Source organism: Pongo pygmaeus, chromosome 8 (assembly GCF_028885625.2).
Source record: "Pongo pygmaeus isolate AG05252 chromosome 8, NHGRI_mPonPyg2-v2.0_pri, whole genome shotgun sequence".
Lineage (NCBI taxonomy): Eukaryota > Metazoa > Chordata > Mammalia > Primates > Hominidae > Pongo > Pongo pygmaeus.
The window spans coordinates 84303577-84447755 of record NC_072381.2 but is presented as its reverse complement, the minus strand read 5'-3'; the positions used below and the strand labels follow the sequence as shown (position 1 = coordinate 84447755).

The window sequence follows — 144179 nt, the reverse complement described above, 5'->3', positions numbered from 1 at the left end:
CTTGAATTGCTCTGTCTTCTAGCCTTCTCTCTTGGCCCTCTGACTCTTGTTTATCTGAACTTGAAGGGTTACAAGCACACTGTGAACTTCCAATTGTCTGGAAAAGAAGCATCTACCTTATGAATATGAACCTAATATCCTCTACATGCAATTCCCATGGTCTTGACTTAGGTGCATGTAAAAGGAGTTTCCAATCCAGGCAACGAAATGGATCTTGCTATGATCTGAATGTGTGCATCTCCCACCTATCAAATTCGTATATTAAAACCTAATTCCCCATGTGAGAATATTTGGAGACCTTTGGGAGGTGATTAGGTCATGAGGGCAGAGCTCTCATGAATGGGATTAGTTCCCTTATTAAAAAGGCCCCAGAGGGTCCCTCACCCCTTTCATCGTGATACAGCAAGAAAAATCCATCTGTGAACCAAAAAAGCAGGTCCTCATCAGACACTGAATCTGCCAGCACTTTCATCTGGAATTTCCAGGCTCCAGAGCTGTGGGAAATGTTGTTTATAAGCCACCTGATCTATGATATTTTGTTATACCAGTCCAAATGACCTAAGACAATCCTGCATTTCATTCCCATCTGGTTCCTATATCTGCTTCTCAACTGGCTCCTCCAGATCTCCTAATTCAGACCACTTGGCATCGAGCCAAAACACATCTGCATGGTCCCATGATTCATTTGACCATTCATCAGGAAATGGTGCACAAGGAGCTCCAAAGCCAATAAAAAGTTAGTAGTCCTCTTGCCTGAAAGCAGGCAAGAACTTTGTGAACAGTGTCCTTTGGACTGCCTCTGACAAACCTCGCCAGTGGCATCAGCAGGTCTAGATTACAAGATGGAGTAAAGCAGGATGCATTGGTTAGAAATATTAATATAAGGCGATTGCAGAGAACAAAAGAAAAAAGACTTTCCCTCAGTTGTCTCTGCTCAGTAGAGCCAGATTCGCTAGCACCTGTAGAGGGCTAATCCTCCTAACTCTTCTTACCTCTCTTGCTAACACACACATTCACACATGCACACATACACAACCCTCATTTATAAGACTATACCTGTGGCTGGGTCACTTTACCCAGAAAAAAAACACATGTATTGGGCATGTTAATTTTTCTGAATGTGTTTTAGTGTGAATTTTATATATAATAATTGTACAAAGAAGTAGCAGCTTTTCCAAAATAATTGCTGTGAAAAATACTCTACACTCCAGTTTCCTATCAGCTTTCTTTATGCAAACCCCATTACACTGCAGGTAGAAATACGTAAGTAATTTTGATGTTGCTTTAGAAAAGGGGTCCAGGTGTTTTCAGTTTAAAGATAAATGCTCTTTATGGAAGCAGGTAGAGTTCTCATAAACAAGTAAATGCACTTTTCAAAACTCTTCAACCCAAATTTTGTTGATATTGTTACAAGGAGTTTCAGAGTGCACTGGTAGAATAGCAACGAGAAAAAAAGATAAAACAAACCACTATACCAGGAAATAACTCTGATGCTAAAATAACTAACAACCTCCCAATTATCTACCATCAGAGTTTAACACATATGCAATCAACATGCATCAAGCTTGAATTTGCCGACTTGAAATTGATTATAATTCACACAGTGTTTTTTTTTTTAATTTGCCTATGAGGGAGAAAAAGGCTTATAAAAAACCAATAGCATTAATAGCATATATGGGAGAATGCTTCTTAGAAAATAAAAAGTGTTCAAATGCTTTTTAGAATTATATTGCAAAAAGTAATATTCAATTAAGCAGCAAATGTTATTGTCTCATTATATAAACAAACATTCCTAGGCTGTTCTTTAACAATAAAAATTAAGGAAGGTACTAGTATGACTTCAAAAGTGTGTCTCCCACCATGGTGGCTATTCTTTAATCCATTCTCATTCTTTTCTATGGTCTCCTACTGATCAGCAGTGCTCATCTGTCAGGACAAACAACCCTGACATAGAGTAAAGTTAATTGACCAATATTTAGATGGTCCTGAGCTGGTGAGAACTGTGCCCTGATTTGGTTAGCATAGAGTCCTAATCAAAACTAAACATAGTTATAAGTAGCTGTTTGCCCACTTTTAGAGTGTCTATTTATATACAAACAATGCAACTGTAATACACTTAGACGGGTGGTCTCATGAACTTTTCTATTTGTGGTTTCATTAAAGTAAGCGTTCTAAGAGGCTTTCAGTGCAAGTGGGCACTTGAAAAATTCAATTGAATTCATTTACAAATTTTTGTTCAAATTTATTCCATTTATGTAGACATTACCACCCATGTTACCACTCATTTAAAACTTAAATTAGCGACATGGGACTATCATGTTGAGTTCTGAAGAATTCCCTCTATGAAATGCTTTTCATTAATGACATAAATTATAACTGTACTTTCCTTGAAGAGCAATTATGTATTCTCCACCTTGCAACCTATATTTAAAAATAAGCTATCTTAATGCATTGTATATACACATAAAATATTTATCAATGATCACCAAGGATTTGGTTCTGCCACTTTTTAAATATGCTTTACATCAAAGGCTTTGATATTCTTAAGTTATCTGGCAAGATGACATCCCAAGCAAGATACGATTTAATCAGATATTTGGAAGTCATTCAATTTCATATAAGAGTGAAGGAAAGAAAACACATTAACTGGCAAAGAAAATGCATTTTTACCTATAAAAATATTGATTTGCTCATATGAATGATTTACATTACCAGCAGAAATATCTAATTTGGACCCTTAGGGTCTATTTTGCACTATAATTTCAAACACGTGAATGTTAAGTTCTTCCAAGTTACAAATTTATTCTTCTCTTGAATCAAAAATGTATTCCTCTATGTGATTTTTCTCAACTTCAGCACAATTTATTGCTAGATGCCTTTATAAGACAGCAGAAAATATGCTTACCTCTTTTATATCCTTTTAATCAGAAATGGACTGGAATCCATAGGGAATATTTAGTCACATTTGGAGGGGAGAAAGTTAAACTAACTTGCCATTTTCTTATGAAAACGTTGAGAAACGAACCCTTCTAAATAGCTTACATTGTTTGTTAAATCTCTCTACCTAGAGAGAAAGCCAATAATTGAATAATGGTGATAAGAAAAACATATCCTTATGTGTTTTCTGCATGACTCATAAGAAAAAGGATTAAAAAGGAAAATTCTTATCCCATAATCACAAGAAACAGGACAACACTACCCCAGTATTGTCATTTGTGGAGGGACCTCCTTGGAAGGAAATCAGCATCCTCATCCATTGCAAGATGATCTTCAATTATAGGATTCACGTAGTATTTTATCACAGCCACACTAAAAGAATTATGCTATTTAAATTACAATGTATTTTAATATTTTTATATCTTAAAGATGGATGTTGATGGCTGTCTTTTAAGCCCACCCCCTTCATTTTACAAATGAGGAAATTAAGGCCTAGGGAGGGTAAGTGACTTGTTCAAGGTTACAAAATTCATGCTACAGGAGGTAGCCATGTCACCTGGCTTTCAATCTAAGATTCTTTCTAAGTCATGCATCTGCTAACTCAGCTAGCTAGCTTGGGACAAAGGATCTAGCCAACATTTATTGAGGGCTTACTATGAGCAGAGACAAGGGACCCTATGTGCCAGTTATCAATCTATTGCTTAGCTCCAAATTCACCCTTCAATACATGCTCTGCATTAATGGATGAATTTCCATATGCATTTTTCTTGTGCAGTGAGCATGATATTAAGCTTTTACTGAGGAGGACATTGCAGCAATATCCCAAAAGGAAAGGACTCCTCTTATTTTTCCTGTGACTGCACAGTCAGGGGTGTTATGTGAGGGTGTGTATAGTGCTTGACCCCAGCCATACACTTAGAAGACATGGTCTCTTGACCTTGAAGCTCTGGCCTTACCTAGTGCTCACCTTCCCAGAACCCTATCAACACTGACACTGGCCTGTTCTGATGCCATTGCTCCCTCCGCATACCCACATGCCCTGCCTAGCCACTAGCTGCAGCTCACCTGTTCTCCCTCTTCTCCTAAAGAGTTGCTTCCTCCTTGCCCAGAGACTGCAGACCAGCTCTGGCCCATACAAACTAGCAAAATTCTCTGCCATCCAATGGGCTACAAGTACACCTTCTCCAATAACGTCTGAACCTCGGTCTCAAGAGGGAGCCCCCAAGTATGCATTTGTCCTTCCTGTGTACTCCTTCTCAGCCCCAGGGTACCCTGTAATGTTTTTCTTATATCTTACACTTACCCTTTATCATAGCTTAATAATTCTTTATATTATATGTCCCTATTTAAATCATTGTGTGGCTTCCATCTCCTGATTGGACCCAGGCTGATACACCTTGCCAGAGATGGAGTCATGGCCCAGTCTAAGCATCATGGCACCAAGAACAAAGGTAAGCAAAAAAAAAACCTCCCTTTTTAGATATAGTGGAGTAAATCGAGTCACCCAGGAAATATTACCACTGTTCAGCTATATAACAGGGGCTCTGTTTTGCTGAGGAGAGTACACAAGCTTGGGAGAGAAGCAAATTGTTCGGGATCACAGCAAGGATTTGATATTCTAAGAGTTAAAAGAAGTGAAAGAAGGATGAAGCATGAGGCAGCTGGAAAGGTAAACAACAGATCATCAAATGCAGACTTTGGTTGTTCTGTTGTGCCACATATTCATCTATGTGTCCTCAGTAAAATATTCAAGTCTCATTGATGTGGGAACAATTTGGATATATCTGGGGGCTGCATCAAGGTGAGTCCAGCCTCAAGGCAGACCCAGAGCAAGAAGAGTCTGTCCACAGGATCACTGCTACCCTAGGCTTTTATAAATCCTATGCAGAGGCCCAGTGGTGTGCTACAAATGAGACTTGGGTATGCAGACTTGTGAATCCCTTCAGGCGTTAGATGAAGCCTGAAGCAGCCAAAGCCTCAAGCCAGTTGCCTCTGGCTGCAAAGAGCCAGATTCAGATCTTGAAGGTTTATAAAAGAAGCAAGGGAGAGGAGACAAAAAGTGATCCTCAATCTTACCACCTAAAATGTAGTTTTGAAACTTAACAAACAGAGAACTTTCTGATGACATAGTTACTGCAGGACAAAAGTGGAGTAGGGCATGAGCATGTTATTCTGGGAAAGCTTCATAAAGAATGTGAGTTCTCCAAATCTGATTGATGTTGTGGAATTAAAAACAAAGAATCATCGTGGGCGCGGTGGCTCACACCTGTAATCCCAGCACTTTGGGGGCTGCGGCGGGCGGATCACAAGATCAGGAGATCAAGACCATCCTGGCTAACACGGTGAAACCCCGTTTCTACAAAAAATACAAAAAAAATTTAGCTGGGCGTGGTGGCAGGCGCCTGTAGTCCCAGCTACTCGGGAGGCTGAGGCAGGAAAATGGTGTGAACCCGGGAGGCGGAGCTTGTAGTGAGCCAAGATTGCGCCACTGCACTCCAGCCAAAAAAAAAAAAAAAAAAAGGAAACATCAAACCCGTGAGGCAAGCAGGGCGATGACCAGACACTTGTGTGATGATCCAGAAGAGGATCTGCAGAGTTTCCACAAACAGACTCGACCAGCTCCAAAACTGGCAAGGGTTGGTCCTACCTGCAGGACCGTTTGCCTGGTGCACATGCTTCTTGACTCTCCCCATCTTGAAAACTTTCCCTGAAATAATTTCTTCCTGCTTTTCTCTGTGGTCTGCAGGCTGAGCTCTTCTACATTTCCTGGGTCTCAATTTGTAGGGCATTGTGGTTAACCTGTGTTTCCTTACTTCTGATTGGTGTTACTCATCTTGTGTCCTGAGTTCTGGAGACACTGATGATATTTGTTTGTTTCTTTGTTTGTTTTTGAGACAGGGTCTCACTCTGTCACCCAGGCTGGAGTGCAGTGGTGCAATCTCGGCTCACTGCAGCCTCCACCTCCTGGGTTCAAGTGATTCTCCTGCCTCAGCCTCCTGAGTAGCTCGGATTACAGGCATGCACCAACATGCCCAGCTAATTTTTGTACCTTTAGTAGAGACAGGGTTTCACCTTATTGGCCACACTGGTCTTGAACTCCTGACCTCAGGTGATCCACCCACCTCGGCCTCCCAAAGTGCTGGGATTACAGGTATGAGCCACCACACCCAACCACTGATGACAGTTTTTAAGCAATAAAAGAAATCTGCTACTTCTTCTCACCTTCAACCATCCATGGCAATTTCAGTTCCGTTGGAGATTGAGTACCTCTTCTTGACGCTTGTTCTAGAATCAAGCTGATGTTTGAATCTGGAGGCTTCACAAAAGTCCACAGAAGCTGAGAGATGACTAAGGACAATCTGACTTTCTAGGCACTCGAGCCTCCCTCTTGCTCATTCATTCAGCAATCACATGCACTGAGCCCCAGCTGTGGGCCAGTCACAGTGCTCAGCCTGGGGCATAGTCATGACAATATCTGCTCTCCAAGTTGACAATCCATGGAGAGACCAACTATAAACATGAAAGTGCGGCAAGGAGAAGCAGGGGCTACTGTGAAAGGAGGAGGTGGCCAAACCTGGTCTGAAGATCATAAAAGGTTTCTCACAAGAAGTGACATATGGGCAGCTGAGGCTTGAAGGGTGAGCAGGAATTGGTCAGGCGACTGTCTTATCATGCCCAGGTGTCCAGTCCCTGCATTTCCTGCGCTCCAGAGGACACACCCAATTTGACACCTCATCCTAGCTCTCCTTTCACAGGAGATACTGTATTTCCCCTGGTCACCCCTCATTCCATCCCCCACAATGAAGCATAGGTCTTTGTCTCACATTGTCTTGGTTCGTTTGTGAATATCACTCATAGTCCAATCATCTGAGATCAACATTCTGACCCTACCATCTACAGTCTTTATGAATAAGATGTCTTATTTCTTTTCTGAGTCATTTTTCTCATCCTGAAATATGGGGTCATGTATACCTTCCTACCTACTTCACAGACATAAGAATAAATCACATAATTGTGTTTTTGTTGCTGGATTATAAAAAGAGATTGTAAAGAAGTAGAATAGCTTAAAAAAAAAATGAGTTAAGCCAGCTGTCCCCAAAACACTTATCATCTCCTATGATGCTCTTTATATCATAACTATAGTCATAATAATAATAAAAGTTAATACTTTTATTGCTTATTTTGGTGTCTGTACAGAGCAGACACCCTATAAATATTTTTAAATCAGTTAATCTTCCCAACAAGTCTACGAGGTAGATATTAGTACTATTACTATTGTTGTTATTACCCCATTTTCAGATGGATATGAGGCAGAGAGAGGTTCAGTAATTTGTGCACAATCATGCAGCCAAGAAATGGTGGAACCAAGAGCAGCTGTGTGTGAGCACGTCGTGGCTATCCTCCCTTCATTTCCTAACTCTCTGCTTCAACACCCCTCCCCTGATTCTGTCCCTGGTATTGTTTTCTGCGGTCTGCATTAAAAGCAGCTTAGTCTGTTCTTTTCTTTATAGCACCACAACAGAGCTGACTTTTACCTGCTGCAATCATCGCAAATTCCAAGCCGCTTCTTGAACAGGCAGTCACACAGAGTTACAGAATGTGACCGTTGCCCACTCTATCAGTGCTGGAAAGACTGATTCCATGGAGGGATAGAGGAAAAGCAGGTAAAATGAAAGCCTCCTGCCTAAAGTGTTAAATTTTCTTTTTAAAAACAACAGCCTCTATCTACAGACAACAGCATGTGCATCCATCAGGGCACCTGACTCATTGCCTCTATTCCAGTGGCAATTCCTGACTGGATTAGGTTCAAAAGAGCAGGTAGAGAAAATATGACACTATCAGAGAGCCTTGGGCCTCTTTGTTACCCTGGCAGGTTCTAGCTAGATTATCACCATCGGCGTTCCAGATAACAAGACACTCCTTTTCTCTATTAAAGCTCATGGGAGACTTTCTTTCAAACAGACAGGAAATTGAGAATCCTGGGTAGTTATTCTCCAACTCTCTTCCCTCCTGTCCCTGGCGTCTCATTCCAGAGAAGTTCCTGCCCCACATCCAGGAGGAAGAAATGCTGCTCAGAGGCCATATTAGAATCCAGAAAGACCTTTCTGGGTTTACTTATTCAGTCTATTAGTGTTAGATCACACCCTTTTTGTCCAGTCATATTGCTACATGGCTGTGCATACTTGGCTGAATGTAAGCATTAAAATGGACCATTTCCCCTGTCTCTTTGGCCCTTCATTCTGAAGGCTCCTATGTCATTTAACACTATGATCAAATAAATTTGCATGCCTTTTCTCCTATTAACCTGACTCTTGTTAGTGATTTTCAGCAAACCTTCAGAGGCCTAAGGAAAAGCTTGCCCTTGGCCCCTGCATTACTCTCAGGCCAATTTATCCAGCTTCTTCTAGGTAAACTAGAGATAACAATGCCTACTTTGTAGGTTTTCATGAGTTTTAAAAAACTTAATAAAACTTTATTTTCTTTCCACCTCTGTTTCTTCTACTTTGAGCCTTCAGTCTCTTTCTTTCCAGACTTACTAGAATTCATTTCAATTGAATTCTGGATGTTTGCAGAAGTCAAGTCATTTTCATAGGATGAAGATTTACCACTATTGAGTTACTTAATTTAAAAATACCACAGTTTTTTGTTTGTTTGTTTTTGAGACAGATTCTCGCTCTATCATCCAGGCTGGAGTGCAGTGACACTATCACTGTCTACTGCAGCCTCAACCTCCCAGACCCAAGTGATCCTCCCATCTCAGCCTCCCAAGTAGCTGGGACCACAAGCATGTGCCACCGCATCTGGCATTTTTTTTTTTATTATTTGTAGAAATTGGGTCTCCCTATGTTGTCCAGGCTGGTCTCCAACTCCTAAACTCAAGCAATCCTACCACCTCAGCCTCCCAAAGTGTGGGGATTACAGGTGTGAGCCACTGCGCCTGGCCCCCAGAGATTTTTAAGTCAATTTTAGAACACCATTTCTCAAAATATACTGAGAAATGACAATAACATTTATTGAAAGGTGTCTAAAGACTCTAAGGTGACTACTTTAAAAATAATAATAGGCCTTCTGTGAGTTCTGGTCTGTTGAAATAAAATTAGTTTCAATGCCTAATAGTGGTCAGTCATGCCATTGTTAAGTACCTGCTCTCTTGAAGAAACAGTGCTGTGCCCTGTGAGAAGCACAAAAATGAATCCAAGAAAACCAAACACTGCATATTCTCACTCATAAGTGGGAGTTGAACAATGAGAACACATGGACACAGGGAGGGGAATATCAGACACTGGGGCCTGTCAGGGGGTTAGGGGAAAGGGTAGGGAGACCATTAGGACAAATACCTAAAGCAAGCAGGGCTTAAAACCTAGATGGTGGGTTGATAGGTGCAGCAAACCACCATGGCACATATATAGCTGTGTAACAAACCTGCATGTTCAGAACATGTATCCCAGAATTTAAAGTAAAATTTTAAAAAAATGGATCCAATCCACTCTTTGCTTACCTACCTAAATGATAGATATATTTTGAGAATTAAAGTAATAAAATGGTGCATGTGAAACATCTTGTGATTATGTAAATAAATAGAGGAAGTAGTAGTCAAGAATCTTTCAGTCAAAAATGACAAATCCAATTGGCTTTAAGAAAAAAAAAAGGAGATTTATTATCTCAAGCAATTAAACTCTAGGAAGATTTAGCTTCAGGAATGGCCAGATCAAAATGTTCAAGTGATATAATAATCTGTTTCTGTGTGTGTATATGTGTGTGTCTTACTGTGTGTGTTTCTGTGTGTGTATGTATATGTATATATATGTATGTGCGTCAACCTTTTCCAGCATTTTTCCTGTGTTGACTTCTTTGGCAGACCAGTCCTCTTTTGTGTTAATAAGAGCCTCAGATTTATGTCCTCACAGTTGAGCAACTGTGGTGGAAAGAGAGCCTGTCTTTTCCATTAGTTACAGCAAAAGTCTCAGATCACATCTCATTAGTCTGGTATGGACCATGTGACCATCTATGAACTAATCACTAGGGCCCAGTAGATGAAATGCTATGATTGGTGAGGCAAGACTCATATGGCCTTCCCTGGAGTCAGCTTCATCTAATCACATGGACTAAAGTAGGAAAATTAGGGTGGTGTTTCCTGAAGAATTGGAAATTAATGCTGCACATGCAGAACAAAGTAGGTGTTAATGATATTAGAATATGAGAGTGCCAGAATAGCCCAAAGTTACAGTGGCTTCAAAAAAAATAGAAGTGCATTTCTCTTTCACATTCAAGAATCACAGCGGTAGTCAGATCAGAACTTCCAGGGGTAAGAGATCAGGCTCAACTACGCTGTGGGATTTCCATTCTGAAAATCACCTCATAGTGCAAGATGGATGCTGTGGCTCCAGTGATTACACACTCATTCTACCCAGCAGACAGGAAGTAGTGTACAAAAAAATGCAGATCCTCCTGCCATTGGACCACTTCCAGCTACATCTTACTGAGTAGAACATAGTCATGTGGTCACATCCATCTACAAAGGATGCTAGAAAATATAGCCTTTATTCTGGGCAATCATGCACCCAACCAAAAATTGAGATTCAAAACCACTATTGAATAAGGAGAGGATGAATACTGAGGGAGAACTAGAAGTCTTTACCACACAGATTTAAATATAGAATTATAATACAATATAAGTTAGAAAGTGCTAAGAAGACAAAGTAAGATGGTGGGTTTTGCTTTATATTTCTGGAACACTAAGCAGCTGCAATTCTAATTAGTCTTCTGATAATACTGCCAAGTTAGGGAATCACTGACCCGGAAGAATGCTAAATACTGATAAAAGTAAAATTGTGGCAGCCAGAGTCTTCAAACACATAACTTATATAGCTTTAGGCATTCACCAAAAACATAGTTTTGAGAATAATAATGAAATAATTTTCTACACATTGAGAGTTTATCATTTCAGATCTTCAAATCATGTCACAAATAGTAACAACTAGTTTACGTGATAACTTTGAGAATAATTGTAAGCAAATATTATCCCTGTTCTACCATTAAGGAATCAGAATCAAAGGCAAAACAACAAAATACTTAAGAATTCTACAAGTCTACAGAATAAAAGGAAGAGCTTTGTTTCAAAGATTCCCATCTTTATGAATCCAGTCTACATTTCCAGATTCTTTTCTCGAAAATTCTCTTCCCAATGCAGCCAGTTTTTCAGTGTAACTATCCATTCATTCTGCACAGTCTTCAGGATTTTCACCTGAATCCTTTGATGCTGCTGGGCACTCCAGGTGAAACTTCCTGAAAATATTTCTTCTTGTTAAAATTTCATCCTTCCTTTTATAATTGCAGACCCACTAAACAAACACATGATGGGCACACTGGGAGACAGAGAAATAATAACTAAAACTAAGCTCCCCTCTCAAAATAAGAATGCTCTCTCTGAACACTAAAATAATTGAAAAAAATCTAATCAAGCCAAAATATAAATGCAATCAATTTCTGTATCATTTGACAAAGACCAAAATAAGTATATTTAATTGCTCATCAAAATAAATGCAAAACACATTATTCTATTTTTTTTATTTTTTCTTGAGACATCACTCTATTGCCCAGGCTGGGGTGAAGTCATACGATTATTGCTCACCGCAGCCTCAAATTCCTGGGCTCAAGTGATCCTCACCTCAGCCTCCTGAGTAGCTAGGACTATATGTGCGAGCCATCGTGCCCAGCTAATTTTTTAATTTTTTGTAGAGACAGGGATATCACCATGCTGCCGAGGTTGGTCTCGAACTTCTTAGCTCAAGCAATCCTCCCCACTCTGCCTCCCAAAGTGCTGAGATTACAGGAATGAGCCACTGTGCCCTGCTTAAAAAGCATTATTCTAAAAAGAACAACTACAGTGAGAGATTTATAAGATAATCTCCTCAGAAACTAATAGGACAAGCAGATAATAACAAATGAAGATATCAAATACTTGAACAAATAGTATTGGATATATGAAATTTATTTAAACATTAGGTTGGTATGTAGAAATACCTAATGTAAATGATGAGTTGATGGGTGCAGCAAACCAACATGGTACATGTATACCTATGTATCAAGCCTGCAAGTTGTGCACATGTACCCTAGAACTTAAAGTATAATAAATATATATATATATATATGTTAGGTTGGTGCAAAAGTAATTGCAACTTTTGCCCACTATTAAAGTTTAATATTAATTAAATTTCATATATTCAATTGCTTTTAATGGCAAAAACCACAATTACTTTTGCACCATCCTAATATATTAGATATAGTAGATGATACATCTTTTGAATATACATGCAACATATATAAGAATGAACCATTTCAAGCCTTTACGATAATCTCAATAAATTCCAAATGACCAATATGTACTTCCAACTATTACTCAGATTATTGTACAATAAGTTTATAAATTAATACCAAAAATATAGCTATTGAGATGTAACAAATGTTTGAGAACTAAATAAGATATGACCAAACAATCCATGGGCTAAGAGAAAAAAAAAACCTTAAAGAACATTAAGATCTATTTATAATTGAACGCAAACACAACCCAGTTTATGTAAAATTTAGTTTGACATAGCTAAGGCAGCACTTGGGAAATTTATTGTTTACATGGACTCACTAGGAATTAAGAAAGGTTAAAAATAAACATCTTTATTATTTCTCTCCTTCTTGCTTCTTTAGATGTGTCTTATTACTCTTTTTCAACTCATTGAGTTGAATGCTGCACTTGAATGACCTGTAAACATATGAAAAAACATGCTCAGCCTAATTAATATTCAGAGATTAGCAAATGAAAACCATGAGATACAAGGCTGGTGTGTTACATGCATCTGCATAGTCCAAGATAACTCAATATCATATTTGCATTCCAGCTATCAGGAAAAAAAAAGTTAGGAAATGGAGGGGAAAGGCAAACCCCTTCCTTTTAAAAGGGTGTGGCCTGAAAGATGCAACATTAACATTCTCATTGACCAGAACTTGGTCATGACTACACCAAGCTTTCTGAGGATCCGGGAAATGTATACTTTATTACAGGTTTCCATGTACCAAGATGAAAACTGGGGTTTCTATTACTGCAGAAGAAAAAAAGAATAGACATTGGATAGATAGCCAGCATACTCTAGCACGGGAGACACACTGAAGTACATTTTTTTTAATTCTCAGACTTTGATGGGGAAATCCAGCTCCTTTTTAATGTTCTCAGATCGTTCATTTGGGTGTGGAAAGTTATCTGCTGCTAAAGATTTTGAATTTGAAAAATAGGCCAAAACTAGGTTTGGAAAGAAAAAAAGTATGCATGCAAATTTTTTTCAGGAAAGTTCTGTATATTCAGTCCAACGTTTAATGACTTGAAGTTTTTTCAGCCTTCACCTTTTATGGAGCTTTTGAAGCAATGCTATCTGGGATGTTATTAAGCAGAACTGCTAGATAGTTCAAACCCTGAGGACTGATGGCAGCCAACGACTTACAGTGAAAATCAGACTACCTTTCATTTCTGTTTATGTTATGCCATGATTTACTAATAGTTTTATAGTATCAATTCTTTTCACATGAAAAGGACTATAAACCTTTCTGAACGCACCGACAAGGATTTGTAGTACCTCTTTGGTATCAAGAACACCATCTCTGGAAAGCAAATGGGCATTTGACAAGCCAATCAATTGTTTAATGGAATGCAGAGGAAAATATTTGGGAGGGAATAATTGACTCCTCCGAGTGGATTTGAAATGGTATAGTTTCTTTTCACAGAAGGCTTCTAGTTACTTTTCAAGAAACAGAATAACCTGGTGTTATCAATATATAAAAGCTTAATTTTTTTATTCAGAAATATTTTAGCCTCCAGGCTTCCCGGCAGAATCTTGAAATATTGTTGAACACTGAAAGAGTTAAGAGACCTGTTGATACTTATCACTGGAGTGAAAAGAAATGAAATATCATTTTCTATTATACTGCTTGTCTCCTCTTCCCCATACCATACAAGAAAACGTAGATACACAAGTAAAAATCTGTTGAAAATTTACATTTGTTTGGAAAAAAATGTATTAAAGAGGAGATTATGGGAATTGGCAATATCACCTTTTTACTGGAGGGCTACTGCCTGCCTGCCAGCATCAATGCCCAGTACCAGTCAAGCAACTTACCATATTTTAGGGATGGATCTAATTATAGCCAGCGGAAATTAGCTACTTTCAGATGGCACATTCACTTTCCTGTGTCCTGCATTTCATAATGTGCTTTTCCTGTCATTTGTCCCTTTGTCTAATTCAGAAATCTCAGGAGACATTTAGCAGGAATGTGAGAGTCCTGAAGGTACCAGACATGCAAAAAATGATAACAGGAACTATAACCACCAATTGTGGGCAATGATGATAAATTGTGTCCCACAAAAATTTATGTTCAACCAGCAACTCAAGTAAAAAAGGGCCAGACGGAGAAAGAAGCTGAAATACAGGTAGCTGTGCTCAGGAAACAAAAGCTAAAATTTTTTAAATGCAGTTTTTCTGTGAGCAAATAATTTTCTGCAAGAAAAGAAATGGGATAAAGGGCATACAGGTGCTTTGAAAAAAGAATTTCAGAACGATTTGGCACTTTAATCTATGTGACTGTATAATTTGATTTAAAAGCAAGCATTAAACAATTAAAAAGCTAAAGTACAATTTATTTTCAAGCTCTAACTTCCAGTACCTGTAAACATGATCTTATTTTAAAACAGACTCTTTGCAGATGTAATCAAATTCAGATGAGCTCATACTGGATGAGGGTGGGCCTTAAATTCAATAACTTGTGTCCTTATAAGGAAAGGAAAATTTAAAGACAAAGAGACACAGACATACATAAAGGGGGAAAGGCCAAATAAAGACAGAGGCAGAGATGGGAGTCAGACAGGGATAAACCAATGTATTAGTCAATTCTCATGCTGTTAATAAAGACATTCCCGAGACTGAGTACTTTATAAAGGAAAGAGGTTTAATTGACTCACAGTTCAGCAGGGCTGGGAGCCCTCAGAAAACTAACAACGGTGGAAGGGGAAGCAAACACGTCCTTCTTCACATTATGGCAGGAAGGAGAATGAGTGCCCAGTGAAGAGGACCTCCCATTATAAAACCATGAGATCTCATGAGAACTAACTCACTGTCATGAGAACAGGATAGAGAAACCTCCCCCATGATTCAGTTATCTCCACCTGGTTCCTCCCATTACACATGGGGATTATGGGAACTGCAATTCAAGATGAGATTTGGGAGGGAACACAGCGAAACCATATCAACCAAAGAACACCAAGGAATGTTGGGAGTTACCAGAAGCTAGGAAGAGGCAAAGGAAGGAGTCTTTGAGTCTCTGAAATCTCAAGGAGACTTCAAAGTGTACATGGCCCTGCCAGCACCTTGATTTAGAGCTTCTAGCCTCCAGAACTATGAGAGAATAAATTTCTATTGTTTTAAGCCACTCAGTTTGTAGTAATTTGGTTCAGCAGTCCTAGGAAATGAACATAGCGGGAAATGATATTTCTGGCTCAAAATTTTCTACTACATCATCAGGAGTTAGTTGCAGACACTCGACCCTCAGGGATATGGAAAAATCTGGCACTGGTTATTTGACTTAAAGGTCGTAAGAACCATGTTAATGCTTAGAAACTAGACTTTAGCAGCCCATAGCATGCTGTGGTGAATTATCTAATTAAATGAATTCCTATGGTCACCTGGAATAAACTGACCTTTAAAACAGACTTAGGGAACCTGAGCTACTCTCCAACCTTAGACTAGTTTGAAAAACTGAAGGAATTCAATATTGTGGAGTAGCAACTTCTAACAAAACCAGAAAGTTTAAACAGAGAAAAGCTCAATTGCTTAAATTCTCTGAACCACGATGAAATAAAGGCTTTCTATTATTATTTAGCACTAAAGCTAAGATAATTGGAGATCGAATTTCTTCCAAGGTCTGAGGTCACAGTTTCATGATGTCTTACACGACAGTTATAGCATTGGTCACAAAGGAGTGGGACAGAATTTAGAAGATTTGGACTACACCAAGACTCCAACTCCCTATGAACCTCCTCAGACAAATGGATCAGCCCTCTCTGCCCTGTCCTGGTGAGGCTGTGCTACCTTCTTAAAGACACTGTCTCTCTCTTACCTGAGTAAATCGCTTTTCCAGAGGAAGCCACTTCTCAATTCATCTTCAGTCTTGCCCTCCACCCCCACCACTCCTCACAATATTTAGATATTAACCATAGGAAGATACAGTATATGCTAGTAGACTAAACCCAAGAAGAAAATTCCTTGTAGTATGTTACTTAAATTTTAGGAAGGATACTATACCATGGTGGTTAAAACACTGTAATCCAACAGCCTGAATTCAAATTCCCCCTGTGACACTTACTGTGTGACATTTGTCAAGGTTTTTTTTAACATATTTTTGCCTTAATTTCCTCATCTGTAAAATTCAAATAATAACAGTTGTATCTCTTAGGGTTTTTGTAGTAATTAAAATGAATCTATATATATAACATGCTTAGAACAGCTGGCATACACTAAGCGCTATGTAAGTCGTAGCTATTCGTGCACATTAAACTCTAGAATACAATGCACTCAGGCTCCACCCAGCAATCATCCCTTAGTGTAGTTAGACTCTGGCCTTTTCTGCTATGGAGGCTCCATGCTGCTGTGTTCCACACCTCTGGATAACTGCCATTCTCAGCACAGTCAATCTGCACATCTTCTGTGCTGAGCAGGTGCACACCGCCAAGGAAACAAAGACAATAACAAAGCCATATGTGCTGATACCAGATTCAACTTACTTAATCTGTAACATGAAAAAGTAGAATTATATAGTGACACCAAAACAGTGAGGACCAGGACACAGCCGCTTCTTTTTATGAAACTACCATTTATTGAGGGCCTTCAGTTACAGAAACTGTGTGCTTCCCACTTTACAAGATATCGTGGATTGATGTCTGCTCAAATGTTTATGTCCCCTCATATTTCACATGTTGAACCCTAAACCCCAGTGTGATGCTATTTGGAAATAGCGTCTTTGGGAGGTAATTAGGGGCCCTCGTGATAATGGAATTTGTGTCCTTATAAAAAGAGACCAGAGAGTTTGCTCTATAAAGCTCTCTTCACCATTCTCCCTCACCCTTATGCAAGGACACAGGGAGTTGGTGGTGATCATGTGCAAGCCAGGAAAAGAGTCCTCACCAGAATTCAACTATGCTGGCAACCTTACCTTGGACTTCCTGCCCCCAGAACTGTGAGAAAATAAATTTATATTGTTTAAGCCGCCTAGACTACAATACTTTTTATGGCAGCCCAAGCTAAGACATGGACATTTTCCTTTGTCCTCACAGGAGTGCAGGAGACCCAGTCCCTGCCGTCAGTGAACTTTCAGTTTACTGATTAGGTACTGATACCAAGGTGATTAGGCGCAGAGATAGGGAAGTACACCAAGAATAGCTTGAGGAAAGGAATATATAAAGTACCCCCTCAGCACACACCTACAATTCTCTGCCAAATACAAGGGGGTTGTTTCTTGCTTGATGACAGCAACAAATGCACTTTGAAAACAATGTCAAGCATGTTTCTTCCCACTCCTTTCCTAGCAAGTTCTTAGGAATTATGCTTCTCTCTCTCTTCCTCCTCCTCCTTCTCCTCCTCCTCCATATTTTCCTCCACTTTTGCCCTTGCCTGCTTCAAAATTCTTGGAAGAGGTTGGACCAGCATTCACCAGTATCCTGAGGTTTCAAAGCAATTATGTCCTAGTGTGGTGGTTTCAGAACCAAGGACAGCACTGTGTCTATCTCTCCCAGACAAAGTTCTGTAATTTACACCTATGGGAGTGGTGTGATTAGATTTCCCCCAAAGTCACAGTTAAGACAGATCTTTCATATGCCATCCTAAGAAAATAATATTAATGTAAAATAATAGTAGTAATGCCTAATGTTTATTGAGTGTTTAATATATGCTATATGTTTATCATTTCATTTAATTCTCATAACAACCCTATAAAGTAGATTTTTTTATTATCCCCATTTGACAGTTGAGAAACAAACTCAGGAGGACATCAAGTGGTTTGCTCAAGGTCACGTGGATAGTAAGAATCAGAACTAGAAGTGGAATCCAAATTAGGCATTTACTACTATTATTCTATTTGACATGACTTCTTACATAACTGTACTTGCTGCAATTATTCTTTCTCTGAATAGTTTTTCCATCATAAAGCACTGTTTTCCAGGAACACTATCAGAATTATGTGCATTTCACCATATGAACCTTACACAACATGACTTCATTACTCATGGGACATTGAGCTTCCATGAAGCCAGATAACATTAGCAGAGACTCCTGCAAGGAATTACATGGCGAGGCTGAGAGAAGACATTCCCAATTAACCATTGCCTTCCACCTTAACCATTGAACTGCCAGCCCCAAGAACTGTGAGAAAGTGAATTTATATTGTTTAAGCCACCTAGTCTATAACACTTAATTATGGCAGCTCAAGCTAACCATAAGACATAGACATTTTCCTTTGTCCTCAGCCTGTGAGTGATGGAGAGTTACTGTCACCAATAGGAAGGAAACGAGAAGGGCAAATAATATTCACGGAAAATTGCTGTTTTGCAAGGACCTTGGTAGGCATTTTTGCAATATTTTAAAATTTTATATTCAATTTTTAAATAAAATTTATTATAGTTTTTTTCAATTATATATACACGCTCCAGCGAAAAAATAAAACCAAAAGGAAAACCTCACTTATTTTCCAGTACTCAAAGATAACTACTCTTTCTGTTTTGTGTATTTCTCTACAGTCTTTACTTTCTACAGTTATTTTCAGCAAGTAGGGGAGTGAATAGACCATCCAATGATAAACTAAGTATTTATCTGCTAAACATACTGGGACTCCAAGTAAACTCTCATTTGAAGAAAGGATATCATTTGTTTTTAAAACTAAAGTTTTTAAAATTTACCTAGTAAATATTTTGGATAAGCTTGTGGATATTTTGAAGTTGACTATCGATTATAAACCAGAAATATTAGTAGCTAATTTGCAATCCCATGGAAGAGATGTCTGAGTATTGGATTTCAAAAATTCCCAAATCAACTCGCTATCTACTTATACACCACTAGGTGGTACTAGGTGATTTTTCTTTTCTCTTTAAGTCAGATAATTGTGTGTGTTTTCTGCTCTTAACACTCCTTGAAAGGTGAAATTGAAGGAAATTTGGGAAGTGCTAGAAAAGTTCTAAAATTGGATTGTGGTGATGGCTTCTAAATTTAAATCACAAATTTACTAATATGTCTTGAATGACATCTCAGTGAAGCTGTAAAAATTTTTAAAAAACTAAAACTTTTTCATATGTGGTTTATCTTCAGAATCCATATGCTTTTTCTGTATATTTAAAAGAAAGCAAGCAATCTGCTCAGCGACAAGTTGAAAATTTTTAATTCATTTATCTAATCTGGACATGCTTCCACCATTGTACTTTTACTTCTTTAATTTGCATACTTTCAGAATTGTCTTACGTCAGAAAATTGCCCTAATATTGCAGGTACCTAATTAACCAATGTAATTAAGTATTTATTTAAAACCTTTTTATATAGTACTCTCAAACAGAAACAATTTGATTTTTGGTATTGCCTTTCTATAGCTTCTTTACCACGCAGAGTATCTCTGTGAAATGCAAGAGTCCATAAACCCACATCTTTAACTTTTAACTTGGATGGTATTTTCAGCATTTCATTTGATTAAAGATGGGGTTTTTTTCCACAGTGATATACCTGGTACAACATATTATTACTAACGCAGGTATCCCTTGTTAAGGAAATTACAGAATTGGGAAGTAAGCAAATCTAGTGCAGTAGTTAAATCCCTTGGCCTCTTAGATCTGCATTGAACTCATTCTAAGCTCTGTGATCTTGGGCAGTGTTCAGGAGTTGGAAGCTGTTTAACCTCCCCAGGCCTTTTCCTCATCTGTAAATTTGGAATAAAACTTTCTCGTAGAGATTGTATGAGGATTAAATGGGTTTGACATCAGTAACATAGAGGAAGAAAAATGTTACTGAAACTGCCATAGTCAACTGTGCTTGCCAAAAGTGGCTATCATAATTCATTTTTGTAAAACTAAACCTCTGTTCTTCTATTCACAGACGTTGTTGAGAAACAGGGGAGCCAAACTGAGACTGGAAGGCTTGGCCAGTGATGTTAAGCTTAAGATCTGAAGTAGGTAGATGGCTTGTTGTTTTTAATAAAGACATTAAGGACTCAGATATAGTAACTTAAAAATTCCAGGAGGGAGAGATGTAGGCACTAAAGGGTAGTTTAAGACACAGATGTTTAACATTCTATTTCAATTTGTTTGTGTTATTGCAATGCAACCAAGTTTATCATTCCCAAGCCTTCCTTTAATCCTGCTACACAAACAAAGTCTCTGTGTGATTAGTATAAGAGGAAATCAAAGAAAAGGAGCAGAGTCCCACCCTGGCTTGTTATGGAGCAGAAAGAGCAGCTGCAGAATTAAACAAGATCAAGGGCTGTTGTCCAGGCAGTGATGTGATCATCACTCACTGTAACCTCCAACTCCTGGGCTTAAGTGATCCTCCCATCTCAGCCTCACAAGTATTTGGGACTATAGGCCTGAGTCATCATGCCTGGCTGCTTTTTAAAAATTTTTTATAGAGACAGGGTTTTGCTTTGTTGCCCAGTCTTGCCTCAAACTCTTGGCCTCAAGTCATTCTCCCACCTCAGCCTCCCAAAGTGCTAGGATTACAGGCGTGAGCCACTGTACCAGGCCTCAAATTTTTTTTAAGATGTGAGATAGAAGGTTGTAATCAAATGTGCATGTTTGTGTGTGTGTGTGGTGGGGGGGTGTTTTAATGTATACAGAGTTGAGCCTCATTATTCATGGATTTCATATTTGCAAATTCACCTACTTGCTAAAATTTATTTGCAGCCCCAACACAAATACCATAAGCAACAATAAATATTGACATCATTTTCTCAGTCATTTGCAGACACGCACAGAACAGACACACACACACAAAAATGAGTCACCAGAGACACGCTTTCCTAGCTGCAATCAAACAAGGTAATGTTCTGCCTTCTTGTTTCAGCTCACATAAACAAGTATCTTTTTCACAGTCTATTTACTGCCATGATTTTGCATTTTGGTACTTTTATTATTTTTATTTACTTTTTTTGGTGATATTGCTGTTTAAAATGGCCCTACCAAGAGTAGTACTGAAGTGTTGCCTAGTGTTCCTAAGTGTAGAAGGCTGTAATATGCGTGAGGAAGAAAATACACATGAAGATAAGCTTCATTCAGGCATGAGTTACAGTGCTATTGGCTGGGTGTTCAGTGTGAATCAATCAAAAGTATATATTAACCAAGACATCTTTAAACAGCAACACACATTAATATACTGCAATAAAATTCTGATGCTAACCATCCAGTTAGCATTCAGACTCCACAAGTTAAAGAACACAGTCCCCGCAAAGACTGCTCTTATTTCAGATGCCAATTCAGGGGTGTCCAGGCCACCCATACTTCTGACCAACTGGTTACAAATCTGGGGGTTTCAAGGACCCCCTCAGGTTCAATAATTCACTAAAATGACTCACAGAACTCAGGAGAGTGCCACACTTATGATTACAGTATATTATAAAAGATACAAACCAGGATGAATTAAGTGAAGAGACACAAAGGGTGAGCACAAAGCTTCCTTGCCTGCTAAAAAAGCTTCTAATCAAAAGAAAGAGAGTAGCTGTCGAAAAGCAGGGAGAACAGAACTACCTGAGAGCACAGCCAGCTAGAGCCATTTATGCTCCGACAGCCTTGGAACCCTCAAAAGCGCCTGCAGCTAGTGGGGAACAGGATCACAAATATTTATCCTCTAAAATTTAAAGTCACCAAAAAGACATTACCCTTCCTTCCTTCCTTCCTCTCTCTCTTCCTTCCTTTCTTCCTTCCTTCCTTTCTTTCTTCTCTTTCTTTCTCTTTCTTTCTTTCTTCTTTCGTTCTACATATAAGGAGCACCTACTCTGTCCCAAGCAGTGTTCTAGATGCTGCAGAAGCAACCAGGAACAAAAATGACAAAGCTTTTGCCCTCCTGGAGCTTCCCTTCTACAGGGGGAGAATATGGTGTGGGGGCGGGGGTTGGGACAGGGGATGAGAGAGACAGACAATAAATAAATAAGAAAAACATAATATATGTCAGATAATAACAAGTGCTATGAAGAAACATTTGACAGTGCAAAATGCCTGAGTCATAAGGCACTGGCTGTTCCTACCCAGCAAAAAGGCTTCTAGAGCAATGATACAGGCATGGGGAACTGGAAAGCGTTGGGGAGAAGTCTATGAAGATGTGAGAGTTGAAAGTTCCAGGTAAAGGCAAGTGCAAATTCCAGGCGTAGGAGGAAGAACTGCACGAAGGGCAGTGGCAGCTTAGCCAGAAGGCTAAATATGATAGGAATGGAAGGAAATAAGATCAGAGAGGCAGCCACAGTTTCGAGAATATAAGGCTCTGGAAATCACCGTAAGTATTTTGGATTTTATTCAAGTGAGATGGGACACTATTGGAGGATCTTGAGTGGGAGACTGAAATGATTTGACTCGGATTTTAACATCCTCATTCTCACTGCTAGTGGAGAAAGAGGATAGGGTGACCAAAGGGAAAGCATGCAAGTATCTAGAAGGCCACTGGGCAACCCTGGAAAGAGATCATGGGGACTTGGACCAGGGTATTAGCACTGGAGGTGGTGAGAGGGAGTCGGACTCTGGGTGTATTTTTGAAGGTAGAACCAACAAACCTTACCAATAGAATGGATTGTAAAGAAAAAGTCAAATATGACTCTTTTTTTGTTTTGTTGCAGAGACAACTAGAAAGACGGCGTTGACTCCAAAGATGGAGCTAAGGATCACCAGAAAGGAATCTATATTTTTCTAAGACTTTTTGGTATACTTACTGCTCTCATGTAGCTAAATTACACTGTGACTATTTCTAATTACTTTGGCTGCTAAATGGCTAATGGCTTAATTCATGTAAAGTACAGTGCTGGGGCTAACTAAGAACTCAATGAACACTAGCTACTGTTACTACACTTTAGATCACAATTTAACTTCTAGTTACTATACCTTAGATCACAGTTTAACTTCAGTAAAATGTCCGGAATAACCAGACCAAAAATTAGGATAGTTCATGAGAAAGTAACCCAATGTTTTCCGACTTGGTGTCTTATCATCCATCTAAGTAAACGAAGGGTGTTCAAGTGTGTGAATACTCAGAAGAAACTAAATTTGAATGCATGGATCTCTGATTTGTTCTTCTGGAATACAAGTTTAAGAGCTAGAGATTAAAATGATTAGTGGTCTGCTAAGAGATGTTGCTGGGGGAAGGACATTTAACCTTTATAAACCAGAAAATGTATTTTTCTTTCAGTCATATTGTGTTCTGTTCTGTGCTTTACTGCTTAATTTTCATGAAAACAAACTGAATGTATGTCTTAGAACAAGGACAATTGGCAGAGTATGTGCAGGCCCTACATTGCCTATTGCTTATTTTCATAACTCTATTTAATTATAATTTACATATAACAAAATGCAACCGTTCATAAGTTTCTCAAGTCTTGACAAATAGATAACATTTGTATAACCACTGTCACAATCGTGGTAAACAATATTGCCATCAGTGCTTTCCCAGAACCCCTCATCTCTTCTGGAGACCACCTCTTCTATTTATCATTAAAGATTATTAACTCCAAGTCACAAATCTCTATCCAGCCAGGGAAAACGAAGCCTATGAGTTCAGTGGTTTTCCTCCTTTCGGGGAGAAGGAGGGAATTCCACCTCACAGTGACACTACCTGGTATAGTGGAAAAGAGAGGGTGGTATTAGTGACGTATTTGCTGAATTTTATCTAATTCAGTCATCCTTTGGTATCTGTGGAGGATTGGCTCCAGATGGAGCCCAAAATCTGCGGAGGCTCAAGTCTATGATATAAAATGGTGTGGCATTTGCATACAACCTACCCATATCTTGCTGTATGCTTTAAATCATCTCTAGATTATGCATTAAATATAATACAATGTAAAAGCTATATAAATAGTTGTTATACTGTATTTTAAAATTTGTATTATTTCTAATTGTTGTATTGTTATTTTTGTTGGAGTTTTTTTCCTGAATATTTTCCATCTCTGATTGGTTGGATCTGCAAATGAGGAACCTGCAGATACATAAAGCCAACTGTATTCTTTTCCCCAAGTGCTACTAGACAAAAGTATGTCTGTCTGTCTGTCTTTGGGTGGGACTTTTCTAACTTCATACTGATGCAAATGAACAAATTGTGTACCTGAAGTGTGGAGAAATCATAGGTACAAGGAGAGAAAGACAAGTGTTCACCAGCCCTGGGCCCAAATCTTAGCTTCAACACCAACTAACTGCATGACATTAGACATGGGCCTCAGTTTCCTCATCTGTAAAATGGACAATAGTGGCTTCATGTACTGATTGGATCAGTTTGTGTCCTGGAGGGTAAGATAGGGCCTGCTTCTGCTGCAATGCTTGCCATCACTGCTTCACAGTCCTGGCCCACAGGAAGGAGCTGATCCAGGCTGTGGAGCCCACAGTGTATCTCTAAGTGTCTTCTAAATCTCTTGGCCTCACCTCAACTTTGATTCCCTCAGAAAGATTCTTTTCGAAGGCCCTGTTTCTTGTGATATTCTTTGTGGCACACTCCTTTGTGGCCCATTTTCATGGAATGAACACAATGAAGACAGGAAAGGAATCAAGAGTAGAAAAGGTTGAAAATGCCTGAAATAATCAAGTTGCAAATTTTTATGTAGAAGAAGCTCATTTCTTCATTAAGAAAGACATTTACAGATATGAAAATACAACCTAAATTTTCTATTTTTGTTCATTTACTATTTAAGGTCGTTTTAAAAATAATGCCACTGTTTTATGAGAATGCATGGGATGATTTATTACACAAGGTCAAAGTATTTTCACTAGAGGAGAGGCCACTGAACTGCAGAAACTCTACTTGAACTTTTCTCACAATGTAATTAATACCCACTCCTAGTTTAGAAAACATAACTAGCGTGGTTTAGTGTCTTCCTAATAATGAAATACACCTAACTTGTGGCTGGAGCTTGACTCCTTTGAATTGTGGTGTGGTGCGTTTGGGTTTGTACCCAAGTTCCTGATAGTGTAGACAGAGCTGTTAAAGCATTTGAGGCCCAAGTTCTCTCATCTACCCAATGGGGATTGTAGTGAAAATAAATTGTAGCCTAAAAATGTTTTACACACACAAAAAAAGCACTGCAAAATGAAGCTATGTGATTTTAAAATGTAAGAAGTGTAATTTCATTTGTTCATTCAATACCTATGTACTAAGAATCTCAAATCATAAAAATTCATGACTTATCCATGATGTAAAAATCTTTGTGACCTTGGGTTAAGTAAATACTTCTTAGAGCCAATATCAAATGTACCATACATAAAAAAGAAAAAACATTGATGAATTAACCTCTGCAAATTTAAAAATTTCTGGTTTTCAAAAAGAATGTCTTCTCTATAATAAGAATGAAAGACAGTTCACAGACTGGGAGAAAATACTTGCAAATCATATCTAATAAATAACTTGTATCCAGGATGTATCATGAACTCCCAATGTGCAATAACGATATGGGCGGGAAAGCCTATAAGAAAGGGATGGATAAAAAGTTAGACAGATATTTCCCCAAAGAAGATGTATAGATGGTAAATAAACACATAAAATGACATCATTAGCCATTAGTGACACGCAAATTAAAACCACAATGAGATACTACTATACATCTACTAGAATGCCTCAAATTGGAAAAAAAAAAAAAACTGACCATATCAGTGTTGGTAAGGATGTGGAGCAACCAGAATGGTAAAAATGTGAAATAGTGAAATCGCTATGGAAAATAGTTCAGCAATTTCTTAAGACGGTAAACCACTAAATGACCCAGCCAGTCTACTTCTAGGTATTTATCCAAGAAAAAGCAAAGCATATGTTCATACAAAGATTTGTACGCAAAAGTTTGTAGTAGCCTTATTATGATAATAGTCAAACACCAGAAATAATCTAAATTTCTATCAACAGGTCAACAGACAAGAAAATTGTGCTGTCTCTCTCTCCATATATATATCTATGAATACTATTTGGTAATTAAAAAGAAATGAACTATTGATACATGAAACTATGAGAATAATTTTAAAACAATTATTCTGAGAGCAAGAAGCCATACTAAGTAAATCAATAAACAAAAAGTATAGAAATAACAAAAATTCAAATCATTGTATGTACTTGAAAGCAGATCAGTATTTGCCTGGGAATGGAGAGAGGAAGGACGGATGATGAGGAGGGCCTACAAGCAGGATTACCAATGGGCAAAAGGAAATTTTTACAATTGATTGATATGTTCATTTTCCTGATGGTTTTAAGGGTATATGCATATATCAAAATTATCAGATTGTATATTTTATTTATGTGCAATTTATTATGTATTATATAATAAAGCTGTTAAAAAACAAATTGATCATATTTGCTTGTGTCTACTTCTGAACTTTCTTTTCTGTTCCATTTATCTATGTATCTATCTCTCAATACCACAGTGTCTTTGTTTTTTTAGCTTTAGAGTGAATCTTGGAATGTGGTAGTGTGAATTCTACAACTTCATTTTTTTTTTTTTTTTTTTAGATGGAGTCTCCCTCTGTCACCCAGGCTGCAGTGCAGTGCCGCGATCTCAGCTCACTACAACCTCTGCCTCCTGGCTTCAAGCAATTTTCCTGCCTCAGCCTCGTGAGTAGCTGAGACCACAGGCATGCACCACTACGCCCGGCTAATTTTTGTATTTTTAGTAAAGACAGGGTTTCACCATGTTGGCCAGGATGGTCTTGAACTCCTGACCTCAGTTGATCTGCCCTCCTTGGCCTCCCAAAGTGCTGAGATTACACGTGTAAGCCACCACACCCGGCCATACAACTTCATTCTTTTTCAAAATAGTTTTGGCTGTTTTATTCCCTTTGCCTTTCCATACATATTTTAGAGTATAGATTTTTTTAAAGGGAAAAATATTCTGCTAGGATTTAAATCAGGATTGTTTCAAATCTATAGATCATTTTGGTAATAATTGACATCTTAAAAACTGAGTCTTTCAATCCATAACTATGCCATATCTTTAGTTTATTTAGGTCTTCCTTGATTTTTTATCAGTGTTTTGTGTATTGATTTTTAAAAATCATATGTGTGAATAGATTATATTACCTATAAGTTTCAGTTCAGGATAGCAAATATGGTTTTATAAAGTAGTCATTATTGAAACCTATTAAGTCTAATAGGTTTGAGAACCTGACCTAAAGAAGTATTACATAAAAGAGAAGACTGATTTTCAGATTACACCAACACTCAAGGGTTGGTGAAAAGAGAATGATTCAGTGAAAGGTGCTGAGAAGATAAGAGGTGGGAGAAAAATATGGAGAATGAAAGTCAATAAGGCCAAACGAAGAAAGAGAACATTTATAAAGGAGAGTACATTCAACTATCTCCAATGCTACATCATGTAAAATGAGGAGAATTGAACTTCACATTTAATAATATAGAAGTTGTTCTTGTCAAGAACTATTTCAATTTATGGGAGTGTCAGGGCTGGGGTGGTAAGAAAGCCTGATTGGAGTGAGTTAACAGAGAAAAAAAGGAGAATTGGAAATAAGTTGAGGCATTTTGATGAAAAGGGATCAAAGAAATAGGGTGGTAGGTGTAGGAGCAAAGGAAAAGTCAGTAATAGATGCTTAAGGGGGGAATATCATAGGTGTGGAAAACCTTACATGTATACTAACGGGAATGCCACAGTAGAGAGAGAAACATTCCAGTTGCAGGAAAAAGGAGTGAGCATCGCAGTAGTAATGTTTTGCTGTTGTTTTTGAGACAGGGTCTCATTCAGTTGCCCAGGCTGAAGTGCAGTGGCACCATTGCAACTCACTGCATCCTCCACCTCGTGGGCTCAAGTGATCCTCCCCCCTCAGCCTTCTGAGTAGCTGGGACTACCAGCACATACTACCACAGATGGCTTTTTGTTTGTTTGTTGCTGTTTTAGAGGCAGGATCCCACTATGTTGCCCAGGCTGGTCTCGAACTCCTGGGCTCAAGAGATCCTCCCTCCTTGACCTCCCAAAGTGCTAGGATTACAGGCATGAGCCACTACACCTGGCCCAGTGATGTTTTTTAATATGTGTGAGAGTATCGGATCTAAGGGCAACAGGAGAAGAGAACTTCACATAGAAAATGGCAGTCATCCACTATAACAGCAAAGAAGAAAAAAAATATGGATCTAGAAGGAGGTGGATATGTAGGTTTGAAGGTGAGATGATGTGCTAACATTTTGATTACTACCATTTTCTTAGTGAAAAAGTAAAAACATGGACTAAGGGAGGCTGAGGGAGGAGGCATGGTGAAACAGCCCTCTGAAAGAATGGTGGGGTAATTGGCTTTGAAGGTGTAGTAAGATTGCCTTGACAGTAGTGAAGGCAATCTTCAAACCACTTGGAGTTTGAAGTAATACATTTCAAGAGACACCATGAAGATGGCTGTGTTTTTCTCCAACCATTTTCATCTAGCTCTTTTTATTAAAATAATTTCAACTTTTATTGTAGATTCAGGCCGTACTTTTGCAGGTTTGTTACCTGGGTATATTATATTGTGTGATGCTGAGGTTTAGGGTATGACTGATTCCATCACTCAGGTACTAAGCACAGTACCCAACAGTTCTTCATCCGTTGACCCACCCCACCCCCAGTAGTTCCCAGTGTCTGTTGTTGCCATCTTTATGTCCATCAGTATCTGTTGTTTAGATCCCCCTTTTAAGTGAGAACATGCCAACTCTTTTCATCTCTAAGGTACAGGTACTGAGTTGGTAGAAAATAAAGAAAACCAGGGTTTGAGTTTTCCAGGGAAATACAATGAAAGGAATAGGGCTAGAAAGTCTGTGGCATTGTGTATGGGGGTGACTATAATGAAGGACTTTTGAATCCAAGTTGTATAAGGCTTAAAGTAAGAACAGGAAGATGATGGACAATGCAAAGGTTAGAATCAACGCACTGGATCCTTGTGGGTGAAAATAGTAGAAAGAGGAAGTTGAAAGTATAGGAGGAGATAGAGTAGGACATTAATCAGTAATGTCTAGGGTGCCCATGAGAATGAGTGGCTGAAGTTGGAGTAGGAAATAAAATCACTGGAAGTGAGGAGGTCAGGGACTGAGAGGTCAAGGTATCAGAAAAATCACCTATGTGTACAAAAAATCATCAAGAATAACTTCAGAAACTGGAATGTGGAGTATGAATGTGAGCCAGGTACTGTGTCTGACATCATTGGAGGGGCTACGGATAGATGACTGAAATAAGGAGGGACAGCAGGTACTTGAGAGGAATTTGCCTTGTTTTGTTAAAGGAAGGAGCAGGAATAATGATGATTCTGAAAGTGGCTACAGAACATCTACCACCTCCTGGCCTGACCTTATTTAAATATAGTGAAAAAATAGCCACTGTTTACCTTAAATATCTCCTTCTGAAAATATAAGGAATTGTGAAATATCTTTTGGAAGGATTATTATAAACAGTTTGAGAACACTGTAATACTTGAAGAAATACACTTCAGTTATTTGCAGATTTGTTATGTGGAAGCTTCTAATATGTTATCTGCTATTTATGGCTTCATCTCAAATGGATAATATCATATTTCAAAAACTCAGATCCTTGAGCACTTCTGTGAAAGCAAGGTCTCTACAAAAGCTATATGGAAAAAGTAAAAATTAGCCTGGAAAAGCTACATAGCACATATTTGTGTAGTAACTGAGCACAGGTCTGATTAATCCTCCTACTTAAGATTAGGCAAATTTACTTACATCTAGAAACTAGAAATTAGGGATAAACACACTGACATGTTTGGATAAGGCCAGAGTGCTAGATGTTGCCATTTTTCAAAGAAGATTTACTAATTTTATTATCCCCAAGAAATATATTCAAAACCAATTATTACATATGCAAATGTACATATCATTACCAATAATAACAGGGTAAAATCTTAATAGTATCCCCTCTGGGGAAAAAATGAATGGGAAGTTCATGGGAAAGGGACATTATAAATAGGCATTCCTCCTAAGACTTTTCACCCTCTTTGGTACATTATAAAGAAAAAAAATAGCAGGGAGAAAATGACAATGAATTAATATGAAATTCTGATTTAGGATGATGAAAATCCAGCTAAATGGAAATAAAACAGCATATTCAAGTTCATCTAAAAGCTGAACTAAAACTACTAGATCTGTGAAAAGAGTTTCAACATTAGCTGGTGAAATGGTGTTTACAACACATAATAGAAGTTACGCATTCTTTTGCATAATTTCTGTCATAGAAGTGAACAGTTTGTTTACACTTGAAATAAAATCAGTTGACATTGCTCACCAAGGAAGCTCATGAATAAGAATAAGATTGCTTAGGATACGAAACCACTCTCCAAACTATAACATCATAATTTAAAGTGGAAGATGGCAATACTCTAGGACTGCCCAGCAGGCTCTACCTAGAAGAGGTAACGGATGAAAGAAAAAAAAAGAAACAAGAAAAGAGATTTTAAAACTCGCATATGCTGCTTGTCCTGCTGCCTCTGTTCTGATCCACAGAATTAAATATCCACATTGTCTAACTTGTTCTGACATTGCTGCCCCATAAAGCCATGGACTACGACAAGACAGACTTTCTTGGTGCCCTGTGTGAGTTAATCTGAGGTTGGAGCATGTGGTTGATTATACTGTGGCTTCCCTGTATCCACATCCTTCTTCAGTGTCCTCCCACTCTGACTCTGGATTCAGCAACAGTAGCAAACTTAAACAGAAACTTGAAACCTGTTTGCATGTTTTCAGCTTCTTCTCCTGGACTCCTAACTACAACTAAGAGAAATGCCTGGGCTAGCCTGCTGAAATATGAGACACATCGTCCTACCCGCACCCCCAGATGACCTGCCAGCTGATTCTAGAGATATAAGTCTAGCCAAGATCAGCAGAAATGCCCAGCCAACTTGCAGATCCATCCAAATAATAAAGGGGGTTAAGACTTACGCTGACACTTCGGGGTGTTATGCAGCAATAATTGCGGACAGAGTGGTCAGGCTAGTCCATGATTTAGATTATCCCCTCCACCTCTGACATAACTTGGGTGGGTCAGGGCCAACCACTGTGAATTGTGGAAACTGAGAGTTAAAACGGGTAAGAATTAAAAGTTATGGTATTACTGTTTCTTTATGAATTTATAAATATGAGAACGTTCTTTGAACTGGATTCAAGCCTCAAAAGCTATAAACTAGGTCTATTTACCTCAAGTCTATGATCTTTAAAGTGTATGAGGTGAAACTGGTTATTCCTCCGTGCACTATCTCCACACGATGCTTCCACACTCATCATTTTCCTTGAGCCCATTCCAAGGCACTTTAACAATTTATGTTAACTTTCATTAAATAATAATTTTAAAGACCTTCCTAGCTCCTCTTAGAAAGACTTGGTTTTCAACATTTCTTGGCATTTGAGCCAATTGTACCATGTCATTTATGCCCAAAGCACCTCTAGAATGTTGTCAGATGACAAGTACAACGTAATTAACAAGGATACGCAGATTATTTTCTTAGGCTGGCAAAGTAGTAATTATTCACACAGAAATAAAAAAAGGCCAATGGCACAAATAATAGAAAATAACAAGTCTATCATTACAGGACTCCCAAAACTTGTTGCAGGAGGCATGGTTTAATGTCCTTGACATTAACTTTCCAATGAATTTTTCTTCCAATTAAGAGTGGCCAGCGTTATCTTAAGGCATTTCTGGCTGTATTTTCTTCACATTCTAAGCCCATTTCCTTTTCTGTTGCCAGCACTCTCTCGGCTTTCCAACAGCTCTGGTTGGGCCTCTGTTCAAGTGGTAGTGCACACCCTACCTCCAAGGAACTTGTTGCAAATCTTGTTAGTCAAAAGTGTGGTCCATGGACCAGTATCAGAGTCCAGTCCAGTCTACTTAATCAGAATCTGCATTTGAACAAAATCCCCACGTGATTATTTTTACTTATTTTATAATTATTTTCACTTTTTATTCTTTCTCTTTAGCTTTTATTTAGTCTTTACACTTAGCTGTAACTTGGGGACTGCGGCAGTGGGGTTCCATGTTATTCTTTTTAGCAGTTAGGCAGCTTATCTTAGGAAGGAAGAAACTACTATATCGCATAGTATTGCTCCTCCCCATAGCATTCACAAAGAAACAGGCATTAAGGTGGAATTTAATACAACCTTCTTTAGCACTATGATGTTATAAATCACACTCTCTTCTTCCTCTTGCATGCTATTAGAATGACTTCTCTAATTCACAACCCTGATGGATATTAAGAAGTCAATCATAATTCCACTATTTTATCCCACACTGACATGTTTTCTTTCTCTTCCAGCCAGTATATATCTTGATAATAGGTACTGAATCCTTTTTAACTAATAATGAAAAGAATAACTTGGTCACTAATTCCTGAAATTTTGAATACATGCAAAAAAAAAAAAACTTACCTACTTAAGTTATTGCATTTTCATAGCCATATCAAATTGTTTCTCCTATGGCCCACTTCTCCTTCTAGGTTGATTCCAAAGATTTTAGTTTATGTGACAGAAAAAATAAATGTCCATGGAAAACGGTTTACATACTTCATCATTTCCAATGTGCACACTTAAAAAAAAAATCCTTTCCCCAATTTGTCTGAAAGTATGGATCTTTCTACTGATGCACTTTGTCATCTTTGACTTCTCAATGATTCCTACAGTTTCTGATACACAACATTCAAATATCTGTTGAATGAATGAGTTATTTTTAAACCACCATGTTAGCATGTTACAATTAATGAAAAAAGTTCCAATGCAAAACATTTTAATAGGTTGTCAAATATACAGTTATTAGAATTATGTAAATATCACTTATAAAAATTGGTATATCACATTAGATGATTCTATAAAATAAAAACACAAATCACACATTGACAATAACCCCTGCAGTCCAAGTATACCCCCACAATAGTACAAATTACAAACACATTAAAAAAAAAAACCCTAAAGACATTTATACATTTAAACCAAAGTAACTGTGACTAAATACATTCATTCATCAAGTACAATAAATTTAGCATTGCTGCTTATAGTCACTAATAACACAATTTTAGGTGCAATTTCACATGCTTTCATAAATCTTCCAGTACAGTTCCCATAGTAAAGTGTCTTTGTGCACGCCATTTTCATTTATATGCAGGTGCATCATACAGCATACTTAAAACTATTTCACTTTACAAACTGTTAATATACATTTAAGTGGACAGTAGGTAAAAAATTTAAACTTCGATGACAAAATCTAAAATTAAAGTCTTGAAATCCTATAGTGACTTGTTTACTTGCATAAATAATATTTTCACTTAGTACAGGCTATTAATATAAGTAATGAGAATCTAAATATTAACTCAAAAAAAGATAGAGGCTCCAAACTTTTCTAAGAAATTAATGCATTTTCAAAGTAATAATATAATCAATCTGTAAGTCAAAAGTAATTTCATATTCATTGTCAAATTTAAAATACCAGTGATGTTAAGACTGAGGCCTAAAACTGTTGTACTGAATTGTAAAATACAGTAAAGAAGATGCAGCTCATTTGCTTGGGAATATGTAATGGAATGTTTTTCACAGTAATGTTTATGTTAAACATTACTTTAAATGGATAGTCTAAATAAATGTACCTTTGCCAGCAAGGAAAGTGAAAAATTAAGGCTTTTTTATGCTATCTGTAACTAATACCCAAACTTAAATAGAGGTTACAATACTGTAAAATATTACTTCTAACTTCAACTATTGTTAGATGCTTCATTTCAACCCCACACTTATTATCTTATTTAGATGCCTATTTTTCTATATCTCTATTTTAATTAAGTCCCCAATCCCACCCCATCCAAAGAGAATGCTGAAAATGGTTAGGGCCTTATCTGTTTGGTTCACAGTTGTAATACTGGTGGCTAAAAATGCTTAACACATGGCATAAATCCAAGGAATATTTTTGAATGAACTAAGAAGCCTGGCCTCCAAAGGCAACCCTACTTGTTTTTCCAAAGCATTAACAGATAATTGTTACCTCTTTAGATAATCAGATTGACAATTATTAAAAATGAATCGATGTTTCCTAGGCTATGAAAACATCAAAAACATGTAATAGAAAGGGTAACTGAGGGTACAAACATATCAAATCAAGACTAAAGGCACTGGAGAAAGAAGGTAAGCATTGTAAACAATTTTTAAAGCAAAACAAGTTTTAAAGTATAAAATGCCAAACTACTAAGAGAAAATGTACTAAAATGATGACAATGCTTTACCATAGTGGACACAATTCCTGTAATTTCACAAACAGAATTCTTTCGTTGTTCTATCATTTTCTTTCATCCTACATCTTCTATAATATTCCAACCCCTAGAAACAAATGTATTTTCAGTTGTGTGAAACAAAAAATTGCAAATGAAGTATCTGTGGAAATTCCTTTTTCTTAAATGTTATAAATTTGATACATAGACTTGATAGACATAAGAACATCATCTTGGAAATCATAATACTAAATTATGTTCAATCAAAATACTGACAAAGTTTCTTCAGTTGAACAGTTTAGAGCCCCATAAGAGCAAATTGTAGTGTAAAGAGGAAAAGTAAGTACAATCTTTCCAGACACACAAATAATGAATACTGAGTTGAAATACCACAAGCTCCACATTAGAGCCAGTTAATACACACATTTTCATAACTGTTTCTTGAAAAACTATTTAGATAAAATATTTAGCATTTATCATTGGTTTTAATTTATTTGAATCTATGCAATGTCCATCCATATTAAAATATCAATTAATGTAAATACTTTATTATAAAACTATTATACAATTTAAACTTTTATTAGAGAAAGGTATTATTCACATCCACAATTTCTTAAAGTCCTTTTTAAATGAGTGTATTCCATAAGAAATACACTAAAATCATTACTTATGTTTCATAGGGGAAAAAAAACTATGAGAATCCTATTAACCCAAACTATATCCATATTATGCTTATTTCTTAAGCATTTACATGTTCAAATATACTTGGTGAATAGTGGTCATTCATCCCCACAGTGGTAAATTTCAGCATAATATTAAGTGACCGAAAGAGACTAAGATAGTCACATGTAGATTAGATAAACAGATACTTATTCTGTTATACCTAAGCCTACGTATAAAGCAACATAAAATGAGCACTGGATAACAATGATAACAAATGTAAACAAACAGAATTAAATGTTAATCCCTTCCCTGAAAAACAACAGATAAAAGGGCTTCTTGCTTTATTAAAAACAAAACATGATCTATTGTATCAAAAAGGTAAGACACTGATTTTACAAAATTATATTTCCAAATACAGATAAAAAAAATCTTGAACAGTTAAGATTTTATTGAGCTAAATGTGCAAAAAATCTGATAATACTTAAGTTTATTAAATTCATTGTACATAGGTTGATATCATCCCATACAAAAAAAGCCTCAGTATCTTGTTAAGATTCAAAATAGTGTTTAATTATCTGAGCTTAAGATTTATTGAACCACTATCCAAATAACAACAAAATCCATATTGTAAAAGAAAAAAGTAAAACTAAAAATTTTCTCATTATTATGACTTGAAATTCATTCCCATTAAAACATAAAACTATAGCCAATATCCATTCAAAAAGTGAAGAAAAATTGGAAGTCCCTATGATAAGTACACCAATTCTAAATAAAAAATTAAAATCAAATTTTGCTATTACAAAATGCACATGATCTTTTAAGTTATTCAGGTTTAATAGATTTACTAAGGATAGAGTTCATAGAGCATTTAGTTGGTACTTCTGTTTGGACTCAGGTATTTGCAAAGTGCCCTCAGAGAAGGCTGAGAAGGTAAAATAAACATAAAATTGTGATAATTTTCTCCACACCATAATAAAGGTGCTCGGATTTAAAAATTCAATTTGTAAATCCAGAAGAAAAAGAGAAGAAAGAATTTACAACCCCAAAATATTTTCCAGGAATATGACAAAACCGATAACTACCTAGAAATGTTATTAGTGAATGGAAGTGCAAGTAATGACAGCATTAACATCAAATGTATTTGAAGACTCAAAGTTTTAAATGTTTTAAATGACAAATAACTAGTTGATTTTTTTTTTTTTAAGGTGGTGGGTGTGAAACAAAGATAATACAAATCTAATTTTTCCAGGAACTGTAGCACTGCCCCTGTCCCCATGAAATTAAGTTACAATTTCACTGATCAACATAATATAAAACTGTTTTGAGTAAGAGTGAAATAGAAGCATGAATATAGATACGCACCAAACCCTATATTACGGACTAATTTACACACAGTATTTTTGATAACAACCTAATTAGATATTGTCTTTCATTGCTTACTATAATTCTGAGAAACTGTTTTTAACAACATACATTTATACTACCACTTAACTAAATGGGGACACATAAATACATAAATTTTTAAAGAAAAAAATTAAAGTTATTTAGAGGAGAAATAAAACTTCAATTATTTACTTTTCCGAAGCTGCATTTAGATACAAAGGTATATGGTTTATGATACTTTCACAATGTAATAAATTTATATTCCAATTTTCTCATGAATGAAAGATTGTAAAGGAAAATATTTTGTTCCTTGAAAATAACATCTCTCTTCCCCTAATCCCAGTAAGAACAATTAGTGTGCCCTTAATTTCAAGACTTTGTTGTTGTCATCCACGTCAATTGTCTTTTTCATGAAGTATAATATTTTGAGAGAGAGATGTAAAAATTAAAGAGAAAACCTGCTTTTGGAATGCAACAATTCTAAATCATTTCACTAAGAAGCACCCTTTGATATGCTGGTCTGAACTTTTAATATAAAACCTAAACAGTACTTATTTCTGAAGTAGAATTTTCTCCAGTTTTAGTAACTTCATACATAGCAATACTAAGGACATCAACCTGTGCTTTCGAGATTTTGGTAGGTGTTCTAATAATGTAATATTTTAGATATGGCTCATTGTCAAGGCTGGGTGGACAGAGATTTCATGAATTGGCTACAGAAAGCTAACTAAACTCTTAATGACTGAATAATGGTTTGCATTTTGCTTGAGCCAAAAAAGATGTTTAAGCCATGTACCACCACATTCCCTGCTTAACATTCCTAAGTTTCTTTATTCTTCATAGTTTTCTAATGAACAAATAATTAGTTTTCCTGAGTAAGATTATAAAAAAGTTAACCATTCTTCCAAAAGTATAAAGACAAATAAAACGTCGACTCACAATACAAATTTTTTACATAGCATTAAAGGTGCAGATATTGACTGCTCCTCTTCATTATGATTGGCCCACACCTTAAAAAGACTGCAACAGAGGATTCAATTGTCTAAAATACTTCGAAGTACAGAAATTAAATGCTTTAGCCCATAAACATATCCCTCGTCTATTGTGTTGCTAGGGAACACATGAGCAAAATCTATCATTCGCACTTCTACTTCAGCAACCTCTTGGCAACCAGTGGGAAGATGGTAGAAAACTTTTTCCAGTTGGGAAAGTACATTTCCATTTAAATGTTCCTGTGACATGCTTTTCCACCCATTGTCTTGCTCCAGATTTTCAACTTTCAATGAAGTCTGACTGTGATGCTTTTTTGTATACATTTTCCTGTGACGAGCATACATCTTGGACAAGCTTTTGCCCACTGAAGACTCTATTTTTCCATTAGCTGTGGAACTTAACACATGAAAGTTATTATTGTACTCTAGTACTTCTGTGTCTGACAGTTGTCCTTTGGATAAAAACTTTTCTGCCAAAGTTCTGTCATTCAATTTTGTAGTGGTTGGCTGAGATGAACCTTCATAAACGAAGAGTAATGAACTTGCGTAAAAATTAAGCTGCTTCTGGTTTTCAAACCACTGCAGAATTTTCTCAATCTTCTGAATACTGGCAGCAACAGCATCTTTTCTTAAGCAGTACCCATTATGAAAAAATCTGGAGACTCCTATAAAAAGAAAATATGAGCATTATAATCAAATTATGAAATAACTATTATTTGGGAAGTAAACTCATCACAGAATTCTCCAATATTTTCCCCATCATCCCTTAGAATTAAGTGAACAGTTAATCCTAGAATTCTAAGAATTCTAGTCAGATATAGAAGTCTGACCTCAGCTTGACTTTTGGTGAAGATGCTCTTATTAGAAAACATTCAAATGGCACTAATATAATATGCAATATCCTATTTAGACAAAAGGAAATTTATTACAGGTAGACTGGTAGTTTACTTCTCTCACTATATTCTCTTAAGAAATAGGATTCCAGGCTGGGCATGGTGGCTCATGCCTGTAATCCCAGCACTTTGGGAGGCCAAGGCGGGCGGATCACGAGGTCAGGAGATCGAGACCATCCTGGCTAACACGGTGAAACGCCGTCTTTACTAAAAACACAAAAAGTTAGCCAGGAGGGGTGGCGGGCACCTGTAGTCCCAGCTACTCCAGACGCTGAGGCAGGAGAATGGTGTGAACCCAGGAGGGGGAGCTTGCAGTGAGCCGAGATTGCGCCACTGCACGCCAGCCTGGGTGACAGAGCAAGACTCCGTCTCAAAAAAAATAAATAAATAAAATAAAGAAAGAAATAGAATTCCAGGCCGGGCGCGGTGGCTCACGCCTGTAATCCCAGCACTTTGGGAGGCCGAGGTGGGCAGATCACGAGGTCAGGAGATCGAGACCATCTTGGCTAACATGGTGAAACCTCGTCTCTACTAAAAACACAAAAAATTAGCTGGGCGTGGTGGCGGACACCTGTAGTCCCAGATACTCGGGAGGCTGAGGCAGGAGAACGGCGTGAACCCAGAAGGCAGAGCTTGCAGCGAGCCGAGATTGCCCCACTGCACTCCAGCCTGAACAACAGAGCGAGACTCCGTCTCAAAAAAAAAAAAAAAGAAAGAAAGAAATAGGATCCAAGACTTGCTCTATTTGCTATTGTGAGAAATTTTACAGTAAAATTACTTGTTCGGGCTGGGCGCAGTGGCTCACGCCTGTAATCTCAGCACTTTCGGAGGCAGAGGTGGGTGGATCACCTGAGGTCAGGAGTTCAAGACCAGCCTGGCCAACATGGTAAAACCTCGTCTCTACTAAAAATACAAAAATTAGGCATGGTGACGCATGCCTGTAGTCCCAGCTACTTGGGAGGCTGAGGCACGAGAATCACCTGAACCTGGGAGGTAGAGGTTGCAGTGAGCTGAGATCATGCCACTGCACTCCAGCCTGGGTGATACAGCAAGACTGTCTTGAAAACAAAAAACAAAAACAAAACAAAAGAAAAAACAAAAACTTGCTTGTTAGAATCTCATTTAGAGCTAACTAAAACCTAGAGTCAAATTTAATTATTTTTAATGGTACCATTACCAAATACCAAACCATAACTCTACTAATTTTCACTTGCTCTCAATAATATTGATTAAGTTGATTTTTCCAAAAAGTTAAGCTCACTTTTGGGAATAGCACTTTCCCACGTTAGGTATATTATTGAAAATTGAGACCTTTAAATGTTTTAACCTATCAGATTATTAGGCCTTTTTAAAAACTATGCCTATTTTATCATACTTCAGAATTTATAGGTATATATAATTTGATTTCTGCTTTTAAATAACTTGTTCCCCCAATTTCAGAGAGAAACTATTAAAAGATATATTCAGATATGACTAAATTATTAGCCTGGGAAAATATTTTTTAAATAGCCCATCTGAATGTTATTTTGCTGTTGATTAAGTACTCCAAGGCAAACACTAATTGTTAAGCTCATGCTATGGATGTTTGCTTTCTATACGTAAAATAAGAATTCTTCCACAAACTTTTTACACTATGCGTAAGTTCTTCTCTAAATATCTTAGTAGAGCTAAGAATAAACTTGTAATATAATGTTATTTCCAGGAATCTAGGATATTGTTGCTTTTGTAGTATCTTGGCCATAAATATTTTAAAAGCATATACGTATGTTAACAGATTTTATTTAAATCAGTTTAATGCCACTTAATTATTCATTATGTAGCTCTAGAAACTTACATAGCTCAACTACACATGGGAAAATTCAATAAAAATACATTAAATGCTACAACACATATTTTAAAGTCTCTTATGTAACAAGCAGTTTTAATATACTATGATCTATAACGTTTACTTACAAAATAATTTTATACACAACCTCTAGTTCCAGTATTGAGCTAGATGGCTGGTACACAGCTGTTCTTTTTTTTTTTAAGTACATTAATAAGAAATAAATGAAAATGTAACAGAGGGCCATTCATAGTCCCATGGTCTTGATGTATTATGAACCAGGGCTTATGGTTAATCCAATTCTGTAAATCTAAGTTTCATTATTTTTTTTCAAAAGTTTACTATGAATCAAATCACTTTTCCAAATGACAACTAAAACTGAAATAACTTTAGAAGTATTTTAACTGTTCAATCATAAAAGCATTAGTTTTTCAGTCCTTACCATCCTTTATAGTTTCTTTTGTTAAACTTCTTCCGTAATGCTGGTTTTGTGTCTCATAGCTATCGGAATGAACATGATAAACCTGTCAAAAAAAACAGTGAATATTAAAAAGCTAATATTCCTTGACCATGTGGGGTTTATCCCAGCCACAAGGGTGGCTAAAGATGAAATCTACTCAGGTAATTCATTCTAATAGATTTGAGAAGAAAAAAAAAAACCGCAGTTATATCAATGGATGCTGAAAAGGCACTTTTCAAATTTAACATCCACTACTGATGAAAACTCTTTGTAATATAAGGATAGATGAATATTTCCAATATGATAAAACTATCTACCTCAACCTACCAGGAGTTAGTCTCAAGTTTAAAGGAGAGAACTGAAAAAGCACTTCTTTTAAAATACAAGAAGCCTTCACAAAAATATTTTATCACAATGTCTTTTATATTATTATTATCTTATATTCTGGAGTTCCTAGTAAATGCAATTAGAGACAAAGAAATTAGAGGTATAATAATTTGGAATGGTGGAGATAAAGTTAATACTCTGAAGATAATAGTTGTACACTAGAAAATAAAATTAAAGACAAATACAAATAATAAAATATATGACATGGCATTTGAATACAAATTAGTAAACAGAAAATAAGCTTTCTAAACACAAATAACTCGTTAGAAAATGTAATGAAAGACCCCATTTATAAAATGTAACCCCTAAAGAACATGAAAATAAGCTAGATAAGTAAAAGATGTATAAGAAGATATCTTTAAAACATTCCTAAGACACACACCTATGTTCTCAAAAAAGATTCAACATAATAAACTATATCAATTTTACTTAAATTAATCTACAACTAAAGTGAGATTATAATAAAAATACCAACTTTTTTTTTGTTGGGGTAGGGACGGAGTCTCTCTCTGTTGCCCAGGCTGGAGTGCAGTGACGTGATCTCAGCTCACTGCAACCCCTGCCTCTGGGATTCAAGTGATTCTTGAACCTCAGCCTCCCGAGTAGCTGGGATTACAGGTGCGTGACAATACGGCCAGGTAATTTTTGTATTTTTAGTAGAGGTGAGGTTTCACCATGTTGGCCAGGCTGGTCTCAAACTCCTGGCCTCAAACGATCCACCCCCCTCAGCCTCCCAAAGTGCTGGGATTACAGGTGTAAGCCACCACACCCGGCCTCAACAATTTTTTTTTAACCATAAGCCAACTCTGAAGTTCACATATTTAAAAAATATATATATAAGAGACAAGAAAAGTTAAAATAAGATTAATAAGGTAGAACTAACCTTGCCATCCTACCAGATATTAAAACACATTTTAGAATCAAACATATGTGAGAATTTAGTATATGATAATGGGATTTTAAATCAATGGGAAAAGATTATTTATTAAATGGTGTTAGTCTGATTAAACAGTGATCAAGAAAAAAGTAAGTTGTATTCATACCTGATATCTTATCTCAGGATAAATTCCAAATGTATCAAAGATTGAAATGATAAAACGGTCCCCGAAAACATATAGGAATCCTTGAGTAACTGATAATAACTAGCGACAGCATTTCCAACTAAAACTCAGAAATGTCAGTTGGTTTTTTTTGGTAGATAATATTTGTACATATTTATGGGGTACATGTGATATTTTCTTACAGGCATAGACTGTGTAATGATAAAGTGAGGGTATTTAGGGTATTCACCACCACAAATATTTATCATTTCTATGTGTTCACAGTGTTTTTACCAGGCAGAAATCAAAAGAAAAATAGAGAAAAAAAAACTGTTTGAAATTTATTTGATGAACAAAGAACATGTTTACACTTATGGGAGAAAAAACAAGAAACAGAAAGTGTTTAAGGTAGGTTTTGTAATAAACATATATGCAGTATTTGCATGTTTAAAATATCTCTGGAAGGATATACAGAGAAAAAATAACTATAATATGATATCTTGTATGGAAGCAGACTATTCAACTATACAGGCATACCTCATTTTATTGTGTTTCACTTCATTGTGCTTTACAGATATACTGCATTATTTACAAATTGAAGGTCTGTGGCAGCTTGAGCAAATCTATTGGTGCCACTTTTCCAACAGCATGTGGTCATTTCATGTCTCTGTATTACAATTTGGTAATTTTTTAAAATTCTCAAACTTATTATATCTGTTATGGTGATCTGTGATTAGTGATCTTTGATGTTACTCCTGTGATTATTTTGGGATGTCACAAAGCACGCCCACATAAGATGGCAAATTGGATAAATATGTGTGTCCTGACTGCTCCACTGACCAGCTGTTCCCCCATCTCTCTTCCTCTCCTCAGGCCTCCCTATCCCTGAGACACAATACTGAAATTAGGCCAATTAATAATTAGTAACCCTCCAATTAATTAATTAATAACCCTCCAATGGCCTCTAAGTGTTCAATGAAAGGAAATGTCACGTCTCTCACTTTAAATCAAAAGCTAAAAAGTGATTAACTTGAAAGCAAAGACAGGCCTAAAACTAGGCCTCTTGTGTCAAACAGCCAAGCTATGAATGCAAAGAAAAAGCTCTTGAAGGAAATTCAGAGTGCTAACTACAGTAAACACACAAATGATAGGAAAGTGAAACAGCCTTACTGCTAATATGAAGAAAGTTTTAGTGGTCTGGATAGAAGACCAAACCAGCCACAACATTACCTCAAGTCAAAGCCTAATCCAGGGTAAGACTCTTTTCAATTCTATTAAGGCTGAGAGTCACCATGAGGAAGCTGCAGAACCATGAGGAAGTGCAAACTAGCAAAGGCTGGTTCATAGACCCTAGTAGAAGTTTATGGAAAGACGTTGTTTTTAACCTAAAATGCAAAGTGAAGCAGAAAGTGCCATTGTAGAAGCTACAGCAACTTATCCAAAAGATAACTGATGAAGTTATCTACCCCAAACCACAGATTCTCAATGTAGACGAAACGGCCTTCTATTGAAAAAAATGCCACCTAGGGTTTTCATAGCTAGAGATAAGTCAGTATCTGGCTTCAAAGCTTCAAAGGACAGGCTAACTCTCTTATTAGGGGCAAATGCAGCTGGTGACTCTAAGTTGAAGCCAATACTCACTCATTTGTCCTAGAACCCTTAAGAATTATGCTGAATCTCCCAGCCCTTTGGGAGGCTGAGGCGGGAGGATTGCTTGAGGCCAGAGGACAACTTGAGGCAAGGAGCTCAAGAACAGCCTGAGCATCATAGTGAGACCCCATCTTGACAAAAAATTTAAAAATTAGTTGGTTGTGGTGGCATATGCCTGTAGTCCCAGCTACTCGAGAGGCTGAGGTGGGAGGACTGCTTGAGCCCAGGAGTTGGGGGTTGCAGTGAGCTATGATTATGCCACTGGACTCCAGCCTGGGCCAAGACCCTGTCTCAAAACAAACAAACAAAAAAATGTGCTGAATCTACTCTGCCTGGGCTCAAAGCCTGGATGACAGCACATCTGTTTATAGCATGGTTTACTGAATATTTTCAGCCCACCATTGAGAACTACTACTCGGAAAAAAAGATTCCTTCCAAAATACTACTGCTTATTGACAGTGCACCTGGTCACCTAACAAGATTACTGATGATGTACAAGGAGATTAATGTTGTTTTCATGCCTGCTAATAACATTCCTTTTGCAGTTCTATGGATCAAGGAGTAATTTCAACTTTTAAGTTCTATTATTTAAGAAATATATTTTGCAAGGCTACATACAGCTGCCATTGATAGTAATTCCTCTGATGGACTGGGGCAATGTAAATTGAAAACCTTTTGGAAAGAATTCACCATTCTAGATGGCATAAAGAAGATTTGAGATTCATGGGAGGAGGTCAAAATATCAACATTAACAGGAGTTTGGAAGAAGTTAATTCCAACCCTCATGGATGACTTTGAGGAGTTCAATTCAAGACTTCAGTGGAGGAGGTAACTGCAGATGCAGTGGAAAGAGCAAGTGAACTAGAATTAAGACTGAAGGCTGAAGATGTGACTGAATTGCTGAAATCTCATGATAAACCTTCAATGGATGAACAGTGACTTGCTTGCTTGTTTTATTGATTGGCTAACTGAGATAGGGTCTCGCTCTGTCGCCCAGGCTGGAGTGCAGTAGCACAATCATGGCTCACTGCAGCCTCAACCTTTTGTACTCAAGCAATCCTCCCACCTCAGTCTCCTGAGTATCTGGGACTACAGATGCATGCCACCATGTCTGGCTAATTCTTGTATTCTTTTGTAGATGGGGTTTCACCATGTTGCCCAGGCTGGTCTCAAACTCCTGAGCTCAAGTGATCCACCCGCCTCAGCCTCCCAAAGTGTTGGGATTACTGGCATAAGCCACTGCCCCTGGCCTCAGAGTGGCTTCTTATGGATGAGCAAAGAAAGTGGTTTCTTGAGATGGAACCTACTCCTAGTAAAGATGCTGTAAACATTGTTGAAATGACAATGAACGATATAGAATATTACATAAACTTACTTGATAAAGCAGTGGCAGGATCTGAGAGGACTGACTCCAATTTTCAAAGTTCTACAGTGGGTAAAATTCTATCAAAGAGCATCATATGCTCCAGAGAAACCTTTCATTTAAAAAAGAGTAAATTTATGTGGCAAACTTCATTGCTGTCTTATTTTAAGAAATTACTGCAGGCACTCCAACCTTCAGCAGCCACCACCCTGATCAATCAGCAGCCACAGGCAAGAGCCTCTACTAGCAAAAGGAAACAACTCACTGAACACTCAGATGATCATTAGTATGCTTGAGCAATAAGTATTTTTTAATTAAAGTATACACACTGTTTTTTTAAAAACATAATGCAACCGGGCACAGTGCCTCATGCCTTTAATAATAGTGCTTTGGGAGGCTGAGGCAGGAAGACTGATTGAGCGTAGTTTAAGATGAGCCTGGGCAATATGGCAAGACCCCATCTCTATAAAAAATAAAAAATAAGCCAGGTGTGGTAGCAAAGATATTTGTAATAAAAAGTTAACATTCTCAACCTAAAAACATGTAAATATGTAGCAAAAAAGTATCCAATTTTTTTTTTAATGGAAAGAAAACTGAGAAACAGATGTAGGACAGAATGATAAGCAAAAGCAAGCTCCAGCTTTTCCTGGTACGTCACCATATTAGTTGCTCATTTTGTGACTTCTTTTAAGAAACTGACAAGCTGATCCTAAAATTCATGTGGAAACTAAAGGAATCCAGAATAGCCAAAACAAATTTGAAAAAGAAAAACAAAGTTGAGGCCAGGTGCAATGCCTCACACCTGCAATCCCAGCACTTTGGGAGGCCAAGGCAGGAGGATCACTTGAGCCCATGAGTTCAAGACTAGCCTGGGAAACAAAGTGAGACACAGTCTCCACAAAATAATTTAAAAATTAGTTGGGTGTGATAGTGTACACTTGTAGTGTCAATTACTTGGAAGGCTTAAGTAGGAGGATTGCTTGAGCCCAGCAGTTTGAGGCTGCAGTAAGACACGATCACGCTACTGCACTCTAGCCTGGAAGACAGAGCAAAGACCCAGTCTCAAAATAAAATAAAATAAAATTAAAAAAAAAAAAATTGGAGGACTCATAATTCAAAACTTACTCCAAAGCAACATTAATCAAAACAGTGTAGTACTTGGCATAAGGATAGACAATATGAAAATGGAAAACATTTATGGTCAATTTATTTTCAACAAGGGTATCAAGAATATTCACTGGGGGAATAACAGTCCTATCAACAAATGGTGCTGGGACAACTGGATATCCATATGCAAAAGAATGAAGTTTGACCCCTTCCTTAAAGCATACAAAAAATTAACTTAAAATGTATCATAAGTCTCCATACAAGAGATAAAATTAGAACATTCTTACAAGAAAAACAGGAGTAAATCTTAACGAGTTTGGGTTAGGCAATGGTTTCTTAGATTTTACACCAAAAGCCTAGGTAACAAAAAAAAGTAAATTGGACTTCAAAACTAAAAATTTGGAGGCTTCGACAAATACTATCAAGAAAATCAGATTAGAAAAAATATTTGCAAATCAAAAGTTTGATGGATTTATATACAACTCAATAATTAAAAACAAAATGTCTGAATAGACATTTTTCCAAAGAAGACATATGTAGTCAATAATATTGCAAATGAAAAGATGCTCAACATCATTAATCATTAGAGAAAGGCAAATCAAAACCACAAGGAGATGCTACTCGACACCTACTAGGATGGCTTATAGCAGAAAAACAAAAAGGAACAAAGGTTTCAAGAATGTGGAGAAAATGGAACTATCATGAATTGCTGGTGGGGACGTAAAATGAATGGTGAAGCCACCATATGTTCTCACTTACAAGTGGGAACTAAGCTATGAGTAAACAAAGGCATACAGAGTAATACAATGGACTTTAGACACTCGGAAGGAGAAGAGTGGGAAGGGTGGCTAGGGATTTAAAAAACTACATATTAGGTACAATGTACACTACTCAGGTGATGAGTCCGCTAAAATCTCAGAATTTACCACTATATAATTCATCCATGTAACAACAACAACAAAAAACTGTACCCCAAAAGCTACTTAAATAATTTTTTAAAAAATTAAATAACTAAATAAAATGGTGAAGTCACTTTGGAAAAACACTTCGGCAGTTTCTCAAAAAGTTAAACATAAACTTAACCTTAGGACCTACCAATTTCACACTTAGGAATCTACCTAAGAAAAATAAAACATATACCTACACAGAAACTTGTATACAAATGTTCTTAACAGTTATTAGTAGCCCAGAAGTAGAAACAACCCAAAGGCCATCAATGAATGAATGGATAAACAAAATGTGGTATATCCATATAGTAGAATGTTATTTGGCAATAAAAAACAAAGTATTGACTTACATGACAACATGGGTGAACTTTAAAAACATGAAACTAAATCAAAGAAGCCAGTCACAAAATACCACACATTGTACTGTACAATTTGATTTATATGAATTGTCCAGAAGGGGCAAATCCATAGAGATAGAAAACAAATTAGTGATTCCCTAGGGACAGGGAGTTTGGAACGAAATTGGTAGGGACTGCTAATGTGTATGAAGCTTTTTGCAGAGGTGATGAAGTTGAATGTGGTGATAGTTGCCCAAGTCTATGAATTGATTAAAACCAGTGAACTCTATACTTTAAATGATTAACAGAATGGTACGTAAATGACATCTTGCTAAAGCTATTTTAAAAAACTAAACCTCTTTAAGAAATAAACAAACCTCTATTTATGTCTAGGGAAACAATAAATCCCAGCAGAGCGAAATCATACAATACCTTATTTGCTTATCCTGTCCACGTACTCTAAAGGTAATGCAAACCCAAAGAATAGTTTACTATTATAATTATTCTATTTCAATAGCTTTTGGGGAATAGGAGGTTTTTTGTTACATAGATAAGTTCTTCAGTGGTGATTTCTGAGATCTTGGTGCACCTGTCACCCAAGCAGTGTACATTTTACTGAATGTGTAGTCTTATCCCTCACCTGCGTCCCACCCTTCCTCAAGTCCCCAAAGTCCACTATCTCATTCTTATGCTTTTGCATCCTCAAAGCCTAGCTCCCACTTGTGAGAGTATATAGTATTTGGTTTTCCATTCTTGAGTTCACTTAGAATAATGGTCTCCAACTCCATTCAAGTTGCTGCAAATGCCACTATTTCACTCCTTTTTATGGCTGAGTAATATTCCATCATATATATATATATAACATTTTCTTTCTTTTTTTTTTTTTTGAGACGGAGTCTTGCTCTGTTGCCCAGGCTGGAGTGCAATGGCATGATCTCAGCTCACTGCAAACTCCACCGCCTGGGTTCAAGCGATTCTCCTGCCTCAGCCTCCTGAGTAGCTGGGACTACAGGCACCCGCCACCACGCCTGGCTAATGTTTTGTATTTTTAGTAGAGATGGGGTTTCACCATGTTAGCTAGGATGGTCTCGATCTCCTGACCTTGTGATCCACCTGCCTCGGCCTCCCAAAGTGCTGGGATTACAGGCAATCACATTTTCTTTATCCATTCATTGGTTGACGGGCATTTAGATGGGTTCCATATTTTTGCAACTGCGAATTGTACTGCTATAAACATGCACATGCAAGTGTCTTTTTCATATAACAACTTCTTTTCCTTTGGGTAGACACCCAGTAGTGGGATTGCTAGATCGAATGGCAGTTCTACTTTCAGTTCATACTGTTTTCCATAGTGGTTGTATTGGTTTACATTCCCACCAGCAGTGTAAAAGTGTTCTCTTTTCAACACATTCATGACAACATCTGTTATTTTTTGATTTTTTAATTATTGCCATTCCTGCAGGAGTAAGGTGGTATTTCCTTGTGGTTTTATTTTGCATTTCTCTATTAGTGATGTTGAGCATTTGTTCATATGTTTGTTGGCCATTTGTATATCTTCTTTTGAGAACTGTCTATCCATGTCCTTTGCTCACTTTTTGAAGGGACTGTTTTTCGCTTGCAGATTTCTTTGAATTCCTTGTAGATTCTAGATAGTAGTCCTTTGTCAGATGCATAGTTTGCAAACATTTTCTCCAACTCTGTGGGTTGTCTGTTTACTCTGCTGATTATTTCTTTTGCTGTGCGGAAGCTTTTAAGTTTAATTAGGTCCCATTTACTTATTTTTGTTTTTGTTGCAATTGCTTTTGGGTTCTTGGTCATAAATTCTTTGCCTAAGCCAACTGTAGAAGAGTATTTCCAATGTTATCGTCTAGAATTTTTATAGTTTCAGGTATCAGATTTAAGTCTTTGATCCATCTTGAATAGATTTTTCTATAAAGTGAGAGATGAGGATTCAGTTTCATTCTTCTACATGTGGCTTGCCAATTATGCCAGAACCATTTGTTGGACAGGGTGTCCTTTATCCAATTTATGTTTTTGCATGCTTTGTTGAAGATCAGTTGGCTGTAAGTATTTGGCTTTATTTCTGGGTTCTCTATTCTGTTCCACTGGTCTATGTGCCTATTTTTATACCAGTAACATGCTGTTTTGGTAACTATACCCTTGTAGTGTAGTTTGTAGTCAGGTAATGTGATGCCTAGAGATTTGTTCTTTTTGCTTAGTATTTCTTTGGCTATATGGACTCTTTTTTGGTTGCGTATGAATTTTAGCATTTTTTTTGTAGTTCTGAGAAGAATGATGATGGTATTTTGATGGGCATTGCACTGAATCTGTAGATTGCTTTTGGCAGTATGGTCATTTTCACAATATTGACTCTACTCATTCATGAGCATGGGATGTGTTTCAATTTATTTGTGTTATCTATGATTTCTTTCAGCAGTGTGTTGTAGTTTTCCTTGTAGAAATCTTTCACCTCCTTAGTTAAGTATATTCCTAAGTACTTTTATTTTTTATTTTGTGGATGTTGTAAAAGAGATTTAAGTTCTTGATTTGATTCTCAGCTTGGTAGTTGTTGGTGTATAGCAGTTTGTGTACACTGATTTTGTATCTTGAAACTTTACTGAATTCATTTCTCAAATCTCGGAGCTTTTTGGATAAGCCTCTAGGATTTTCTAGGTATACAATCATGTCACTGGTGAAGAGTGACATTTTTATTTCCTCTTTACTGATCTGGATGCCCTTTATTTCTTTCTCTTGTCTGACTGCTCTGGCTAGGATCTCCAGTACTATGTTGAATAGAAGTGGTGAAAGTGGGCATCCTTGTCTTCTTCCAGGGGAAGAAGCATTTCCAGGGGAAATGCTTTTACCATTCCAGGGGAAATGCTTTTACCTTTTCCCTATTCAGTACGGGAAAGCATTTCCAGGGGAAATGCTTTTACCTTTTCCCTATTCAGTACGATGATGGCTGTGGGTTTGTCATAGACAGCTTTTATTGTTTTGAAGTATGTCCCTCCAATGCCAATTTTGCTCAGGGTGTTTATTATAAAGGCATGCAAGATTCTGTCAAATGTTTTCCTGCAACTACTGAGATGATCATATGGTTTTTATTTTTAATTCTGTTTGTGATGTATCACATTTATAGACTCGTGTATGTTAAACCATCCCTGCATCCCTGGTATGAAATCCACTTGATCATGGTGTATTATGTTTTTGCTATGCTGTTGGATTTGGTTAGCTAGTATTTTGTTGAGGATTGTTGAATCTATGTTCATCAGGGATATTGGTCTGTAGTTTTCTTTCTTTGTTATGTCCTTTCCTGGTTTTGGTATTAGGGAAATATTGGCTTCACAGAATGATTTAGCGAGGATTCCCTCTTTATCTTACAGAATTTCAGTAAGATTGGTACCAATTCTTCTTTGAATATCTGCTAGAACTCAGCTGTGAATCCATCAGGTCTTGGACTTTTTTTCTTGGTAATTTATTCCTGTTTCAATCTCGCTACTCGTTATTGGTCTGATCAGTTTCTATTTTTCCTGATTTAATCTAGGTGGGTTGTATATTTCTAGGAATGTATTCATCTCCTCTAGATTTTCTAGTTTGTGCACATAAAGGTGTTCATAGTAGCCTTGAATGATGTATTTCTGTGGTATCAGTTGTAATATCACCAGTTTTGCTTCTAAGTGAACTTATTTGGATCTTCTCTCTTCTTGATTAATCTAGCTAAAGGTCTATCGATTTTGCTGATCTTTTCAAAGAACCAGCTTTTTGTTTCATGTATATTTTGCATTTTTTTGTTGTTGTTTCAATTTCACTTAGTTCTTTTCTGACCTTTGTTATTTCTTTCCTTCTGCTGGGTTTGGCTTTGGTTTGTTCTTGTTTCTCTAGTTCCTTGAGATGTGACATTAGGTTGTCTATTTGTGCTCTTTCAGACTTTTTGATGTAGGCATTTAATGCTATGAACTTTACACTTGGCACTGCTTTTGCTGTATCCCAGAGGTTTTAATAAGTTGTGCCACTATTATCATTCAGTTTAAAGAATTTTTACATTTCCATCTTGATTTCATTGTTCACGCAAAAATCATTCAAGGGCAGATTATTTAATTTCCATGTATTTGTATGGTTTTGAGGTTCCTTTTGGAGTTAATTTCCAGTTTTATTCCACTGTGGTCTCAGAAGATACTTGTTATGATTTTTATTTTCTTAAATCTATTGAGACTTGTTTTGTGGCCTATCATATGATCTATCTTGGAGGATGTTTTGAATGTTTATTCTACAGTTGTTGGGTAGAATGTTCTGTAAGTATCTGTTAAAGTCCATTTGTTCTAGGGTATAGTTTAAGTCCACTGTTTCTTTGTTGACTTTCTGTCTTGATAACCTGTTGAGTGCTGTCAGTGGAGTACTGAAGTGCCCCACTATTATTGTGTGTTACCTCATTTCTTAGGTCTAGTAGTAATTATTTTATGAATTTTGGAGCTCCAGTGTTAGGTGTATATGTATTTAGGATTGTGATGATCTTTTTGCAATGAATTTCCTAGGAGTTCTTTGAGCTTCTTGTAATTGATGTCTAGATCTCTAGCAAGGACAGAGAAGTTTTCCGTAATTATTCCCTCAGATAAGTTTTCCAAACTTTTAGATTTCTCTTCTTTAGGAAGACCAATTAGTCTTAGGTTTGGCCATTTAACATAAACCCCAATTTCTTGGAGGCTTTGTTCATTTTTCTTTTTTTTTTTTTTTAGATGGAGTCTTGCTTTATCGCCCAGGCTGGAGTGCAGTGGCGCAATCTCGGCTCACTGCAAGCTCCGCCTCCCGGGTTCACACCATTCTCCTGCCTCAGCCTCCCCAGTAGCTGGGACTACAGGCGCCTGCCACCACGCCCGGCTAATTTTTTGTATTTTTAGTAGAGACGGGGTTTCACCATGTTAGCCAGGATAGTCTCGATCTCCTGACCTCATGATCCACCCGCCTCAGCCTCCCAAAGTGCTGGGATTACAGGTGTGAGCCACCACACCTGGCCCTGTTTTCAAAATTTAAGTTGCTTTTCACCTTTCTCTGGTATCTCCTTGAGTAGCTTAATAATCAGCCTTCTGAATTCTTTATATGGCAATTCAGAGATTTCTTCTCGGTTTGGATCCATTGCTAGGGAGCTACTGTGATCTTTTCGGGGTGTTATAGAGCCCTGTTTTCATCACATTACCAGAATTAGTTTTCTAATTCCTTCTCGTTTGGGTAGACTACTTCTTCAAATTGTTCTTGAATATATTTTTGATTGGACTGTTTTTTTTTTTTTTTATTTACTTTTTCTCTCTCTCTCTTAAGGATTAGACTTTAATGTTCATTTTAGTCTAAACTGATTCTTGGTACTTGTAGGGATAAAGACTCTGAGTTCCTTAGTTATAGAGAGTCTTTGCGTGCTGGCTTTCCCTAATGCTGGCTAGAGTAGTTATATTATTGGTGTGTGGGTGAGTTCACTGTCTCCTATAGAGTTGGAATGGCAGGGATCTCTTGAAGCTTATCTTGTTCTCTCATGGTGTACGCCTTATTTATTTAATGTTTTCCTGGTGTTTTATTTCCTAAGTTGATGATTCTGGCTTCCGGCCCATAGAGGGGGTATCCCTGGGTAGGCAGCGGGTGTGGCTAAGGCAGGTGAGTAGATGTAATACCTAGTGGTGGGTCAAGGTCCCAGCCTTGATGAGGGTAGCTGGGGCGGCTCTCAATTAGATGTGCTGAGGATTTATCAGAGTGAAGAGTGGGAACTACCACAGCTCCCCTACCAAGTCAGCAGGAAAACTATTTACCTCACAGCCTCACTCCTATACTAGTATTTCAGCTATTCAGATCAGACAGGCACTTCTTTTCATCTATAGGAATGTTGGTATTCCAAACAGGGAGTGATTGTGACTCTGCCTCTCATGCAGGCCTGAATCTGGCGGTTGCTCCTCCTGTCAGGCTGCACTCACCCTGGATTATTCCAGAATGGCTGTCTATAGGTGCCTCCATGCTGCATTCCTGTGGGGGATGCCCCAGCTATGTCTACAGTGGAGTGCTGGGAAGAACAAGGACCTCTTCTCCAAGGTCCTTCATGATCAGAGTGGCTGCCTGCCTGTTGCGGTGTATGTGCAGACTTTCCCAGCTGTGCCTAGCACTGCAATTGTGTCTCTGCTGTGAGAAACTACCCACCAGTGAAAACATCTGGAACTCAAGGCCTGCTGTTCAGATTCTTTTGTCCCACAGGGTGATCCTTTGATGTGGTGCTCTCCCCATTCCCCTGGCGATGGGGCTTCCTGAGAGCCAGACTGTAGTGATCGTTATTGTTCTTCTGGGTCTAGCTACTCAGCAAGGCTACCTGGCTCCAGGCTCCGGTTTGTGCTGGGGTATGTCTGCCTGTGATGCGATCAGTCTTCAGGTCTCCCAGTCATGGATAACAGCACCTGCTCTAGTGGAGGTGGCAGGGGAGTGATGTAGACTCTGTGAGAATCCTTCATCGTAGGTAGGTTTAGTGTGCTGGCTTTCTCGAATGCTGGTTATGCTAGCAGTGAAGTTGTCACATGGACAGACTGAGGACCACTGGTTAGCCAGGGTGTTGGAGGCAGTAGTTTTAGCGGTTGTTTTCTTCTTCCTGGGAGCAGAGTTATTCTGTCATGAGGTGCTGTAATGGCCTGAGTTGGCTGGCCTCCAGCCAGGAGGTAGCGCTTACAAGACAGCACCAGTTGCAGTATTTGCAGTAGGATCTGAGCTTGCCCTAAGTTGGCAAGGGGGAATTATTCTGGTTTCTCACATGATGGGCAATGCCATAAAGCTCCCAAGAGTTTACGTCTTATCAGGGCAGGTAGAGAAAAACCATCAGGTGGGGGCAGGGTTAGGCAGGTCTGAGCTCAGACTCTCCTTGGGCGGGGCTTGCTGCAGCCACTGTGGGGGTTGGGGGGTAGTTCTCAGGCCAATGGGGTTATATTCCAGAGGAACGTATTGCTGTCTCTGCTGTGCTGTGTAGTTTGCCAGAGAAGTGGAGAATAGCCAGTAGCGAAAGGACTCACCCAGCTCCCACGCAGTTGGCGAGGCTGGTGTTGCTCCCACAGTGCATGTTAACAGCCCCAAGTTTAGATCCAGGCAGCCTGCATGTGAAACACAGACCTGCCCTGGGCCGTAAGCTTCCCCACTGAGAAAGCAAGCATGGCTTTCAGGCCACACCTCTCCTTGTCTGCCAACAATGGTGGTGGCTCCTGTGCTCCTATCTGCAGCATTTCCCATTTGCCCCTGGATTCTGCTCAAGTAAGTTTGTGCCCATTTGAAATTGCCACAAAATTCAGCTGCAAGCTTCTTTAACCCTGTGACTAGTCCCTAATTCCACTGGCTGCCTTCCCTGAGATCCCATGTAAGATACAGTCAGGGATGACTTCCCTGGGCTTGCGCTGGAGACTGGGAGTACCTACAAGGCTGTTCCTGCTGTTGCTTCTACTTTTATATTTTACGTGGCCCCCTAAATTCCATTCCACCTCTAGGTAAGGTTAAATCCTCCTACTGTGATCTGGATTCTCAGATTCACTCAGGGGGTATGTGTTCAGAGGTAGGTTTTCCCCCCTCACACTTTGGGAATTCACAGTTTTTCACCTAACTCACAGAGTTTACAGTGATCCTTTCAAAGATCTATGAATTCGTTTGGTTTTCATGGTACTTTCCTGTGGTGGTTTTTGGAATGATAGTTCACACTGTGAATCTCCACATACTGTTTTGTCCATCCACGTGGAAGATGCACATTAGCCCTGCCTCCCATCCACAATCTTCCTCCCATCTGACAGAAGAGTTTTTGAATAGGGAATATCGTGATTAGATATACATTCTACAATGTTTAGAGAAAGAACTATAAAATAACAAAACTGAACTTGAGAGACTAGACTCTGGAGAGGGATAATAATGATAATAGGACTCGAGAAGTTTAGGAATCAAGATCAGTAGGATTGATGGATGGCTGACAGGTAACAGTGATTACCTGGTTTCTTTTTTTTTTTTTTTAATGAGACAGACTCTCGCTCTGTCACACAGGCTGGAGTCCAGTGGTGCAGTCTCAGCTCACTGCAACCTCCACTTCCTGGGTTCAAGCGATTCTCCTGCCTCAACCTCTTGAGTAGCTGGGACTACAGGCATGTGCCACCATATGCAGCTAATTTTAAAATTTTTTATTAGAGACAGGGTTTCATCATGTTGGCCAGGCTGCTCTCGAACTCCTTATCTCAGGTGATCCACCCACCTTGGCCTTGCAAAGTGCTGGGATTACAGGCATGAGCCACCATGCCCAGCTGACTACCCGGTCTCTAATGTGTAAAATTGGATATATGGTGATGCCATTTACTGAGACAGGGAATAACAGGGATTTGTTTTTAGGCTGGGCACAGTGGCTCATGCTTGCAGTCCCAGCACTGCTTGGGATTGCCCAGGATCACTTGAGCCCAGGAGTTCGAGACCAGCCTGGGCAACGTGAACCTCATCTGTACTAAAACCTCAGTGCAACAGTGAAACAGTGCACAGTGGCAACAGTGAAACCTCATCTGTACTTAAAAAAAAAAAAAAAAAAAAAAAAATCAGCCAAGTGTAGTGGCACATGCCTATAGTCCCAGCTACTCAGAAGGAGGCTGAGGCAGGAGGATCCCTTGAACCCAGGGGTTGAGGCTGCAGAGAGCCATGATCTTGCCACTGCACTCCAGCCTGGGTGATAGCTCACCAAAAAAAAAAAAAAAAAAAAGAGATTTGTTTTCATTGCTGTGGTTGTTGGTTTGCAAGAGGGATAATGAGTGTGTCAGTTTTGTGGGGTTTTTTTCCCCAACTAAATTAGAATCTTTTTATTCTCTTAGTAATGTCTTCCAGAGTCAGCTACTTCCATTGTAGGTGATAAAATGTATAAGGCTCCACTTCAGATGTTGGCATTGCTATGAGCATGGTCTCTCCCCTTTACGGCAACTCAGAATTAAAACTTTTGCTTCTTATTTTTTATATTCCAGTTCCAGAAGTAGTTTCCACTGTGAAAGTTATTTAACGACAGTCTTATTCTTTCTAGTAGTGGCTTACTACCAGGCTTCAGCTTCTTCAGGAACATTACAAGATGGATTTAGTTTAAATATGTATTAAAATAAAAGGTATTCTATCAAATGAGTTTAAATGCATTTTATTTTTAGACAACCTACATGACACATTTTTCTTAAAAACAATGCATCCACTCCATGCATCCATAGTCAAAATAAATGAAGAGCTCAAGATGACATCAGTCCCATTTGTCTTAAGTCCTGGTGTTGTACAGATGACAAGCAGCAGCCAGTTATGATGACAGGTGATAGATCCAAAGTAATTGCCAAATTTGTTAACATTTTTCCATTTCTGAACCACCCTTAAAGGAAATCATTTATGGGGTCACACTAACCTCATGATAGTCCAATAGAGCAACCATGCCATCTGGATTCATGTTTTCACCAATACAGAACTAGTAGTTTTTGAAATCAGCAAGGATGTGCAGCCTCTGTCACAAAAGGTTTTACTCTTTCTGGTCTCTGTTCTTCAACTTTGCTTTTGATTGTTTTCATGTAATCTTTGATGTAGTTCTTGTAGGTGTTTTTTGTGAAGCTGGTTTCTTGCAAGTGATAGTCTGTGACAGTATCAGCAACAGTGATAACTGTGGTTTTGGTACCTTTGCCCTCGGGACCTTCAGCAGAGGCATTTCCACCAATGAGCAAGTCATCAATGTTACCCTCTGTCCTACTGACCATATTCCCCTCCACCGCCAGGCACAGCCCATCTGCAATCTCCCAAATCTCATAAATGTGGAATAACACCTATCTCATCATAGCTGATGAGATGCTGGTAAACAATCATGATGGCAGCTGAAGAGAGACAGAGGACAGCGGTGCTAGCTTAGCAGGAGCCGGGAGCTCTGGGCGAGGGTGGTGGAGCTACAGCACTCCAGGAAAGGGGAACCATGGAAAAAGCTATGTCAGTTTTTTATGTACTGAGTTCAAGATGTCTTTAAGCACTTAAGATATTTAAGTAAGGTATCCAGTAAGTTGTTAGATGTACATATTAGGAGATCAAAGAAAAAGCAGAGCCTGCTGATAAACATTCGTGAGTTATGTGTGTAACTAAAATGAGAATAGAGAGCCCTGCTTAAGAAGAAATAGAAAAGAAAGGTAGACATTAAAATGGAACCAAGAGGATTACCTCAGCATTTAAAGAATAAATAGAGGCCGGGCGCGGTGGTTCACGCCTGTAATCCCAGCACTATGGGAGGCCAAGGAAGGCAGATCATAAGGTCAGGAGATTGAGACCATCCTGGCTAACATGGTGAAACCCCATCTCTACTAAAAAAAAATACAAAAAATTAGCTGGATGTAATGGCGGGTGCCTGTAGTCCCAGCTACGTGGGAGGCTGAGGCAGGAGAATGGCGTGAAGCTGGGAGGCGGAGCTTGCAGTGAGCAGAGACGCCACACTGCACTCCAGGCTGGGCGACAGAGTGAGACTCCGTCTCAAAAAAAAGAATAAATAGAAAAGGGCTGGCAAAGAAGATTGCAAAGTGACCTTAGGCAGAAACCAGAAGAGAGGTGGGTGTCATAGATTCAAAGAAGAATGTTTCAAGGAGGGCGTGGTTGGCATTGAAAGCTACTTTTCCAAGTAAAGTAAGGTAATGAAAAATGCCATTTGGAATTAGTGGCATGGTGGTGCTTAATGAAGAGCTAATCCATTAGCATGATGGGGCGGAAGCCAGATTAGAATGAGCCAAATACTGAATGGGAAACAGGGAAATAGAAATAATGAGTTTGGTTGTAAAGCAGAGACAAGCTAAATCTGCAGTTGGAAAGCAAAGCAGGTTAAAGGTGGGGTTTTGATGTTTTGTTTTTTAAAAAACTTGACAGCGATTTGAAGATATTTAAAGCAAAACGATAAAAGCCAGTAAAGAGAAGCAGAAGTTGAAAATATAAAAAAGATAAGAGAAAATCAATAGTATAAGGTTCTTGAAGAGGTGAGAAGGAATGAGATTCAGAGGGTGTACAGAGGAGCTGTCCTTAGGAGGACGGAAAATTCTTCAATGTGATGGGAAAGAACAATGAGGAAATAAAAGCAACTGCAGGTAAGGCATGTGCATCTGTTAGCAGGAAATTAAGGGAAATCCTGTCGGGTGATTTTTATTTTTTCTAAAGCAGGAAGCAGTCATCTGCTAAAAGTCAGAAGGAAAGAGGGAGGGTGAGAGATCTGAAAACAGTGGAGGCTTAAATAGTTGCCCAGTCAGATTCCTGTGGGATGTTTATTTCTTGTTTGTTTTAACTTTATTCCATTACTGTCTTTTCTTTTTCTACACACTCATATTTAATTACAGTTTTCTAAAATGAAATAACTGCTTGAACAATTTCTCTGGTTTTATACACAACCCAAATATCAAATTCAATTTTGCTATTACCATCACAATGACAATTTATCTATCACGCTTCCTATTAGCTCTTCTGTTTAAAACTCAAAGAAAATCCATATATCATTTTACAGGAATTTCAGAACTACCCATTATGCTTACATATAGATAAACAAGTATTTGGTATATCCACAAATTTTACCTTCACGCATCTAGAAGATGCAGCATTTGTTTAGAGGACTTTACACCACATTACTTCGTTTTTTCTCTTTTTTTTCAAAATGGCCTCAACAATTCTCCTCACCCTGTGCACATTGCTATTCATGCTGTGACTTTGCCTTTCCTACCATCGGAGGTGGAGTCTGTTTTCTCGCCCTATAAATCTGGGCTAGCCCTGTACTAGATTTTGCCCTACAGAATTTCATAGAAGTGACAGCAAATAACTTCGTAACCTAGAGTTTAAGAACCCTTTTTTCCTCCTTCTGGGAATGTGGTACTTCAAAATTAAAAAGCCCAAGCTAGCCTTCTGACAGATAAGACCACAAAGAAAAAGACCCAGCCAACAGTACCAACTTCCTGACACAAGAACAATTCTCTGGTTTTATATACAACCCAACTAAATGAGAGAGAGTCATTTTAGACCATCTATACCCAGCTGAACCATCAGATGATTGCAGAAGGAACCCTAAATGAGATCAGCAAAAGAACTGCACACTTAAGACTAGCTCAAATTGCAAATTCACAGAATTGTGAGAAAATAAAACAACTGTTTTAACCCCAAAAGTCCAGAACAATTACCTATTTTTTTTTGGTGGGGGGGGCGTTGTTTGTTTTTCTGAGACAGGGTCTCACTTTGTCACCCAAGCTGGAGTGCAGTGGCATGATCACGGCTCACTTCAGCCTTGACCTCCTGGGCTCAAGTGATCCTCCCACCTCAGCCTCCCGAGTAGCTCGGACTATAGGCACATGCTACCTCTCACCCAGCTGGTTTTTGCATTTTTGTAAAGATGGGGTTTTGCCATGTTGCCCAAGCTGGTCTCAAACTCCTGAGCTCAAGCAATCCACCCACCTCAGCCTCCTGAAGTGCAGGATTACAGGCGTGAGCCACTGTGCCCAGCCACACAATTACCAAATTTTTAATTTTTTATATTTTGAAAATGCAGAAAAATGACTGAATATATAAATTTAGCACTTTTCTCATGGGAAAATCATAAACAATATCACATTTACATTTAATATTTGCTTGCACCTAAATTTAAGACTTCTTTAAAACAAAATTACCAGAACTATAGTCTTGAGATTCAGCCATCTATCCATTTATTTATCAATCACCCTACTATGTTCCCGAACCAGAGAAACTGACCATATATCAGTGAACAAAAAAAAAATTTTTTAAATCCTTGCCCTCGCTTTTCACATTGGGGAGTTACAGACAACTCAATTCCAAAATACATTTTTTTCTGATATATTAGTACTACAATGACATCCATAATTTTCAAGGGAAGAACATGTACAGAGAAATGTGCATATTATACTAATAAGCACTCTTACCCTCATGCCAAGCACCAAGAACCCAATCTCTTCCATTAATGGGTACTTGCTGACCTGTTGCTGAATCTTCTCAGATGAGGCAAAAGGATCATAGCTTTTTTGCCCTATCTTTACATCCATTATACAGGGCTTATTAAATTTATGGGTCACATCTTCCAGTTTTAGGTATAAATCTGTTATTAAAGAAAAATATTAATTAGTAATAGGCAAACATATTACTACTCAAGTACTTGCCAGGGAAAAACAAGATGAGAAAATCCTAAAACAGAGAAAAAAGTTAAAATAAATGTAAAGTCAATAATTATTCTTACTCTGCCTAAAAAAAAAACCTAAACAACAAATTTATAACAAGTATAAACATCACAGAGAAACTCTTGCAGGAGGTGAATTAAATAAATTCAACCATAAGCAAAAGACAGCAGATACAAGGTTTCCAACAATATTAAAAAGGCAATGGGATCATTTCAAAAGCTTTTCCAGAATGCATTCCCCTTGTGAATACAATTTATGCCATATGTTTCAGCAGATCTCTTAGTATTTTAATAATTTTAAAAAATTTATTCATTTAAAATTAGTAATAGGAATAAATCCTTCCCACAGAGTAATATAACAGAAGTACAGATTAAGAAAGGGTAAACCTATCCAAATGATGATAATTGTCAAATATACATTCAAGTCTTACCAGTTTCAAAGGAAAAACACGAATCTTGCTTTTTATTTTTTTGAGACACAGTCTTGCTTTGTTGCCTGGGCTAGACTGCAGTGGCCGATCTTGGCTCAGTGTAACCTCCACCTCCCGGGATCAAGCAATTCTTGTGCCTCAGGCTCTCAAATAACTGAGATGACAGGGGTATACCACTGTCTGGCTAATTAGTAGAGATGGTGTTTCGCCATGTTGGCCAGCCTGGTCTCGAACTTCTGGCCTCAAGTGATCTGCCTGCCTCGGCCTCCCAAACTGCTGAGATTACAGGTGTGAGTCACCATGCCCAGCCCATCTTGCTTTTTTTTTTTTTTTTTTTTTTTTAGAACACAGGCATTCCCCAAAAGTTGGTCGGTATATCATGCTGGCATCCTGCATACATCTTTCCACAAAAAAATTAAATAGGGATTCAAATATAGTATTATAAAAGCCCGTTATCATACACGACTGACCTGCTTTTAGTTTGAAAGCCAGGGTCCAAGTCCCCTGAGGGAAACAGTAAGGAAAGAAATTCTTCCCTCCTTTCCTGGGTTAAAGAATTGTCTCGGCCAAGCGAGGTACCTCACGCCTGTAATCCCAGCACTTTAGGAGGCCGAGGCAGGTGGATCATCTGAGGGCGAGAGTTCGAGACCAGCCTGACCAACATGGAGAAACCCCATCTCTACTAATAATACAAAATTAGCCAGGCATGGTGGCAGGTGCCTGTAATCCCAACTACTCAGGAGGCTGAGGCAGGAGAATGGCTTCAACCTGGGAGGCAGAGGTTGCGGTGAGCCGAGATCGCGCCATTGCACTCCAGCCTGGGCAACAAGAGCAAAACTCCATCTCAAAAAAAAAAGAATCATCTCAAAGTTCTGAATGAGATCATGACTCATTTTTTAGTTAGGAATGTAACAAGAAGTATTTCTCCTCAAAGACAGAAAAGATTTCTACCAACCAACATGACAAATAATGTTAGAGAAGGTGTTTATTTTCTCTGAATTAAATAAAAGAGTACCGGGGTAAGAGAAGCCTTACCCTCTGATGTCCTTTCATTATCCCCATTCCACCAAGACTAGCATAGTTGCTGAATTACAATAAAGAAGTTTGTGCTCAAACAGAAGTGAGAACCCAGTTAGGGCTTGAAAAATTTTTAAGCCCCTAAGATTTAAAAGGAATAAATCTTCTCCTTCAAAGGACAAGAGATACTTTTTATGCTTTAGTCAAAGAAGAAGAGAGCAAGGTTATAACTGTAGAACTAAGTGAAGTTAAGCCCAAATATGACAAAAAAGTTACTGCAGTCTAAGGGAGCAGCACTGACACACCCAAGGAGCCCTCCACACTTGAAAGAAGGGTTCTCCCAGACAGACACCTTCAAGATAAAAGAAAACAAAAGATCTTGACAGTGACACGAAACTGCTGTCCGTGAAAACTAATGGGACAAGTGGAAATATCCTGATCAAGGAGTTGGAACACACCCAAGCTTCTGTGTCTAAAAGATAACCATGGATGGTATGAGAGAAGAAAGAAGCACAGGACAGTTACCTTCAGATTTTCTCCTCCCATCTCCAACCACCTTAAGCAAAAAGGAAGAAAACAGATCCAGCCCCACTCTAGGGCTGCATGATAATTTCAGTAAAAAGACTGGAATTTCAAATATCAGAATAAAGCTAATTAGATAGTAATACATAGTACAGTAGATCCTTGGCATTCAAAAATTTATTATCATTAATTTACACTCAAGAGACTCCAGAAATCTTACTGGGGTAAAGTTGTATATGGGAGTATAAAGATAGTGAGAGAACGTAGCTAAATGTCATAGCATCTATATCTCACTGTAGGGTTAGTGTCTTCTACCTGTCAACTTGATACTGAATAAAAACAAACAACAAACTTTTTATGATAAGATAAAGATAAGAGAAGCTAGGGTAGAGGCTTTGCAACTCTGAAATAAAATCTCCTATCTCTTCCTTTTTCTCTTTGAAAGGAGGAAAATACAAATGCAAACTCTATATATAGCGGAAATACAATAAATGTTTGCTGAATGAGTGAGTGTTTGCCCTTCTCATTTCTATTGTCCAGTGAAACTTTAGACTTGGCCTTCCTCACGCTATAATAAATTGAGGCACCCCTTCAGTAAATAGGGATGAATATCATGGGTTTTATTTGATATTTAGTTACACTATCCAAATGTGTTTTTCTTTACTTTACTTTCAGGTCCTTGTTATGTTTCATATGGTTGGAATTACCAAATAACTGCTAAATTATTTCTTATTAGCCTTCAGAAATAAAACAGTAAGTTAAGCCTAGTGAAGAGTGGTTTGGTATTTTCTTTCTGTTCTCTAATCTTACATTTTTTTAAGTGAAAATAGGAATTTGAGACTCTCATTTCTATCTTTCCCTCTGAGTTAAAAAATAAACATCAAAACCTGCTTTAGAGATGCAGAATTCTTATGAAAGAATGCAATACCATGTATTTCACAACTTACTGCAAGTGCTTTTGAAAAAGGTAAATAGAAAAACGGCATGATCTGAGCATTGAGATTTTTACTGATTTACAGGCTGTCATTAATAGAAATAAATCTGATTATTAATTTACTCTGAAAAATGCTATTAGCAAATTCTTTCCCTAGAAGAGAGCTTAATTCAAGGTAGATCAATCCTGAGACTCAGTTACTTAAATGACCAAAGACATTTTACTACAGGCAGCCTCACTTACAAAGCAATGCCAAATTTTGGATTAACAAAGGACACCTTTTCGGCTAGGCCCCTCTGGGTGTAGAGTGGAGCAGTATTTTTCGATTTCTAGGTCACAACCCATCATTGGATTATGAATTCAACTTAATAGGTTGTAACCAAGTTTCCTAAATGAAAGAGAAAAGAGAATATATGAGACTATCTCACATATACTAAGACTAAGTATTGTTGTCTGGGTTGGTCTCAGTCTTATAAACATTGAGTCACAATGTAAAAATGTATTTATTATGTATCACAGACAAAGAAGTTTATTCCCCCCATGCCCTAAAGGCCCAGTGTTTTCTTCTTTTTTTTCCTTTTAGACAAAGAAGTTTTAAAAACACTTGACTGGATATAATGTCACTGTGTCATTAGCATGTCTGCCCAGCTCAAGAACTATCCTCAGTCCTACAGAAGTGGTCCCTTTGCCAACACCATCATACTTTGGGAATCCAGCCCATGGCCCACAGTCACTGACTGGGGCAGGAGCAAATATCTGATACAAGCTTGGTCAGTCTTGCCAATTTGGAACTGGAATGCAGAGAAAACCTGTTGATGACCTCTGTGGGTGACTGGTACTGTAACATGTAAGTCCCTTGGTAGGGAGGGGAGAGGTGTGGATAGCAAGGAAGGCAGAGGAGAGAAGAGGAAGGGTTAACTAAATATGCAGAGAGAGATCTCCCTGGGTTTTGATAGGGTTCAGTTTCTAGTTCCAGTCCCATCTTAGACTCAGATGCATGGCCCTTGGCTTTCATAAGACACCCTCATATCCTTATAAGAACTTTTCCTTGTTGCTTAATCATGTTCAAGTTAATTTCTATAACTTGTGCCCAAAGAATCTTAACTGAGATGATAAAGTTTAAAGCAACTGCTTTAGAAGAAGAAAAAGGAGGCTCAAATCTCAACTCTACAATTTGCTAGCCTGTGACCTCAGGAGCACTTCTCAAAACCTCAGTTACATGTAAAATGCAGATAATTACAGAATCTACCACAGGGATATTAAGAAGACTAAGTGAGATAATATACAGTAAAGCACTTAGCATAGTGTCAGTCCTCATCCCATAAATGCAGGTTACACATTCCCACATCCCCTCCAAAATAAAATTTCATACATTCCATATATAATTACTGTCAAGGCACACAGGTGAAGAAAACAGATAAAAACCTGCCTTCATAGAGCTGCTTTTGAAGAGTTGAAATCGCATTACACTTAGCATAATTGCTGCTACGTATTTGGTACTCACTGAATATTTATTAATTTTACCTCTAAGTATATATAAATATTAAACAAGCAAGTCACTGATAAATATTAAAACCTGCTAACCATGTTAGGTCACCAATGAGTACAGGTCTAACTTTGATATTCAGTATAAATAAAAATATAAGATGATTCCCTGGAGTCTATTCTTACCCTTCCAGATGAGACAAGCATAATAAACACAAAATTAAAAGATGTATTCATAACTCAATTATGCACTTGATAATGGATATTCTCCAACCCGCAGGCTAATATCAAGCCTTAGCCTTTAGTTAAATATTAAAAAGAATACCTATATGTAATAAACCTACTTATTACATATTGATTTCATCTCAAGTTAAAGTAACTCTCTTTTGCATGTGTCATGACTGCAAAACACACTCAATCTGACCACTAACCTCAAGTATGCCCTTAAAGTTGCTCAACTATCATGATCTGTTTCCCAAATCGCCTCACTTTTCCATCCTCTGAGACTACTATTTCATCCTTTCTTCCCCCATCATACATAAGCTCAGCTTGCCTATTTTTTTTTTTAATTCTGAAGAAAAAGCTACAGATTAGTCAAGGTTATAGATAGTAAAGATTACTACAGTAAATATGACAGCTAGGTTTTCTTTGATGCAATAGTAACATAAAAAAGATGATGGCAAATAAGAAATTTGTTCTAAGACTGATCCAAAAAAATCTAATGAACTAAAAATAAGATAGATTTTTGCTGTTGTTGTTGTTTGAGACAGGGTCTTACTCTGTCACCCAGGATGGAGTATAGCAGTACAATCATGGCTCACTGCAACCTCAAACTCCTGGGCTACAGTGATCCTCTCGTTGCAGCCTCCTGAGTAGCTGGGACTACAGGTGCATGTCACCACACCCAGCTAATTTTTATTTTTTTCTTTTCTTTTCTCTTTATTTTTGAAACAGGGTCTCTCTCTGTCACCCAGGCTGGAGTGCAGTGGTGTGATCTTGGCTCACTGCAACCTCTGCCTCCTGGGTTCAAGCAATTCTGCTGCCTCAGCCTCCTGAGTAGCTGGAACTACAGGTGCCTACCACCATGCCCAGCTAATTTTTGTATTTTTAGTAGAGACAGGGTTTCACCATGTTGGCCAGGCTGGTCTTGAACTCCTGACCTCAGGTGATTCACCCACCTCAGCCTCCTAAAGTGCTGGGATTACAGGCATTAGCCACTGCACCTGGCCTAATTTTTAAAATTTGTTGTAGATATAGAGTCTTGTTATGTTGCCCAGGCTGGTCTTGAACTCCTGCCTTAAGCAATCCTCCTACCTTGGCCTCCCAAAGTGCTGGGATTACAGGTGAGAGCCACTGCGCCTGGCAAGATAGATGTGTTCTATCTGGAATAGTTTAAGTTCACTCTGTTCAAGGTCAAGAATATAAATTAGACTATATTAATATGATGTTTGGAAAATATCCTGTAAAATAATTATAATATGATTATTTCACATGATGTAGTTTAGAAGTAAAGGCAGAATTTTGAATATTAGAATAGAGCTTATTTTTACATATCTATATACCCCTCATAGACATGTGTGTATCATAAAGATAGCACAATTAACTAGATTTACTTTTATAACACTGGAAACTCTATTTAGGACTCTTATGAAGTGAGTCCTGCAGAAGTCTAAGGACTGGCACTTGTAAACCCCAGATCTAAGACAGAGAGTCTGTAAAGCTTAGCACTAGTACTTGTATAATAAATAAAAGGATATCTACTCTTCATAAATATGTGGAGTTCATTTCAAGAGGTAACAATGTTTAGAAATAAAGTTACATTTAAGAGGTTATGGTTAATAACCTATCACTTATTAATTTATAGAAAGTATATAAAGAATTTCTATAGTGCCTCAATTTTTCTGAGGTAAAGATCATGAAAATACCACTTGTTCAGAAATATAACACTTCCTGCTGTTTTAAGCAGACTACATAAGATCATGCTGTGGCTTTACCAAGGATATTGTTTTCATGCTCAAAATATTTATATATTTCACGATGCTGATGATAGTATGAGATTATATTAGGTTAAGTGAAGTAACTCAGGAATGGAAAACCAAACATCGTATGTTCTCACTCATAAGTGGGAGCTAAACTATGAGGATGCAAAGGCATAAGAACAATAAAATGGACTTTTGGGATTCCAGGGAAAAGGCGGAAGGTGGGTGAGGGATAAAAGACTACACACTGGGTACAGTGTACACTGCTCCAGCGATGGCTGCACCAAAATCTCAGAAATCACCACTGAAGAACTTATTTATGTAACCAAACACCACCTATTCCCCAAAAACCTACTGAAATTTAAAAAAAATTTAAAAATAAAGATTACACAAGGTTACTATGAATGAAACTTTTCTATCTTGTTAAACATGTATAATTAAATTATCTTAAACATAAGTTAAATATACATATTGTTTTATAAGCGTTAGGTATAAAAAAAATTCCTTTAGCTAATTTTCTACTGCTAGTCTTGATATCCTAAGAAAAAGAGGCAAAAAGAGCCCTACAGAAAAATCTCGAAAAATCTACAGATAACTAAATAGTAAAGATGAAATAACTAGTTCCTTTAAAGGGAAGGCAACAGGGAGGGCATTTAGGGAATTGAAAGAATACTTATTTACAGCCCCTTAATCAATATTGTTGATTTCATAAATTATGAAAATATGGGTTTCAAATTTCATTAAGGTTTTCCTCACCCTATCTGGGAAATCTACTAGGTAGCTACCATCCTGATTTCTAAACCTCACAAAAAAGGAGGAAAAGCCAGATGAAGAACCACTGCTCAATTATGAAGCCAACTGGAAAAACAGATGATATGGTTTGGCTCTCTGTCCCCAACCAAATCTCATCTCTAATTGGAATCCCCATGTGCTGAGGGAAGAACCTGTTGGGAGGTGATTGGATTATGGGGCGTTTTCCCCCAAGTTGTTCTCATGATAATGAGGGAGTTCTCATGAGATCTGATAGTTTTAAAAGTGGCAGTTTCCCCTGCACTTTCTCTCTCCTGCTGCCATGTAAGACGTGCCTTGCTTTCCCTTCACCTTCCACCATGATTTTAAGTTTCCTGAGGCCTCCTCAGCCATGCAGAACTGTGAGTCGACTAAACCTCTTTTCTTTATAAATTATCCAGTCTCAGGCAGTATCTTTAAAGCAGCATGAAAATGGACTAATACAATAAGACCTTTCTTTTCCACATCAATCTTCAGCTATTCCTGAGAAAAATACAAGTTGAAAGCAGAAAGAATAATAAGTAGAGACCTTGGGTCCCCAGATTAGGGGTGAAGGAAGAGGGATGCAACAGACATGTATGTCAGCTTGTTTCAGTTCATGCCTCCTGCAACATGACTAGTAGCTAGCTCCAGAAAACTACCAATCAATCAGGCTAGAGATTACATTTTGAAAACTCTCAATTTTTTCAAATCCACTCGATGTTATACTTTTCTATCCCTCCAAATAATTATATCTAACAGTTTTTGATGTTACATGTATTAGCCTTTTATGTGTTTATACACAGTTACAAAAGATATTTATTATATATAACTAGCATGAAATGTTCAAAGATAATTGCCAACAAATGTTATATTTTTAAAATTCCACTGCTCATGTTCTAAAATTAGATAATTGTGATGATTGTATAATTCTGCAAATATACTAGAAACCACTGAGTTGTATGCTTTAAATGGATCAGTTTTATGGTATGTAAATTATATCTCAATAAAACTATCATAACAAAATTAAAGGAAAAAACCTCATTGGTCAGAACATTCTTATTCTTCAAATTATTATATGATAATTTGTTGAACAAGTTGGCCTTCAGCATTTTACTACTTTGGATTATTAAAAACAGTATCAGCTTTATAAAACTCTACCCTGAACACATAAGAAAAGACACCCAAACAACAAGAACAAAAACCAACAGGAAACAATGTCATTAGTTTAAGACTACATAAAACACAGTAATGCAAACCACAGTATTCTACTAAAACTCAAGCAAATATGTTTTCATGATCCTGTGAGCTAAACATGTACATAAGTTTGCCGTCTTCTATTTCTATCATTTGCAATCAAAAGGATAAAAACAGAAAGATGATTCTATGAAGTTGCTAGTAAAATCAAAAGAAAACAATCTGCATGGTCCAACAGTTTTGTCCCACTTCTTCCAGAGCTAACAAAGTAGGAAAGAAGTAGAAAATCCCTTGAGGCAACTGTTGGTACTACTGGACCACTCTGTTATCATATACACTTTATTCCTTGTCCTTTTTTCCCTTCAGTTTACATTTTCTCCCTCTTCACTCAGCTTCCTCACTTCATCCTCTCATCTTAGTAGCACCAATATCTCCATTTATTTTCAAATGAGAGAATTAGAGTTTATAAAATATTTTCACATAAGACAACATGTATCTTTACAACTCGGTGGTATTACTTTCTATTTGTAGAAGAAAAGGTGGAGCTCAAAAAGATTACTGAGTTAGCCAAGTTCACAACATTTGTAAATAACCAAGATAGAGGCCAAATATTTTTACTTCAAAGTTACTGCTCCTTCTATATTAGCATAGCTGAACTTCAAGATTACATAGTATTGAAGACAGAAAAGGTTGATTACTAGCAATCCCTTGATTATTTAAATCATATGCTAGTAACCCTAAACTAAAAATACTATCTTTAATTAAAATGTTTCTTCTTTTATCCAAATTCTTTCTGTATACTCTATTCATAGTAATTACGCTGTATTTGCTAGTTATTCTACTCTTTCCAAACAATCTTTTAAACTAAGCATTTAATTACCTAGATTTTCAATCAAACACCATCCTCAGCAACCTTCATTAATTTTTCAACGTCACTTTACTGAGGAATAATGATTTACTCTAAATTAAACAGCAATCAGTAGCAAAGTTCATTGGAATCTAGATACTGTACCTTCTCCTTTCCTTTATCTCATTTATAGCATTCCTGAAAACTTCCACTTACAGCAAAGGGGGAAAAAAAGGAAGGCATTAAATGAGTGTGCGAGAGATTATATAGGGAATGATGACCAAAGGGCAATCATAATGACTTGTAAACTAATTTAAGCAAAATGTTGATCTGAATCATAGACAAATAGATATAGTTAGGACTAAAAAGACCTGTAAGCCCACAAAAAAGAAGGAAGGAATTAAGGGAGGGAGGAAAAAAGATAGTTAATAGAGCTTCAGCTCACTTTCTTTTTTTCATACAATTAAAGTACAGAGGAACCATAAATACTCAAGGGAGCCATCGATTTACTATTAGCTAGCTGAGGATACTCACAGAGAGATACCAGGGTTCCCTATTAGTGAAACCTGGCACACAAAGTCATGAAGTTAAAGGAAGACAAGAACTGACAAAAGGAATAGGCAGGCTCACACCAGAATCCCCTTCTCTTTCTGTCCTCAAAGTGTGGTTCAAGAACTATCCACATCAGAAACACCCATGGCTTTTATTTAACAGGCATATCACTACACTCCAACATAGACCTGTATAAACAAAATGTCTGGGAGTTGGGCTTATATATTTGCATTTTAACAAGACCACAGGTTATTTTTAAACCCACTGAAGTTTGAAGCCCTTTCCCCTCAATTCACCTTTGTCAATGGTCAGTCAGTCAAACTGCTTGTTTAATTAAATTGTGTCTGTTTTGGCAAAGGCCTTCTGGGGGCAAATACTGCTTTAGGTATTAGTTAATCTTAAAAAAGTGAAATTCTGTGCCCTTATTTAGGTCATTTTATTCTCTATGAAACTTACCAGTGTTTTTCAAAAGACTAATTTAAAGCCTGGAGGCGAGGGATGAAGGAATAGGATAAGAGACAAGGAAGAAGTCATGCAGAGACAATATTTTTCTTGATTTTTAAAAAATTAAAATGGGAAAAGAAACTGCACAATAAATTAGGACAGAACATCTGCAAATTAAGACAGTATTAAGTATATATGCTTCCATTCAACTATAAGAGATTGGCCATTTACTTGTATAAGCCATTTTAAAAATGGTTATGAAAACAAAAGTATTAATAAGTTTCATTTAGTGAAAGAAAGATTAGAAAGCAAAACATATATATTTTGTGTTTTTATAACACACACTCAGTTAAATTTTAATTTTACATAAGGCCTTTAAAGAAGCTACACTCATGAATTAAAACTGAAAGATAATTTTTATGACAAGATTACCGTTTGGTGCAGTGGGAGGTGACCAGATGCCATAATATTTTGGCAAATATTTTCGTAGCTCTAGAAGAACACCATCAAAACAGTCAGCAGCATAAACCTGAAACAGAGAAATATAACATTGCTAGGTTCTTACAATGCTTTGTAACTGCCCTGCACATTTCTCAAATAAAATATATTATGTTGAATTATAATTCATCTGGTATGGCTTCAATTGCAAGTAAATTTGGAACAAGCAAAAAATATTACTGTGTGTCTCCAATGAGTAACTATGTATTTAGAGTACACTCTTCTTGGTTATCTAATTCTAGCCTTTTACTATCCTTGAACTATTTTACAACTTTGTAAGTTATAGATACTGATAGCAAATGCAAAATAACTCTTGCCCATAAACATGTAAATAAATTCTGGCCAGAGGATGTTCTTCTGACTTTCCTCCATGCACCCTGAGAGGAGGAAATGTAGTGGCAATATGAAAATTCACATCAAACTTCCATTATTCCAGGTAAATGTGTGTTTCTTTAACTTCTCTTTTGAACAAGTTTTAACATCGATCTGGTTCCCTCATTAAATAGTATGTTAAAGCAAATCTTTAACACATATTTATTTTATATCTACACGGTGATTTTTGCTTTTATCTTTTTAAAAAAAATCCTTTAACACAATGTAAGTCTAATTGCTGCTCATTTAATTCCTTGATTTGTAACCATTAATAATGCTAAAAGATATTAGAAAATTCTGATATCCTAGAACTAGATTCTAGCTTTCCTAGAAGAAAAGAGAGAGAGAATTTTTTTTTTACAAAATGGCATGTAAGACATTTTATCCAATGAACTTTCCTAAATATTCTCTATCTAATTATCTAAAATCATTGAAGTTTACTGGTGTAAAATGCTTATGAAAACTTAGTATTAGAATCTAAAATTATATATGCCAAACCATATTTATGTCAAGTAGTTGTATGCAACATAATTCTTCAGAATAAATTCAAGTGTGGCAGACTCTTGGCAGACCAAATATCCAAGTGGTACATTGTATTTCCCAGATTCCGCTGTTGAAATGTTAGAAGTGATTCATATTAGCCACTTCCAGGCCAAGGTAATTTAGAGTAAGTATACCTGAACGTCCCTCCATTCCTAGCACAATGACCGTGGGTGCAGTGCTGAGGATGAGCTAATTACAAGACGGAGGAATGAAGTAGATCTCTGTGTACTGATCTAAAGAACTCCATGCTATGTTTATAAATGAAAAAGATAAAAGGCATATTACATACAAATATATATAGCAGGTCTATGAAATTAACTAAGATACATATGTGTGTATCATCTCTGTAAAGGCACAGAAAAAATTACAAATATTCATTTGAAACTACTCATAGTTTAATTCTGGAATGGAAACGAAAGAGAGATAAATTTTCTCTTCTTATTTAGAATGTTTTTTAAAAGTAGTGGGACTGGTGTTTACTGCAACATGCCAGGCAAGATAACCTAAAAACCTTTCTTTTTTGTGTATGTGTTTTGTTTTTTGAGATGGAGTCTCGCTCTGTCACCTACACTGGAGTGCAGTGGCACAATCTCAGCTCACTGCAAGCTCCGCCTCCTGGATTCACACCATTCTCCTGCCTCAGCCTCCCGAGTAGCTGGGACTACAGGCGTCCGCCACCATGCCCGGCTAATTTTTTATGTTTTTAGTAGAGACAAGGTTTCACCGTGTTAGCCAAGATGGTCTCGATCTCCTGACCTTGTGATCCGACAGCCTCAGCCTAAGATAACCTAAAAACCTTTCTATCTTGAAATGTAGAATAAAATATAACAAATATTTTCTTAAATGCACAGCTGAGCTCTCAAGGAAAAAAAACGGAATTCTTAGTTTTGCATGCCTATGAAACAAAAGTGTTAACCCAAGCAGTGATGTTTGGGCTTCAAAGAGGTTCACTCAAGACCTGAACCAAAGGATCTCAGAACTCAGGGATGAGGCAGAGCTGAAGACAGAGTTACTATACTGCAACATGGAGAGTAAATAAAATTCAAAATCCTGAAAAATAAAAATCTTGGCTTCCTTCTCTCTCCCTCAACCACTGAACTCCAAGAATGCTGGCAGGTAAGCTTACAGAGAAAAACAGAGAAGCAGCAAGCAAACAATATTAGGAAAGAAAAGGGAATCTGAACTGATAGAGCAGAATTTTTTTTTAATACGAGGAAAAGCTTTGTCAAGAGGGCAATTTGTATTTAAAAAATAATCTAGGCCAGACATGGTGGCTAACACCTGTAATCCCAGCACTTTGGGAGGCTGAGGTAGGTGGATCACCTGAGGTAGGTGGATCACCTGAGGTCAGGAGTTCCAGACCAGCCTGGCCAACATGGCAAAACCCTGTCTCTACCAAAAATACTAAAATTAGCCGGGCCGGGCAGCATGCACCTGTAATCCCAGCTACTCAGGAAGCTGAGGCAGGAGAATCATTTGAACCTGGGAGGTGGAGGTTGCAGTGAGCAGAGATTGCACCACTGCACTTCAGCCTGGGCAACAGAGCGAGACCATGTCTCAAAAAAAAAAAAAAGTAATCTAAATATATTGTACTATCACATTAACAAATAAAATAAAAATCTGAAGAACTTTAAGAAATCAAATCACTGGTTAAAAATCTATCCTTCCCAGGAAAAAAATGAAAGAAAGAAAGCGTGAAAAAGAGGAAAGAAAGAAAAAGAAAGAGGGGGGTGTTCCAAGATGGTCAAATAGGAACAGCTCTGGTCTGCAGCTCCCAGTGTGATTGACGCAGAAGACGGGTGATTTCTGCATTTCCAACTGAGGTACCTGGTTCATATCATTGGGATTGGTTGGACAGTGGGTACAGCCCACAGAGGGCGAGCTGAACCAGGACGGGGCGTTGCCTCACCAGGGAAGCACAAGGAGTTGGGGGATTTCCCTTTCCTAGCCAAGGGAAGCCGTGACAGACTACCTGGAAAAATGGGACACTCCCGTCCAAATACTGCATTTTTCCCAAGGTCTTAGCAACCGGCAAACAAGCAGATTCTCTCCCGTGCATGGCTCAGTGGGTCCCATGCCCACAGAGCCTTGCTCACTGCTAGCACAGCAGTCTGAGATCGAACTGCGAGGCAGCAGCCTGGCTGGGGGAGGGGAATCCACCATTGCTGAGGCTTGAGTATGTAAACAAAGAAGCTGGGAAGCTCGAACTGGGTGGAGCCCACTGCAGCTCAACAAGGCCTACTGCCTCTAGACTCCACCTCTGTGGGCAGGGCATAGCTGAACAAAAGGCAACAGACAACTTCTGCAGACTTAAACGTCCCTGTCTGACAGCTCTGAAGAGAGCAGTGGCTCTCCCGGCATGGTGTTTGAGCTCTGAGAACAAGCAGACTGCCTCCTCAAATGGGTCCCTGACCCCCGTGTAACTGGGAGACACCCCCCAGTAGGGGCCAACAGACACCTCATATAGGCGGCTGCCCCTCTCGGACAAAGCTTCCAGAGGAAGGATCAGGCAGCAATATTTGCTGTTCTGCAACATTTGCTGTTCTGCAGCCTCCACTGGTGATAACCAGGCAAACAGGGTCTGGAGGGACCTCCAGCAAACTCCAACAGACCTGGAGCTGAGGGACCTGACTGTTAGAAGGAAAACTAACAAACAGAAAGGAATAGCATCAACATCAACAAAAAGGTCATCTACACCAAAATCCCATCTGTAGGTCACCAACATCAAAGACTAAAGGTAGATAAAACCACAAAGATGGGGAGAAATCAGAGCAGAAAAGCGGAAAATTCTAAAAATCAGAGCGCCTCCTCTCCTCCAAAGGATCACAGCTCCTCCCCAGCAATGGAACAAAGCTGGACAGAGAATGACTTTGACGAGTTGATAGAAGTAGGCTTCACAAGGTCGGTAATAACAAACTTCTCCGAGCTAAAGGAGGATGTTCAAACCCATCATAAGGAAGCTAAAAACCTTGAAAAAAGATTAGATGAATCGCTAACTAGAATAAACAGTGTAGAGAAGACCTTAAATGACCTGATGGGGCTGAAAACCATAGCAAGAGAACTTCATGATGCATGCACAAGCTTCAATATCTAATTTGATCAAGGGGAAGAAAGGGAATCAGTGATTGAAGATCAAATCAATCAAATAAAGCAAGAAGACAAGGTTAGAGAAAAAAGAGTAAAAAGAAATGAACAAAGCCTCTAAGAAATATGGGACTATGTGAAAAGACCAAATCTACATTTGATTGGTGTACCTGGAAGTGATGGGGAGAATGGAACCAAGTTAGAAAACACTCTTCAGAATATTATCCAGGAGAACTTCCCCAATCTAGCAAGGCAGGCCAACATTTAAATTCAGGAAATACAGAGAACATCACAAAGATACTCCTCGAGAAGAGCAACTCCAAGACACATAATTGTCAGATTCACCAAGGTTGAATTACCCACAAAGGGAAGCCCATCAGACTAACAGCGGATCTCTCGGCAGAAACCCTAAAGCCAGAAGAGAGTGGGGGCCAATATTCAACATTCTTAAAGAAAAGAATTTTCAACCCAGAATTTCATATCCAGTCAAACTAAGCTTCGTAAGTGAAGGAGAAATAAAATACTTTACAGACAAGTAAATGCTGAGAGACTTTGTCACCACCAGGCCTGCCTTACAAGAGCTCCTGAAGGAAGCACTAAACATGGAAAGACACAACCAGTACCAGCCACTGCAAAAACATACCAAATTGTATAGGCCATCAATGCTATGAAAAAAGTGCATCAATTAATGGGCAAAATAACCAGCAAACATCATAATGACAGGATCAAATTCACACATAACAATATTAACCTTAAATGTAAATGGGCTAAATGCCCCAATTAAAAGACACAGACTGGCAAATTGGATAAAGAATCAAGACCCATTGGTGTACCGTATTCAGGAGACCCATCTCATGTACAAAGACGTACATAGGCTCAAAATAAAGGGATGGAGGAGGATCTACCAAGCAAATGGAAAGCAAAAAAAAGTAGGGGTTGCAATCCTAGTCTCTGATAAAACAGACTTTAAACCAACAAAGATCAAAAGAGACAAAGAAGGCCATTACACAATAGTAAAGGGATCACTCAATTCAACAAGAAGAGCTAACTATCCTAAATATATATGCACCCAATACAGGTGCTCCAGATTCATAAGGCAAGTCCTGAGAGACCTAAAAAGAGACTTAGACCCCCACACAATAATAATGGGAGACTTTAACACCCCACTGTCAATATTAAGACATATCAATGAGACAGAAGGTTAATAAGGATATCCAGGAGTTGAACTCAGCTCTGCAACAAGCAGACCTAATAGACATCTACAGAACTCTCCACCCCAAATTAAAAGAACATACATTCTTCTCAGCACCACATCACACTTATTCTAAAATTGACCACATAATTGGAAGTAAAGCACTCCTCAGCAAATGTAAAAGAACAGAAATCATAACAAACTGTCTCTAAGACCACAGTGCAATCAAATTAGAACTCAGGATTAAAAAACTCACTCAAAACTGCACAACTACATGGAAACTGAACAACTTGCTCCTGAATGACTACTGGGTACATAACGAAATTAAAGCAGAAATAAAGATGTTCTTTGAAACCAATGAGAACAAAGACACAACATACCAGAATCTCTGGGACACATTTAAAGCAGTGTGTAGAGGGAAATTTATAGCACTAAATGCCCACAAGAGAAAGCAGGAAAGATCTAAAATCGACACCCTAACATCACAATTAAAAGAACTAGAGAAGCAAGAACGAACACATTCAAAAGCTAGCAGAAGGCAAAAGACAACTAAGATCAGAGCAGAGCTGAAAGAGACAGACACAATAAACCCTTCAAATAATCAATGAATCCAGGAGCTGGTTTTTTGAAAAGATCAACAAAACTGACAGAACACTAGCAAGACTAATAAAGAAGAAAAGAGAGAAGAATCAAATAGACGCAATAAAAAATGATAAAGGGGATATCACAACTGATCCCACAGAAATACAAACTACCATCAGAGAACACTATAAACACCTATACGCAAATAAACTCGAAAATCTAGAAGAAATGGATAAATTCCTGGACGTATACACCCTGCCAAGACTAAACCAGGAAGAAGTTGAACCTCTGAAGAGACCAATAACAGGATCTGAAATTGAAGCAATAATTAATAGCCTACCAACCAAAGAAAGTCCAGGACCAGATGGATTCACAGCCAAATTCTACCAGAAGTACAAGGAGGAGCTGGTACCATTCCTTCTAAAACTATTCCAATCAATAGAAAAAGAGGGAATCCTCCCTAACTCATTTTATGAGGCCAACATCATCCTGATACCAAAGCCTGGCAGAGACACAACAAAAAAAAAAGGAAATTTTAGACCAATATCCCTGATGAACATTGATGCAAAAATCCTCAATAAAATACTGGCAAACCAAATCCAGCAGCACATCATAAAGCTTATCCACCGTGATCAAGTTGGCTTCATCTCTGGGATGCAAAGCTGGTTTAACATACGCAAATCAATAAACATAATGCATCACATAAACAGAACCAATGACAAAAAACACGATTATCTCAAGAGATGAAAAGGCCTTCGACAAAATTCAACGGCCCTTCATGCAAAAAACTCTCAATAAACTAGATATTGATGGAATGTATCTCAAAATAATAAGAGCTATTTATGACAAGCTGTGGGCTTGTTACACGGAATGGGCAAAAACTGGAAGCATTCCCTTTGAAAACTGGCACAAGACAAGGATGCCCTCTCTCACCACTCGATTCAACATAGTGTTGGGAGTTCTGGCCAGGGCAATCAGGCAGGTGAAAGAAGTGAAAGGTATTCAGTTAGGAAATGAGGAAGTCAAATTGTCCCTGTTTGTAGATGACATGATTGTATATTTAAAAAACCCCATCGTCTCAGCGCAAAATCTTAAGCTAATAAGCAACTTCAGCAAAGTTTCAGGATACAAAATCAATGTGCAAAAATCACAAGCATTCCTATACACCATTAACAGACAAACAGAGAGCCAAATCATGAGTGAACTCCCATTCACAATTGCTACAAAGAGAATAAAATACCTAGGAATCCAACTTAAAATGGATGTGAAGGACCTCTTCAAGGAGAACTACAAATCACCGCTCAACGAAATAAAAGAGGACACAAGCAAAGGGAAGAATATTCCATGCTCATGGACAGGAAGAATCAATATGTGAAAATGGCCATACTGCCCAAAGTAATTTATAGATTCAATGCCATTCTCATCAAGCTACAAATGACTTTCTTCACAGAATTGGGAAAAACTACTTTAAAGTTCATATGGAACCAAAAAAGAGCCCCCATTGCCAAGACAATCCTAAGCAAAAAGAACAAAACTGGGGCCATTATGCTACCTGACTTCAAACTATACTACAAGGCTACAGTAACCAAAACAGCATGGTACTGGTACCAAAACAGATATAGACCAATGGAACAGAACAGAGTCCTCAGAAATAACACCACACGTCTACAACCATCTGATCTTTTGACAAACCTGACAAAAACAAGAAATGGGGAAAGGAGTCCCTATTTAATAAATGGTGCTGGGAAAACTGGCTAGTCACATGTAGAAAGCTGAAACTGGATCCCTTCCTTACACCTTATACAAAAATTAATTCAAGATGGATTAAAAACTTGCCCTCTCCCTCTCCCTCTCCCTCTCCCTCTCCCTCTCTCTCCCTCTCCCTCTCCCCCTCCCCCTCCCCTTTCTTTGGTCTCCCTCTCCTTCTTTTTTCGGTCTCCCGCTGTTACCGAACCTGGACTGTACTGCCATGATCCGGCTCGCTGCAACCTCCCTGCCTCGGGCTCCTGTGACTCTCCTGCCTCGGCCTGCCGAGTGCCTGGGATTGCAGGCGCGCGCTGCCACGCCTGAATGGTTTTTGTATCTTTGGTGGAGACGGGGTTTCGCCGTGTTGACCAGGCTGGTCTCCAGCTCCTGACCTCGAGTGATCTGCCTGCCTCGGCCTCCCGAAGTGCTGGGATTGCAGACGGAGTCTCACTAACTCAATGCTCAATGGTGCTCAGGCTGGAGTGCAGTGGTGTGATCTCGGCTCGCTGCAACCTCCACCTACCAGCCTCCTGCCTTGGCCTCTTAAAGTGCTAAGATTACAGCCTCTGCCCCGCCGCCACCCCGTCTAGGAAGTGAGGAGCATCTCTGCCTGGCCGCCCATCGTCTGGGATGTGAGGAACCCCTCTGCCCGGCCGCCCTATCTGGGAAGTGAGGAGCGCCTCTGCCTGGCCGCCCATCGTCTGGGATGTGAGGAGCGCCTCTGCCCGGCTGCCACCCCGTCTGGGAGGAAGGGAGGAGCGCCTCTGCCCGGCTGCCCCGTCTGGGAGATGAGGAGCACCTCTGCCCGGCCGCCCCGTCTGGGAGGTGAGGAGCGCCTCTGCCTGGCCACCCCTTCTGGGAGGTGAGGAGCGCCTCTGCCCGGCCGCCACCCCGTCTGGGAGGAAGTGAGGAGCGCCTCTGCCCGGCTGCCCCGTCTGGGAGGTGAGGAGTGCCTCTGCCCGGCCGCCACCCCGTCTGGGAGGAAGTGAGGAGCACCTCTGCCCGGCTGCCCCGTCTGGGAGATGAGGAGCACTTCTGCCCGGCCGCCCCGTCTGGGAGGTGAGGAGCGCCTCTGCCTGGCCGCCACCCCGTCTGGGAGGAAGCGAGGAGCGCCTCTGCCCGGTTGCCCCATCTGGGAGGTGAGGAGCGCCTCTGCCTGGCCGCCACCCCGTCTGGGAAGTGAGGAGCGCCTCTGCCCGGCTGCCACCCCATATGGGAAGTGAGGAGCGCCTCTGCCCAGCCGCCCCTTCTGGGAGGTGAGGAGCGCCTCTGCCCAGCCGCCCCGTCTGGGAGGTGAGGAGCGCCTCTGCCCAGCCGCCCCGTCTGGGAGGTGAGGAGCGCCTCTGCCTTGGCCGCCACCCCGTCTGGGAGGAAGTGAGGAGCACCTCTGCCCAGCTGCCCCATCTGGGAAGTGAGGAGCGCCTCTGCCTGGCTGCCACCCCCTATGGGAAGTGAGGAGCGCCTCTGCCCGGCCGCCCCCTCTGGGAAGTGAGGAGCGCCTCTGCCCGGCCGCCCCGTCTGGGAGGTGAGGAGCGCCTCTGCCCGGCCGCCACCCCGTCTGGGAGGAAGTGAGGAGCACCTCTGCCCGGCCGCCCCGTCTGGGAAGTGAGGAGCGCCTCTGCCCGGCCGCCACCCCGTCTGGGAGGAAGTGAGGAGCGCCTCTGCCCGGCTGCCCCGTCTGGGAGATGAGGAGCGCATCTGCCCGGCCACCCCGTCTGGGAAGTGAGGAGCGCCTCTGCCTGGCCGCCCCGTCTGGGAGGTGAGGAGCGCCTCTGCCCGGCTGCCCCATCTGGGAAGTGAGGAGCGCCTCTGCCCGGCTGCCACCCCGTATGGGAAGTGAGGAGCGCCTCTGTCCGGCCGCCCCGTCTGGGAGGTGAGGAGTGCCTCTGCCCGGCCGTCACCCCGTCTGGGGGGAAGTGAGGAGCACCTCTGCCCGGCCGCCCCGTCTGGGAGATGAGGAGCACCTCTGCCCGGCCGCCCCGTCTGGGAGGTGAGGAGTGCCTCTGCCCGGCCGCCACCCCGTCTGGGGGGAAGTGAGGAGCACCTCTGCCCGGCCGCCCCCTCTGGGAAGTGAGGAGCGCCTCTGCCTGGCCGCCACCCCGTCTGGGAGGAAGTGAGGAGCGCCTCTGCCTGGCTGCCCCATCTGGGAAGGCAGGAGCGCCTCTGCCCAGCCGCCACACCGTCTGGGAAGTGAGGAGCGCCTCTGCCTGGCCACCCCGTCTAGGAGGTGAGGAGCGCCTCTGCCCGGCCGCCCAGTCTGGGAAGTGAGGAGCGCCTCTGCCCGGCCGCCCTGTCTGGGAAGTGAGGAGCGCCTCTGCCTGGCCGCCACCCCGTCTGGGAGGAAGTGAGGAGCGCCTCTGCCCGGCCGCCACCCCGTCTGGGAGGAAGTGAGGAGCGCCTCTGCCCGGCCGCCCCCTCTGGGAAGTGAGGAGCGCCTCTGCCCGGCCGCCCCGTCTGGGAGGTGAGGAGCGCCTCTGCCCGGCTGCCACCCGGTCTGGGAGGAAGTGAGGAGCGCCTCTGCCCGGGCGGCCCCGTCTGGGAAGCGAGGAGCGCCTCTGCCCGGGCGGCCCCGTCTGGGAAGCGAGGAGCGCCTCTGCCCGGCCGCCCCGTCTGGGAGGAGAGGAGCGCCTCTGCCCGGGCGGCCCCATCTGGGAAGTGAGGAGCGCCTCTGCCCGGGCGGCCCCGTCTGGGAAGCGAGGAGCGCCTCTGCCCGGCCGCCCTGTCTGGGAGGTGTACCCAACAGCTCCGAAGAGACAGCGACCATCGGGAGCGGGCCATGAGGACGATGGCGGTTTTGTTGAAAGGAAGGGGGGGGAAGTGTGGGGAAAGGAAGGAGAGATCAGATTGTTGCTGTGTCTGTGTAGAAAGGGGTGGGCATAGGAGACTCCATTTTGTTCTGACTAGGAGAAATTCTTCTGCCTTGGGATGCTGTTGATCTATGGCCTTTCCCCCAGCCCCATGCTCTCTGAAACATATGCTGTGTCAACTCAGGGTTAAATGGATTAAGGGCGGTGCAAGATGTACTTTGTTAAACAGATGCTTGAAGGCAGCATGCTCTTTAAGAGTCATCACCACTCCCTAATCTCCAGTACCCAGGGGCACAAACACTGCAGAAGGCCGCAGGGTCCTCTGCCTAGGAAAACCAGAGACCTTTGTTCATGTGTTTATCTCCTGACCTTCTCTCCACTGTTATCCTATGACCCTCCCATATCCCCCTCTCCGAGAAACACCCAAGAATCATCAATAAATACTTCATAAATTAAAAAAAAAAAAAAAAAAAAAGATGGATTAAAAACTTAAATGTTAGACCTAAAACCACAAAAACCCTAGAAGAAAACCTAGGCAATACCACTCAGGATATAGGCATTGGCAAGGACTTCATGACTAAAACACAAAAAGCAATGACAACAAAAGCCAAAATAGACAAATGGGATCTCATTAAACTGAAGAGCTTCTGCATGGCGAAAGAAACTACCATCAGAGTGAATAGGCAGCCTACAAAATGGGAGAAAATTTTTGCAATCTACCCATCTGACAAAGGGCTAATATCTAGAATCTACAAAGAACTCAAATAAATTTACTAGAAAAAAACAAACTACCCCATCAAAAAGTGGGCAAAGGATATGAACAGACACTTCTCAAAAGAAGACATCTAGGCAGTCAACAGACACAGGAAAAATGCTCATCAGCACTGGTCATCAGAGCAATGCAAATCAAAACCACAATGAGATACCATCTCACGCCAGTTAGAATGGCAATCATTAAAAAGTCAGGAAACAACAGATGCTGGAGAGGATGTGGAGAAATAGGAACACTTTTACACTGTTGGTGGGAGTGTAAATTAGTTCAACCATGTGGAAGACAGTGTGGCGATTCCTCAAGGATCTAGAACTAGAATTACCATTTGACCCAGCAATCCCATTACTGGGTATATACCCAAAGGATTATAAATCATGCTACTATAAAGACACATGTAGACCTATGTTTACTGCAGCAGTATTCACAATAGCAAAGACTTGGAACCAACCCAAATGTCCATCAATGATAGACTGGATTAAGAAAACGTGGCGCATATACACCATGGAATACTATGCAGCCATAAAAAAGAATGAGTTCATGTCCTTTGCAGGGACATGGATGAAGCTGGAAACCATCATTCTCAGCAAATTATCACAAGGACAGAAAACCAAACATCGCATGTTCTCACTAATAGGTGGGAATTGAACAAACAGATCACTTGGACACAGGGGAACATCACTCACCGGGGCCTGTCAGGGGCTGCGGGCCTGGGGAGGGATAGCATTATGAGAAATACCTAATGTAAATGACGAGTTGATGGGTGCAGCAAACCAACATGGCACATGTATACTTATGTATCAAACCTGCACGTTGTGCACATGTATCCTAGAACTTAAAGTGTGATAAAAAATTTAAAAAGAAAAGAAAAAGAAAGAGAGAGAGACAACCAGTAGGCTGTTGTGACAAATTTATAGGTAAGTTCTATCATGCCTTTAAGGAACAAAACTCTTAAAGAACTTCTTAAATAACTTTTTTTTTTAGACAGAGTCTCACCCTGTCCCCCCAGGCTGGAGTACAGTGGTGCAATCTTGACTTACTGCAACCTCCACCTCCTGGGTTCAAATGATTTTCCTGCCTCAGTCTCCCAAGTAGCTGGGATTACAGATACGCGCCACCCACAGTGGGTTAATTTTTTTTTTTTTTGGTAGAGACAGGGTTTCACCATGTTGACCAGGCTGATCTTGAACTCCTGACCTCAAGCGATCCACCTGTCTTGGCCTCCCAAAGTGCTGAGATTATAGGCATGAGCCACCATACCTAAAGAACAAAATTCTTATCTGATGCAAATTCTTTAACAAAATAGATAAGAAAAGGCTCCTGGACACATTTATGAAGCTAAATGAAACATATCAAAAGCAGATAAAGATAATATGTGAAGAAAATAATAGTTTAATTTCATTTGTGCACACAGCTGGAAAAGATCTTAAGCACTCCCAAGCAAAATCTTGCAATGCATAGTATTAAAAAATTAAAAAGATTCAAGTAGCTTTTATTTCAGAAATGAAAGGTGATAATACAGAAATCTATTTTTGTATTTTACCACATTAACAGATTAAAGAAGGAAACTCATATGATCATTTCAACAGATACCAAAAAGGCAGCTGGAAAATATTCAATATTCATTCATGCATTAAACTGTTTCTGAAAACTAGAAAGGCCAGGTGCCGTGGCTCATGCCTATAATCACAGAACTTTGGGAGACAGAGGCAGGAGGATCGCTTGAGCCCAGGAGTTCCAGACCAGCCTGGACAACTGGTGAAACTCCATCTCTACAAAAAAAAAAAAAACTGTTTTAAAATTAGCCAGGCTTGCTGGCCTGTGCCTGTAGTTCCAGCTACTGTGGGGAGGTTGGGGTGGGGTGGGGAGATGCTGAGGTAAGAGGATCACTTGAGCTTAAGTGTTTAAGACCAGCTGGACAACAAAGTGAGACCCCATCTCTACAAAAAATACAAAAATTAGCCAGGCTTCGTGGCACACGCCTGTAGTTCCAGCTACTTAGGAGGCACAGGCTGAGGTGGGAGAATAGCTTGAGCCTGGGAGGCAGAGGTTGCAATGAATCTACATCATGCCACTGCACTTCAGCCTAGGCAACAGAGCCAGACCCTATCTCAAAAAAGAAAAAATCAAAATAGAAAAGATGCTATGTATCGTCCCTTTTCCATTCCACCCTTCTCCACCCAAGAGGCTAACTTGAATCAACTGCATCAGTGAGATCCCTTGCCCTCTTGCCCTTAGAAGACACAAACAAGAGACTGGAGGGTATGAGAAGAGTTGAGATCAGTTATTTACTTTTCTAGCTCCCTCCTTAACAGGTCATGTCTTCTCTAAAGTTACCTTCCCTAGGCTACAGGAACCACTCTCTCCACTTCAGGCCCAGGGATGGTATAACATAACATCTCTGGCAGGTTGCCGTGAGCTCTAACCCTACCTTTGTAAATAGTCCCTTTATGAAACCAACAGAGCATACCATTTGTTTCTTGACAAAATGTTGCCTCACACAGAAGGTAATTTTAATTTCCTTAACCTGAGAAGAACTATCTACCATAAACACAGAAGAATCTAAGAATTGAAATAGAATAGAAAATACTAGACTGCATCACATACAATAAAGATAAGCACTGCTTTCCATGAAGTTTTTGTTTCTGTTACATACACACAGTGACTATGCTGTCAAATATGTGTCTTACTGTGAGTCACCACCAGAAAACTCTGAAAAACACTTTGAAGACAACAAAACAAATCTTACCTCACTTACCATATTATAGAATTCCAGCTCTCTTGGGCCCCTTGGAGGTGGCTGTAACTGTTTCAAAACTGTGCCATCTGGATGTTGCAGTATACCTATGGAAAAAAATCAGAAAATTTTTAATGCTTTAATAATAGTAAACCTTGCTTCATTAAATAGATTTGTTCCTGAAGTGACAGGTAAACTACTTCCATTAAACTTAAGGGTTTAGTTTTACTTATTTCAGAAATTGTAACATTCAACCAACATGTTTCAGTACTTATTACAGCAAAGCACCAGAACACAAATTCCAAATATCTTCATTTTAGTGTCTCCAACCACTACCTCTTTTGGCACCCTCAGGCTTTATAATACATAGAACATATGTGTCAATTTATATAGAAATTCCTCAGTAATAGGCTTTCTATAAGATGTTAATTTATAGTTATAAGAAGCAAGTTAAAAGCAATAGCACGAATTGACCCCACTTTTAAAACCAGAAAAGAACATATGTGTTAACAGTGGCCATATATGAATTTCCTACTTGGTAATTTTCTATAAGTCTCTCTTGTCTAAAAGCAACTAAAATATTTGCTGATTCAAATGCACTGTATACAATTGTATACATAGTGCCAGGGCATCTAGCCAATGGGTAAAGTGAGGGCTGAAATCAGGCAACAAGCCTAGAGCAGGAAAGCGTACCTTTTTATAATCTGTCCATTCAAAGAGGGAGACTTTTTATAAAGTCACCATATATATACCAACGCTGGTCCTACCCCTATACCATGAAGACTCATTCCAAATTTATATGTTAAAATCTTAAATTTTGATGTATTGGGATTTTATAAAATCATGCTAGCTAAAATATGGCTCAAATAAACATATTTAGAATTTCGATAAAATATGCCACTTGAGTTTCCTTTTCTTTTTGGCAAGTGTTAGGAATTTTTTTCTTTCTGTCAGATAGGTAACGGTGCTAACAGTGTAACAAGATTGGAGTGAGGCATATCTCACACATGAGCATGAAAACTCAATCATTGTGCTTATGAACTACAAAAGGATCTAAAATTTTTAGTAATGGCAAAAATGCAGAATTCAGCCAACAGAAGCAGAAAGTCTCAAGAGATACAGAAATCAAGTTTTTTTTTTTTTTTTCAATCTTAAGACTTAGATATAGGCCAGGCATGCTGGCTCACACCTGTAATTCCAGCACTTTGGTAGTCTGTGGCTGGAAGAGTTTGAGATGAGTCTGGGTAACATAGTAGACCCTGTTTCTACAAAACATTTAAAAAAGAAAATTAGCTGGGCATGGTGGCATGTGTCTATAGTCCCAGCTACTCAGGAGAATGAGGTGGGAAGATGGCTTGAGCCCAGGAGTTTGAGGCTGCAATTAGCTATGATCAGGCCACTGCACTTCAACCTGGGCGACAGAGCGAGAGCCCCTCTCTAAAAATATTTGTTTAAAATTTTAAAAAGGCCTAGATAGAGAATAGAAGGAAGGTAAATATTAATCTTTCTGTATAAGACTGGTTGGTAAACAGTCAAAAGACTTCAAAGAGTAGTCCAATATAACTAAAAATTTCTGAAGAAGAATTCTGTTCCTGAAGGTTCAGATGGAGCACAAGAAAGGACTTTATTCCCATGGTTATAACATTTTCTGTGGGGCTTAAAATGAGTAAAGAAGCTTTGATGAATAGAATTCCAGAGGAAAATAAAAATTGAACTTTCATAAGCAAGCAGAGAACCATGACAACTTCCCTGCCTTGGGGCAAACACCTTGGTCTAGATACAGGTGATCTTCCCATTAGACAAATACATTTTATCAGGCAAGCAGTAATCAGCCAAGCCGCAGACAACAGTGTGGGATAGCAGGATGGATTAGACACTGTAATAATCCCAAGACAAAAGGAGATTGCTTCTTCCAATATGTCTCCCACATTAGTCACCCTGCAACATAACCCTTCACATTTGAGAAAACAGAAGGTGGTAATCTCGGCATTCTCTAGGTGAGCGAATTCCAGGATCCAAATAAACCAACAGTAAACCAACAGTATCTGAGCCTGCAACCAAATCCCCACCCCCAGCTCAAAAACTGTCAAGATAAAAAAGGAGGCACCTTGGAATGCTGAGCCAATAACAGATACACTGAATCTGAGACTGCAAACTAGCACTAGCTCAACTAAACTCAGTCCCTTACCCTAAACACAGGAAAGGGCATGTACTGCATGGGGGATCAAAACAAAACAAAAAATAGTACACATCACTTCCCACTGTTCTTTAAATAAAATGCCCTAGATTCAAGAAAAAATTATGACACATACTCAAAATATCAGGAAAACATGAAGCACAATCAAGAGAAAACATAATAGGAGATGACACACAGATGACCAAGTCATTGTAATTAGCAAGCAAGCATGTTAAAACAAAAAGTATAAATATGCTAAAGAAACTATAGAAAAAGATGAACGTAAATGCTAAAGAGATTAGATATTTCAGGAGATAAATAAACTATGAAAAAAACTCTAAAACTGAAAAGGCACAGTATCTGAAATAAAAAATTTAATTAATGGGATTTAATCAACAGATAAGCAATCACAGAAGAAAAGAGCAATGAACATTCAGAAAGACCAATACAAAATATCTAAATTAAAGAAAATACAGAAAAGTATCTAAAAAGAAAAAAAATGTATAGAGCATTAGAAATCCGTAAGGTAATACCAAGAGTTTTTAACAAATGTGTAGTTGAGGTCCCATAAAGAGAAAAGAGAATGGGCCAGAGAAAAAATTCTGGGCTTTCAAGTTTCCACCTAGGATATAAAAAGCTGGAAGAAGTATTGCTCCCACCTAAAAGCAAGAAAAAGCTAGATAATCTACAAAATCACAACTTTTCATGAAACCATCAGTGTTGAGATAATAACCATCAAACTTGAAATCTAAAGGAAGACATACACCACAAAAAAAAAAAAAAAAAAAAAAAAGACAAATGAGAGCACTGGCTCACCCATGGAGCGGAATGGGAAGGTGGGGTTACCTTACAAGGGGGATAGAATAATATAGCTAAAATTTTTAACAAATAGCTAATGGCAAAGTGTAGATTCCAGTGAGGGTATAGAACTCCCAGAAGTTGCAAACACTTGCAACATTTTCTTCCAGGCTGTCAAGAAAAAGACTGGAGAGAGGCAGAAAGCCAGAAAAAGTGACCATCAGAGGTACAGGCATTAAGGAAGTGAAGCACCACTACTAAAAAAGACCCTTTTCCCCTCTGGATCAAAAGTCTTAAGTTGTTGAGGTAAGAGCAGCAAATCATGTGGTCCCCAAGAAACAGGTGACAAGCCATTGTGGATGGCAGAAGAATAAGAAAAATATTCTCCAACCCTGGGAGGGTGAAGGAAGACAGGAAATCATATGCAGTCCTAACTTTAGAGGTCTCCTACTGCTGAGGGTGGGAAGGAAACTTATGCAAACGACTTGCTGAAGGCACAGGGCAGTCTGACTTCTACAGGAAAGAGGGGCAGGATCCCTGAACAAGTCCCATTCCCCAAAACTTAGGATCACAGAGCCTACCTAACATTGAATCTGGGCCAAGACAATAGAGGATACCTCTGCAGCCTAGCACCAGGGTAGCTATCACCAAGTAAAAAATAATAGTAATCTACATTTGCGGGAGGGGCCCGAACATAGAGAAAACCACCTCTGAGGCCTAGGTCCACAAAGAAGACCTAAAGTAGACAGTTAAACAGGAATACTGAGAAAAATCCTCTGGTAAATCAGACCCACCCTAAACAAAAGATGACACTAGCAGAATTTCAAATCTGTGGTGCACTGACAGTATTTTAGTCAGCCGGGGTTTGCATAACAAAATGCCATAGACTGAGCAGCTTAAACCACAGAAATTTATTTTTCCATATTTCTGAAGGCTAGAAGTCCCAGACCAAGGTGCTAGGAGATTTGGTTCCTAGTATGGACACCTTCTCACTGTGTTCTCACATGGCAGACAGCTAACTCTCTAGTGCCTTTTCTTATAATGATACATTCTGTTGGTTCAAGACTTAACCCTTATGACCTCATTTAACCTTAATTACCTCCATAAAAGTGCAATCTCCAAATATGGTTACATTTACAGGGGAGGGGGCTTCAACATATGAATTTTAAAGGACACAAACACTCAGTCCATAACAGAAACCAACTATAACAACAGTACTTACATTTATCTCAACTCCTCATTAGACTGGCTCAAATCATCAACATTACCAGTCAAGCAGAAGAGGTATATTCATTTCAGTAACAAATACTGTTGGCTTCAGTTTGCTACAGTCCTACACAAGATGCCCACCAGAATTTAATAAAAATTACAACAGATAAAAAAGCAAGGAAAATAATACAGTCAAGAGATACAACAAAATACAGACCAGTATCAGAAATGACAGTGATGTTAAAATAATCAGACAGGGGAACTTAACCATAATTAATATGTTAAAGCTGTAATAGAAAAAGTACACAACATGGATGAAAAGACATCACCAGGTAAGGAGATTGAGACCATCCTGGCTAACACAGTGAAACCCCGTCTCTACTAAAAATACATAAAAAAAATTAGCCAGGCATTGTGGCGGATGCCTGTAGTCCCAGCTACTCGGGAGGCTGAGGCAGGAGAATGGCGTGAACCCGGGTGGCAGGGGTTGCAGTGAGTTGAGATCGCGCCACTGCACTCCGGCCTGGGCGACAGAGCGAGACTCCGCCCCCTCCCCCCCCAAAAAAAGAAAGAAAAGACAAGTGCATCCATCAGAGAGAAACTTTAAGAGCTTAATGGAAATAGGAGAAATAAAATACGTGATGAAGGAAGGAAGGAAGGAGATGAAGGAAGCTTTCTATAGGCTCATCACTATACTCAAATCAACCAAGGAGAGAATCAGTAAATTTGGTGTCAGGTAAATAGAAATTATACAAATTGAAACACAAAGGGAGAAAAAAATAAAAAGGAAGGAGAAATCAGAAGAAAGCATCCCAGATCTATAGAATAATATCAAACAGTCTATGATAACTATCTGATATGGTTTGGGAAGGGACTTGGTGGGAGGTGACTGGATCATGGGGGCAGATATCCCCTTTGCTGTTCTCATGATGGTGAGTTCTCATAAGATCTGGTAGTTTGAAAGTGTGTAGCACTTCCCCCTTCTCTCTCTCTCTCCCTCCTACTCTACCGTGTAAAGAAGGTGCTTGCCTTCCACCATGATTGAAAGTTTCCTGAGGCCTCCCCACCCATGCCTCCTCTACAGTCTGTGGGACTGAGTCAGTTAAACCTCTTTTCTTCATAAATTACATCTCAGGTAGTTCTTTATAGCAGTGTGAAAATGAACTAACACACTATCCTAGGAAAAAAATCAGAGAAAGGCACACCCATGTTGATTATAACATTATTTACAATAGCTGAGAAGTGGAAGCAACTTCTATGCCCATTGACAAATGAAAGGATAAAAAAAAAGTGGTATACGCATACAATAGAATGTCATTCATTATTTTGTATGTATACATGCATATGCATTGCATGTATGGATATACATTGTATATGTATACAATAGAATGTCGCTGCCTTTAAAAAAAAGGAAAATTCTGTCTTATGCTAAAGCATGGATGAAACTTAAAGACATTATGCTAAGTGAAATAAGCCAGTGTAACAAAAAGATAAATACTACATGATTACACTTATATGAGATATTTAAAGCAGTTAAATTCTTAGAAAACAGAAAATAGAATGATAGCTGCCAGGGGCCAGGCACAGGAAGAAAAGAGGAGTTGTTCAGTGGACATGAGTTTTAAAAGATGAAAAAGTAGGCTACACAATAGTGGCTCATGCCTATAATCCCAGCACTTTGGGAGGCCAAGGCAGCCCGATCATGAGGTCAGGAGTTCAAAACCATCCTGGCCATCATGGTGGAACCCCGTCTCTACTAAAAGCACAAAAATTAGCCAGGGGTGGTAGCACGTGCCTGTAATCCCAACTACTAGGGAGGCTGGGGTAGGACAATCGCTTGAACCCAGGAGGCAGAGGCTGCAGTGAGCTGAGATCACGCCACTGCACTCCAGCCTGGGTGACGGAGCAAGACTCTGTCTCAAAAAAAAAAAAAAAAAAAGAAGATGAAAAAGTCCCAGAGATCTGTTGCACATCAATGTGCATGTAATTAACAATACTGTACATTTAAAAATGACCAAGATGGCAAACTGTGTTTTTTAACAAAATTAAAAATGTTGTATATTCAGCAGGATTACAAATATTCAAAATAAATGCACGCTAAAATTTCTATCTGCAGAAGGCACTTTCTAAATATTTGTTTTTTGATACATAACTGTACATATTTATGTGTGTGCACATACATGTATTTTGATATGTGCTCACAATGTGTAATGATCAAATAAGGGCAAGCAGCGTATCCATCACCTCAAACACATAATTCATTTGTGTTGGGAATATATCAAATATTCTCTTCTAGCTATTTTGAAATATACATTTTTATGAACTATAATCACCCTATCGTGCTATTAAACACTAGAACTTATTCCTTCTAAGTGTATTTTTGCACCCATTAAACAACCTCTCTTCATTTCTCCCAACAACCTTTCCCAGCTTCTGGCAACCACGACCCTACTCTCTCCCACCATGAGATCAATGTTTTTAGCTCCCTCATCTGAATGAGATCATGTGTTATTTGTCTTTCCATGCCTGGTTTATTTCACTTCATATAATGAGCTCCAGTTCCATCCACGTTGCTGCCAATGACAGGATTTCATTCTTTTCTATGGCTGAATAATATTCCATTATGAACCACATTTTCTTTAACTATTCATCTGTTATGGACACGTAGGTTGATTCTATATCTTGGCTACTGTGAATAGAGCTACAATAAACATGCGAGTACAGATATCTCTTCAACATACTGATTTCTTTTGGATATATATTCAGAAGCGGGAATGCTGGATCACATGGTAGATTTATTTTTAGTTTTTTGAGGAACTTCCATACTATTTCCCAAAGTGGCTATACTAATTTACATACCTAACAACTGTGTAGTAGTGTTCTCTTTCTCCACATCCTTGCCAGCATCTGCTATTTTTTTACTGTTTTAAAAAAATGTATGTGTTGTTGTTGTTTTTGAGATAGGGTCTCTCTCTGTAACACAGGCTGGAGTGCAGCAGCACAATCATAGCTCGCTGCAGCCTCCAACCTCGGGGCTCAAGCAATCCTCCCACCCTAGCCTCCCACGGCTGGGACTATAAGCATAAGCCACCATGCTCAGTTTGATGTTTTAATAATAGCCATTTTAACTAGCATGAGATAATATCTCATTGTTTTTTAGATTTGTTTTTCTCTTATGATTAGTGATGTTGAGCACTTTTTCATACCCCAACTGGTCATTTGTATGTCCACTTTTGAGAGATGTCTATTCAGATTCTTTGCCCAGTTTTAATTGGATTATTTTTGCTGTTGAGTTGGTTGAGTTCTTTATACATTCTGCTTATTAATCTGTTCTCACATGGATAGTCTGCAAATATTTTCTCATTCTATAAGCTGTCACTCTGTTGATTGTTTCCTTTGTAGTGCATAAGCTTTTTGGCTTGATGTAACCCCATTTGTATGTTTGCTTTTGTTGCCTGTCCTTCTGAGGTTGCCCAGAAAATCTTTGCCCAGACCATTGTCCCAAAGCATTTCTTCAGTATTTTATTCTAGTAGTTTCATGTTTTACATCCAATCCAGTCAAATACATATTGGTTTTTTATATATGGTAAGGGATAGAGATCTAGTTTCATTTTTCTGCTTATGGATATCCAGTTTTCCCACTCCATTTATTGAAGACACCATCCCTTCCCCAATGTATGTGGCTTGGCACCTTTGCCAAAAATCAGTTGGCTGGAAACGTGTGAATTTATTTCCAGGTTCGCTATTATGTTCCATTAGACTATGTGTCTGTTTTTATGTCAGTGCCATGGTGTTTTGGATATTAGAGCTATGTGGTAAATTTTGAAGCCAGGTAGTATGATGCCTCCAGCTTTATTCTTTTTGTTCAGGATTTCTTTGGGTATTTGAGGTCTTTTGTGGTTCCATACAAATTTAGGACTTTTTTTCTATTTCTCTGATGAATGTCTTTGGTGATTTGATAGGGATTACATTGACTCTGTAGACTGCTTTGGGTAGTACGAACATTTTAATATTAATTCTTCCAATCCATGAACATATCTTTTCATACTGTGTGTCTTCTTTAATTCTTTCAGCAGTTTTATAGGTTTTATTGTAAAGATATTTCTTTACAATAAAATTTGTAAAGAATTTGGTTAAATTTTTTCCTAGGGTTTTTGTTGTTGTTGTTGTTAACTATCATAAATGAGATTGCTTTTTTAGTTTCTTTTTCAGATTGTTCACTGCCGATGTATAGAAATGCAGATTTTTGTATGTTGACTTTGTATCTTGCAGCCTTGCTGAATTCTTTCTTCAGCTCTAACAGTATTTTGGTGGAGTCTTTGGATTTTTCTAAATATAAAATCATGTTGTCTGCAAACAAGTATAATTTGACTTCTTCCTTTCTTATTTCCTTCTCTAGACTAATTGCTCTGACTAGCACTTCCACTCCTATGTCAAATAGGAGTGGTGAAAACGAGCATCCTTGTCTTCTTCCAAGATCTCGGAAGAAGGGCTTCACTTTTTCCCAACTCAGTATTATATTAGCTGTGAGTTTTCACAAATGGCCTTTATTGTTCTGAAGTACGTTCCTTCTATACACAGTTTGGTGAGAATTTTTATCAGGAAGTGAGTTGAATTTTATCAAATCTTTTTCAGCATCTATTGAAATAAGTATACAGTTTCTGCTCTTTATTCTGTGAATGTGATGTATCATGTTTCTTGATTTGCCATAGTATGTCAAGCCATCCTTAGAGACTTTTCATCTATTTCACTTCTACTAATTTTGGTTTTGGTTTGTTCTTGCTCTTCTAACTCCTTGAGACGCATCATTAGGTTATTTGAAGTCTTTCTACATTCTGACGTCAGTGTTTATTGCTATAAACTTCCCTCAAAGAACTGCTTTTCTTGCATCCCATGTGTTGGTATGCTGTTTCCATTTCATTTGTCTGAAGGAATTTTATAATTTATTTTAATTTCTTAATTGACTCCATTCATTGTTCAGGAGCATGTTGTTTGATTTCCATAAATTTGTATCATTTCCATCGTTCCTTCTATATAGTTTCTGGATTTATTCTGTGTGGTCAGAAAGGATAGTTGATATTATTTTTAAAAATTTGTTAAGACTTGCTTTGGGACCTAACATATGATTTATCCTGGAGAATGCCCCATGTGCTGTTGAAAAAAATGTGTATTCAGCAACTGTTTACTGCAATATTCTGTAAATGTCTGTTGGGTCCATTTGGCTTACAGTCCAATTTCACTCTGAAGACTGTGGATTTTTCTATCTGGATCATGTCTCTATTGCCAAAAGTGGGGTGTTGAAGTCTCCTACTATTATTCTATTACAGTCAATTTCTCCCTTTAGGTCCATTAATATGTTTTATATACTTGGGTGCTCCAGTGTTGAGTACATACACATTTACAATTGTTATATCCTCTTGCTGTACTACTGACTCCTTCACCATTATATAACAAATGGCCTCCTTTGTCCTCTGTAACACTGTTGACAAAGTTTATTTTATCTGATACAACCATAGCTACTTCAGCTCTCTTTTGGTTTGCATTTGCATGGAATATCTTTCCATCCCTTTACTTTCAATCTGTGCATGTCTTTAAAGGTAAAGTGAGTTTCTTGCAGACAGCATATAGTTGGGTCTTGTTTTATTATCTAGTCAGCAACTCTATGTCTTTTAATTGGGGAATTTAATACACTTACACTCAAGGTATGATAGGTAAGGGTTTACTACTGCCATTTTGTTGGTTGTTTTGTGGTTGTTTTGTAGATCTTTTCTTCCTTTTTTCCACTTACTGTCTTCCTTTGTAGTTAAGGATTTTTTTCTAGTAGAATGTTTTGATTCTATGCCATTTATTTTTAGTGTCTCTCTTACAGTTTTTGGTTTGTGGTTACCACGAGGCTTATAAAAAACATCTTGTAGTTACAACAGGTTATTTTAAACTGATAAGAACTCAATGTGGACTGTCAAGTATCAAAAACAAACTCTATACTTTAACACCATATCACCCCCTGTACTTTGACTTTCATGTTTCAAATTATACCTTTTTATATTGCCTCTTAACCAATTGTTGGAGTTATTAAGAGTTTTATCTTTTAGTCTTCATCTTTAAGATATAAGTGGTTTTACTTACCATAATTACAGTATTAGAGTATTCTGAATTTGACTTTTTTTTTTTTTGTTAAGGTTTACTTTTAGGCTCAGGGGTCCATGTGCATGTTTGCTCTGTAGGTAAATTGTATGTCATGAAAGTTTGGTGTACAGATTATTTCATCACATAGATAATAAGCATAATACCAAATAGTTAAGTTGTTTTACTTTTATCCAAGAGCTTTTTTTTTTTTTTTTTTTTGAGATGGAGTCACCTTCTGTCACCCAGGCTGCAGTGTAATGGTGCGATCTCGGCTCACTGCAACCTCCGCCTTCCAGGTTCAAGTGATTCTCCTGCCTGGGCTGCCTGAATAGCTGGGATTACAGGCACCCACCACCCCCGTGGGTAATTTTTGTATTTTTAGTAGAGATGGGGTTTCACCATGTTGGCCAGGCTGGTCGCACACTCCTGACCTCAGGTGATCCACCCACCTCGGCCTCCCAAAGTGCTAGGATTACAGGCATGATCCACTGTGCCCGGCCTTATCCATGAGTTTTTTAACTTCAGATGTTTTCTTGTTATATCTTAGCATCCATTTCCTTCAGACTGAAGAACTCTCTCTAGCAGTCTGATATGGTTTGGCTGTGTCCCCACCCAAATCTTACCTTGAATTGTAGTAACCCTCACATGTTAAGGGCAAAGCCAGGTGGAGATAATTAAATCATGGGAGTGGTTTCCCCCATACTGTTCTTTTGGTAGTGATTAAGTCTCTGATAGTTTTATAAATGGAAGTTCCAATGCACAAGCTGTCTTGCCTGCCGCTACGTAAGATATAACTTTGCTCCTCATTCACCTTTTGCCATGTTTGTAAGGCCTCCCGAGCCATGTGGAACTGTGAGTCAATTAAATCTCCTTCCTTTATAAATTATCCAGTGTCTGGTATGTCTTTATTAGCAGCGTGAGAACAGACTAATACACAATTCTTGTAAAACAGGTCTGGCATTGATGAACTCCCTCAACTTTTGTTTGTCTGGAAATGTCTTTATCCTTCCTTTGTGTTTGAAAAATAGCTTTACTGGGCCAGGCACAGTAGCTTAAGCCTGTAATCCTAGCACTTTGGGAGGACGAGGCAGGCCGACTGCCTGAGCTCAGGAGTTTCAGGAGTTCAAGACCAGCCTGGGCAACACAGTGAAACCCTGTCTCTACTAAAATACAAAAAATTAGCTGGGCATGGTGGCATGCGCCTGTAGTCCCAGCTACTTGGGAGGCTGAGGCAGGAGAATGCTTGAACCCAGGATGTGGAGGCTGCAGTGAGCCATCACACCACTGCACTCCAGCCTGAGTGACAGAGTAAGACTCCATCTCCAAAAAAAGAAAAAGAAAAGAAAAATAGCTTTACTGGGTACAATATTCTTGGAGGACAATTTCCCTTCCTCTCTCCCTCCCTCCCTTCCTTCGAATATAGCATTCCAGTCTCTCCTGGCCTTCATGGTTCCTGCTGAGGAATCCACTGAAAGCCATACAGGGGCTCCATTGACTGAAATATGTTTCCTTTCTCTTGATGTTTTGGGTATTTTTTCTTTGTCTTTGATTTTTGCTAATTTGATTATAATGTGCCTTGAGGAATTCCCTCTCTAGGTTGAATTTGAATGGTAATCTCTGAGCTTCCTTTACCTAGATTTTGTCATCTTCCCTCAGATTTTGGAAATTTTCAGCCATTATTTCCTTAAATATACCTTCTAGGCCTTTTTCCCTCTCATCTCCTTTAAAAATTCCAATTATCAGAGGTTGCGTCCCTTATTGATGTCTCATAATTCTTGTAGGCCCTCTTCATTCTTTATTCTTTTCTTTTTGCTCCTCTGTTTAGGTAACTTCATAGCTTCTACCCTCAAGCTCAATAATTCTTTCCTCTGTTTGATCAAGTTTGCTGTCGAAACTTTCTAATGAGTTTTTCCATTCAGTTATAGTACTCTTCATTTATAGGATCTCTCTCTTTTTTAAAAAATCACCTCTATTTTTTGTCAAACTTCTCATTTCGTATCTGGAGTGTTTTCCAAATTTCATTTAGATTTCTACCCATATTTTCTTGTCATTCCCTGAACTTCTTCAAAAAAAAAATTCTAAATTCTCTTTCAAAAATCTTGCAGATCTTCAACTCTTCTAGTTCATTACTGGAGTTGAATTGCTTTCTTTTAGTAGTACCATACTTTGTTGGATTTTCACAATCCTTGCATCTTTATGTTGATGCCTGCACATTTGAAGAGACAGTTACCTCTTCTAGTTTTTGCAGGTGTTCTTTATTGGTGTCAGACCTTTGCTTTTTAGTATCAGAACTTAAACATGGCCTGTTGTTTCTTCCTGTTCAGTGGATGACTTATAGTAAGTACTGGAACTAAAACCCTGCACTAGAACTAATTCATTGCCCTGTCATTGTTTCCTGTTTTGAGGGAAGACTTATAGTGAACATTGAAGCATAAATGCTGTTGCAGGATGAAATCGCTGCCCTGCCATTGTTTCCCACTCTAGGGAAGACTTACAGTGAGCACCAAAGCTTAAACACTGCCACAGAACTACATTGCTGCCCTACCACTGTTTCCCAAACTGGGGAAAACTTAAGTGGGCACTGGAACTTAATCATGGCTGTTAGTTGTTTCTATCCAGGGAAGGTTCCATGCAAGCACCTGGGCTTTGTGGAAAGCCTGGGATTCAGGCTATCCCACAGACTGTCCCCCTACAACTCTATGGCATCAGCCAGTCTCTTCAACATGGTTTCCCAGCTGATTGGAGTACTGAGTAGCCACAAAGATCCACACACCTGTCACTGCAATCACTGACCCACTTTTGTTCCCAATACACTCCAGTTGGTTCAGCCCTTCTGGCATTTCCAATGGTTCCTGTGACATGGAGCTGGAGTGGGCTTTCCATGAAGATTCCCAGACCAGTGAGAAGATCAAACATCCACCTCCAATTCTCTCCTCTCACCTCAGAAACCACGGGTCTAGGGAAATTTTCTGTGAGTGGTGTTACACCAGTTAGGGGGAGGGGGTGACACAGTCTGAAATGATTTCTCTTATCAGTCAAGGTTTCTCTCAGGTCTGTGGATACAGGGGATTTCTCTGATTCTCCCCTGGGCTCTGGTGTATTCAGGCTGGTGCTCTTGTCTTTGAATGGTTTCTAATTGTATTTTTATGAAGGCAGTGATGCTAAGGGATCTTCTATTCTGCCATCTTGATGATATCACCATCCAGGTAATTTATATTTCTTTTTTTTTCTTTTTTGTAAATTTCTCCTGGAATTTTCTATGATAAACATATATTGGCCAGGTGTGGTGGCTCACACCTATAATCCCAACACTTTGGAAAGCTAAGACAGTGTTCCGGGAAGTCAGAGACCCCAAACGGAGGGACTGGCTGAAGCCACAGCAGAAGAACATAAATTGTGAAGATTTCATGGAAATTTATTAGTTCCCCAAATTAATACTTTTATAATTTCTTATGCCTGTCTTTACTGCAATCTCTGAACAGAAATTGTGAAGATTTCATGGACATTTATCACTTTCCCAATCAATACTCTTATAATTTCCTATGCCTGTCTGTACTTTAATTTCTTAATCCTGTCATCTTCATAAGGTGAGGATTTATGGCGCCTCAGGACCCTGTGATGATTGCGTTATCTGCACAAATTGTTTGTAAAGCATGTATGTTTGAACATTATGAAATCTGGCCACCTTGAAAAGAACAGGATAACAGCAATTTTCAGGGAACAAGGGAGATAACAATAAGGTCTGACTGCCTGAGGGGCCAGGCAAAACAGAGTCATATTTCTCTTCTTATAGAAAGCAAATAGGAGAAATAGCACTGAATTCTTTTCTCAGCAAGGAATACCCCTGGGAAAGGAATGCATTCCCAGGGAGAGGTCTCTAAAATGGCCCTCTGGGAGTGTCTGTCTTATGCGGTTGAAGATAAGGGATGAAATATGCGCTGGTCTCCTGCAGCACCCTCAGGCTTGCTAGGATTAGGAAATTCCAGCCTGGCAAATTCTAGTCAGACCGGTTGTCTGCTCTTGAACCCTGTTTCCTGTTAAGATGTTTATCAAGACAATGCATGCCCAGTGGGACATGGAACCTCATCAGTAATTCTAATTTCACCCTGGCCTTGTGATCTTGCTCTGCCCTTCTGCCCTTGTAATCTTTTATTGCCCCTTGAAGCATGTGATCTTTGTGATTTATTCCCTGTTCGTACCCCCCTCCCCTTTTGAAATCCCTAATAAAAACTTGCTGGTTTTGCAGTTCAGGGGGCATCACGGAACCTGCCGACATGTGATGTCACCCCCGGAGGCCCAACTGTAAAATTTCTCTTTGTACTCTTTATTTGTCAGAAAAGCCGACACTTACGGAAAATAGAAAAGAACCTACGTTGAAATATTGGGGGCTGGTTCCCCGGACAGACAAGAGGAAAACTCGAGCCAAGGAGTTCAAGACCAGCCTCGGCAACATAGTGAGATCCCATCTCTACAAAAAATAAATGAAAATTAGCCACGCATGTTGGCATATGCCTATGGTCTCAGCTACTTAAGGGGCTGAGATGGGAGGATCACTTGAGCCTAGGAGGTTGAGGCTGCTGGTAAGCCATGATCACACCACCACACTCTGGTCTGAGTGTAAAAGACCCTGCTTCTAAAAACAAACAGAATAAAACAAACGAAAACAACATATTTTGCTTTTATTATTAGAAAAGAAAACCTGTGATATAAGAAAGTATATACATTATATACATACTAAGAGAGTTATAGATTCTGTTTAATCTCAATTAAACACAGGGTATTTCAACAGCCAGGCCCGGTGGCTCACACCTGTAATCCCAGCACTTTGGGACTCCAAGGTGGGTTGATCGCCTGAGGTCAGGAGTTCGAGATAAGCCTGGCCAACATGGTGAAACCCTGTCTCTACTAAAAACACAAAGATTAGCTGGGCATGGTGGCACGAGCCTGTAGTCCCAGCCACTCGGGAGGCTGAGGTATGAGAATCTCTTGAACTTGGGAGGCAGAGGTTGCAGTTAGCTGAGATTACGCCAATGCACTCCAGCCTCGGCAACAGAGTGAGACTCTGTCTCAAAAACAATAAATAAATAAAATAAAATAATAAGATAAAGAACATTTTTTAAATGTGAGAAAGGGACTGAGAAAATATTTGACAAGGCAATGGCTGAAATGTTCTAAAAGTATTAAGAAACATAAAAACGTACAGCCAAGATGCTCAAAGAATCCGAAACAGACTGAAAAATATCAAACCCCTAGACACTTTTTAAAGACACAGATGAGTTAAAAGTGAAAGAATGGAAAAGATATATCATGCAATTATTGCTCATAAGAACGTTTGATATAGTAATATTATATATCAGACTACATAGTATTAGAGACAGCAGACTACAAGAAACAGAACATTAAACATAAAGAGAGACATTTCATAACAATAAAAAGGTCAGTTCGTTAAGATGATACAAAAATCCTAAATACATGTGTACTAAATTATTTGGTAGTTCAAAATACATGAAGCAAAAACTGACAGAACTGAAAGGACAAACAAATCCACAAAGGACAAATCCACAATTACTTTCTCAATAATTGATAAAACAAATAGAATAGGCCGGGCGTGGTGGCTGACACCTGTAATCCCAGGACTTTGGGAGGCCGAGGCGGGCAGATCACAAGGTCAGGAGTTCAAGACCAGCCTGGCCAACATGGTGAAACCCCCATCTCTACTAAAAATACAAAAATTAGCCGGGCATGGTGGTGCGTGCCTGTAATCCCAGCTACTTGGGAGGCTGAGGCAGGAGAATTGCTTGAACCCAGGAGGTGGAGGTTGCAGTGAGCCAAGACTACGCCACTGCGCTCCAGGCTGGCGACACAGCGAGACTCCATCTCCAAAAAAATAAATAAATAAATAAATAATAGAATATTAGTAATGATATATAAAACTTGAACAGCAACAAACAAGTTGACCAAACTGACACCTGCAGAATGAATGTTATATCCAACAGAATATACATTCTTTTAATATATAAATGGAGCATTTACCAACATTGACTATGTCTGGACCATAAAACAAGTCTAAAATCTAACAAGATTGGAATCACACAGAATATTCACATAGGGAATATTCTCTGACAACAATGGAAGTAACAATAATATATTTGGGAAAATACCAAATAGTTGGAAAGTAAACAACACCCTTCTAATTATTAATGGATCAAAATTCACAATGGAAATTAGAAAGTATTTTTAATATAAATTATAATAAAAACTCAACCTATATCAAAATTTGTGAAATGCAGCTAATATATTGCTTAGTACTTAAAGGGAAATGGGCAGCTTTAAATGCTTGTATGAGAAGAAAAAGGAAGTCTCCAATTTAAGATGTCAGAAAAAAGAACATATTAATTCCAAATAAATAGAAAGACAGGAATGAAAAATCAAAGAAATAAGAAATAGATAATGAAGAAAAATCAATGCAATTTTAAAAAGTGGTTCTTTTAGATCGTTCCCTGAAAATAAGTTGGTTTAAATATTTCAAAATGAATAAATATACTGATGTTTTGAGGAGACAGAGTTCTCACTGAGGAAGAAGGGAGGTGTAAATACAGAATGGAGGGAGGCAAAAAAGAACTTTGTGGTGTTGAATTTAAATTATAGGTATGGGGATTAACTCAAATGTTTAATAATATGAAATACATTTCTTAGTCCAGTCTGTGAATGGACAAACAGCAATCACACGCAAGGAACCATGAGCACACCTAGTGGCCAGACCACAGTTTCTAAATACCATTTACCCCTAAAGGAACAAGGGTTTCTTGAAGAAAAATGGATCATTTCAGGGCTGAGACAGGGAAAACACAAAAGGAATGTGGAATATCTTTTTATGCCAGAAAGTTAAAAAATGCTTTAAAAGAAAAAACAGGAAATATCAAAAAGACACACAAGCCAGCTTGAAGTTCCCACTGCTCAAATCTGAAACAACCATAACATCAAGCAGCAACAATAATGGATAATATCTATCCACTGAAATTTGAAAAAAATCCACCTTAATCATGAATGAATGAGGAGGGAAATCTATTCCTTAACATAGAATGCCAACTAATAGATATAATAGAAATGAGGGCTGGGCACAATGGCTCACACCTATAATGCCAGCACTTTGAGAGTCTGAGGCGGGTGGATCGCATGACCTCAGGAGTTCAAGACCAGCCTGGCCAGCAAGGTAAAATCCCGTCTCTACATGGGAAAAAAAAAAAAAAAAAAATTAGCCAGGCATGGTGGTGCATGCCTATAGTCCCAGCTACTCAGGAGGCTTCGGTGGGAGGATCACTTGAGCCTGGGAGGTGGAGGTTGCAGTAAGCCATGACTGCACCACTGCACTCGAGCCTGGGTAACAGAGCAAGAACCTGTCTCAAAAAACAAAAACAAAAACAAATGTAACAGGAATGATAGAATATTACTATTTTGCAATTACCATAGTACTATGTGAGTCTGTCAAATATTATCAATCAAGGTAAAGTTTCATGAGGAACATAATATCTAACAGTCTCAAAATATTCCTCTCAAATTACTTAACAGCAAAAATGATAACTTTCCTGTGGAAAAACCTGGCAGAAATCACTTAACCAGGTGACCAAAGTTACATCACCAATAATGCAACTGACATCCTATGTCTTATGATATGCTTTGAGGACATGACATAGTCATATAATATTCTTACCAAAAAAAATGCATAATCTGAATATAATCATGACAAAACAATCAGACAAACTGAATTTAAAGGACATTCTAAAATGTCATATACCTATACTCTTCAAAAATTTCATCGTTATGAAAGATACAGAAAGAAGAAAGAAGTGCTCCCAATAACAGGAAACTAAAGAATCATAACAACAAAATGCAATGTGTGATCCTGGATGAAGGGAAGTGCTGTAAATGATATTATTGGAATAATAGCAAAAGCCAAATACTAAATACTCTGAATTTTGTAATTTTACTATGGTTAGGTGAGAAAATTGTCTTATTTTTAGGCAATATACACAATTATTCAGAGAAAAGGGGTCATGATGTCAAAAATTTATTCTTAAATGTTTATGCACAATCATCATATACAGAGAGTAATAAAGCATATGTGAAAATTAATATTAACAATTGATAAATCCAGATGAATGGCATACATTAGTTCACTGTACTATTCTGGCATATTTTTAATAAATTTAAATTTTTTTCAAAAAAAACTTAAGGCAGTACAATTTACAGTAAAATCAAATACTTAAGGAAAAAGCCTAGTAAACAATGTGTAAGACCTGTACACTGAAAACTATGACTCACTGAGAGAAATTAAAGGACTAAATAGAGATATACTATGTTCAAGTATTGGAAGACTCAATATTGTAAAGAAATTGATTCTCACCAAAGCTATCTACAGAATCAAAGCAATGCCAAATAAAATCTCATCCTGTTTCTGGGGAAAAGTAATGAGTTGATTTAAAATCTGTATGTAAATGCAAAGGACCAGAAAAAGCCAAGACAATCTTGAAATAGTAAGTGGGATGCATGAAGACTTATTATAAAATAACTTGAATCAAGATCGTGAAGTAGGATAAACAAGCCAATGAAAATAAAAGGCCAAAAGCAAATCCAGGAAATTGACTGAATATGCACAGCTGAGCTATAAAAAAAAAAAAATGAGGAGGAGCTGTATGAACTGATATATATGAATTTCTAGGATATAGTCTTAACTCTTAAAAACCATGTGAAAAACAGTATATACAGCATATTAGCTTTTGTATCAGAAAGAAAGGGAAATAAAACTTCCATAGATCTATTTAATTCTGTAAAAAGAAACTCAAAAAGGGTAAATCAGAAAACAATGAAATTGATTACCTACAAGAGATGCTGAGGAGTGGGTGGGGTGGAGTGATAAGGGAGTGACATTTTTTATTATACTTTTCTGTAAAGTTTTGTTTTTTGGAAGCATGTTAATGTTATAAGCTTTCGAATATATAATTAAACAAACAAAATTTGAGGAGGCAGGGATATGAATTTAAACAGAAGCAAATGAACCAACTGTATTTCAAATGAATACTACTACTGCGAAAAAGGAGAAAAATAAATAACAACCAAAAACAAAAAACCTAATCCAACTAACTTTTGTTTGTTTTTTTTTTTTTAGACAGTCTTGCTCCGTCACCCAGGCTGGAGTGCAGTGGCACAGTCTCGGCTCACTGCAACCTTCGCTCCCAGGTTCAAGTGATTCTCCTGCCTCAGCCTCCTGTGTAGCTGGGACTATAGGCGCCACCAACACATCCGGCTAATTTTTGCATCTTTTGTAGAGACGGGGTTTTGCCATGTTGGCCAGGCTGGTCTCAACCTCCTGGCCTCAAGTGATCCGCCTGCCTTGGCCTCCCAAAGTGCTGGGATTACAGGCATGAGCCACCGTGCCCAGCCCCAAGTAATTTTTGAACACAGTTTATACCCTCAGTATAAAAAAAATCTCATCCTGAATTCATGAGTTGATGTCATTTGTAGCGATATGGATGAAGCTGGAAACCATCATTCTGAACAAACTACCGCAAGGACAGAAAACCAAACACCGCGTGTTCTCACTCGTAGGTGGGAACTGAACAATGAGAACACTTGGACACAGGGCGGGGAACATCACACACCAGGGCCTGTCGTGGGGTGGGGGGGATGGGGGAGGGATAGCATTAGGAGAAATACCTAATGTAAATGACGAGTTAATGAGTGCAGCAAACCAACACTGCACATGTATACATATGTAACAAACCTGCATGTTGTGCACATGTACCCCAGAACTTAAAGTATAATAAAAAAAAAAAAATCTCATCCTGAATTCTTTATTCTCAGCTTGTTTGCTGAAGTAGTATGGGTGTAGAAATTCTGAAAATTATAAGATTAAGCAAAAGAATAAACATATTAATATCACTGGGAGCCAGGGTTCTTACTACAGAAGAAGGGAAATACAAATTTAGAATCAAGGGAAAGGAAGAACTCGGGTTTAAATGAAATTTGAAATATGAAATTATAATTTCTAAAATATTTATACATACTTTAAAAATCATGTCCATTGAAAAGTCCTGGAAGAAATGATACTCCAACAGTTATGACAATACCTAGTAACACAGATCTTGGTTTCTAAACACCATTTTCCACTAAAAAGAAACCAGGGATCCTTGGAGAAATGGTTGACTCTAGGGCTGGGGAAGAAAGTTATGAAATAATTCTAAAAAATCTGTTATGATAGGAAGGGCTCTCAATGGTCAAATCTGGGACAATTTGAGCAACAAAATAAATAAGTTCCTTTTTTAAAAACATTGAGATGTGATTAAAGTCCAATAAATAAGTTCCATAATGGGTAATGATACATGTTATCAAATAGGAATCCATGATGCAAACTGATTATAAATAAGGACATAAATACTTAGGGGTAAAGGAAGAGCTATTTCTTGGAATGCTAGCTGTTAAAGCAGAGGGAGTGAAAGAATGGGGGAAAAAAATCACAATTTTGTAACTATCAGAATAAACACAGCTTCAGGCAAGAATCAACAGATGCCAAATCTAGGGGTGAAGTTGATGAGAATCCAGATAGCTGCATGACTGTAAAGTGTCTCCTCACATATAGCTTATTAATTGTAGAACAGAAAACATTAACTATATACTGAAGCCAGGCATGGTGACTCATTCCTGTAATCCTAGCACTTTGGGAGGCTGAAGCAGAAGGATCACTTGAAGCCAGGAGCTCAAGACCAGCCTGGGCAACAAAGCCAGATCCCATCTCTACAAAAAATTTTAAAATTAGCCGGGCCCAGCAGTGGCTCACGCCTGTAATCCCAGCACTTTGGCAGGCAGAGGTGGGTGGATCACCTGAGGCCAGGAGCTCGAGACCAGCCTGCCCAACATGGCAAAACCCCATCTCTACTAAAAATACAAAAATTAGCCAGGCATGGTGGCGCACTCCTGTAATCCCAGCTACCTTAGGAGGCTGAGGCACAAGAATCACTTGAACCTGGGAGGCGGAGGTTTCAGTAAATCAAGACCGCACCACTGTTCTCCAGCCTGGGCAACAGAGCGAGACTGCGTTAAAAAAAAAAAAAAAAAATTAGCCTGGCCTAGTGGTGTGCACCTATACTCCCGGCTACTCAGGAGGCTGAGGCAGGAGGACTGCTTGAGCCCTGAAGTTTGAGGCTGCAGTGAACTATATCACGCCACTGCACTCCAGCCTAGGTGACAGAGCAAGAGCCTGTCTCAAAAAACAAACAAACTATATACTGAAGAAGCCAGACTACACTTGAATCAGACAACCAGAAATAATCCACTACTAAAGGGCAGCTATTGTTGGCCTCCACTTACACAATGTTCCAGCTGGAAATGTATCACCTGAATCCCATCATAAGGAACTATCAGAAACTCAAATTAAAGAACATTTCATAAAATAACTGGCCTGTACTCTTCAAAAAGACAATGTCATAAAGGACAGGGAATGGCTGAGGATATGTTACAAATGAAAGGACACTAAAAGACATAACAACTAATTGCAATAAATGATTCTGGACCAGTTCCTGTACTGAGAAAAACAAATGTGATAAAAGACATTACAGTATTGGAACAGTTGACAAAGTGAGACTATGGACTATAGATTAAAGTATTATATCCCTGTTAAATTTCCCATAGTTGATCAATGCGCTGTGGCTACAGAAGAGAATATCCTTGTTCTTAAGGAAGACACACTTTAGTATTAACATGTAAAGTGGCATAATGTATGCAATCTACTTGCAAATAGTTAAGAAAAAATTATTTGCATTGAGAGATAATAAAACAAATTTTGCAAAATGTTAATTTCTATTGTTCTTGCAACTTTTCTGTAGGCTGGAAATTATTTTAGGTTAATTAGTTTCAGAGGACATCTAATAAAAAGAGACTACTAAGCCAAGATAATTGTAGGTCTTTCTCTCCCACAACAATTATCAGTTTAAATCCTTGTTTTCCCTATAGACTACCCCATTTCTACATCCTACATCGGATCAAGAAATAAATATCAGATTTCCATTATTTGTTTAAAACTTTAAGGACTTTTTAAAGAAATTAATGATACATATTAAAAGAATTTTATGCAGAAAAATATTTTATGCTAACTTTGGTGAGTTTTGGGAATTTATATTGATCTTTTTTTTGCAAAAACTTCCTACAGAGATAGGTACACAACGTGCAAGGTAGGCTATTATATACAAGAATGTTTAATAAGTACATTACTTATCACAGCAAACAAATGGTGAAAAGTCTAAAAATCTACGATTAGAGAAACAGTTAAATAAATTGTGATACATCCACATTGTAGAACACAATTTTTAGAAAGAATAAAGTATATCATAAGTGCAAAAATATAGGTATAATACATGATATAATACAGAATGAGTGAGAAAAGTTGCTGATAGATTTATTTGTATAAAAAAACAGAACTGTGCTAATGTGTTTATGTATGTGCCCAGAAACAAAGGCCTGAAAGGACAGACAGGAAGTAGTTACCAGTGATTGCCCCTGGGAGAATGAGTAGGAGGAAGGGCACTACTTAAACTGAATTTTTTTCCTAAAAGATCCGTGTACTATACAATTTTTACAATTTAAAAAACAAAATATTTTGTATTCTTAGCACTAAGATTTAAATGTATTTTGATGAAATATGGTTTCAGTGAAGAACATAAAATACAACTGATGTCTGAACTACTAATATATGCTTGTTACTTAGCATATATAACATGATCTATTTTTCTGCTCAAGCATCTTTGTTCTATCAAGTTCCATGAGTTTAATTTTTAAACTAACAAAGCCAACAACTCCTTTTTGGAAATAGCTAAAATAATCCTAAACGGAACATTTCTGGTTACTTAATGATAGTAACACAAATTTAAAAACAAAACAAATACCAACATAATGTCCTTAACAAAGCTTATCCTGAGAATTATTTCAACTGACAGACCAAAGCATGATCTAAATGATGTACTTTAAACTGTACATGACTTATGACAGTGGAGAAACATAATAAAACTGTTGAACTTTGAATTAGTGACCATCTTATCCATTTTACAAATAGGGAATATATCATCAGTCAAGTATCATTTTACTTAACAACACATGCAGGATGGTATAACTATCTGAGAATTAAATTCAACAAATATTTATTAGGTTGCTAGCACAGTATGTTCAAGCCATTCTACTATGGTGACACAAAGACTATCCCTACTCAAAAGACTTGTGAAATTGCAAAAAAAGTTTATTTTACATTGAATGCAATAATAAAATTAAGGACTACTACCTCTACAATCTAAACTTTTCCTTTAATTAGGCAATTTGGGTGACAAATTAACTTTTCAGCCACTATTCGCAATTACTCTCTGAATGGGATCACTATTACATACTGTAATAAGCAGTGGTTACACTCTTAAGTGACAATTATTTAGATTGTTTTTATGTTGAGATTTTAAAAACCTATTCTCCTTTGCATATATGTCAATCTCTAGGGACCTTTAGGGAAACATTTACTTTTTCAGGCATCTAGAATATTATTAGGAATATTAAAATCACAATGTATTAATATAAATCAATAGGCATTCCTCTATTAACAGAAACCGCATGAGTACTCTCAAATTCTCATTACAAGACACTGGCACACAGGAGGAAGTGTCTATGCTGAGCACCTTGAGGACGTTGTTTCTTTTCCTCGGTATACTAAAAGAACTGTCAATTTTCACTATTCAACATTTCCTGAGTGTTACCGATTCCCAGTCCGTGCACAAGGCTATGAGAATACAGATTCCCTCTCTAACATCTAGGAATTCACAATTTAGTGGGGAGAAAGGCACACAAACAATTAAACAAACTAGGTAAAAATAAAAGTAGTGGAAAATGTCGCTTTGAGAAATAGCATATACTCAAATTAACACTTACCCATTTTCTAAAAGCCTTGAGTTGTTTCAGCAAACACAATACATGGTGAAAAAAAACAGTACTCCAGGGAAGAACTCTTGGTTTCACAATTCTTAACATATTGTAACGTGACATCAGGCACGTCATTCTTAACCAGGGTTGGCCTTAGTCACCTCGTCTAAAAATGTCAGTATTAGCAGCCTAAACCCGAATCGTTTTACCAGCATAAACTAAATTGTCCTAGTGGCTCTTCCGGGTCAAAGATCCAGAATACTCACATACTCATCCATCAGATTACCCCAGTAATCATGGCCCAGGGAACCACTACGAGTAAACTAGATGAATTAGAGTTCCTAAACTGAGATAGACTTTAAACTTGTGAACTCAGAAAATGTATTACAGTGGCCATGATACAGCCTTATAAAATGAACAAGAATAGCTGAACATTTTGTGTATCATTCTGGTACAATACGCGTGTGAGTTTCCTACCAGGAATCCGAGTTTCTGCACTACTGGAACCACGCCTCCCAGAGAAATCAAGGAGACACCAGAAAAACCTCCTCAAGGGACACGGAAAAATCACGGACAAGCTTTCTTCCCTTCTCACCTCCCCTCAAAAAAGCCCAGTGTTTTTCTTCCCCTCCAGCTATGCAGCTGCACCCAGCAGAGAAGTACTAGATTAGCATCATCTGCATTTCATTCCTTTTCTTTTGCAATAGCTACTCGCCTATAATAAACAGACCTTGTGCTCAGGGGAGAATTGACTTCCCCGTCCAGTAAAAATGAAGTTCCTTATTTTCACTAACAACGCGGTCTCCAATCAACACCCAACCTCCCTGGGGGGTGGGTGAGACCAGGCACGCCTCTCCCTGCCACCGGTGCTGCAAGCCTGACGACCCACACCTTAGGAATTGTCCCACTTTCCGAGCCCCTTCTGCTCGAGTGGCGAAGCTTCAGGGGACAGCGGAAGAGGCCGGGGATTTGGCGTGCACACCGGGGGGCGTCCTGGCAGGCCCGGGAGCGCCAGGCTGCCTCGGCTGGCAGGGGGCTCGCAGAGGCGGAAGGGGAGAGGCGAGCCCCATGCCACCCCCACTTACCCACTTTGTCCTTCCCGTACATGTGCCCGGCCACCTGATGCGAGAGGGGCACGCAGCCGTTGAGGAAGCGGAGTCTGCCGCCCGCCGGCTGCGGGGTGCCCTCAGGGGTGGACTCGATCGCCGGTGGGGTCCGCATTTGTGGGGGGCCCGGCGCCTCAACCCGGAGGGGGGATGGTGGCTCTGTTGCCATAACGGAGAGAAGCGGTAGCGGCAGCGAGAGCAGGAAAAAAAATAGGGCGAGGGAGGGGACGCCGGAGAACCCGGGGGTCGCTCAGGCTCGGGCGCGAGGAGGCCCGGGGGTTCCCGCGGCTGGTGCCCTCTGAGGCCCGGGGAGGGGGCCCATGACGCCGCGGGGGCGCAGGCGCTCCTCTGCCCAACTCTCGGCGGAACTCGGCTCCCAGCTCCTGTTCCTCTGCCGCCGCAGCCGCCGTCCCCGGCGCTGCCCAGTAGACAGAACCGAGCCGAAGAGCAGCAGCAGCGGCGCCCCGCGCTCCCTGGGGCCCTGACGGCGACGGCGGCCCCACCTCCTGCGCCCCCGCCCCCTCCCGCCGTCCTCCAGTCCCCTCAGCTGCCGCGCGCGCGTCAGCGCCGCCCGCACCGCCGCTGCCGCCGCTACTGAGCATGCCCAGAGGCCGTCCGACGGGACCCAACCCCCCTACAGTCAGCGGGGCGGGCGCGCGGCGCTGCCGGGACCTGGCGACCGCGACAGGGATGGGGCAAGCGCACCCCTGTTTCTTCTCACCCCCACCCCGCGGGCATTTCGAAGTCACGCGTGCTGCTGTGGCTTCATTCATTCAACACGCTTTTCAGCGCGTCAGCTCAGAGAAGCCAGGGACTTCTAAGTGTGCGGAGCAGTCCGGCATTAGAATTGGAAGGCACTAGCATTGCCAACGGTGGCTCTAAAGGCCACCCCTAACTGCACTCAACTCCCTCCAACTCCCACCCCGCACAAAAACAACAGAAGTAAAAGCAGGCAGGTTATTAGAGATGCGCCTTCAAAATACCCTTCGAGTTAATCTCAGCCCCCCTCCCCGGATTGCTGTCTCTAAACCGCTCTTACCAAAAAATAAAACATATAAAAATAAAATAAAATTGGAACCGACACGAATTTCAGATTGTAGAAGACAGAGAAAAATTCTAATTTTTTTAAGTGAACATGTTTTTTAAAGAAAGGAGCAAGTTTTTTCTCTCTCCCACTCGACCTTTAAGATAGTGCAGGTTCCAAGGTCCCGAGTAGATAATTATATCAAAAGCTGAAAGGGATGGACACCGGTAGTAGCTACGCGAGGTTCTGGAATGGGACTCAGTCATTGATTCCTGTATGTCCGCCACTGGCATGTTACATAAAAGCTGGACCTGGCCTTGAAGGTAAATCGTCACAAGCACCGAGCAAGAAAAACTGGGGTCAAATCTTAGGTATCTGATTAAAGTAAGTGTCCTATTAACACCTGTTTCTGCCCCCCGAAGCCCACACACCTGGAAGAGACGTAAAATCTGGCCTGGATTCCCTAATCCCGGGGCCCTGTCCCTCGGCTTCAGGGCCCCGCCCCTCGGCGTTGCGCAAACTCTGTTGCTACCTAAGTCTTTTCCTCCTCCCCGCTCCCGTAGCTGTCAAAATCCGGAGTCCAGACTTCCTTACCGCCCAGGACAGCTCCACGCATGCTCAGCACCTACCAGGGTCGAGCTCACACACGTGCTTACGACCCGCCGCGGCGCCTGCGCGGTAGCAGCGCGGAGTCGGTGCTTTAGTACGCCGCTGGCACCTTTACTCTCGCCGGCCGCGCAAACCCGTTTGTGCTCGGTATCCTAGTGCACACGTCTTGCAAGCGACGGCGCCATGAGTCTGACTTCCAGTTCCAGCGTACGAGGTGAAGTGGGGCCTGGGAGCGGGTGAGGCTGGTGAGGCTCAGCGGTTGCCGCGCCCGCAGTTCGACTGGATTGTTTTACTACTGCCCTACGCGCCCGCCGGTCCTATAACCTTGAGATGCAGAAGGGCAAGCACTCGGCCCGGCTGCGGGCTCCGGGCCGGACAGCGAAAGGAGGCGAGGTCAGGGATGGATTGATGGTTTGGGGCCATGCCGGACCAGAGTCCACGTTTACCCCAGCTAGCCAAACCCTAACACCTAATGACCGCGCCGCTAGCTTTTCTTGTTCTCCCCTAAGACGCTTTCATGTTCTTAAGTCACATAGCCTGGAAAAGAAGGAAAGGTGGGAGAAAACAGCAAACCTGTTTGCCCTTCTCCTGTTTCAGTCAGCGTCGGGCCACAACGTCGATTTCCTGCAATCCTGAAGCATTGCGTGACTAATCACATCTTAGTTTTCCAGATTTTTTTTTCAAGGGATGAAACGCAGTCCGAGGTTTTCAGTTTTCCCGGTTTTTTATTATTGCTCTGGCATCTGACACTCGGTGGCAGTAGTCCAGGATAAAGGATTGAAAACCGCTTTCGTTGAACCTTCAGCTTTGAGTCTTCTTTCCCCTGTGCTAGTACCTAGGGTTTGGAAACAGTATTTCGCAGAAAGTCTCGTTATAATAAAATTAAGAGACTTTATAAGCAGTCATTTAGTGTGGAGTTTCACTTGATAACCATTCTTGGTGATGTTATAATTGTTAATATAATACTGTGTACCAGACACACGATATATGTGATCTATGCCCCTCTATAAAACGCCACTTCGCAAGGTTTTGAGTAAAGGCAAAGAGATTGTCTAGAGGTTAATTAAAAATACGTTCAGTAAATATTGAACGTCTGTAGTGCCAGGTAATAGAAAGTCCCTACTGACTTGAGCCCTAATTTTTTAATAGGTAGTTTCCAGAAATTGGAGAGTTCCACTTCTGTTGTCAAAATTTACCTGGCTAAGGGTGATATTCCATGACATTTCGAAGTTACTAATGATATAGAGATTATTATTTGCAAAAATTATATTAAAGGATACTCATCTTGAGACTTCTTTTAATAGAGGCAGCTTGGTGCATTTAAAATAGGGTGTGATTTTTGTTTTTGTTTTTTAAAAAACTATATTCTCTTGGGATTAAGACTTGTGAAATGAGATGTTCATGTGACTTGTACCACTGATATTTTTAATTTTAGAGGAAGACTGCACATGTTTGAGGTGGACCAAAAGATTCCACAGTATGTGTTTAAAATACGGGATCATTTTGTGTACATGAACACTAAACTCTATTTAGGTTGCATATTAATGAAATGTGAAACAGGTGAACCCCCTAGGACTTACCACTATCAGCAGGCTAGTCTGCAGGATTTCTTTTTTAGAGAAGACAAGTTGTTTTGTTTTGTTTTGTTTTTCAAGTCTAACCATAGGGGAATTCAAAGGCAACTTTCCCAATCATTTTCCATTGCCTAAGGAATAGGAAATCACTGAAGCAGGTTATTGGCTTCAACTGGAAGTATTCAACTTTGTTATGAGGAGTGATTATCTACTTTTTGAGACAGAGTCTCACACAGTGGCCCAAGCTGGAGTGCAGTGTTGTGATCATAGCTCACTGCAGCCTTGAACTTCTGGGCCCAAGCCATCCTTTCTCCTTGGTCCCCTGGCTTCCCAAAGTGCTGGGATTACATATGTGAAACACCACACCCTGCCATGACTACTTTTTTATTTCACCAAAAAGCATGCAAGTTGTCATGAGGACTCTAGGGAGAGGCCCAAAGCCTTTGTAAATCTCTTCTACCAACACTTTCCTCCTCAATATAGTAGTAGGTAGGCAAGATAGGGAAAGAGAATGTCGAGGGGATTTAACTTTTAGTGTTTAGATCACACACGTTTGGTTCTCCTCTCAAACTTTAAACCGAATTTATTCCTACAGATTGAAAATCAATTTAGATCTTTTAATTGGGGGAAAGATATCATGTCTCTTCTCAATTAAATGAATTTGTAATTATAAAGGGTTTAGAATGATATGTGACAGTGGTAAGCACTATATAAATATATGTTAAAGTGTGTACATGTATGCATAACTCTTGTTCATCATCAGAAGAAAAATAAAAGGTAGTTTATAAAAAAAATTTAATGGGAACCAGGTCAGGACTGGAATCAGGCAGAGGCAATGAGAATGAATGATTGGAACTGAGATACTCTTAAGATCCTGATCATTGAGATAGCTCTTGATACCAGTATGGTCGATAAGACCATTAGTTTATTATATTTTCTAGTACTAAGTGGCCTTCACTGCCTACTCATCCAGTCTCTTATGATTCCTCCTCATATCCAAATAGATGACCTTTCTGAACATCATCCTGCTCCTTGTTGTAGCACTCCTTGATCACTCTCACCCTTAACCCTTTCCCTTCTATTTGCAAGGAAGATGTTAACTCTTAGGCTGTTCTCTCTCCATGTCCTCCAGATGCCGTTTTCTTTTGCTTAAATCTTTGCCTCAGTGATACCTGTTGTTCGCAAATATTTAGCACCTCATAAAGATTTTCTTCAGCCTAAAGTCACTCATAATTCACCCTCATCTTTAAAAAAAAAAAAAGCCAACTATACCAGGTAATTTTAAAAGGCCTTCCTTAACCTGCCTTCCCCTGAAATCACTTTTTTTTTTTACTTTACCCTCAAGTTGCAAAATAGGGATTTGTCTGTTCATCTTGTACTTCATTATCTATCCCAAACCCTGATCATTACAATGCTTGTAACCAAAATTACATTTCATAAATTCTTATTCTCTTTTATATTCTTGTGTATTTTATTGAAACTAATTTTCTAATTAATTTAACCACAACATAGGAAAATATTGTTTTGGTTCACTAAATTCACCAAGTCATTTAAAGTCACTGTTTAAGGGTTTGTTTTTATCTGAAAAGGAATGTATGGATCATACTGAAAATAAAGGGGATAGCTCCTATAAGTTATAAACAATAAATGAAAAATAAGAGGGCTGGGCGCGGTGGCTCACGCCTATAATCTCAGCACTTTGGGAGGCCGAGGTGGGCAGATGATGAGGTCAGGAGTTCGAGACCAGCCTGGACAATGTGGTGAAACCCCCGTCTCTACTAAAAATACAAAAAATTAGCCAGACATGGTGGCACGCACCTGTAGTCCCAGCTACTCGGGAGGCTGAGGCACGAGAATTGCTTGAACCCAGGAGGCAGAGGTTGCAGTGAGCTGAGATTGCACCACTGCACTCCAGCCTGGGCAACAGTGCGAGACTCCATCTCAAAAAAAAGGAAGAAAAATAATTGGGGAGTTTGGAGCTATAGATTGGCCAAATTGATGGTTGTTAGAGCTAATTGAGGGTAAATGGGGTTCATTATAGTATTCCCTGTGTGTGTCTGAAATGGTCCATAATAAAGTTTTTTTTAAACATAGCTTCTTATATATGCCTGAAGTTTTTTGTTTGTTTTTAATATATGTATCAGGGAGTAAATTCCACACCCTGATACAGCAGGTTAAGAAGAAGGTAAAGATAAGTCATTTAGTATAAGAGCAATGCAGTGTAAAGATAGAAAAATTGCACATAGGAATTGCAAATTTAAATTAGTCATCCATTATTTCTTTTGACTCAACCAACATTATTGAATATCACTTATATGCCAGGCCTTGAGAAAAAAAAAATTACCAGGCACGGCCTGCCAGCCTATGGGAGATCTAAGGGAGGGAAGGGTTTAAGCACAGCTCCCCTCCCCCTCTCCTGATAGAAGTGGAGAAACATTATGATTCTATGGCAGTTGATGGTGGGCTGGAGAGGGCAGTTTAGAGCAGAAAAGGGGCTAAGGTAAAAGAAGCCGAGAGAGATTTCTAAGTTAAAGCAAAATAATGCTCATGGTAAAAGAAAAAAAAAAAAAAAGCCGAAGATTGGGTTATATACAAGGCTGTTGAGTTTGGGAACAAGTCCATGTTTTCTCTCTCTCTCTGAATAATTTTAAAGAGAAAATCAAAGATTATACAATAGTACTCCAATGGAAGAATAAGCAAATGGGAGGATTATTTAGAAATTATTGGAAATGTTACCTTTCTCTACATTTGTGATCTTTAAAGTGGTATTTGTGTAGATATAAAGCGTGATTACACAAGGTCTGGTAGGGTGGGGTTGACCTAACTACAGGAATTAACTGTCCTTGAGAAATGTCTATAGAAAAGAAAAGCGAGGGCTGGTCATGGTGGCTCATGCCTGTAATCCCAGCACTTTGGGAGGCCAAGGCAGGCGGATCACCTGAGGTCAGGAGTTCAAGACCAGCCTGGCCAACATGGTGAAACCCAATCTCTACTAAAAATACAAAAATTAGCCAGGTGTGGTGGCGGGCGCCTGTAATCCCAGCTACTTGGGAGGCTGAGGCAGGAGAATTGCTTGAACCCAGGAGGTGGAGGTTGCAGTGAGCTGAGATCATGCCATTGCACTCCAGCCTGGGCGACAGAGCAAGACTCCATCTCAAAAAAAAAAAAAAAAAAGAATTGGGTCTCAGTAAAGTTCCTTGTTGCTTCTGAGATTGTGACAATTCTTAATAGGCATATACCCGTTTATCAAGGATTATTGGATGTTGCTACTTTTATTTGTTCAGTTTCTCAGGTCTTCAGTTCATTCTTTATCCTAATTGTTGATTTTTGGACCTGTCATCATTTTTGTCTATCTCTGTATAGTTTCCTTTTCCTTTAGAGTTGCCAGTGGCATCCACAGCTTTTTGCCAGAAAAGACTGATGATTCAGGCTACATTCATGAAGTGATAAAATAGCAACTTTTTTTTTTTTTTTTTTTTTTTTACTTCTGGGAACTATTGCATTTGTCCCTAATGAGATTAGAGAATTAGAATTTGGGAAGGGAAAAAAAAAAAGAAATGGAAATTGTTTTCTCAAGACCTTAGAGCAAATACAAAGCTATTTTCCTCTAACACATGGTACTGTGACATTGGCTTAGGGTCATAAGTGGCCCTTGCTAGGGGTTAGGGGGTAGAGCACAAAGTGTGTGTTTTGATTCCTCATAGGGCAGCTAGTCTTGGGTATCTGGAGTCAGTTTCCATTTCTTTCAATGATGCCTTTGGTGTTACCCCTTTTCCATGTCTGTTATTCTGTCCTCTCTCCCACCATCACAAAATCCAAGGGAGGTAAAGCTTAAAAAAAAAAGTGACCCGTGGTGCAGTTGGCAAATTATATGAGAAAAAAGAATGCAAGAAGAATGGGATTTAATGACTAGGAGAGATTATTTTCGCCTTTCATGATGAGTTTCATGTAGAAATTCCTATAGTATTCTCTTTTTAGGTCATGAAACAAATTAACCAATACTAACCAGTTGTAGTTCTTTGGATCTCAGGACTTTTTGCAATATGCAGGTGCCATCAAACAAATATGTTATGAAGTACTTTATAATTCATCTGAAAAGTAAAGTGTAACTAAAATCGACCGCATTAAGGAAGTTGCGTTATTTTAGTCTTTTGAGATATTGCCCCCCTTTAAGTTTGTACCAAAGATGATGTTCAGCAAATGTTATGGTGCATATACTATGCAAAGCAGCGTTTTCGCCCATTTTGTGGTAGGTACATTAGCTATTCAGAGTGGCTTTCCATTAGCTAAGAAGTGGATTGCTACAGCTCCTGGCATAGGAAATGTTTTCTCAAGAAAGTTCCATGGTAAATAACATTAGAAAGGAAGATCATGAATCTAGCCAGAAGTCATAGCAAAATTGTAGACCTGCTTGGAATAACCACAGGGTAATACCATGAAACAGCACTAAAATTGGAGATAAATGTACACATAATGTGTACTTACTTAAAAAACGTCTTCTGATGAGGCCAAAGGTTTGAAGCTGTCAGGTGATATATTAACTTGTCTTCTCAGTCATGCAGGACCTGGGAAAGACGAAATGTTAATGTTTGTTAGGGAATTACAGCAAGAAAGAATGATAATGCTATGGGAAGGAAAACAGTATAAATTAATTTGTTAAGAAAAATACTACCGTGGTTGAAATAAAATCCAAGGAACACGTTAATTAGAAAGTGAGGATAAACCGGAAGAGGCAGAAATTATGCTCTCTTACAAGATGAGCAAAATGCAGGAATAAGTTAGATAAAGTCTAAATTATTAAATAAACTAGAAAAGAAGACCAAGATACAAGAGACTGAGAATGATCCTTTATATTACAGTTTTAGAAGATTAAGCTCCAGTTTTATGTAAGTACTATTAGGTATGGTGAAATAAGAAATCTGACTCAATAGTGCAAGTAAACTATACAACTAATTATTCATTATGTGTTTTTATTTGGCCTTGGAATGTGTTTTTTTGTACTTGTCTGTGTAGGGTTTTATTTGATAGTCTGGGAACTTATTTCAAACACTGAAGATCTGACTCAGGAAGTGCTGGGAAGGAGTCCAGTGTGTTTATCCTGACCCCTGTTCAACTTCTTCCTGCAGCCCACTCCATGCTGGGAATAGACAACTCTCCTCTGAGGCTGAGGCTAACCAGATTATGCAGAACTTTCTTCTCTCCAACATTGCCTGGAGCTGGGGTAGTTGTTAAGTCCTTGGGTTTCTAAAGACTTGAAAAGCTGCTTGAAAAGAATAACTAGATGGCTTGTTAGTCAAACAGTTTTTTTATTATTAGAAAGCAGAATAATGCCATTAAATTTAAAATAAATTTTATAGGAAATTAAAATAAATTTATAATTTATGAAATGAGAATATAACTATACTTATATTAATCATGTTTTCTACAAAATATGAAGTTAGTACATTCTGATTTTTATTTTAATGAGAAAACACTTTGAAATTTTAAAAAAAGGACTTTTGAATGAAGAATGACTTTGAAACCTGGAATCCTGCTACATATATTCCTTTGAATGTTTAACATTAAGGGTGGTTTTGTTTTGTTTATCTGTTTCTTTGGGTATCATTTCTCTTACAGCTTTCTGCGATAGTTACAATTGAGTTTTGGTAAATTAAATAATTTAAAAATCACTAAGGGATCTTACTATTTAAATAAACTCAAAGGAGTCATTTTGTTAACATAACAAAATGTTACTTGTAATCTGAATTTTTATGTTTCAGGGCTTTTTTTTTTTTTTTTTTTTTTAAGCAATAGTTACCTGCAAGTTCACATGTTATTTCAAATCTACTTATAAACACTTTTTAAATGATTATTGAGCTTTGGTTTTTTTTTACTCCAGCTCTAAAATAATAATTTTAAGTTTCTTCTTCTTAATGTAGCTGTCATCACTCAGTAGAAAATACACAATTGCTTCAATAAGGGCCAGGGAAAGACATAACAAAGGACTATTATACCAGTGTTTCCTGGTCATTTTGTTACCATTAAAAACCTTGGACTATTAGGATGCTTAATACTCAAAAACTGGATTTTCTGACATGCATGTGATATTATTGGTGTATATTTTGATTTTGATAATTATTTGTTTTCCTTCCCTGCTCTAGTTGAATGGATCGCAGCAGTTACCATTGCTGCTGGGACAGCTGCAATTGGTTATCTAGCTTACAAAAGATTTTATGTTAAAGATCATCGAAATAAAGCTATGATAAACCTTCACATCCAGAAAGACAACCCCAAGATAGTACATGCTTTTGACATGGAGGATTTGGGAGATAAAGCTGTGTACTGCCGTTGTTGGAGGTCCAAAAAGGTGAGGAAAGCAATTCCTTCATACAGTACCATTTTTAATGTTATATTTCTTTTTAAATTATTCTGTCAGACTCGTATCACCAGATATTGTTATGATATCCCTTTTTTGTTGTTGTTGAGACAGAGTCTTGCTCTGTCATCCAGGCTGGAGTGCAGTGGTGTGATCTCAGCTCACTGCAACCTCCACCTCCCGGTTCAAGTGATTCTTGTGCCTCAGCCACCGAGTAGCTGGGATTACAGGTATGAGCCACCACGTGTGACCCGTTATAATATCACTTTTTCTTTCTTTTTTTTTTTTTTAATGAATCCTATTCTTCTTTGTCTTCCATATGCTCTTAAAGGATTATATTTTCTAAAATATCTAACCAGGATGCAGTAGAATTACGTTGTACCCTCATCGAGTTCAGGCAGATTTAACTATATTCTCGGCCAAAGAAAAGAGGCAAATCCCTTTAATTTGCTCTTAGGATTTCTTAGCTTCCACTGTCCCAGAAAGTGAAGTGTACAGCCTAATCACAAGGAGAAGCAAAAGAAGTGAAATTTTTTTTTTGAGCTTTCAAGCACCAGATACTAAGACAAAGTTAGAAATTTGAAAAGAAACTTCTTTAAAATCACCCGTAAAAACTTATCTGATAAATGTCCTATACCTTCTTTCAGCTGCAACTCCTCTAGTTAAATATCTAACAATATAGGATCCTACAATCTTATATGAGAATTGTGTTTTATCAAGTCCTTTTTGGAGGTGTCATCTGTGAAACCTACAGGTTTTAGACATGATGGCAGCTAGTGATCCACAGTTGATAAAATGCTGTCTCGAGCATCTCAAAAGGATTTGTACACTGAATGACTTCAGGATTTCTGGTGTGTTGTGAGAAATATGGTATAAACACTGTACTACCACTCTTAGCATTCAAATAAAATGGATTTCAGCAGGGCGTGGTGTCTCACACCTGTAATCCCAGCACTTTAGGTGGTTGAGGCAGATCACTTGAGCCCGTTAGTTCAAGGGCAGCCTAGGCAACATAGTGACACCATCTGTTGAAAAAAAAATAGCCAGCCATGGTGGCGTGCACCTGTAGTCCCAGCTATTCAGGAAGCTGAAGCAGGAAGATCACTTGAGCCCAGGAGGTTGAGGCTGCAGTTAGCTGTGATGGTATCACACTGCGTTCCAGCGACAGAATGAGACCCTGTCTCAAAAAATAAAATAAAATACAATGAAAAAAATAATCTTAAAGGGCCCCCAAAAAAATCAATAAAAATAATGTATCTGTTTTTGAAAGCACGTTATGTTGGGGATCTCTTCCCGTAGTAGAGGGTCATTTTCGCAAATAACTTGTCACAAATATGGAAGAAGCCACATACTAGGTACAGGTTGAGCATCTCTAATCCAAAAATTTGAAATCTAAAATGCTCAAAAATTTGAAATATTTTGAACACTGACATGACACCACGAGTGGAAAATTCCACACCTGACCTCATGTGACAGTTCACTGGTTGAAGTCAAAACACAGACGCACAGGACACAGTTAAGTCAGTGACCCAAAGGGAAAAAAAGGCCCCCCACCCAGCTGCTGATGTAGGTATTCTGGTGGTGCTATTTTGCTGTTAAATTTCCCAGAGCACTTTTTTTTTTTTTACTGAATTAATGGTTTGTTATGTTTTTTACTGTTAAGTACTGACATGTGAATACATGCAAGAAAATGATTGCTTATCAGTAGCATATAAATTCATAGTCGGGAATGATAGTGATGCAGGATAACCACAGATTGTCCACATGTGTGACTGAGATGGTGCCACTTGCTTTCTGATGGTTCATTGTATACAAACTTTGTTTCATTCACAAAACTATGTAAAATATTGTATAAAATTACCTTCAGGCTACGTGTATAAGGTATATATAAAACATAAGTAAATTTCGTGTTTAGGCTTGGATCCCATCCCCAAGATAACCTCATTATGTATATGCAAACATTTCAAAAGTTGAAAAAATCTGAAATCCAAAACTTTTCTTGTCCCAAGCATTTTCTTTTCATTTTTTATGACCAAGTATTTCAGATAAGGATTACTCAACCCATACTAGAAAGCATATTTCACTCCTTTCTCCCAATAAATCCAGTGATAAAGTACTTAGGTTATGCCATTTTGTTCAAAAACTCCTTGATGAATATATTGAATATAAACCAAAAATTAATAAGCTCATTACAACAAATTATGAAGAGTACTATCCATTTGGAATTTGAAATTGTTGATAAGTACTAGTGGGGTTACTAGAAAATAATAAAGTAATAAATCTAGAAATTGTGGAATTTCTAAGTTGGAGTTTTATAGTTCCTTAGTGATCTTCAGTAGTTCATCTACTATCTATATGCACGCGTGAGAAACATTAAAGATTTAAAAAACAGATGTCACAGATGTATATAGTACATGTAGTGTAAGTGGTCTAAATAAATGGAAGCTAAAAGGAAGACATTACACCATGAGGCTGGGTGCAGTGGCTCACACCTGTAATGCTAATACTTTGAGAAGCCAAGGCAGGAGGATCACTTGAGGCCAGGAGTTCAGTACCAGCCTGGACAACATGGTGAGACCTAGTCTCTGTTTTTTGTTTGTTTTTGTTTTTTCTTAATTAAAAAAACACCACATCTTCTGGCAAAGCATAGTCATATACTTGGGAGTTAAATTGCTCCAAGAAAAATTGGTAGCATTTGAATAAACTGCATATATTGGAGACTCTCAAAATCTGCAAGAAAGGACTTGTGAACAAAGGTGAAATGGATAAAGAATCTGATCTGGTTCTTGTACTGCCCTTCCCCAAGGAATAAATCTAAATTGAGGAGAGTCTTGAGGACCAGTGTGAGGAGTTTGTGACTCCAGACATGGGGAGCTCCTTGACAGGGGTTTCAAACATAGAGTTATGATACTTTTACCGGGGTGCTAGCTGTGGAAATGGAGACAAATGAGCAGAGACATAAAACATTTCAGGGAAAGGATCAGCCAAACGCACTGACTTCTGTGTGAAAGACTAGGGGAGAAAAACTAAAGCTCGTTGAAGGATCTAAGCATGTAGGATTAGAAGAGGGTTATGCCATTAACAGAAATAAGAGATTCAAGGTGAAAGGCTAATTTTCCAGGACAGCGATAAGGAGTTCTGTTTCAGAGAGCGAATTTGAGGTGATAGTTGAATGGAAATGCACAGCAGACAACGTGAAATGTGAGACATCGGGGTTGGAGATAGAGATCAGCAAAACTGATGAGTCAAGTGTAGGAATGCAACTGATCTTTGATATGGATAAAAATCAAGGGCTAAATATGAAATCTTGGGGAATTTTCTGCATTTTGGAAAGGGGACAAGAGCCATTTAAGGAGATGGAATGGGCCAGAGAGGTTAGAATAAAACTAAAAATATCATAGCTTCAAAGTAGAAGAGGGAAAAATTTCAAAGATTTGGTACTGAACATTGGCCTGTGCAAAGACAACTACATGAATAGACAAGACTATTAGATTAAGCAATTGCCATTTTGGTGTCATTTCAACGGAGTAATTAGAATAGAAGCTATGTCCAAATGAGTTAAAGTGCGAATTAACTAATAAAGAAATGACAGACGTCTATGTCATATTTTCCGTAGATGCAACAGTGAATGGAAAGAAAAGTAAGATAATTGCTTGAGTGAACACTGCAGCTTGGCTTTGAGATCAAGTAAAGGGTGTTTGCTTTGATTGGGTTTTCCCAGAGGGCAAAGAATCCAATAAACTAAATATGGGCTTTCATGAACTAAGATGTCAAATATTTCAGGAAGAATCACCAATGGACACAAACTAGTGGTGTAAATGTTTATTAGACTTTATAATTCAAAACATTCCAGGATTATTCTTTCATTTTACAATTTAGAGTTTCCAGATGGTTAGGCCAGGGACTGCCATTTCCTGTAGGTGGACTGAGAGAGGACTAAGAGAGAATGAGACCAGTCATTTTATTTCCAGTTTTTTCATGCCTTTTTTTTTCCCCCTCTGGCTTATCTTTTATGCCATTTAGTGATCCTCTTTGTGTCTTGAATTTGTCAGTTCTGAATTTTCATTGCATCTTGGGCACTTATTCCTGCATTAATCAATTAACAGTTTGCTTTGAATATTACCCAAGTTAGCAAATGATGTTATTCTTCAGACACTTTTGGAAACTCCCCACATTCCTGTGGTTCTAAGGTTATCACACAGGTGCCAAGTCACACACTTAAATGCCAGTTCACAAAGACTAATTAATACCTTTGATTAAGTGGCTACATTGAGTTTATAGTAGTAATTTTTCCCTCATACAAACCAGTTTTATTTATAACAAAATTTAAACATCATTTTACCAATGGAAAAAATGTTATATGCGATACAAATTTCAATTCTAATTCATTCTTAAGGTGCAGTCACTAGTAACCTGTTGTGTGTCTGTAACATTTTGAGCAGGTTTCCCAACCCTAATGAATCAGATTTCTTAGTAATGTGCAGAAATTACATTTTTTAAAAACATATCCCTCCCTTTTGTCCAGTGCTTCTCTTGCCAGCATTGGTATGTCATCTGATGTTTCAGAAATTGGCTTGGTTTTTTTTTTTTCTTTTTCTTGAGACAGAGTCTCACTCTGTCACCCAGGCTGGAGTACAGTGGCGTGATCTCAGCTCGCTGCAACCTCCACCTTCTGGGTTCAAGCAATTCTCGTGTTTCAACCTCCTGAGTAGCCGTGATTACAGGCATGCACAACCATGCCCAGCTAATTTTTGTATTCTTAGTAGAGACAGGGTTTAACTATGTTGGCCAGGCTGGTCTTGAACTCCTGACCTCAAGTGATCCACCCGCCTTGGCCTCCCAGAGTGCTGGGATTGCAGGTGTCAGCCACTGTGTCCGGCCCAGAAATTGGTTTATTTTATAGTACAGGCTTCCCTCAGTGTCCATGGATTGGTTCCAGGACCTCCCATGGATACCAAAATCTGAGAATGCTCAAGCCCCTGATTTAAAATGACAGTATTTGCCTATAAGCTATGCACATAATCCTGTATACTTTAAATTATTACATCATATCTCGATTACAAATAATACCTAATACAGTGTGAATGCTATGTAAATAGTTGTTATACTGTATTGTTTAGAGAATAATGACAAGGAAAAAAGTGTACATGCTCAGTACCCATACAATTATTTCAGCGAGTATTTTCTATCAGCAGTTGGTTGCATCCATGGATGTGGAACCCACAGATACAGATAGGGCCAACTGTATTTCACAAAAGGGCTATCCATATTTGAAGTGAGAATGAAAGGAGCCAATATAGAGGAAATGATTAAAGTGACTACAGGGAAAGATACTATTTGAGTCAGTGGTATCTTGACAAAGGGTGGAAGGAAATGAGAGTAAGAGCACAGATGTGAAACTCAGCCTTAAAAAGGAAGAGATAGTCTTGCTTTCGAAACAAGAAGATGAAAGGACTCTGATGTAAGAGGGAAGGGTATGGGATGTAGTATTGCTAGGTTCCTCTCCCTGCAACTTCAGGTTGGTTACATCATTTGCTGAGTTGTATGATGGCCACCTAGGAGGCAGTTCAAACAAGGACAGCAAAAGAATACAGACTAAGAAGAAAGAGAGGAAAGTCTTACCAGTTAACATCAGGAGCTCAACTGAAATTGAAATGAAATGCAACTGGACATATTTAGACTCATTTTCTTTCATTTACAGTGTATAAGATTTGAGTTGTGATACTTTTGTTTTGTCGTTGATAGTAGACTTGATCCTGGGTTTTTTTTGTGGGGGTGGGTGTTGGGGGAAAAAGAGAAATCCTCCATCCTGTTAATGGCTTAGAAGTGGATTTTACTGAGTCTTTCTTCATAAAAACGATATTCTGAATGTTGGTGACATTCCTTGGCCAATCCACATAAAGACAGTCTTATAAAAATCTTAATTTATCTTTGTACATTTTCATATTATAGCTACTGTCTTAGGTTTATTGAAATATGTACATAAAAATGGTATAAAATATCGTAATCTCTAGGTTAGTCTCAAAAATCTCATTACTTCGTTTTCGTTCTCAACCAAAACAAGCATATTTTCTGGACAGTTTATGGTAATGAGCCAAAATGGTGCCAGGCAACTTCCTTGGGACAGAAAATCAAAACTCTAATACAAAGTACGAAGTTCGGAGAAGGAAGATAGTCTTTAAAAGAAAATTGTTTCAGGTGGAAGAGATAAGTCAAAGAGGAGCATTTATTAAAACAGAGGCATAACTTGAGATGTGGGGCCATTAAAAAGAAATCTTGTGTTTTTATGAGGATCCATATAGCATTGCTAGCTTTCCAGGTGGAGAGCAAGGATCTCCAATGTTTTTTCTACTAAAGCTTTATTCCAGCTTCTAACCCTTTCTTCCCCACTTTTAAAGATATTTGGGATTTGTAGTGTTCAAATTGGGTTAACAAACATAAAAGGATGTTTTCTGGACATAAAGGAAATTTGATTTACAGACTTTTTCCAGGATTTGTTAATAAACAAACACTGACATCTTAGAATAAATTATCAATTCTACATGAACTGAATTTAATATTCTTTGTGTGTTTTTTCATAATTTAAAACAATTTAACAAATTTCAAAATTTTTAATGAAAAAGTTAATAAAATTCTCATATTTTTGTACATTATTTAATGTAAAAATTACTGTACTTCCTACATTGTATTTGAAAGTACATAATGCCAGACACAGTGGCTTAGGCCTGTAATTCCAACACTTTGGGAATGTAACGGCCAATGTAGTGAAACCTTGTCTCCACAAAAGAATGTAGAAATTAGTTGAGTGTGATGGCATGCACCTATAGTCCTAGCTACTCAGGAGGCTGAGATGGAAGGATCCCTTGAGCCTGGGAGATTGAGGCTTCAGTGAGCTGCGATTGCACCACTGTGCAATCTAATTTAATCTCTTAAAAAAAACAAAACTGTATATCCACCACATATTATCTTTCTCCTGCATAGGTCAGAAATAAAGCAAGACACATAAGGCAGTAATTCCTAGGGTTAAGTGATATAAAAAGTACCATTAAAAAATATGTCTCTGAACAAAATTATTTTTAACAGCTAGTTTGCATTATAAAGGCATAAAAGCTTTATACACTTTAATCGCATGAAAGTTTATTAACAAATAACCAGGATAAACTACTCATTGCTTTTTAAAGAAATGTTTATTTGTTTATTTGTTTGCTTTTAAGAATATAAAGAAACAGGCTAATTTCAGTTTTTAGGCAGAATTGGGTGATGAGAAAAAATGTATTCTCACTTTTGATATATGACTTTCTTAATATTTTGTAAGATTTTCTTTGTATATTTTCTATAGATTTCTCTCCTATTCTGTATATGGAGGAAAATAATTTGAGAAAATGTTAGTTTCTAATATTTTCAACATAAGATTAAAAAAAAAAGTTAAACATGCCATTTCAGTAAGTTATTTAGAAATATTTCATTTTTCAGAAATGTAGCCTGCATGGATTTAATTTACAGTGAAGTGTTTTGTGTGTGCTATTTATAAAAATAGAGTCTCTACAATGTAAACTTTTATACTCACTGTAAAATCATCTGTGTTTGTTTATTAAACATATGTCACTTTGAAATGCTGTACTTTGCTGTGGGATACATTTTAGTTTAATTTTTATAGCCTCTTTCCTCATCCCTGCCAAGAAAAAACTGAAAGTTTGACTTTATGTTTTTGCATCAAGGCTTGTTTCTGATATGAATATACTGTGTACCACATCTTATTGACCTCAAAAAAAGAAATAATATAAACTTTACATATATTACATTTATACTGCCCTCTATGACAGGATAGAATTTATATCTGGAAATAAAAGATATGCCAATACCTTGAGTTTTTCTGTGATTTTTAGCTAATTTAGTGCCTCTTGCAATTATTTACAGATAGATTAAAATTTGATTACTTTAACATCAAGTATACTTTTGGATATCAAAGTTTAAGATTAAATACCATCATTGTCAAGTTTCACTGATCTGTTATGCTCCCTTCACTGCGCGTAATGAGGTACTTGTTCCTCATAAGGCTAAGACTCCTCTTACTTTACTCTTCTAAATAGGCTTCTTCAAAGCAACAGTGTACCTTAGACTAAACAGTGAAACTCTAGATTCTAGAGTGTAGATACATTCAAAACACCAAGATTAATGCAAAGATGCTAGCTCTCGACATTTGACATGAAATAGAAATAAAAGATACAAATATAGAGAAACAAAAAAATTACTGATAATTATACCTTCTAAGTGTAAAATCCTGAAGAGTTAAGTGAAATATTATTAAATTCTTATTTTTTCATTTTACAGTAGAGGATATACTTGTTGAAAATGATTTTATATAGCAAGAATGTTCAGATATGAAAATAATTATAATAGTGATTAAAAATATGACAGAAATAATCTTACCAGAATATACATGAGATCTGAGGATGAAAACTACAAAAGAAATTAAAACTTGGCAAAAAACATTCTCAAGCTTATCTGGAGGAATAAAGTGATAAAGTTTAATAAAGTTAACAGGCCAGGTGCGGTGGCTTATGCCTGTAATCCCAGCACTTTGGGAGGCCAAGGCGGGCGGATCACGAGGTCAGGAGATCGAGACCATCCTGGCTAACACGGTGAAACCCCGACTCTACTAAAAATAGAAAAAATTAGTCGGGTGCAGTGGCGGGTGCCTGTAGTCCCAGCTACTCAGGAGGCTGAGGCAGGAGAATGTCATGAACCCAGGAGGCGGAGCTTGCAGTGAGCCGAGATCCTGCCGCTGCATTCCAGTCTGGGTGGCAGAGGGAGACTCCGTCACAAAAAAAAAAAAAGAGGTAATGATGAATAATGAAGGAAAATTAGCCCTACAAAACACTGAAATGTTTAAAATACAAATATCCCAGCTTAGTAGGCCGATCAATATAAGATAGAACCTATAAATAGGTGCTTTTACATGTGGAATTTATTTTGATAAAGTTACGAATCAAGGTAATAATGTAGGAAGCAATAGCCTCCAGTAATGCTGAAGCAACAGGATCTTAGAACAGCATTTGCAAAGTGTGCTCTACAGAAAACTATGATAATAGAAATCAAAATTTAAAGTGTCCATAGTCCAGTCACCTTGAGAAATTCTGGGATAAAATTGTGTTTTTTATAGCAAAATTAAAATAATGTGTGCTGTGATTCAAATGGGCTATATGATACGTTTTTCAACACAGAATGAAACCAAATCAGAGTGTCTTGCAGGATTCAGCTTCTTTGGACCACACTCTGCAAAACACTGTGTTAGAAATTTAGTTTTGTCCCTTTCCCTCCCACTGGACACCAAAACATCAGTTATATCTAAAATGTGAATTCATGAAAATGAATGGAAATTTATATTTGTCACGTCTCCAGAAGAAAGCTGTCTCCATGAATGATGTTAAAAAGGGAGATATTGGCATATTTGTATGAAAGTGGAGAAATTGAGAATATGAAAAAATAAGCAAAATGAAAAGATTTGGGAAAGACTGCTGCAAAAATAACAAAGGAATAATATGCAAGTTGATTTTTTTTTTTATTTTTTGTTTTTATGTTTTTTGAGACCAAGGCTGGAGTGCAGTGGCGCAATCTCGGCTCACCGCAACTTCCACCTCCCAGGTTCAAGCCTTAGCCTCCTGAGTAGCTGGGATTACGGGCACTCGCCACCATGCCTGGCTAATTTTTGTATTTTTAGTAGAGACAGGGTTTCACCATGTTGGCCAGGCTGGTCTTGAACTCTCAACCTCAAATGATCCACCCACCTCAGCCTCCCAAAGTGTTGCGATTACAAGCATGAGCCATCGCGCCTGGCCGCAAATTGATTTTAAATAAATGAACTTAAACTCTTAGAAGTAAATAGGCAATAGACATGTTCACTAGAAAGGAATGTAACTAATATATAAACATAAAAAAGGCCTTCAACACTCATCAAAATCACACTGAAATTCAATAAATGATGTGTGTATTATGCACAAGTCAATTTCTTCGTCTTACTAAGTAGCAAATGTAGTTTACATATGCTGTTTAAGAAAGCCTATATAAGATGGCCAAGAAAATCTTTATGTTATGTTATATGAGTTAAGCATCAACTTCCACTCTGCCGAGCATAATACTGATTTTGAGATTAGATGTTTCACATTCATTTTTTCTCTTCCTAGTTCCCATTCTGTGATGGGGCTCACACAAAACATAACGAAGAGACTGGAGACAATGTGGGCCCTCTGATCATCAAGAAAAAAGAAACTTAAATGGACACTTTTGATGCTGCAAATCAGCTTGTCGTGAAGTTACCTGATGGTTTAATTAGAATGACTACCACCTCTGTCTGATTCACCTTCGCTGGATTCTAAATGTGGTATATTGCAAACTGCAGCTTTCACATTCATGGCATTTGTCTTGTTGAAACATCGTGGTGCACATTTGTTTAAACAAAAAAAAAAAAAAGAAAAACCAACCTCATGGCCTGTGGGTTATTTTGGTCTTGTAAGGATCCGTTTCTTTAAAATACTGACATATAGAGTTGTACCTTACATAGAATATAGTTGTATCTTGAAGTCAACATATTAAATTATTCTCAAAATTATGTATTTGCAGATTGTACTTGTAAGTTTCAAAGAAAAATTATCGTCTTTTCATATTGACCTAGAAACTAAATAGGATGTGATTCAGCTACATTAATTTCTTAATACAATCTAGGAAAGACCTGTTGTGGCCTTGATTTTCTTGACATTGGTAATGACACTGAGAAAATATGGCTTCTGTTTTTCACAGTTTTCAATCAAAATGATTGATGAATGTTATTCTGCTTAATTTCATAAGTCAGGTCAATAATAAAGGGGTGGTAACTTCTTCGTATTTATCTTCATAGATATTTAATGAAGATGGATCCATTAAAGGAGCCAATAGTGAAAATGTAGTTAAAGGTGATATTACATTTAAATTAGTCATGAAGAATGTCTTAAAGTCTAATGTTCCAGAATTCTGGCCCAAGGAATGGTAAGCACTTGAACTGAGGACTTTGAAGGAATTGGAACACATAATGTCAAGTCTTTTGATCACTAAGCCACATATCCTGACAGAAATAGTAGTCACAAGATTAGATCAAAGGCGTGGGAAGATTTTTCCCACTCTAGCTAATCAAGCACATGGCTTTTAAATTGTATGATCTTTTTCTTAAAAGCAAAAATTTGAAGACAAGTGTTTGTTTATGTAATATTCTTCAAAGACTCCGAGCAGAAACATTGCATTCATTGTTGATTCAGAAAAAAGAAAATATAAAAACTGAAAATAATTAGCAATGAAAGAATTAAGACAAATAGTTCATAAATATTTTTAAAGAGAGATTAGGTTTTTGAATTTCATAGGTTAGAAGGAAAATCATGGCAAAATTTATAGAAAATTGGGCAAACAATTGAAATTGATAAAGCAGGTAAACATCTTTATCATTTATTTTAGTATACATAAATTCTCAGTAGTAGTCAATCACAAGTTTCTACTTGCTAAAATCCATTTACCTTGACAGGAATCAAACCTGACAGCAACATTCCTATATAATATATGATCATGGCTATTTTTAAATATATAGTTTTCTGTATTACTATAAATAAAAGTTGGTAACAAAATTGTACAGTGGTTTTAAGAAGCCCATGTAACTAACTTGGACATGTCTTTAAGTCACATATTCATCATAAAATCTAAAATCCTGCAAACTGATTCTATTAGATTCTTAGGGTAAATTTTTTCTTTGCCCGCCTCCTTCTTTTTAAGATAAGTATGCATGTCAGCAAAACAGAGCAATCATGCTTTTAAAGATGAACTGTTTTAAAGAAAAATAAATGCATCAACTCCCAATGTTTCTGATAAAGGGACATCCTTCTAACTTAACAGACTATTCTTTATCTTGAATTTGAAATTATATTGTTAGTCGTGCATTTTTGTAATGTCAGGGGGAACCTGGTACCAGTTCTCAAAACTATAGGATTATATGAGTGTGTGTATACGTATGGCGAAATTATAAATGACCACCTTACTGTGAAATATAGATCTTGAGCATTTTGAAAGGCCAAAATAATTAGGTAAATGTATTTTCAAGGTCATGTTAAAATGTTTACATGCTTTTGAACTAGCATTCATTTATGATTAAAACCCTTTTCAGGTTATTTGACCTAAAAACCAAAGTGAGTGTGGTTAGGTTAATATGAGATTTTTTTACACAAAAATCATTGTGTGCAATTACTGTTCTAGCTAAGCACCTTAATGCTTCTAAGTGCTTTTCATTTCGTTGAGGCAAGACAAGTGGGGCTTTCATCTTTTTTTTCTCTATGTCATTTATATTCTAGTTATTTCTGAAGAGTTTATAGTAGGTTGAGAAGTTCCTAATGTGAAAAATTTTGTTCATCTGTTCATGCAACAGACATTTATTAGGCGTCTATAGACCATATAATTGAGACAGAGAAACATTTTGGAGAATTAGAAGCTCACACTATTTATGGCATAGGTTATATAATTATGGTAATTTATGATTTACTTTCTTGACAAAAACAGCTACAACCATGTATACCTACTATTTCTCCTACAAAGTAGGTGAGATTTTTTGATTTTACATTAGTTAGGGAGGTTTTTGATTTGGTTTTGCTTTAAGATAGGCATTGACTGTAGCTTCTGATTAGCAACATACAGTATTTTGTGCTTGGGTATCTGTGAGGGTGTGTAATTCTAGTTGTCAGAAGCTGTGCTTTTTCTCCTTGATTTTAATACTAGCTGACCTCAGGCAAAGCCACTCACCTCTCAGCCTTTTAAATTGTGAAGTGAATGGACTAAATGGCATTTTAGGCAATTGTTCCCAGATTCTAGGCCAAGAGTAAATATTCAGCTCTCCTCAAAGGAAAAATATAAATAATGCTGATAGAAAGCTCAAATTTGATTTTTTTATTATGATTATTTCAGCTCTTATGGTATTCAAGTGTCTTTTATGAAATGTTGATTGTAGTCGCTTGGCAAAATAGTAAGGTGGCAGCCCAATGTTGATCCCTACTTTTTTTTTTCACTGCTCCATGGAATTTAAAAGTCTGTGAACCACTAAGCCAACATCCTATCTAAAGTTCTGAGACTTATTAAGGTATTAAAGTAACAGTTTTATTTTGAGATTTAGCTTGTGTTATATGGAATTTTTCATTAGCACAATGTGTTGAGACTTCATGGAAAGTTACTGTAAAAAAAAAAAAAAGTCCTCACTTCCATTCAGTTTACCATCATGGATCCAAACTAAGGGTAAAGCCAATACATCCTAATGTGTGCCCAACCCATAACTTTAAATGATTAAATGAAATACACAACAGGGAGATCTATTGTTAATGTGTTAACCAAAATTGCCAGGAATCGCCCTAAAGGGGAAAAATTGTTTAATCAGTAAATCAGTGAAGAAATACAAGATTATAAGTTAGAAGTGTTGCTGTGGTGTTAGCTCTTATATCCCTGAACAACAAAAAAGACAGTTCAACCCCAAGCATGGAACAGAAAAATGCTGAGCTTAGAATGTTGTCAGCTAGATATTGTGTAAAATAGATGTTCTCTTTAATACCTGTATCTCTGTGGATAATGTATTTCTAGTTCTTCCAACCTGTCCCTTACAGATAACCAGAAGTCAATTCATGTTAATATTTTGTTCTTTAATTGTGACATCGTTTTCATTTGTAAATATGCAGTGTTGTGTAGATTCCCAACTTTTTCATTTAAAAAAATTTCGAGCATTGTCCACCCGCCTGAATGCTCTTTACTGGGAGGTAAATAATTTTTCTGCTGGTGATACTGCCTGCCAACAATTTCATAAGCAGTGGTTTATCTAACTCATTATATAAGATAGACATGAGATACAGACGAGAGATTATGTCTCTTACGGCTTTATCATCAATTAAACTTAGCAAAGTCTGTTAAATTTATTTCAGAGTCTCCCAGCTGTGAAAAGTAGAGTTCCACTTATGTCATCCATATCTGCACAGTAATCTTTTTTTTTAATCCTAAACTTTCTTAACAGGTTTCTTCTCCTTATTCTGGACAACAATGCTATGTGTTTTCCTTGAATACCATGATTTTAAACTTTTAAAATGTCTCAGCCTTCATCTTTCCAATGCAGTCTACCCTGTGGCCCTCACATGAACCTTCTCTATCTTTTCACTTTCACATCCCTCCCAGCAAAGAACATTTTGATCATTAGTTAAAGCAACCTCACCTCTTTCTCTTTTAAAACTGTTTCTCTTAGAATCCACGGGGAAGCTGCATCGAGCACAGAAGCTAGTATGATTGGCTTTCCATTGCTAGTTACTGCTTTCAGCCTGACCCTGGATGCCACCTAGTGTTGATTCTCTGATAATGAAAATATGAAACCATAAATTACATTTCATAATTTAACAATGCCATCTAGTATATGCATTTGGTATATGTCTCTGAACTTGCAGTACCTTTGTACTCCAAAAAGTTTGGTCACTTGAAGCAGTTTACATTTCTGTGACTCCCTTATGCTTTTGGCATCTGGTTTGGAAAATAATTATAATGTTCAAGCACTCACCTTTTTTAATCCCTGAGAAAGAAAATAATTTTTAAAATTTTGATTATTACGGTAGTCTCAGTACCCAGAACAGTTACAAGTACATAGCAGATGTTCAATATTGAATGCACGATTTTTAAAGGATACAAAGGTAACTGCCAAGAAGTCAATATGTTGTCTTGTTCTGCCCCCAAACCTAATTACCTTTTTTTTTTCATGTTTGTTTACATCATGTATTCTAAATTTTTGAACATGCCTTTTAGGAAAATGTACTGAATAGTTCTTATTCTGACAAGATTGGCTATAAAGTAGTCTACCTAATCAGCACTTCTGTGGCTAAACTTGTGGTATAAAAACCAACCAACCAACAAAACTGCTATCCAAGTCAGCTTGTTTTAAACCAGTGTGCACATGGTGTATCATACATAACTGGGGAGAGATGTGATACTTGGTTATTTCAAATCTGTGGCCAGTGCTCTGGGAGAAAGCTGCTATAAAGATGACTAAAGTTTCTGGTGTTTGTCAGCCTGGAAGTCCTGGTGATTGCCCTTGGGGCAGTGTGGGGACAACAATCATGGAATTCTAAGTCAGACTTAAATTCAGATCCCTGATCTGCCCCTCATTATTTGAGATCTTGAAGAAATTATTCTCTCTAATGGTTAATTTTATGTTGCAATTTGACAGGGCTACAAGGTGCCCAGATATTTGTTCAGACATTCTTCTGGGTGTTTCTGTGAGTGGTTTTGGATGAGATTAACATTTAAATCAGTAGACTAAGTAAAGCAGATTACTGTCCCTAACATGGGTGGGCCTCATTCAATCCTTTAAAGGCTTCAATAAAGCAAAAATGCTGTCCTTCTCCAGGAAGAGAGAATTCTTCCTGCTTGACTGCTTTGAACTGAAATAAGGAATCTTTCTGGATCTCAAGCCTGCCTACTTTCAGACTAAAACTATACCATCTGCTCTCCTGTGTCTCCAGCTTGCTGACTCACCCTGCAGATCTTGTCAGCCTTCGTAATCATGTGAACCAATTCCTAATAATCTCTCTCTCCATCCTATTTATTTTTTTATCATGTAACAGGGAGATTGTCCTTACCCTTCAAGCATTAGAGATAATGAATTTAAATATCTATCATAGTATCTCACACATAATATAGACTAGCTTAGCCTCCTTAGCCTAAAATCATGTCACTTGCTACAAGTAGTACAGTGATTCAGAGTTGTTTCCTACATAATTTTAATATGGAGAAATGATTGAACATTGGCAAACTTGTTAACATCCTAAAACAATTTTGGAAAAAGAAAATTTTTAGAATTTTTATGCATGAGAGAAAAAAAATAAAGGGCCATTTTATAGTAATTTCTACAAATAATTATTGTTGGCTTAAAGAAAGAAACTGAGTCAAAATTAATATAGGCAAAAAGTTCACCTGGGCCATATTTGAGGACTGCAACCCAGGAGACACAGATTCAAGTTGCCCTGAATGTATACCCTGATTAGCAGCAGTTACAAGTGGGTTTTTAAAGGAAAAAAAAGTGTGTATGGTGGAGGTGGGGGAAAGGGGGGGCAGTACTTAAATTGGTTCATTGGTTCATTAACCATAATAAGCTATTGATGGGCTATACATCGTTCTTCTTACTATAAATTCCAGTAACGTGAAGATAACAGGTGAGGGTTACATTGTGCAACTTGTGATAACATTTTAGGTTATTAATTAGCTAGTCTGGAAATTACAGGAAAGGAAAGGAAAAACAAAGTGCCCTTAAAAAATTGCCCCAAGGCATGAGTGGGTGGGTCTATTAGTCTGTTTCCATATTGCTATAAAGAACTGCACAAGACTGGGTAATTTATAAAGGAAAGGCTCAATTGACTCACAGTTCAGCACAGCTGAGGAGGCATCAGGAAACTTAAACTCATGGCAGAAGGTGAAGGGGAAGCAAGGCACCTTCTTCACAGGGCAGCAGGAAGGAGAAGTGCCAAGCAACGGGGGAAGGGCCCCTTATAAAGCCATCAGCTCTCCTGAGAACTCACTATCATGAGAACAGCATTGGGGAAATGACCCCCATGATTCAGTTACCTCCACCTGGTCTCTCCCTTGATTTATGGGGATTATGGGGTTTACAATTCAAGATGAGATTCGGGTGGGGACACAAAGCCTGACCATATCAGTGGGTAAGGGTGTGATTGAAGTCTCTTATTCCTGTCTCTCGCCTGATTAATTCTGCATACCTCACATAGCTCAGACTGCTCTGAGATACTTTTCTTTCACATTATCGAGCACCTACTGTTTGCCAGACTGTAGGTAACAAGACGGAAACAATTTCTGCCCTCATGGAGTTCATCAATACACATACACACATCTCTCTTAGTAGGAGAAAAGGCTAGTGTTAGAGACAAATAAAAAGGTCATTATTGATTAATATGATTAGAGCTATGAGGTGGGGGAGTGAAGTACAAAAGCTATATGAGTACAAGGGGCATAAATCTAGAACCACCCATGTCAGAGCAATAAGAATTAAAAAATGAGTTATGTTTTTGAAGGGAAATGGAGGCAGCAAGTTTTAAGGCTTGGAGACCAGTTCAGAGCAATACACCTTGCCCTCTCCACCAAGATGGATGTGATTGGTTCCACCACTTGTTATGTCTGCAGTGTGCCTTCCTGTAGAATAATATCATTAATAGTTTTTTTCTCCTGACTTTTAATACGCAAGATGAAATCTAGTTGTCACTCCTGACTCAATATCAGGATTAAATAGAAGAGGCAGCTCACATTGCCTTGGCCAAGACTTAAAAGGTCTTGTATTCAAATGTAAACCAAAAATAAAACTCTAAGCCTCCCAGCCAACTAAATGGACCCCCTCTCAGCCAAAGTGATGCCAAACAAACATGAAAAACCAGATCAGGTCATGTTGGGAAGTGGGAGCTCAGATATGCCTCATTATATCCTCTTCCTTTTGGGGTTTAGACACAACAAACCAGCATTAACATTAAAATAGAGATCTTAAGACTGACAGACTTAGTAGCAACAAGACATGAAATTCCGGCCGGGTGCCGTGGCTCATGCCTGTAATCCCAGCACTTTGGGAGGCCAAAGCAGGTGGATCACTTGAGGTCAGAAGTTCAAGACCAGCCTGGCCAACATGGTGGAACCCTGTCTCTTAAAAATACAAAAATTAGTCAGGTGTGATGGTAATCCGAGCTACTCAGGATTCCGAGACAGGATCCAAGGAGGCGGAGGTGGCAGTGAGCCAAGATCGTGCCACTGCACTCCAGCCTGGGCAACAGAGCAAGACTTGGTCTCAAAAAAAAGATGAAATTCCAACCTGACACTAGTATAGCATTACATGACAAATAGCAGGCCCTGAAGGAAATGAAAGTATTTTGTCCCAAAATATATTTCTTAGACATATTTTATAATGGCCCTGCAAAGCTGCCTCTTGTGGGGGAAATGTACATTCCAAAGAGAATCCCCTTCCCTTTCCAGATCTTTTTCTGATCCTGAGGAGATTAGCTGAGAGTCTCTAACATCTTCTAAATGTCTGAAGAGGAAATATTTGCCATCTATTGCCTCTAAAAGCAGCCACCTTTGAGGCTTTATCTACATAATAACCTTGATCTTCACAACTGCTTATCTTAACCCAGACACCCTGTTCTGTTTATTCCCAGCTTGTAAATAATAACTTAGATCTTTCTACAAATTGCCAATCAGAAAATATTTGAATCCACCTATGACCTGAATTGTCCTGATGTTCTGAATGGAACCAATGTATACTTCACACAAAAACCAAGCTATAACCCAGCTACCTTGGACGCATGTTCTCAGGACCTCCTGAGGATATGTCATGGGTCACAATCCTTAACCTTGGCAAAATAAATCTCTAAATTGATTGAGACCTGTCTTTGCTACTTTTTGGTTTACACAACCATGATCACTTCACCAGAGAGGCTAAAATGTTAAATCACTGGTGGTTATGTCCTCTCATTTCCTATGAAATACCTGACCTGGATACAAATGTTTCATGATCTCAGTACAGACAGTGATGTTTTCAATTAAGCTATACCGGCCACATGTGGCGGCTCACGCCTGTAATCCCTGTACTTTGGGAGGCCGAGGCAGATGGACCACTTGAGGTCAAAAGCTCAAGACCAGCCTGGCCAACATGTTGAAACCCTGTCTCTACTAAAAATACAAAAAATTAGCCAGCTGTGGTGGGGGGTGCCTGTAATCCCAGCTACTGGTGAAGCTGAGGCAGGAGAATCGCTTGAACCCAGGAGGCAGAGGTTGCAGTGAGCCAAGATCACGCTACTGCACTCCAGCCTGGGTGACAGAACAAGACTCTGTCTCAAAAAAAATTAAAAATAAAAATAAATAAATTAAGCTATACCACCACGTGATTTTTGAAGAAGGCTAAGTGGGTTTTTATATCAAGACCATTCTTTTCATTATTCACTGCTCATTATTGAACACATTGGGGGAATCCCTAACAAAGAGATAAGGACGTTAGGTCAGATCATTTAGCCTCTTTGAGAACCTATAAAATATGGATAAGCCTGTAATTCCAGCCCTTTGGGAGGCCGAGGCGGGCGGATAACAAGGTCAGGAGATCGAGACCATCCTGGCTAACACCGTGAAACCCCGTCTCTACTAAAAAAAGTACAAAAAATTAGCCGGGCGTGGCAGCAGGCGCCTGTAGTCCCAGCTACTCAGGAGGCTGAGACAGGACAATGGCGTGAACCTGGGAGGTGGAGCTTACAGTGAGCCGAGATCGCGCCACTGCACTCCAGCCTGGGCGACAGAGCGAGACTCCGTCTCAAAAAAAAAAAAAAAAAAAAAAAAAACATGGATAAGACTATCTCACAGAGCTGTCATGACGGTGGAATGCACAGGAAGCACTTTCCACTGTGCACAACACCTGGTAAGTGTGTTCCATTATTCATTACTGTCCATTTTGGTTCAGCGGTTTAACAGCATGTCAGAATGAGTAGGAATCGTAACTACTGCATAGTCATGAGTGTTTCCATTCAAAGAAGCCATTTTCTTTATTAGAAACTATAGCTTAGTGATAACTATAGTCAACCAACTACAGTTGGTTTGGGGACTAAGGTTGCTTTCTTTGTTATACCCTTTGATTAATACTGTTAAAAGACCCAGAAGAAGAAACTGGAGAAGGACAGAAGCAATAAACACATCACACAAAGGTGAGGAGGTTGGAAATCTGAACTGAGAGAAGTAGCTCAAATATTTCTACTTTTTTCTAGTTCCTCTTTTGTCCTTTAGCCTCCTTTATTAATATCTGCTCCATAGGAGGAAAGCCTAGCGAGAAATCCAAGTTTTGGGGACCTCTATGCACTTGTTACCATGTCCACCAGGGGGAGGCCTAACAACACATTTCTGTGGCAAGGTAATAGGTGGGAGTGGGTCAAAGTCTCTTTTTTGTAGAGGTTTCTCATTAACACTTCATCAAGATTAGAAAAACAGTGATACTGTTGACGAATGCACGTGTGCCAGTTGATTTCAAGGAAGCAAGTTGATTTCAACCAGCTAAATTTTTATTGGTGTGCTAAGAAAGGGGCAAATATAAACCCTAAGGGCAGAATCAAAAACCAGACTGTTAGCTGATCAAAGCAAGGGGATCTTAGACTGTTCTTTTGTCAGTAGGACAGAAAAATGCACACTGTCAGAGAGCTCTAAGAAATTCCACATGTAATATCAAATAAAATTTCTAATCTCATATTGCCTTCAAATACATCTTAAATTATAAGAAATGTTTAATACACTTCGAGGGTGAAGCACATTTCTCTACCCTTACTCTTCTAATTTTATGGGTTTTTTTTTTTTTTTTCTGCTGGGTAAGAAGGATTCCATATACTCATAATTCCTCACTCAGATAAAATGAAGAGTCAATTCTCTATGGTATATCTATGTGTATTTATATATTTGTAGTATTTATGATGTCTTACAAATACCAACTGCAAGCTAAAAAGTCACTTTACAGATAGAAATCAAGGTATAAAGTATGCAATTAGAAAAGAAGTAAACATGCCTTTGGGGATTATTATTTATTTATTTATTTTTGAGACCGAGTCTCGCTTGGTTGCCCAGGCTGGAGTGCAGTAGTGTGATTTCAGCTCACTGCAAACTCTGCCTCCCAGGTTCAAGTGATTCTCGTGCCTCAGCCTCCCGCGTAGCTGGGATTACAGGCATGTACCACCATGCCCAGCTAATTTTTGTATTTTTAGTAGAGACGGGGTTTCACCATGATGGCCAGGCTGGTCTCGAACTCCTGACCTCAAGTGATCCGCTGCCTCAGCCTCCCAAAGTGCTGGGATTACAGGCATGAGCCACTGTGCCTAGCTTGATTATAATTTATATTGAAAGTTATTGTATAAGCAGAAAATTCAGAGAGATCCAGAAAAGAGGTGGGAGCTCTTTGGGTTTTAATAGTTGGAAAACACTGCATGGAAAAAATCCAGCATGACCTGTGTCTTTATAATAGTATACATAAGGAAGAGACCTGTAAGGAAACACCTGTCGTACTTGTCTGTTCAATGGCACTAACACAAATAAACAAATAGGCTCACTCTCAATGTTTGAACACAGCCCAAACAATAGAAGCAGAGCTCAGTGTGACATGGAATTCCATGACAACCTTCCTTCTAAGCAAATTCCATTAAATTTTCATCCCCACTTAATCACTTGCACCATCAGTTTAAACTAGATTTTATAAGAACCTGCCTGCTAACGAATACTATTATTTCTGCATAGGGTTTTATAGAGATTATAAAATGCTTCTCATATCTCATCTCAGTTGATCTTCACAGCAAATCTGTAAGGTTGGTAGGGTTTATTGGTCCTTATTTTACAGATGGCCTGAAAAGTTAGGTGCCTTGCAAAGGTCATGCCATTAACAAAGAAGGTATATAATGTTGACATGAAGTCCTATATGCTTTCTGCAGCAACAGATCACCTCTTGTATCATGCCCAAATGTGAATTTAACTCATTTTAATTCATTTTTTCTCTTCTGTCCCTTCCTCTATCTCCATGCTTCTTTTCTGAAGATCTTCCCTTGATTTTTTTCCTGAAGCCTACAAATTTCTCCCACTTATTTATCTCTCTATTATTTATGTAGCTCTGATCCTTCAGGCTACACACCTTTTGCAAGTATATGGGTAATGTCTACTTTCCTTTGATTTTTTTTGTCCTCCTCCTGTTTGTTCTATTCTGACTCTAGAGACAACAGGCTATTTGGCATAGATTTTTTATGTGAATTGGTCCCTTTCCTTCTTATCTGAGGCATTTAAGCATGAGTTGACCCAAACTGACATGCTCTCTGGACTTCTATTCATTACAGACTTCAGCTTCCACAACATCTTAAATAGTCTCTAACTGGATGTCAGATTTCAGAGTGTTCTTTTGGGACTTACTGGTCACAGTGCCACCAAACCTTTATATTCTCAGGTCCACATATCAAAAATCTGCCCTGGATTATATTATGCTGCTTTACCACAATATGTCTTCCACCTAATCATATGATCTCCAACAATTTTATTCCTGAATAATAATGTATGTAGACAAATATTTAGCTTGCTGCTTAATGCTGTGTCCTTTAAAAACTGTTCTTCAGATCTTATTTCTTCAGATGTTTCTTCACACATAAACCATAAGCTTTACATCACACTCCATCACAGTCTGTCTAAAACTAGGCAAAATGGGATTTCACATCAAAGTTTCACCTACATAATCCCTGAGGACCAGCTGACTTGGAAACTAATCCTAGCAACAGATAATCTTCACAGAGATTTCTGATGAAGTATTCTTTTCCCTGAGACATTGCTGGCTGTCCTTTTTAATTCCAGTAACCTTAGAGGAATAAGCAGATGTCCCAACCCTATCAGAAGTTCCTTTTGCCTTTTCCCCTCCTCAAGGTACAGCAGAATTTATCTCCTTGCTTTTTTTCTGTTCCATCCTTTATACATTTAAAAAAAGAGAGAGATATTTCAACATTTCTTTTGCTTCTTTTTCTACTACCTTTCTACTCTTTGAAACGAATATTATCAGACAAATCTGGCTGCAGATCTTGGCTCCACCCCACTTTATCACCCGTGTGACCCTCAACAAATGAATCTCTGAATCTCTGAACCTCAGACTCTGTGTGTGTAACATACAAAAGGTGATAGCTACTTCAAAAGGCTGTTGTCAGGAGCAAGGCAGATAATATACCTAAAGCACGTAGCACAATGTCTGGTACATAATAAGTGCTAAGATGCCATGTTATTACTTATTATTATTATTTTTCCTCTTCTCAATTTCATTTCTTCCCAGTGCTTACTTCCCAATTACTTCATGGCACAATCTTTTTACTCTCCATCGATTATTTTTCAAGGACTCTATTCCCTCTCAAAGTGGACTACTATCTAACCTTCTACCAAAGCAGCCATCAATATTCAGGATGCCAATAATACTGATTAAATATTCACTGTAATGTCTAGTCCTATATTAGACATGATGACCTCAGAGATGTAAACTGACCTCAGAGAGAAGGGCTCTTAAACAGCTAGAACTCCCATATTTCGAGTCCTGGACAATCTGCAAATAAATATCCAAAGTAGGATACATTCGCGTTTGTCTTCCCATTGTCTTTTGATTACTCTATTTAATTTTTTAAAAATCTGAAAATCAACATTTATGAATAATGTCCATATGAACTAATGGATTAAATCTGAACCCCTCACTGGACATTCAAGGCCCTTCATAATATAGCCCTAACTTAACTTTCTTATCATTAAATACTCCCTAATGCCTGCCTTACGTTTCATCCCTTGTCATTATTCATTATTCTGCAGTATTTGCCTTCACATTTTGGCCCCTGTATCTTTGCTTATGCTATTCCATTTGCATATGTCTTCTCTCATTCTTTTTTTTAATGTTAAACATTACTTATTCTTAATGTCCATTTCAAATTCTCTGTCCTCCGACATCACTGACAATCTCACTCCTTTTGCATTTCCGAAACACTCATATGCAGGTATCTATTCATTCAGGGAAAAAGTACAAGGTATCATACTGATGCTTTGGATACAAAGATTAATTTTTAAAATTTAAAACAATTCCAGCCTAGCAGGAAAACTAATAATAATAGCTATAAAACAGAATAACTAGTGTTAAAATAAAATTATATGCAAAGTACAGTTGTTCAGTCTATTCAAATTCTGTTATTGGGGGCTACAGGGTGGTTAGACTGACTGTCTTTCCAGAGAAAGTGGCACTTGAACTGGTACACAAAGAATAGATGAGATGTGCCCAGTCCAAGAATAAGAGGAAGTTAAGAGGGGCTGTGGGGGCAGGGGGTGGGGGACGGGAAGCCACTGGGGAAAAGAAGAGGCATTAGGTTGCATAGTATGCTAGTGTAGATCAAGGTTACTCAGTGTAGTTCTTCAAGACCAAGCTTGACTACCCCTCTGGCACTGTCATCCTTCATCTGCAACCCATACCCTAGAAATCAGCTATTCCAATCTAATCTAGATCCCACACCAAGCTGCTCTAATTTCTTGCAGCACCTCCCCAC

At 38.6% G+C, this 144179-nt stretch overlaps 2 protein-coding genes, 1 non-coding gene and 1 pseudogene across 7 annotated transcripts; 1 reads left to right on the top strand and 3 right to left on the bottom strand.

Moving 5' to 3' along the window:
- Nucleotides 1-32902: 32902 nt before the first annotated feature.
- IPMK (inositol polyphosphate multikinase) lies at nt 32903-112008 on the bottom strand. 4 transcript variants are annotated; one of them, XM_054503683.2, is made up of 6 exons: nt 111936-112008; nt 85140-85225; nt 71221-71317; nt 60362-60534; nt 40583-40664; nt 32903-38087 (listed from the first exon to the last, which is right to left on the bottom strand). In XM_054503683.2, exons 2-6 carry the CDS (start codon nt 85140-85142, stop codon nt 37465-37467), a joined length of 978 nt encoding a protein of 325 aa, XP_054359658.1. In that variant the 5' UTR covers nt 85143-85225; nt 111936-112008; the 3' UTR covers nt 32903-37464. The 4 variants fall into 4 exon arrangements, with proteins under 4 accessions (XP_054359658.1, XP_054359655.1, XP_063526033.1 ...); XM_054503680.2 differs by lacking the exon at nt 111936-112008 and adding an exon at nt 110460-110994; XM_063669963.1 differs by lacking the exon at nt 111936-112008 and adding an exon at nt 110460-110955 and having other exon boundaries at nt 85131-85225.
- Nucleotides 56569-60251, bottom strand: LOC129045235 (translationally-controlled tumor protein-like; annotated as a pseudogene).
- LOC129007022 (small nucleolar RNA U13) lies at nt 86067-86171 on the bottom strand. Its single transcript, XR_008492202.1, has one exon. It is a non-coding gene; the product is annotated as a small nucleolar RNA U13 (small nucleolar RNA).
- Nucleotides 112009-112087: 79 nt separating the features above from the next.
- CISD1 (CDGSH iron sulfur domain 1) lies at nt 112088-134172 on the top strand. Of its 2 annotated transcripts, XM_063669962.1 has the most exons (4): nt 116129-116187; nt 118814-118908; nt 119828-120033; nt 130227-134172. In XM_063669962.1, the coding sequence occupies exons 1-4, from the start codon at nt 116144-116146 to the stop codon at nt 130314-130316; spliced, it is 435 nt and encodes a 144-aa protein (XP_063526032.1). In that variant the 5' UTR covers nt 116129-116143; the 3' UTR covers nt 130317-134172. The 2 variants fall into 2 exon arrangements, with proteins under 2 accessions (XP_054359660.1, XP_063526032.1); XM_054503685.2 differs by lacking the exons at nt 116129-116187; nt 118814-118908 and adding an exon at nt 112088-112327.
- Nucleotides 134173-144179: the final 10007 nt, after the last annotated feature.

Bases quoted from the DNA above. Each gene is read 5' to 3' on its own strand.
- IPMK (XM_063669963.1), bottom strand. From the start codon at position 110,649: ATGGCAACAGAGCCACCATCCCCCCTCCGGGTTGAGGCGCCGGGCCCC. The intron at 60,535-71,220 runs GTAATCTTGTCA...CTTTAATAACAG, and splicing joins ACCTCCCACTGCACCAAACG to ATTTATACCTAAAACTGGAA. The intron at 38,088-40,582 runs GTAAGGACTGAA...TTCTTTTTATAG, and splicing joins AAAAGAAACTATAAAGGATG to GAGTCTCCAGATTTTTTCAT.
- CISD1 (XM_063669962.1), top strand. From the start codon at position 116,144: ATGGTGGGCTGGAGAGGGCAGTTTAGAGCAGAAAAGGGGCTAAG. The intron at 116,188-118,813 runs GTAAAAGAAGCC...TTCTTCCTGCAG, and splicing joins AGAGCAGAAAAGGGGCTAAG to CCCACTCCATGCTGGGAATA. The intron at 120,034-130,226 runs GTGAGGAAAGCA...TTCTCTTCCTAG, and splicing joins GTTGTTGGAGGTCCAAAAAG to TTCCCATTCTGTGATGGGGC.